This window comes from Phascolarctos cinereus, unplaced genomic scaffold, assembly GCF_003287225.1.
Source record: "Phascolarctos cinereus isolate Bilbo 61053 unplaced genomic scaffold, phaCin_HiC Scaffold_726;HRSCAF=1367, whole genome shotgun sequence".
NCBI lineage: Eukaryota > Metazoa > Chordata > Mammalia > Diprotodontia > Phascolarctidae > Phascolarctos > Phascolarctos cinereus.
In genome coordinates, this window is record NW_027556098.1 from 82,472,225 (window position 1) to 82,616,403 (window position 144,179).

The following is a 144,179-nucleotide window of genomic DNA, read 5'->3' on the forward strand; positions in this document are numbered from 1 at the left end:
CTCTTACATGATGGTTTTAAAAACTGATTTCATCCTAAGGAGACCTGATCCCAAAGGGATGTTGGTCAGAATTCTTTCTATCTTTCTGGCCCATTGTCCTAATCTCAGAGTAGCTCTGAGGAAATCTCTGAATGAAAGGTTAATATGGCTTATGTCTAAGGTATTTCCCAAAAATGTGTGACAGTATAATTTCTTAAAAAAAAAGATTCAATATACAATATAGTTTTTATTTTTCAATCAGCAAAAATCTGCCTTCTCCCCCCCACCTCCCTCCCCTTTCCCCCTTGAGAAATAAAGAAAAACAAATCCCATTACAAACATGTACAGTCAATCAAAACAAATTTCCATATTGACTAGGTCAAAAATTTTTTTTGGTCTCCTTCTGCACTCTGAGTCCTTCACTTCTCTATCAGGAGGTGGGTGGCATGTATCATCACTAGTCCTCTAGAATTGTGGTTGGTCATGACACAGCTGATCAGAGTTCTTAATTCTTTCAAAGTCTGTTTTTACCAAATTTCTGTCATTATACAAATTGTTGTCTTGGTTCTAATCCTTTTATTTTCTACCAATTCACACATGTCGTCTCACTTGTGTGAAATCTTTCATATAACTGTGCTATTCCATCACATTTACATACCACAACTTATTTATCCATTCCCCAATTTATGGGCATCTCCTCAGATTCCCATTCTTTGCCACCTCGAAAAGCAACAACAAACTATAAACATTTTTGCATATCTTTAGAATTTGTTTTGCTTAGGATTAATCCCTCCCCTTAATCGACCTTCCTCTAATTCCCCCTTCCACCCTTCTACTTTTTCCCTTCTCCCTGTTGAATGAAATATATTTCTGTACTCAATTCTCATTCTCTCTCTCTCTTTTCTTCCCTCCTCTACCTGGTTCAGATGAGAGTGAGATTAAACTGTCATTTGTTTCTTCAACCCCTCATTCTTATTTGTATATCTATTTCTGCATCCTAATTATGTGAGGTAATCTCTCCTTTCTTTTTCTTTTTCTTTATTTCTCTTCTCTTCATCTGTTAAGACCATTAAGGAATGACAAAGAGACTTCCAACCCTCCATGATTCCTGATGATACTAGGGCTTAGAGGGGACACACATATCATCTCTGAACATGAGACTTTAAGTAGTTTATGTTTATTTAGTCAATTGTCATTGTTCATTCTTGCTAACCATCTATGTTTTTTTTCACTCCTGTTTGAACTTCAAAATTACTACATAACTCTCATCTTTTCATCAGGAATGCTTGGAAGTCCTCTATTTCATTAAAGATTTTTTTTTTAACCCTTGTAGCATTATACTCAATTTTGTAGGGAAAGTTATTTTTGGATGTGAGAACATATCCTTTGCCTTCCGGAATATCATGTTCCAAATTCTCCACTCCTTTATAGTGGTAGCTGCTAAATTGAATTTGATCCTTGACTGTGGCTCTCCTTGGTACTTGAATTCTTTCTTTCTGGTTGCTTATAGTTTTGTCTTAGGCTTTTTTTTTTTAATCTGTGAATTCTGGATTTTGGCTATGATATTCCTGGGAATTTTCATTTTGGGGTTTCTTTCAGGAAGTGACCAATAGATTTTTTCTATTTCTACTCTGATTCTAAGAGATCTGGAAAGTTTTATTTCTTGAAATACATCTAAGCTTTTTTTGGGGTCATGGTGATGGTGATGAAGAGAATGCTCATGGCTTTCAGGTAGTCCTTTAATTCATAATTTTTTTCTCCTTAATTTCTCAATTTTCTCCTCAATTTGTTGTCCAAGTTAACTTTACATTTTCTTCCATTTTCCCCACTATTTTAGCTTTGTTTTTATCATTTTTATTGTCTCATGGAGTCATTGTCTTCTATTTGTTACATTCTATCTTTTAAAATATATATTTATTGTTTATTTACTTTAAACATTCTTTTTTTTTCATTTTGAGTTCCAAATTTTTCTTTCCCTCTCTCCGCCCCCACTCACTGAGAAGGCAAGCAATATGATATCAGTTATACATGTGAAGTCATGCAAAAATATTTCCATATTAGCAAAAAAATTCCATGTTGCAAAAAAAGCAAGAAAAATAAAAGTGGGAAAACTATACTTCAATTTGCACTAAGAGTTCATCAGTTCTCTCACTGGAGATAGCATTTTTCCTCATGAGCTCTTTGGAATTGTCTTAGATCATTGTATTGATCACAGTAGCTGTCTTTCACAGTTGATCACCATTAAAATGTTGCTGTTACTGTATACAATGATTTCCTAATTTTGCTCACTCTACTTAGCATCAGTCTACATAGGTCTTCTCATGTTTTTCTGAAACCACCCCCTTGTCATTTCTTATTCCATCACAATCACGTGCCACAACTTGTTCAGCCACTCTCCAGTTGATAGGCATCCCCTCAATTTCTAATTCTTTGCCACCACAAAAAGACTAGATATAAGTATTTTTATACATAAAGATCCGTTTCCTTTGATTTCTTTAGGGTACAGATCTAGTAGTAGTATTGCTTATGTCTAAAGGATATGCACAGTTTTTAGTTTTTGGGACATAGTTCCAAATTGTTCTCCAAAACGTTTGGACCAGTCCACAACTCCACCAGTGATTCATTAGTGTACCTATTTTCCCCTATCCTTTTTAGCATTTGTCATTTCTCATAGGTGTGAAGTGATACTTCAGAGTTATTTTAATTTGCCTTTTCTAATCATAGTGATTTAGAGCATTTTTTCATATTGCTGTAGCTGGCTTTGATTTTTTCTTCTGAAAACTGCCTGTTCATATCCCTTGAGAATTTTTTCAGTTGGGGAATAGCTCTTATTTTTTTTTATAAATTTAACTCAGTTTCCTATACATTTGGGAAAAGAGGCCTTTATCAGAGAAACTTGATGTAAAATTTTTTTTAATATTACTTTATTGTCTATGGTACCTTTTATCAAAATGTGATTTTTCTGATCATCTCTTTTAATTTGGTCTATTTTTGGTTTGTCTGAGATCACGATTGCTAGCCTTGCCTTTTTTACTTCAGCTGAAGCATAATAGCTTCTGCTCCATCTCCTTTTTTTTTTTTTAACTGTGTATGTCTTTTTATTTCAGGTGTTTTTTGTAAACATCGTATTATTGGATTCCAGTTTCTAAACCACTCTGCTATCTACTTCCATTTTGTAGGTGAGCTTATCCTATTCACAATTATGATTACTAACTGTGTTTTTCCCTCCATCCTAGTCTTTTCTTTGTCTTCTTTCTTTTTGTCTTGGTCCTCCTCAAAAGTCTGTTTTACTGGGGCAGCTAGGTGGTGCAGTGGGTAGAACACTGGCCCTGGAGTCAAATCTGGCCTCAGACACATAACACTGCTGTGTGACTCTGGGCAAAGTCACTTAACCCCAATTGCTCATCAGAAAAAAAAAAGTCTTTTACTTCTGACTATTGCCTCCCTTAACCTGCCCTCCCTTTTATGATTTTTACTTTCTGTTATTCCCTTCCCCTTGTACTTCCCTGTTAGGTAGGGTAGATTTCTATACCCAACTGAGTGTGTGTGTGTGTGTTTGTGTGTGTGTGTGTTCCTTCTTTGAACCAATTCTGGTGAAAATGAGATTCAAGCATTTTGCCTGCCATTCCTCCCCTCCCATTTTCTTCTCTACTGTAAAAGCTCTTCCTTGAGTACCTCTTTTATGTGAGATAATTTCCCCCATTCTACCTCTCCCTCCCCCCTTCTCCCAGTGCATCCCTTCTTTTCCTCTCTTAATTTTTTTTGAGATCATCTCAACTTAAATGACTCATACCTGTGCCTCCTGTGTAGACTGCTTCTAACTTCCCTAATGATGGTAAAGGTCTTAGGAATTATATGTATCATCTTCCCATTTAGAATGTAAACAGCTTACCCTTGCTGAATCTCTTACGTTTTCTTTTTCATGTTTACCTTTCTTTTGAGTCTTGTGGTTAAATCAAATTTTCCATTTATTTCTAGTCTTTTCATCAGGAATGCTTGAAAATATTCTATTTCAGTAGATATCCGTTTCTCCCCTGGAAGGATTATATTCATTTTTTTTCTGGGTAGGCTATTCTTGGTAATCCTGGCTCCTTTGTCTTCCCGAATGCCATATCCCAAGCTCCTAGGCTTCTTTAATGTGAAAGCTGCTAAATCTTGTATGATCCTGACTGTGACTCCATGATATTTGAACTATTTCTTTCTGGCTACTTACAATATTTTCTCTTTGATCTGTGAGCTCTGGATTTGGCTATAACATTCCTGGGAGTTTTCATTTTGGGTTCTCTTTCAGGAGGTGATTGGTGGCTTCTTTCAATTTCTATTTTACCTTCTGAATCTAAGATAGTGGGGCAGTTTTCCATTATAATTTCTTAAAGTAGTATGTTTAGGCTCTTCTTAAAAATCATGGATTTCAAGTAGTCTAATAATTTTTATAGTCTGTCTCCTTGATCTATTTTTCAGGTCAGTTTTTTTTTTTCTGATGACGTATTTCACATTTTCTTCCATTTTTTCATTCTTTTGACTTTGTCTTATTGTTTCTCACTGTCTCATAGAATCATTAGCTTTCACTAATCCAATTTTAATTTTTAAGAAGTTCTTTAGGGAATTTTTGTGCTTTCTTTACCATTCGTCCAATTCTGTTTTTTAAAGTGTAATTTTCTTTAATAGTTTTGTGTCTTTTAAAAGATATTAATTATCTTTTCATAATTTTTTGAATCACTCTCATTTCTTTTCCCAATTTTCCTCTGCTACTCTTATGTCTTTCTTTAACTCTTCCAGGAATTCTGGCTGGGATTGTGTTCACTTAGCATGTTTCTTTGAGGCTTTGGTTCTATGGGTTTTCATATTGTTGTCTTCTTCTGAGTTTATATCTTGATCTTCCCAACCACCATAGTAGATTTTGATGGTCTGTTTTTGTTGTTTGTTCAGTTTTCTGACTTATTTCTTGGCTTTGAACTATATGTTAAAGTTGGGCTCTGCTCACTTGGGGGTGGGAAGGCACTGTCCTAAGATTCAGGCTTTTTTGTGCTGTTGTTTTCAGAGTTAATTCTGGGGGTCTGCAAGTATTTGGTGCTTCTAAGGTGATGTGATGTAGGGAGAGGTGTGGTCACTGCTTTCCTGATCTGTGTTCTGGTTTTTACCCAGTACCTGTGACCAAGTCCCTCTTCTTCTGCAGCCTGAACTGCTAGTGCTTCTCTCTGCCTTATGACCTGCCACAAAATGCTCCTCTCTGCCCTGGAACTACAACCCAGAATTGTTTATAGGCAATAGAGGTGCCAGTCAGTGCCAGTTATACCCAGTTCCAGCAAAGGGTCCCCTGTAATCTCTTTCCCACCAGTTGTCTGACTCTCTTATCTTCTCTGGGCTGACAGCTCCTAAAGCTACTGCTATCACAGCTACCTCCAAGGCTTGCCACCTATCCTGCAATGTGTGAGTTCTGGGCCAGCCTCCACATAGCTATTGCAGACCTCTCTTGCTGACCTGAGTTGTCGTAGGCTGGGAAAATGTCTAAACATGACTTTTGTTGGCTCTGCCACTCTAATATTCATTTTGAGTGTTTTTTTTTTTAAAGTTTTTTGGAGGAGAACATGGAAGAATTTGTCTAGGTTGCTGCCTTTAATGTGCCTTATTGGTCCATTCTAATTTTCAGGGAGTTTGTTTCTTGGGCAAGCTTTCTACCTCTTGTACCAACCTGCTAATTCCCTTTCCAACTCTTTCTTCCATAGCTCACATTTCTTTTCCAATTTTTTCCCACAAGCACTCTCATTCTCATTTATAAAAACATTTAAAAATATTTTAAAATTTTTGCTTCATCCCTTCTAGCAATTCTGGTTGAATTTGTGCCCAAGCTGTGTTTTTCTCTGTGGCATAGCCTGTAGATGTTTTGGAGTTATCATCTTCCTCTGGAGTTATGTCTTGAGCATCCCTGCCACCATAATAGCTCATTATGGTGGGATTGTCTTTTTTTTTGTTTGTTTGTTTTTAATTGCATTATCCATGATTTCTCTTGGAGTCTATCTGCATATGGACATTTTTTTCTCTTTTAAGTCCATTACCATTTCTTTCTGTATTTCTATAGAAATTTATGCTGATTCATAATTCAATAAGTTTATCAACTTAAGCCTGAATGACTATGGATTCTCCACAACATTCCCCCACCCCCAGTGAATTCTCATTCTGCCTCTGTAACAGCTAAATAAAAATCAGCTCCTGTTTTACTATTTCGTACTAGGCATACACATGCAGAGATGAATATGTGGTGAGTTTCCTCTCACTAGAGATTTTTAAGCCAAGGCTAGATGATTTTGTTGAATATATTGCACAGTTCTGGTTTGGACTAGATGGCAATTCTAAGTTCTCCAACTCTGAGATTCTATGATATTGCACAACCACTGTGAGCTGGGGCAGCTAGGTGGTACAGTAGATAGAGTGCAACGATTGGAGTCAAGACAACTCATCTTTCTGAGTTCAAATCTGACCTCAGACACTTACTAGCTGTATGACCCTGGATAAGTCACTTAACCCTGTTTGCTTCAGTTTCGTCATCTGTAAAATGATCTGGGGAAGGACATGACAAACCATTACAGTATGTCTGCCAAGAAAACCCCAAATGGGATCATGAAGAGTTTGACACAATTGAACAACAACAACATTATAAGCCAGTGAAAAGCTATTTGGCTTATATGGTCCCAGCCATTCTTCTATCCTTTTCATTCTCTTACTGGATTGGCACAACTGAGGTTAAGTTTCCTAATTCCCTGTTTTTCATTTGGTAATTTAGAAAATGCCTTCACTTTACTAGTCCTATAGATAGCAAAGCAATCTCTTATTTGTATTATACTGGCCCAGCGTCAAATGATATCCACATTTGAGCCCTGAAAAGTTCCTCACTATTTGACTGTACTGTGTACTGACCACTGCAAGAATGGAGGTCACACAATGAATTTGCTAACAGTTGTCCTCCACCTCCCCTTGTGAGTAGCAATAACGTTTACTACAGCTATCTCTGTGGGCACTGACACTATTCATCTGAATTCCCCGGCACTATGATGATATATGACTTCAAAGAAACCACTTGCCTGAGAGAGGACCCTGGGAAGGGAAGCCTCTCAGATAAATAGACACTCAGTTTTTGCCCCCAGCATGACTAATTTTAGTCAGCTCTTTTAAATTTATGTTTGTCTTCTAGGATTTGTTAATAAAATTCTTGTGTTATAAGAAGACCTCCTTTTGCAAGGACGTAGGTGTTTCTCAAAATCATCATTTACCTTTTGTAATAGTCCTCTGGGTCCTAAATAGTGTCCTGATTGTGATTACCTAGAACAAGGACAGACAAGAAGACTTCTGTCCAACAGACTCTCCAAGACTTGTCTCACATCCGGGGGTTTCTCCTTTTTAGCTGGCTGCTACAACAAAATCAATTGTGCAGAGTTGTCCTTGTCTTAGAGAAAGCCATGCCACTCCTCCTAAATTCTCGTGACCTATTATACTTCACTTGATGCTTCAGTTAAGGATTACCACTGGAGTTTACCATAACCTCTTGATCAGATAGCATCTTGCTCATGTTCTTCAGGCAGAGAATGAGATAATTTGTAAAGCACTGAGCACAGTGCCTGGAACATAGTGGGTGCTGTACAAATACTTATTCCCTTTTCTTCCTCCTAATACAGAATAAAAAAAGAGAGAAAGGAAAAAACGTTCAGCAAAACCAACTAACATATCAGCTGAGTCTGATAGTATATGCGATGTTCATATTCATTTTCTCATCTCTCCTTGGGGGCCAGACTTAGTCATTATGATTACATGATATTCAGTTTCATTTGAAAAAAAGTTCTTTCCATTTACATTGTCATAGAAATGTATATTGTTTTTCTGACCCTGATCAATTCATATAAATATTCTCACACTCCTTTGAATTCTCATATTCAACACTCCTTATAGCACAGAATGTCCTCATCTCCTCCCATTAGCTTCCCTGGCTTCCTTCAAGACCCAGCTATAATATCATCTTTTATAAGAAACCTTTCCTGATCCACTTTACTACTAGTTCCTTCCCTCTGTTGATTATCTACAATTGATTCTGTCTATTGTATGTTTACATATAGTTATTGCAAACTGTTTCTCCCATTAGACTGTCAGTAGCTTGAGGGAAAGGACTGTCTTTCGCCTCTCTTTGCAATCCTGGCACTTAGCACAGTGCCTGACACATGGGTGCTTCATAAATTATAGTTGGCCAACTCAGTATATTCCATTACATCTATTATAATGCCTTTTAAACTTCATTTCTACCTTTCTGCCCAAAGAATCTTACCACAAAGTGGAGGCATTCCCCCTTATCACATATTTACATCAAACTTTAAGATTATTATAGGATTGTATATATTTTATAACAAGTACTAAGCCCCACACACCTCTATTTGGAGCCTGATTTCCATTTATCTTTTACAAATAGAATCAGACAATCTCTGAATTGGGAGGCACCATGGAGGCCACCTAGACCAACCTAAACTTGAAAAGAATTCTTTTCTTATAGCATCATAGATCATAAAATCATAGATGTAGAGCTGGGGGACCTTTAGAGGCCATATAGACTTATTCCGTCATTTTGCAGATACAGAAACTGAAATCCAGAGAAATTAAATTACTTGCTCAAGGTCACATAGGTAGTATGTGAGAGAGGCAGGATTAGAATCCAGGTTCTCTGATTCCAAATCCAATACTCTTGATATGCTGCCTCTCTCACATTAATCACTCAATGAACAAGCCTGATATTTGTATTTATCTATATCTATCTCAGGCACTGTGCTAAGTATTAGGTATACAGTGGCAAAGCACAAAACAATTCTATTCTCAATGGACTTACATTGTATTGGGGGGGATAACATGTACATATATAAGTATTTACCAAGTGAATATATATGTGTATTATGTATCTATACCTTCAACATTTTATTTATATTTAGATATTTTATGTATTTTATGTATATTTAAAATATTTTTGGTTATATACAATATGTGGATATGTGTGTATACGCACGTGTATATATGTACACATATTCACATATATACACATGGTGTGTACATATGTATGTATGTGTGCATACATACATACACACATACAAACATGCCAAAAAATACAAGGTAGTTAAGTTTAAAGTAGTTAGGGAGAGAGGGCACTAGTAATTCAGGAAATGAGGAAAGACTTCTTGAAGAAGGTGGTGCTTGAGCTGCATTTTGAAGAAAGTGAGAGATTCTATAATGTGGAGGTGAAGAGGAAGTATATTCCAAGCATGGGGGATGGCCAGTGAAAAGACCCACTGACTAGTGCTGTTCCTCAAACATACTGTGCTATCCTGCCTGTGCTATCATGCCTCCATATGTTTTTTCAGGACATCTCCTATTCCTGGAACATATTCCCTACACATGTCCACCTTTTGAAATCTTCCTCTTCCTTCAAGGGTCAACTACAATGCCACCACCTCCATGAAGCCTTCCCTGATGTCACTCACTGAAAGTGATCATCTATTCTTCGCTCACAAACTTGAGTCATCTTGCTCTCAGCCTTTTCCAGAGCCTCTTTCTCCTTCACTGCATAGCAACTCTCCTTTCATAGGGTTAGTGCACAGTAGTCCTAGGTGTCAGAAATCAATCATTAGAAAGTGACCACATTCTTCTGACACTGCTGTTAGAGAAGGGAGAACAATTCTTATTATTCCCTTTAAGCCACAGAATGTGCTATCAACCTTCATACCATTGGACTCAAACTAGGGTCCTTGTCAAGGCTTATCTTCCTCACCTAATCTCTCTGTCTTTCCCAACACCAATTTAATCCCTTGGTCACTGCACTGGCATAAGGAACAGCATGAGACAAGGTCTGGAGGCAATGAAGTGCTATGTATGTACGGGCAATGATCAGAGAGTAGGCTGGGTTGGCTGAAGCAAAGAATATGGGGAGAAGGGTATAAAGGAAGCTGAAAAAGCAAGTTAGCAGCAGATGGTGAAGAGCCATTATTGCCAGGTCCAGTGCTTGGCACTGTAAGTGCTTAGCAAACGCTTTTTCACTCATGCATTCATTTGTTCACTCATTCATTCATAGGAGATTGAACTTCACTTAGTAAGGAACAGGACATCAATGAACGCACTTAAAGGAAATCTATGCATTTGATTTCAACTTTTTAAAAAAGTGTCTGTTATGCACATGACACTGTGTTAAGTGGAAATTTACTTTGTTTCTGTTCTCAAGGAATTTATGGTCTAAAAGCAGAGGTGTCATTCATAAATAAATATGATACCATGTAGAAAGAGATAGTTGCTAACTATGGATCTAAAGAAGGTGCTTTAAGGTGATCAGAGGAAGGAAAAGTCACTTGCAGTTGTGGAAATCAAGGAAGGCTTCACTGTGGTAATAGTATGCTTGCTGGCCCTGGAAGGAAGAAGAGGAATGTGCTTCAGGACAGGAAATGTTTTGCATAAACACAGACGAAGGAGTGTGAAGGATGTTTGGAAAAATGCAACTAGTACAGTTTGTCTGAAATATGCAGTGTATAAAGGGGTATAGTATAAAATAAGGACAAAAAAGTAGGTCAGAGCCAGACTGTGGATTGTATTTTATCCAATAGAAAGCAGAGAGTAACTGAAGATTTTTGAGAATGGAAATGACATAGAACTCTTTATTAGGAATATCAATTTGATAAGACTATCATTTGAAAGATGGATTAAAGAGGGGAGAGTCCTGTTAGGAGGCTATTAGATTAGTCCAAGTGTGAGATTCCAAACTAGAGTAGTGATAGTATTCATGGGGTATACAGGGAAAAGTGGAAGAGAGAATGCAAACACAGAACTGACAGTATTGGGCACCCGTTTGGATGTGAGGAAAAGGGAGAGAGTAGAGAAAGTGTAGAGGTAAAAATGGACCTCTGATTTTGAGTCCTGGGTTCTTGGGAGTTTAGTAATGTTTCATTTGGAATATTTATTGGGAGGAGGGGTAGATTTCACTGGGAAGTGGAATTTCATTTTTAGCACATCTTGTTTAAGCTGTCAGTTGGGACATCCTGCAAACAGGTGGAAATTTAGGACTGGAGCTAAAGAGAGAGAAGGGAATTGAATATTTAGTCTGAGGAGACATTCGCAGGGAGATGATATTTGAAGCCATAGAGATGTATGCTTTATCCTTCTGGGACTGCACATTGGTGGATAGTTAGGAAATCAAAGGGAGAAGAAGAACCATCAAGAGATTGAGAAGTATGAGAGTCAGCAGTGAGAGAACCTGGATACAGCAGCATCATGGAAGCCACAAGAGGAAAGAATGTCAAAAGGAGGGATAGCCAAAAGTGTCAAATGCTACAAAAAGGTCAGTAGGAATGAAGACTGAGAAAAGGCCATTGAATTTAGCAATTAAGAGGTCATTGATGACCTTGTATAGTCATTTTAGTAGAGTGCAGGAGACAGACTAGAAAGAGTCATAGGAATGAATGATGAGAAAGCAAAAGTAAAGAATATAGATTCCCTTTTTTTCCCCTAGAACTTTAGCAGCAAAGAGGAAAGGTATACTACAATAGCTTAACGCTTTCCTGAGTTAAAGGAGGGCTTTTTGTTCATTATTATCTTTTTTTAATGATAAGGGAGACTTAAACATCTTGGTAAACAGAGTGGAAAGAGTCAGTAAAGAAGAAGAAACTGAAAATGAGAGAGAAATGGAATATTCAAAGAAGTAAGATATTGGAGGAGACAGGAGGGGAATGGGATGAAGGACACAAATGAAGGGGGTTCATTTTCACAAGGAGGAGGAGGGTCAATTCATCTTCTTGGTAGATAGAGTACAAGACAACTTATCTTCTGAGATGTAACATAGAGATGGGAATCTGAGAAAAGACAAGGTTTGGAACAGCAAGTGTGGGGAGTATGGTAGGGAGACAATCAGATATGAATGAAAATGACTTGTGCTGAGGATCCAGTAAAAGGTAAGTAACATGAATAAGTAGCTGACTAGGTCAGCAAAATTTAGTGACTGCTGGTGGGAGTCGAGAAAAGTGACTCGTAGAGATTAATGTCATAGACACAGCAGAGGGACCAGGTGGACAAGGCTCTAAGGGGCAAGAAAGCACTTTATTAAAATGGCTGACTATAAAGAGGGTCAAGACTAAAGGCAGGAAGCGAAGGTAGAACTGAAGACTTTTTTTTTTTAAGGATCATAAGTCGGCATTTATTGTTTAAGTTGAAGAACAGGTTATGAAGGGGATGGGGGGCACATTCATAACAGAGTCCAAGGTGGAGCCCTAGGGGAGGGGGAAGAAGGGAGGAGACAGGGAGACGACAGCCTCTCTGTGTCTGCTGTAGACAGGGTTCATTCTGATTTCTGAGCCTTGGTCCAGGGCACACAATGAAGCCCACGATAAGATGAGTTTCCAGGGACTACAGGTTTAAGAAACATCAAAGGCTGGCCAAAGTTACCCATCCAAGCAGAGGTTGGGGCTGGGATTCTTCTTGGATCAGCAGCACCGCCTCCTTTTAGGAACTGAAGCATAGTGATAAATTCCATCCCACTTATTTCAGCTCTTACGAAACATTCTTGTAGTTAAAGTCTTTGTGCTGATAAATCCTTTCCTCACCTCTCTAACTTCTTGTACTTTGCTTCTAGCTTCTTTGAATATGCATCCAACTTGTAAGCGCCTGGTCAAGGGCTGCTACTTGCTCCTCAGTTAAAGCGACCTGATCCAGATAAGGCTGAAGTGCTGCAGATTTCTGGTTTAAGTCCTTTAGGTTTCTACTTATGTTTACTGCAATATCTCTCATTTCTAGATACTTCAAGCTAGTCAGTTTGTTCATATTTTCCAGAAGTTTATAGTCTTCACGGGTGGCTGTCAGCTCACCTGTCAGGTACGTGGTCATTTTGGAGAACACGTCCTGGCACAGCCCTGTGATGTCCGCCTCAGCAGGCTCTGTGGTCTCCTCGGCCGTTTCCACCATGGCATCATCTAGGCTGAGGAAGAGAAGAAGGAGAAAGGATGGAGGGAAGGGTGGGAATGGGGGAAGGGAAGGAAAATGGGGAGGGAGGGGAAGGAGGGGGAGAAAAAGGGAAGGGTGAAGAGTCAGAGAAAGAGGTAAGGGGAGGGGTCCTGAGGTGAAGACTTGAAGAAGATCCAGGGACTGGAGTATATGAGAAGGCCATCAGAGTGGGTTCAGCAGGAGTGAGTCAGAGGACAGGTAGGACAAGAGACTGTCCAGAGCTGGACTGAGAATGTTAGTAAGGACTTAGTTGGAGAGGGAGATTGTGAGCCATGTTCTGAAGTCTTAGGAAGGGGAGTTTGTGTCCTATCAAAAATTGGGCTGACAGGTGCAAGTAATTAGTAATATAATAATAATAATAAACATTTATATAATACTTTAAAGTTTGTAAACCACTTTACATATATCACTCGATCCTCACAGCAAGCCTGAGACATAGGTGCTATTATTATCTCAAATTTACAGATGAGGTTAATAAGTCAGAGAGGTCACATAATTCTGAGTCACATAACTAGACAGTGTGTGAGGCAAGATTTGAACAAGGAGCCTTCATCTGGGGTCTACAGACCCCTAAGGGAAGAGGTGAATACATTTCATAGTGTCTGCGAACTTGGATGGGGGAAAAATTACAACTTTATTTTCATTGACCTCTTAACTGAAAATTTCACGTTAATTTCTAATGTGCAAATAATATTCTGAGACTAGGTCAGCAGACTTCCAATGACACCAAAAAGATAAGAAGTTCTGACCTAGAAGTTGGGCACCATTGTAATTGTACTTTCATCTTATACGGGTCCTAAGAGTATAGCTGTCACTTTTTTTTTTTTAATTACCGCTCTCCACAAAACTCCCTTCTAACAGATAAGTACAAAACAAAGCAAAACAAAACAAATGAACACTTTGGCTGCCTCTAGAAAGTGTGTGCCTTATTCTATACCAGTTCTCTGAAGTTCTCATTGGTCACTGTAATGGAGTTCCCAGGTCTTTCCAGTACTGTTTTCCTTTACACAATTTGGTCATCATGTAAATTGTTCTCCTGGTTCTGCTCATTTGTCTCTGCATACAAGTCTTAGAGTATTTCTTCAAATTCTTGCTATTTATCATTTTTATAGCACAGTAGGATTCCATTACATTTCTGAACTACAGTTTGTTCAGCATTCCTAATCAAAGATTTTCCTTTTCTATAAAACAATCTTATCTTTATTGACATCTTCTGTTTTTACATCACCTTCATTTCCAAATACAGCTACCCTTTCTTCTACAAGTGAACCATTCCTTGTAACAAATATTTTTAAAGTAAAAGGAGACAAAAAATGCAATTTGACAAAACCAAGCGATCCATAAGAGCCAAAAGTGATAATATACTTTAATATACTTTCTGCATGTTAAGAAGGCATACTTATATGACCAAATCCAGGAACCATAGTGAGGAAGCACCTTCAAGAGTCAATGGAGAGAGAAAAGAAGTGATTTTGACATTGGACTATACTATAGACCACCTGTGCAGAAAGAAGAAATACATAGGGAATTTGGGAAACATCATAAGCCTGGCACAGAGACACAGAGATATAGTAGTGATGGGTAACTTCAATTTATTCAGATATCTGCTGGACCTCTCTTTTTTGCCAATAGTACAGCCATAATAACTTCTTGACTTGCCCTATTTTAATTTCATCCTTCAAAAGGTGGAGGAACCAATAAGGAGAAAGTCTATTCTGGACCTGATTCTCAATAGCAGGGAATAATTGGTTGCTGGAGTAGAAATAATAGGAACGGGAAGTGACCACTTCCACCTCCAGTTTATGATAGAGAAGAAGAAGAAATTCAGGCACAGTATGACATATACCTTAGATTTTGGGAAAGCATATTTCTAAGAGTTCTGAAGGAAGAAAAGTAGAATTCTATGGACTAAAATTCTCCAGAGGAAGTCAGCTTAGGATGGATAGGAGATGCCCAAGAATTAAATTCTCAAGATAGAAAGGGAAGCAATTCCAATTAGCAGGGAAAAATGAGATATGTCTAAAAAGACCAATGTGAATACACAGGCAACTTACCAACCAACTTACATTTTTAAAAGGAATCTACAGGAGTTGGAAGCAAGGCCAGGTAACAGAGAATGAATGTGAGTATGGCACAGTCCACAGGAAAAACAGTATCAGGAGTGCTAAAGCTCAAAATCATCTGAGGCTGGTAAGGGCTAAGGAGACAAATGATTTTTAAAGCTTAATTTAGAGAAGAAAAAAAAAGACCAAAGAAGGGATAGATGCTTTTGCTTGGCATAGATACAGGGGTGTGCTGGAGTGATGACTGATTATTAAATTTTAATTTACCCCTTAAAAATAAGCAAGCACTTCAAAGCAGGGCTTGAATTATCTTTTTGTTAATTATATAGATTTAGGAGATGGTGAAAATATTGATAATGTAGGGGAAACTTAAACGTATGTTATGAGTATGTCCCCCAGTCACCCCCCACCCCAACACAAGCTAGTTGTTAAATATTTACCAGCATACCCCTGCATAGATGGGATGACAGTAACTGATAACAGAGAGAAGGAATAGCCACTCAAATCTTATTTTGCCTCTGTATCCTCTGTCGAAGAAAATGACCTTTGCACTGGAATTATCTGAACAAAAAATGACCTGAGTATCAAATGGTTAATTGGAAAGATTATGGAAAATTGAGTTGCCACAGTTTTGGAGAAGGGTAAAATATTGTCCCTATTTTCAAAAAAGGGAAGAAAACAGAACATGGAAAACTATGGGCCAGTGAGCTTAACTCTGATTCTTTGGAAAGTTTACAGGAGATCAATAAAAGGACAATTGATGAATATCTAGAAAGGGCAGCAGATTACAGAGTCATTGTGGCTTCATCAAGAAATTGTCTGTTTAGGTTTGCCATCCAGTCTACTCTCTAAGATGTCGATGCTCAACCAGAAATGGATCATGTGACCACAACCCTCCAGATGGAGTCTGACTAGGCCAGAGCACAGCAGATCTAACAACTCCTTACTTGTGGAAATGAAGCCTCTCCAAACACTGGCCAAGATCCCATCATCTTTCTTATCTGCTGCTTCACACTACTGATTCCTCTTGAGCTTGTGTTGACTCAGAGCTGGAAGCGACTATGGACTTTCAACCACCTTCATTTTACAAATGAGGAAACTGAGACTCAGCAAGGAAGAGTGATTTGTTGAAGGTCACAAAGTAGTAAGTGAAACAATTGGGATTTCAGGGGCGGAGCCAAGATGGCGGAGTGAAAGCAGTGACTTGCTTGATCTCTCCCCCAAACCTCTCCAAATACTCATAAAAAATGGCTCTAAACAAATTCTGAAGCAGCAGAATCCACAAAACGACAGAGTGAAACAAATTTCCAGCCCAAGACAACCTGGATGATTGATGAGAAAGGTGTATCATGCTGGACTGGGAGTGCAGCACAGCGCAATGTGGGTGCGGAGGCCACAGCAAACCTGGAGCAGGCGTCAGAGAACTGAATTGCAGGCAGCTGTGGTGGTTTCCAGATTCCTCAATCCACAATGCCAAAGACAATTTAGATCAATGGAAAAAGTCTGTTTCTGTCGGTGCTCAGAGAGGAAGGTGGGGTTTCAGCTCCATTCCCCAAGAGCATGACGCTGGGAGGGGCAGCTGCTTCACGAGCTTCTGGCCCAGAGACTGAGGGGGAATCCAGTGGCTGATCAGAGAGGGATTGCAGGGATCTCCTTGCCAGTGCTGAGGCAGGAATCTCTTGCTTTTCCCATGTTTGGATCTGGGTCACAGTTCTGGGCAGCAGTGCTGGGGTGAGGAGGAGTGCTGGCATGGTGGAGCTTGTAGTGGCTGTGGACAGGAACCCCTCCTCACAGTTACAGGACAGAAAGGAGTACTTGTAGTCACAGGCCAGGAAAGGAGTAAATACCTCTCCCCTTATCATACCACCTTGCAAGAACTGAAAATTTACAGGTCCCTACAAGTATCTCTGAAAACAGCTATACAAACCCTTGAAGCTTGGGACAGTACACTCTCCACATTGGAAGCAGACTCTTACCTTAACAAAGAGTTTAAAACTCAAGTAATTGGCTGGGATCATGAGCAAGCAGCACAAAAAGAGTCAGACTATATTATCTTACTTTGGTGACAAAGAAGATCAAAATATACAACCAGAAGAAGACAACAAAGTCAAAGCTCCTACATCCAAAGCCTCCAAGAAAAATATGAATCAGTCCCAGGCCTTGGAAGAGCTCAAAAGGGATTTTGAGAAGCAAGTAAGGGAAGTAGAGGAAAAACTGGGAAGAGAAATGAGAGTGATGCAAGAAAATCATGAAAAACAAGTCAACAGCTTGCTAAAGGAGACCCAAAAAAATACTGAAGAAAATAACACCTTAAAAAATAGCCTAACCCAAATGGCAAAAGAAGTCCAAAAAGCCAATGAGGAGAAAATGCCCTAAAAAGAAAATTGGCCAAATGGAAAAGGAAGTCCAAAAGCTTACTGAAGAAAATACTTCCTTAAAAATTAGAATAGAGCAATTGGAAACTAGTGACTTTATGAGAAATCAAGACACTGTAAAACAAATCCAAAAGAATGAAAAATTAGAAACAATGTGAAAATATCTCATTGGAAAAACAACTGACCTGGAAAATAGATCCAGGAGAGAGAATTTAAAAATTATTGGACTATCTGAAAGCCATGATCAAAAAAGAGCCTAGACTCATCTTTCAAGAAATTATCAAGGAAAACTGCCCTGATATAGTAGAACCAGAGGGCAAAATAGAAATTGAAAGAATCCACGATCTCCTCCGAAAGAGATCCCCAAAGGAAAACTCCTAGGAATATTGTAGCCAAATTCCAGAGTTCCCAGGTCAAGGAGAAAATATTACAAGCTGCCAGAAGGAAACAATTCAAGTACTGTGGAACCACAATCAGGATAACACAAGATTTAGCAGCTTCTACATTAAAGGACCAGGGCATGGAATATAATATTCCGGAGGGCAAAGGAGATAGGATTACAACCAAGAATCACCTACCCAGCAAAACTGAGTATAATCCTTCAGGGGAAAAAATGGTCATTCAGTGAAATAGAGGGCTTTCAAGCATTCCTGATGAAAAGACCAGAGCTGAATAGAAAATTTGACTTTCAAATACAGGACTCAAGTGGAACATGAAGAGGTAAACAGGAAAGAGAAATCATAAGAGACTTATTAAGATTGAACTGTTTACATTCCTGCATGGAAAGATGATATTTGTAACTCATGAGACCTTTGTCAGTATTAGGGTAGTTGAAGGAAAAAAATTATATGTATGTATGTATAGATAGATAGATAGAGGGCACAGGGTGAGTTGAAGATTAAGGGGTCATATCTGGAGAATAAAATTAAGGGATGAGAGAGGATTATACTCTGAGAAGAAGAAAGGGAGAGGTAGAATGGGGTAAATTATCTCACAAAAAAAAAAAGAAAAGAAAAGTCTCTTACAGTGGAGGGGAAACAGGGGAAGGTGAGAGGGAATGAGTGAATCTTATTCTCATAGGATTTGGCTTAAGGAGGGAATAACATACACATTCAATTGGGTATGGAAATCTGTCTTACCCTACAGGAAAATAGGGGGAGAAGGGGACAAGAGAGCAGGGGGATGATAGAGAGGAGGGCAGATTGGGAAAGGGGGTAATCAGAAGTAAATACTTCTGAGGAGGGACAGGGTCAAAAGAAAGAATAGAATAAATGGGAGGGCAGGATAGGATTAAGGGAAATAGAGTTAGTTTTTCACAACATGTCTACTATGGAAGTGTTTTGCATAACTGCACATGTACAACCTATATTGAGTTTTGCCTTTTCAATGAGGGTGGGTGGGGGGAGGAAGAGAGAAAATTTGAAACCTAAAGTTTTAAAAACATATGTTTAAAAAAAATGTTTTCACATGCTACTGGAAAATAAGAAATACAGGAGATGGGGTATAGAAGTCTATCCTGCCCAAAGGAAAATAGAAGGGGATGGGGATAAGAGAAGGGGGGAGAGATAGGAGAGAGGACAGACTAGGGGAAGGGATATTCAGAATGTATGCCATCTTGGGGTGGGGGGAAAGGGGAGATGGGGTGAAAATTTGGAACTCAAAAACTTGTGGAAGTGAATATTGAAAACTAAAAATAAATAAATTTATGTATAAAAAAGAAATTGTCAGTTTAGTAATTTCATTAACTATTATAAATACCTAAATTAACTATAAAGGACATATGAAGGAAGATGCTATCTGCATCCAGAGAAAGAACTGGTAAGTAGAAATATGTATAGAATGATTTTACACATATATCCATATTTGTGCCATCTCTAGGGTGAGTGGGAGGGAGAGAAAAATTTACATGATAACTTTATTATATGTTTAAAAGGAATAGCAAGTTGTATATAATAGATTTGCAGTTTCATGAGCAATAATCTTTTTAAAAATTCTGTTATATAAATGCTTGTCTTATTCCATAAATTAAAAATAAATACAGTTTTAAATAATATCATTTTAAGCTGACCTTATTTCTTTTTTTTGATAAGATTACTGAATTAATAGATCAGAGGAATGTTATGGATGTAGTTAACCTGGATTTTTTCAAGGCTTCTAATAAATTATATCACAGTATTCTTCTGGAGAAGGTGGAGAGATGTGGACTAAATAATAAGACAATTAGATTCATTCAGAGCTGTTTGGATGCCTAGATTCACAAAGTACTTTTTTTTTTAGAGTTATCAACAATCACTTCCATAAGCTTTTGTTTTAAATTTTTCTCCCCTCTTTCCCCTCCTCCCTCCCCGAGATGGCACGCAATCTGATATAGGCTATACATATACATTGCTATTAAACATATTTTCACATTAATCATATTGTAGGTAAGAATTAGAACCAATAGGAAAAACCACCAGAAAGAGGAAAGAAAACAAAACAGAAGAAAAAAAAAGAGCAGATAGTATGCTTCATTCTGCATTCCAACTCCATAGTTCTTTCTTTGGATGTGGATAGCATTTTCCATCATGAGACTTATAGAGATGTCTTAGATCCCTGCATTGATGAGAAGGACTAAGTCTATCAAAGTTAGTCATTGCACAGCATGACTGTTACTGTGTATAACGCGTTCTCCTGGTTCTGCTCATTTCACTCAGCATCAGTCCGTATAAGTCGTTCCTGGTTTTTCTGAAGTCTGCTTGCTCATCATTTCTTATAGCACAATAGTCCATTACATTCACATATCACAACTTGTTCAGCCATTCCCCAATTGATGGGCATCCCCTCAATTTCCAATTCTTTGCCACCACAGAAAGAACTGCTATAAATATTTTTGTACATGTGGGTCCTTTTCAAAGAGTACTTATTAAAAGATCAATGACAACATTAGCCAGTCGGTCAGTAAGCATTTATTAAGTTCTTGATATGTCCAGGTACTGTGTCAGTGTTGAGATACAAAGAAAGGAAAAAAAAACAACAAACCCCAAACCAAACCAAACACAAACCAGTACCAGCCTTCAAAGAAAGTATTCTAATGGGGAAAGACTATGCTTAGGTACATAGGAGGGATGGCCTATTTGTCGAGGATGTTATAGTAGGGAATTCTTTTCTTGTGTGGATTGACTTACAGGGATGCTGAGATATCTTCCACTGCTCAGATTCTGTGTCTGTATCGCATAGGATATACAATATTCCACACCCATAGTTTTTCTTCTCTGCAAAGAAGGGAGAAAGAGAGCACCTACTTCTCTTCCATTTCTTTCCTACTGCAAAAATTGCTACTATAAATTAACTGAGGGTCCTCTAAGAGAGTGATTCATTTAGCTATTCAAAAATCATTCATTAAACTCCTTCTAGGTACAAATAAAGTGAGATAATATTTATTGAAAGTGTTTGGTGTCATTCCTGGCACACAGTATGCCTAATAAAAATACTTATTCCCTTCTCCTCCTTTTAACCTGCAGGAAATGTGCCTCCCCCAACCCCCCCCCCAAAAAAAAAGAAAGAAACAAAGAGAAAAAGGAAAAGAAAAAAAAAGACAAAACTGTCCCTTCTTCCAAGGAGTTCAATTTGGGGGAAACGATTTTTGTCAAACTATGAACTGCTTCTCTCTTTTGAGTTAAGGAGTATGTGTGAGTTTCTCTCATAGACAGAATATACACAAGGTAATGGGGGAGAGGAAGCACAAGCAATTAGAAAGATCAGGGTGGGCCTTGAGTAGAAGAAAACGCTTGACCTGAGTCTGAAAACACCCAGATGTATACTATAATACACATTTCACAAAATGCAGACCAGTAAGCAACATATACCTGTGTCTGAGAGTGTTCTCAGTGCCATAAAAGCCACAGTGTATTTATAAACAAAAGAAAATATGTCAAGTGATATTTGACATCTTTGAAGCAACAGACCTAAAAGGATATGTAAGATATTCTAATGTTAATGTTATGACACAGCTGTAGACTTTCCATTCTTTCAGCTGTGATGTATAATTCAAAAGCACTTTACTAAATATTTAATATCTGCTGTGTGCAGACCCTTGTGCTGGGTGCTATAGTGTGAGTAATACATAGTCCCTGCCCTCATGGAACTGATAGTCTAATTGGAGATATGGTACATATACAAATAATTTAACTACTTAATAACATAAGAAAGTCAGTAAACATTTATTAGCACCTACTATGTGCTGGGGGAAGGATTAAGACATGAAAATAAAAAGCCCAACCCCAAACAGAGCATGAGAAATATATCAGCTATAAATATGGTGCTCTCTAAGAATGGGCTTCCAACAGTTAATTGTTAACAGCTTATAAACTTTGAAGGGAGAGCAAAGGACAATATATTTATATCCATTGATTTTTCTCTTGTTATAATCCATGATGCACAATGTTTTTCTTGCATAGTGAGCAAAAGCCATTTTCTTTTTCTAAATTTAGTATATAAATCTAAGTGCCAACCTTGTAATTGACTGGTACCTAGACATATGAGGGAAAAGAAAATAGAAGGAAAGAAGGAGAAAAATAAGAATGAGCATTATCAAGGAGGGAAGAAGACAAGCATTTTATTAAGCACCTACTATGTGTCAGGCATCATGCTAAGCATTTTACAGATATCTCATTTGAACCTCACAACAACGCTGGGAGGTAGGAGCTATTGATTATCCCCATTTTACTGTTGAGGAAATGAGGCAGACAGAGGTTAAATGACTTGCCCAGTATTTGGGCAAATTACTTAACTGAATTTGAACTCATCTTCCAGACTCCTGGCTTAGTGCTCTATGCACTGTACCACCTAGCTGCCTCAATGTCAATTATCAATGACAATAGTAAAGACGTTGTTAGCATAGCACCAGAGGACACTCTGTACTTTGTATAATGGGTCTTTCAGGCTAGGCCACTACAGATTCAAGGTACTTTGTAAGTCAGTAGTCACTCAAAACCATAGCTTATGAACCCCATCAATGTGTCTATCTTTATTAGTCAGTTATTGGACACAGTTCAAAGCAAAGACATTTAATGAAATAGTATAGTAATAAAAATAGCAATAAAACTTTCCCCCTAAAAACTTGAAGTGCATTAACCCCCAAATACATGTGTCATTAGAGGGAAGAGCGGATACATGTAGGGAGAACATGTAGAGGCATACATAAGGGATGTGTTATGAGGGAATATACACGTGAAAAGTTCATGCGATATGTAGGCAAGGTGACCATGCCCAAAACATAACGTGTGGAGCAGAAACTTATGCTTCTGATTATGTAGAGCCCCTGACATTTTTTTAAACACAACCTCACGTTGCTTTTATCAGGATTATTTGTCTCTGCTGGACCACTGCTGTTCTAGACATACGGTTTCTGCTGGCTTCTTGCAGGCAGGACGTGCTATTTATATGGCTGAGGACTCTCTCTTTGTTCCCACCTTTTAGATTCAGCAGAAGTCCTTGATTATAGCATTATCTTCTCCTCAAAACAAGAGTGGACTCTGCCATGATCTTTCAGTTTAAAGTCCTAAGACTTTTTATGTCACTTAGAAAAGTGATACAGCCCGTCATGGATCAGCAAAAGTTCTTCCTGGGTGCGTATGGGGTCGAGGAGGTAAGTGAGGATGCAAGCTTCTTTCTCCTTTCCCTTATGGTGTATTTCACGGTGTTGGCTGGAATTCTCTATATCTTCAGAAGGAGATTCTTTGTCCCAAGAACCAAGTTCAGAAGAATTTAAAACAAGACCACTCCTAGTTAAAAACCTAGTGCCCCTTAGGCTCAGATTTACTTTTTGAACTGAATTTCCTGGACACTGGTAGCCCTTGTAGGTGACCTAACCTCACTCTAGCTTATGGTAGAAATTCCACAGATCTTTTGATTTTAATCTATGATGGCTAAAGGGGCCATCTCCAGTCCATAATGTGTGGTACTGTGCCACAGGTATACAAATGAGGTTATGGGATTAGGCTAGAGGACTTATAAGGTTTCTTCCAGCTCCAAACTCATGAAACAATGAGATTTTGATCTATTGGTACTTCAACCTAAGGAAGTGCCTCTAATGTTTATAGGTTCAGTCACAGGGACAGACTGGTAGGGGAGCATCGGAATAACAGGAAGGCATTTTGGCACTGCATAGATTACTCTGTGTAAACCTTGCCCCTGGTGCCAGTTGATGCTGCCTGAGCATCTGCTCCAATATGTGACAAACAGTAGTGAGTTTTGTTAGGTGTGGACTTTGTGTGTGTGTGTGTGTGTGTGTGTGTGTGTGTGTGTGTAGGGTGGAATCACTAAGGGTCTGCAAGGTGGGAGTGCTGGGGAGAAGGGCTACAAAGTGAGGAATGAAACCTTGGGAATCATAAGTATCTCATGTCAGCACTGAGTATGTTGCTGGAGGGGCACAGGGTGGTGATGTCACTTCTATAGTTGGCTTCTCTTGGGTTCTCGTGGGAAAAGCCAAACACATCTGAGAAAGCATTAAGGTTTTCAAAGCCTCTGCCTTTATGCTGTCCTTAAGTGCAGGGAATAACTCTCTCATCACAGGAATGTGTTTTGGAAGAGTGGTATGTAAAAATGAATCCTTATAGATCAAATCATATTTTAAATGGGTACTTGAGTCAGACTGAATAATGAGGCAAAAACTAGAACCGCACCATACAAGTCATCTAAATAGACAGAAGCAAGATGTTATTTAAAATTTAACTGACAAACAGAAATTTGTCAGAAACAAGCCAAACTGTCTTCATCCCCTTCCAAAAAACCAAAATAAGTCAAACGAAACTGAATAAGTGTGTTTTGGAAGTAGCTGGATGGCACAGTGGAGAGAGTGCAGAAACTGGATTCAGGAAGATTAGAGTCCAAATCCAGCCCTAGACATTTACTAGCTATGTGATCCTGGGCAAGTCACTTAACTTGTCTGCCTCAGTTTCCTCATCTATAAAATAGGGATAATAATAGCACCTTCCTCTCATGGTTGTTGTGAGGATCAAATGAAATGGCTCATAAAGTGCTTTGTAAACCTTAAAGTACTATAGAAATGCATATTATTATCATTACGGTTTCTAAAACTTGATTTAGTCAGACCTCCACTAAAGTCCTCCTCTGGTGTCTTATCATGGCCTCATTCTGAGTTTCAAAATGCTATTCCAGTGAAGCACGAGCTTGTGCATTCTTCCAAGCCAGAAAAGCTTTTAGTGGGGGCTTAATGATGGACTGAGGGTCTCTAGTCTGAGGACCAGGACCAGCCTAGCTAAGTTTGGCCAGGGCTACCACCAGCTTGGCCACAGAGTGATGAAGCTTAAGGATACTGTCACTTACTAAGGTCATCTACTTGAGGTATTGAGGGACCATGATTTACAATTAGTGAAGGGAGCGAGTGCCCACGCTCACAAAATCTGGGAATATTTGGAGTAAGGGGTGTCCCAAGCTTAAAGCTACAAAAAGTAAGACTTTCGGATCACGCAATCAAAAGCCAGAACAAAACAAGAGCAACAAAACATTCTCTGAATCAAAATGACATTTCATTCCATTCAAATGCACTAGTGTGCATTTAAAGGAATGCTTTAAAGGAATCAGCTACTGAATCCTTTTCTAATTTTTTGTTTAGTAGATTCAGATTTGTCTACAAGATTTTCTTAGAGCAGAATACATGTGCTTTTATTATGACACAATGGGTTTCCCCTTTGCGATTAAACCAGCAAGTGTTCCCAATTGTAACCTTTTCTTCAAAAACATATTTATTAAGGAAACATCCTACATAGTGAAACATGTCAACTTTGTGAATTAGGAATAAATGGAAGCCCCCAAATGGCCAATACTAATGAAAACTCACTTAATTACTATGTTTTAGGAGCATAGATTTAGAGGGGATAGTATTATTTAATTCAATCTCCTCATCTTACAGTTAAGGAAACTGAGACCTAGAAAAGTCAAATGACTTTCCCAACATCTCAAAAGTAGTTTGGGGTTTTAACCCTGATTCTTTGATTCCATAGCTAGCATTCATTCCACTCTACCAGGGGTCCTTAACCCTTAAAGATCTGTAGATAGATTGTAATGATTCTGTGAACTTGGATGATTTAAAAAAATCTTTGTTTTGACTAACCTCTAAATGAAATTTAGCATTTTCTTCAACTAAGAATGTAGGCAACAAAAATGATTCTGATAAGGGGGCATTAATTTCAATATATTGTTAAAGGAGCTCATTAAAGAAAAAGTTAAGAACACTTGTGTGATCCTATGTTGCACTGGGAATGTTTCATCTCATTTCTTCGGTCTGGGCCCTTCTAATATTTCCCTAGACCTCTTATTGACTCTTTCTATTGTCTTCAGTTCTTCAGGCTCATGTTTACGTTGGGCACTTACTCCAATCTGCCTATAAAGTCAGGTCGAGAAACTTTCTATTTCTCACACTTTGAAATGCCTCCTTTAGACTGCACGAAAAGATACAGCATCAGCTGTGAGAAACAGGAGGCCAGAGAATTAACAGCTCAAGGTGTTTTCTTAGACACTTATGAACTGACATTTGAGCCCTGATTTTGGCATGGCCGAGCCTTTTAGAGGGAATGGAGTTACGAGTTGTGTCAAACTCTATATTTAGGAAGAACAACTGTAAGCAATGACAGGAATTCTCTCTTAACGCTTTACTTCCAAACAGAGTTCTACTCTAGCCTGGAGTGGCTCTCAGTGCCGGCTGGGACACAAAGCACTTGAGTTATTTCAGCCACATGAAGAGAACCAGAAACAGGATCACAGCTTACTGAAGACAGTATCTCCTTCCCAGCCTCCAGGAAGAATTACACTCGCTCACCTGACTGCTTGGATTTTTTTTTCTTATGCACTAAATAAATAAATAAACCAGGTAAGCTAAAGGAGTTGGCTGTGGAAACTGGGCTTTCTTCTAGGACGAATTCCTTCATAAATGACTCTGAAGTGCTTACTCCTTTCACAGTTTTGTCGCTGGTTGGCAGGGAACAAGGGCAGCTGATTTGTGAGTTGATCGTACATTGCAATGGCTTTTGATTTTTATTTTTTTAGTTTGTTTGGCTACAAGGGATGCTGAGCTTCTGAAAGCTCCTCTCTGACTCAGGGAAATAAACAAACAAACAAAACCAAAGTATTGGAATGAAATAAGTGTGACCTGAAAACGTGCTGTAAATTTGGGACGTATTAAAGTTGGCAAACCTGCAAACAGATTTGGGTCTCATTCCTAGGAGGCTATGATGCTTAATCGGGAGTGTGGTGGTTTGAGGAAACTTACAGCATTATTGCTTTTGTCTGACTACAATGCGAAATAATAGCCATGTGTTGTTACACCTTTTCAAGTTCAGAAGTGTTTTAAATGTTTTGCTTCCCCTTCTGAACGCCAGGCTGTGATTAAGTGGTATAGCTCCTGTCCAAATCTTCTACACACGAGTCAGTGCTCTGTAGCCATCTGTCCATGATCCTGTTGTGGTAATAGTGTGCATCTATATACAGTATGGGTAAGAGGGTAGCATTTACTGACTGTCCTTTTTTTTCTGTTGGTATCAAATTTATGAAACATGGAGAGGATAAGGGTATCTTTCCTCCCTCCCTCCCTCCCTCCCTTCCCTCCTTCCCTTAGCGTATTTAAGGCAAATTGAATAAGGAGTCAGTCAGTTCAGACAGCTGCACATCTTTCTACACCCTTCTCAGGAATTATATTTAACTGCCAGGCAGAAGATAATTCCCTGTGGGTTTTTAATTTGCCTCTATATTTGACCTTTTCATAAAAATCTCTGCAAACATTGGCTTATTTCTTTATGATTCCTTCCAATGTAATTAGCAACTATTCACCTGGATGATGTGATTTTACTAGGAAGTAAAGCAGTTTGATTTAAAAGTAGAATGTTCAATGCCTCCCACCTGAAACATGGGGCTTGCACTATTTTCAGTTAAATGACTAAGCGTAAAATCCATAAAAGGTTAATGCTAATGTGTGGAGTAGCCAACAGACAGACTTCATCTTTTCACCCTAAGTTGGGAAGGGTGTTTAGTTCAGTAAGTTGTTTCTGAAAGTCAAAAATCAATAGATGACTTTTTGGTCATATGGTTTCCAGATTTTAGCAGAATATCAAGAGCAAAGGGGATATAGTCGAATTCTGCTTCAAAGAACAGGATTCCAACTTGAGCTAAAGGGCTTTATAAGACCTTGGGATGTGGTATGAGTAAATCAGTCTGTGGTATAACTTTGGTAAATGGTTGGAAAACGTGGTAGAAAGATGAAGCAGCATTCAGTACAGTAATGGAGGTGAACCATGGGACAGGGAAGCAGCCAAAAAATATTGTCTATTTTTACTCATTGGTCTGCTTTTGCCCTGATTTCTCTGGAAGTAAATGAGGACAGCAGGAACAGCTGCTAAGAGATTTACACCAATGTGTCATTCGTATACCTTCTCTTAGGAGCTAGGGTTGGAATCTGACCAACTTCCTGTAGACATTCAATATAGCTCAGGTATGTGTGATACAGAGGTTTGTATGTAGTATGAATTGTGTAGGAGGCATGACTTCAGCTATATGTGTCTATAATGCTCAGAGATACACAGAAAGACAAGCTAAAACACTAGTGGATGTGGAAGATTTAGAAGATGTGTATTATAGACCAAAATATGGTATTAGTTTGGATAACATAACAAAAAAAATAGTAAAAATAGTTTCATGATTCTCCATGAACTGAACTTTTTCACTTTTTAAGCAGTTGGTGTAGGGTTAAATGAAATCATAGTGTTTGTTTGAATTAGAAGCAGGATTAAGGATCATCTAGTGCAACCATATTGCCTCATTTTACAAACGAGAAAATTGGGCATTGAAGTAACTCACCCAAGGCAGAACTGTAACTTAAATCCAGGTCCTCTGACACCATATCCAGTGGTCTTTTCTTTCTTACGTGCTTATCCTCATCTAGATATAAATTCATTGCATAACCGTGTGTATGTGTCTGTCTATCTATCTATCTATCTATCTATCTATCTATCTATCTATCTATCTATCTATCCTCTCTCTCTCTCTCTCTCTCTCTCTCTCTCTCTCTCTCTCTCTCTCTCTCCCTCCCTCTCCCTCCCTCTCTCTCTCTCTCTCTCTCTCTCTCTCTCTCTCTCTCTCTCTCTCTCTCTCTCTCTCTCTCTCTCTCTTCTCTCTCTCTATGTCTTTGTCTCTGTCTCTGTCTCTGTCTCTGTGTCTCTGTTTCTGTTTCTCTGTCTCTGGGTCTGTCTGTCTGTCTGTCTGTCTGTCTGAGGAAGAGCCCTCCTTTCTGGTGCAAATCTGTAAGTTCATCTCTGTGAGGAACTTCTTGTATGGAAGCATCTTCTGTTGATGTAGCTTGTCCATAACTGTGTCTGGGTTACAGAGAGGCTAAATGACTTGCCCATGCTCACACAGCTAGCATGCCAGAGTCAGGACTAGAATTTAGGTATTTTTCACTTTGTGCTCAGTCCTTGTAGTCTGAAAAGCAGCCTAATGAAATTTGGATAGGGCCATCACCAGCCTGAGCTGGGATAGAGTACCAGACCTGGAGTCAGGAAGACTCATCTTCCAGAATACTAATCCATCCTCAGAAATTTATTATCTGTGTGAACCTGGACAAGTCACTTAACCCTGTTTGCCTCAGATCCTCATCTGTAAAATGGTCTGGAGAAGAAAATGGCAAATCACCCCATTATCTCTAACAAGAAAACCCCAAATGGGGTCACAAAGAGTCTAATGTGACTGAAAATGATTGAATAACAACAAATCACCAGCTTGGCCACAGGGTAATGAAACCTTCGAATACAGCCACTTGTACAAAGATCATCTATTATACCATGCCTCATAACTTTATTCAAAGCTTAAACATTCACTATTAGTAATATAATAATAATAATAGCTGGGATCTGTATAGTGTTTTAGGGTTTACAAAGCACTTTACAAATATTATCTCATTTGATCCTCACCACAACTCTGGAAGGTAGGTGCTATTATTATCTCCATTTTACAGATAAGGAAACTGAGGCAGGTAGCGGTTAAATAACTTATACAAGGTCACACAGCTGGTAAGAATCAAAGGTGGGATTTGAACTCCAGTTCTAGTGCTCTATCCATTTTGCCACTTAGCTGCCTCTAATATTTTGTCTATGTTCTAATCTTGTTCTAAGATTATATATAATACTTTTGAATGTGCTTTTGGAATGTGGTCTTTTTAAAATTTGTTTAACTTCTAATTTTAACTAGAAATACAGAGCACCTTTTTCTGAATACATTTAAGATCCATTAGGGGATTGCGGATTTGTAGGACTTTAAATAGCTTTTGAGGATAGATGTATTAAAACATCACAGCACTATAGTTTTCCTTTGAGATTCCATTGTGTGTCCTAGATCCAATGATCAGTACCATTAAAAATGTAGATTCCTACTGTCTTCCCCACCAATCCCAGAAATTACTTTATATGTACTTCACATATATGTACATACATACAAATATATATGCATGTATGTATAATTATAAACTTTATATCTACTCAATACATCTCTATACATAGCTATCTATCTATCTATCTATCTATCTATCTATCTATCTATCTATCTATCACCTATCTATTTATCTATCTATCTATCTATCTATCTATCTACATATATACATACAAACCTATATTTGTATTTACTTATCTGTGTATGTGTTTCCCTTGTGAACTCCTTGGAGCCAGGGGCAATTTTATTTTTGACTTTGTATCCAAGCAGGGTGCTTAGCTCATGTAGTCACTTAATGAATACTTGTTGATTTAAATTCATATGAGAAAAGTAAAAGCGGTGGCATCCAGTCAAGCTATATGCAATATAGCAAACACGCTCTCATGTCTTCTATTTCATCATTACTTTTTTTTTTGGCAATTGGGGTTAAGTGACTTGCCCAGGGTCACACAGCTAGTAGGTGTCAAGTGTTTGGTCTGAGGTCGGATTTGAACTCAGGTCCTCCTGACTTCAGGGCCAATGCTTTATCCACTGAGCCACTTAGCTGCCCCTTCATCATTGCTTTTAAAATTTGGAGATGGGCTAATAGAAATAAAAAAAGGCAAACTATCAATTTGCTACTGCCCAAAGATGCACAAAGGAAGCTTGTATCTAGACAACACCAAGTTAGCCAACGGGAAAGTGAAAAGGGTCAATGGCTCATCTGTTTTGTCTTCATAACATCAGACACCTGCAGTTTTGAGGGCAAAAATGATTAACAGCGCTTCCTCTCTTGATTGCCTTGTTAGATGTATACACATGACAACATAAACATATTTCCCAGATCCTTTTCTCCTATATCTTACCTCCTACAATGTTCACAGATGCCAATATCCATGCTGTTAAGGTTATTCTGTTACTATGGACAAGACTGAAAAAATCACCCTGTGTTTGCATTTAAGATCACTTTGATTGTTATTAAGGCAGTGTCAACTTTGAGTGTTGTTAGGCAGTGAGACACTCTGAAGATGGACCCACCAGGGCACTGAAATTTTGACCTGCGGATAATTTTAACACATCAATTCCCTCTGAGGCAGCACAGCAACTATATACCAACTAATAGTTTAGCACCTAGTTAGCAAGTATAATTACTTTAAATTGGAATCCACCAGATCACATTATTAATAATATCTATCTATGGACCATCTTTACAAAGGCACATAATAATTTCCTCCTTCCACTCAATTGAATTTGTCTTACTTCTTTAAAATAAATTTTTTGATATCTTTGTTATTACATCACTCAGATTTTCCCCGGTATTGCTCCTTCCCCACCCGCATCAACGTTGTAACAAAGATTTTTTTAAAGACAAAGAGAAGAGAAAAAAATTTAATTAATCAATACATAAAAACCCCCAAACTTTATATGCAGTGTCCTGCACCTGTGGACTCCCTATCTCCCCTCCTCTCCATCTTTGCAAAGGGCTAGGGTAAGGTGTTTTCTAGATCTTATTCTTTATAACATTGCAACATTAATTTGTAGTTATTTCCATTGTTGTAGTCATTGTATACATTGTTTTTCTGGATCTGCTTACTTCATTTTGCATCAATTCATGTAAGTCTTTCCATGCTTCTCTGTATTCCTCATGTTCATTTTTTTTTCTTTCAGAAGGGTAATGGTCCATTACATTCATGTGCAGCAATTTGTTGAGCCATTACCTAAACAGTGGGCATCTACTCTGTTTCCAATTCTTTTCCACAATAAAAGATGCCACTGTAAATATTTTGGCAAACATGAGAGCTTTCATTTTGTTAATGACCTTGGGTATGGACATTTTAGTCACTTTATTTGCATAATTCCAAATTACCTTCTAGAATGATTGTACTAAATCATAACTGCACCAGCAATACATCAGTGCACTGTCTTTCTACAACCCTTCAACGTTGACTATTCCCATCTTTTGTCATCTTTGTTAATTGTTTCAATTACTTCTTGTACTATTTTCACCTCATGAACCCCATGAAGTTTGATTTAAGAACTCTTCCACAGAGTCCAAAATTGTGAATTAGTTTTGACCAGAATAATCTATTGATTTAAGGAATTCTTTATTTTAAAAAATCCAATTCTGGGGAAATCTCAAACATTGTTTTGGTGTTGGACAGAAAAAAAAACCCAACCAATTAATAAAATACTTAACTTCTAATTGCTTCTACTGACACTACAAAGAAGAAATGACTAATGTAGGCTAGAAGATTCCAATTCCCTCTTCAGGTCAGAAGACAAGAATTTTTCTTTCTATCCCCTAGATTGAGAAAAACAGAAAGGACAAGCTTTTCCTTGATCCAACACAATAGGCAAATATTGATTGGCCATGAGGCATACAAACTCAGATTTCCTGCATTTACATATTGGCTTGTATCTATTTATAATTTTTTTGAAATTAATTTTAAATTTTGAAAGATTTTGAAATAAATTTTAAATTAAATTAAAATTAAAACTAAACTTTAAAAGACTTATGGATGCCTAGTTTTCCCACAAATGATCCTTCCCTTTTACATTCCTCCCTTGTAACAAAGAAAAATAGCTAAGCAGAAACAACTAATGTAGCAACCACATGTCAGCATTAACTCTTTTAGTCATTCCCTCATCTCCATTGAGAGAAGTGTTTTTCATCTTCTGTCCTCTGGGACCAAGACTAATCATTACATTCAGTCCAAGTTCCCTCTTAGGGTTGTTTTCTTTATAGCATCATGGTCTTTGTATGTATGCTGTTTTCCTGGTCCTGCTTTCTTCTTTCTGAATCAGTTCATGCAAATCTTCCCACATTTCTCTGAATTCCTCATATCAGCCATTTCTTAAAGTTCAATATTATTTCATTACATTCAGATCACAGAGTTTATTTGGCCAGTTTCCAATATATTGGAACCCACTTCATTTCAAGCTTTTTGCTAACACAAAAGGTACTGATGTGACTGTTTTAGTAAATGTGTGATTTTTTCCCCCTCTGTCCTTGACAGCCTTGGGGCATATGCCCAGTAATGAGATCATTGGATCAATGATTTTAAGAATTTAGTGACTTTTCTCACATTACTAGAAATTATTTTCCAGAACACTTGGACCAAGTTAGGATAGTTATATTTATACGAACTTCATTATCTACAATGTAGATGATACAGCTGGGGTTTGGGGAAGTGTGTAGGAGAGGTGAGATACTCATAAGGGGCTTAAGTTCTGAACTCAAGCAGACCCAGATTCAGTCCTGGGACAGCCTGGCTCATTGTACCTCCACTGCAGAGTGTCAGGGAAAAGCTCTTAAAAAGAGTTTAGGTATGGTTTCATATCCAGGATTTTTCCTAAAGGGGATTAACAGGGTCCCTTCTTGGGAGGTATTCACTGTATAAAGTAGTAGAAAGCAGGTATTGAATCGACATTTATTTCTTCTACCTCAAAAGAAATTCTTAAAACACAAAAGACTCATAAGCATTAACAACCGCTTTAAAACACACTATAACCCATTACCTCTATCAAATTTTCTTGATGTAGGAAAGGCTCTCAGGAGACTTGTGGGACTGCACTTGTGGGATTTCACTTTTATTTCAGTCCATAGTATTTGAGAAAACAACCCAAGGTCCACTTCTTTTGGCCAGCCAGGGCATGGCTCATTCCCCAGACAGTGGTCATCTTCTTTTTCAGGAAAGATAAATATTCAAGTCTCTCTTCCCACTGGTCAACTAGCATCCAGTTCAAGCCTCTGAATCTCTTGCACTCATGAGGTATCACTGAGGCTGGAAACAACTATTTCTTCGTATTGTTATTTAGTGACCTATGCTCAGAGAAAGAAACATAAAGCAGAAGAGGCAGCCAAGAATCCAGTCCTGGGCTAACTTAGGCAAGCACATATTCCCACTGTTCAATGTGTGACTGCCATTGCTGCTGCTATGGAGAGGGATGGGAGAAAAATCTCCTCCCCACACCCTCCCTTTTAGAAATCCAAGGGAAAGCTGGCAGAGTCTCAGGGGACACACTCGAAGGAGAGTAAGAGAAACAGAGGCAGAGGTTGTCCTCTCCTCTTAAAGCTTCTGGCTTTTTCTGGCTGATTCACCAATTGGTTTTGGTATTTTGTGCCAGGGATATCAAGAGGCCAAACAGTAGCCATTAGTCATGTAGGCCCTTTATCAACAGGCCAGGGCACATGAAGTTCACCAAAGGGCCCGGGACCCTGGCCCATCTGTATACATGCTCTATGGGATAGCTATTACTACACATAAATTAAATTCAAGAAACATTTATGAACCTCCCACTATTAGCAAGGATATAAAGAGTGTTACAGGGATGCAAAATGAAGATCCAAGCTACCTCTGACTACATAAGCTTGGGCAAGTCACTTCTCCCTGGGCCTGAGATTCCTCATCTATAAAATGAAGAGATTGGACTAGATGGCTTCTGATGGCCCTTCCAGCTTTAGATTTATGGTACTCTTATGGTCCTATGATGTCCACAAGCATTTAACAACCCACGATGTGCAAGACACTGTACTAGACACTCAGGATGCAAAGATAAAATGACTAACAGTTCCTGCCCTCAAAGTGCTAAGAAGGGGGGGATAAAAATCTAAGAAAGGAGGGATAAAACATGCACACAAATCACTTGAATATAAATTAGAATGTGATCAGTATGACAAGGAATATTAGAAAGAGCACTAGCTCTGAATTAAGAAACTGTGTGAACGTATATGTATAAATCTCAGCTCTGCAATTTACTACTGTGTGATTTTAGGCAAGTCACTTCAACTCTGAGGACCTAAAAATTAGGGAGCTGTACTATATGACCCCAAAGGCCCTTATCCAGTTCTAAATCTTAACTGAGTAGGAAAAGTTCATCAGAGAAGAGGAAAGATGGAGAAGGAGGGAGCTGGGGTATTGGGGAAGATTTTCTTCAGAAAGTAGTGCCTGAGCTGAGATTTAAAGGAAGATTTCAATGAGTGGAGATGCTGAAATTATTTCACTTGGTTCCGTAGCAACCCTTTGAGGGTGTTGGAGGTCAGTATTATTAACCTCATTTTATAGATGAGGAAACAGAGACTCTGAAACTAAGTGACCTTCCCCAAAATGCTGCATTTATTTATTTATTTATCTTAGAGAAGGCATAGCAAGCACAATAGTTACAAAGAATTTCCCTTCAAAACCTGGGGTATGTTTTCTCACAAATACACACAGAGTCTATGTGGGGAGAGTTAACATAGACAAAGTTGTTGTTATTTAGTCATTCAGTCGTGTCTAACTCTTTGCGACCCCCATGCATCCAGTGCTGTCTTCCATTATCTCTCGAAGTCTGTCCAAGCTTATGTTAGTTGTTTCCATGACACTATCTATACATCTTATCCTCTGCTATCCCCTTTTCCTTTTGCCTTCAATATTTTCCAACATCAGGGTCTTTTCTGGCGCAATGGGATTAAGGCACATATGGAGAGAACAAGTGTGTAGAAAATCTCCACATCTTTATGAGCAGAGCTTTGATGTTCTTTTCTTCTCCAGCTGAACCTCATGAATTTTCCTTCAGAGTGTGGTATCAGTGATGCTCCATTGTTCAGGGGGACTGGCTTCTTGCAAGGCATGGCATTCCTTCCAGATGGGGAGCTCATCTTGCTGGGGAGGCTGGATGGCCAATGTGCTGTTTGTGCCAAGTAGGTCACTCAGCTGCTGGATTGGCTTCTGGCTAGACTTGGCTGCTACCTGACTGAACCAGGCGGGTCATTCAGCTACTAGGTTCTCTTCAGAGGGTGTGCCGGACAGGTCAATCCTCTGGACACCCTAGGTTCACTCTTCGATGGATAGCTTCCATCTTCATCCCTTCCAGACTCCAACTTGACTAGGTGTTACAGTGCTCTTTTCAGCTAAGGCAAAGGGTCTTAAGCCTAAAATTGGCAGAAGCCTTTTCCTAGAATCTTGATTCTGAGGTTTGCCACCTTCAAGCAGGAAGTGGAAGAGAGATAGCATCTCTCCTATCTGACATTTCTTCCTGGTTCAGAGGGAGCTTCCTCAAGTGAGTGACTCTACCTTTATCTATTTTTCAATTAACATTTTTTTTTAATTTAGCAAGCCTTTTTTCCCCCTCTTTCTTTGCTCACCCCTTTCCCATATGACATAGTTATTAAGGGCACAAGTAGAGTCTAAATCTATCTTACTGCAAACCCAGTGCTATTTCCCAACACTCTGTGGACTGGAGTGGAGAAAATCCTATACAAAGAAAGAACTTTCCAGATATCAGAGATCTGAACAAATGATGTAACATTATTCAATTGAATTGAGATGCTACAAGGCATAGTAAGAAAAAAATTGGACTTGAAGGCAGGAGGCCTGAGTTTGGCTACTCAGCATTGGGCAATTACTAGCCTTGTGACTCTAAGCAAGCCACATAACCTTTCAACCTCAATTTTTTCATTTGTAATGAAGATTATTATACTCGTTCCCCATCTCACAGGATTATGCGGATAATGTTTTAAAAGCCTTGAATGACATTCAAATATGAGATTATTACCATATCCTTTAAGAGTAATTTCTCGCTGAAAGAAAAGAAACAATGTTTGTCAAAATTCCAAAGTAATCAACCAACATTTCTTGAGGATCTCAGTTTCTTGAACTGTAAACTTAAGGGTACAGACTCGACAGTCTCTAGGGTATCTTCTGGCACTAAAGCCCATGAGTTCCTATGTATTATGTGTAAAGTCCTGTGATGAGTACTATGGTAAACACAAAGAAACAAGTAAGATACAGGGTCTAGCCCTCAAGGAGATGTCAACCCAGTAGATAAAGAGACTCACACAATTCAAAAATACACAAGCATTTTCTTAAGTGGGCAAGTCACTTAACCTCCCTGACCTCAGATTCTTCATCTATAAAATCAGAGGTTTGGATTAGTTGGCCACTAAGGTCCCTTCCAATTATAGATTGTGTTGTTCTGTTGCTTCATTTGTGTCTGACTCTTTATGGCCTTACTTGGAGTTTTCTTGGCAAAGGTACTGGAATGGTTTACCATCTCCTTCTCCAGCTCATTTTACAGATGAGGAAACTGAAGCAAACAGGGTTAAATGACTTGCACAGGATCACACAGCTAGTTAGTGTGTGATGCCGGATTCGAACTCAGGTCCTCCTGAGTCTAGTGTTGGTACTCTATCCACTGTGCCACCTAGCTGCCCATTATGATCTTATGATCCAAATAAGCATTTAATAAGCACCTACTATGTACAGGGCATTGTACTAGACATCGAGGATGCAGAAATAAAATGGCAAAACCCTTAAAAAGCTCACAATCTAATGGGGGTGGGTGAGTAGAGCAAGCATATAGAATTATAACTAGTAATAAAGGGCAGCACAAGAGTGCAAAAGGGATGGTTTAGACAACAAGCACCAGAAAAGTTCAGAGGAGCGTTTCTCTAGGTCACTTTCCTCATCTACAAAGTCCAGTTTGAAGTGGAAAGCTTGCCACAGTGATGGATAACAATGGAGGGTCAACGCCCACAATGGTATTTCTTTGCTCTTCTCATATGGGTGGGATGGGGCAAGGAGATGATAGCACCTTTCGAGTTTCTGATTGCCTTTCATTAACGTTAGGTGCAAGGGATATCATCATTTCTTCCCATGAATGATTTATCAGGAAAGCTCAGGTGTTCCCTCTCCCTTAGGTATTTGAAAGGGGAATAGCTAAGTAACTTTGAAAACTGAGACTGAAAGGATATATGACTAGTGAAAGGTATGACTATCCAGTAGAATCATGAGTTAAATTCTAATTTATCAAGGCAGAGAATCTGAATGCTTCAGGCTCTAACATTTTCTTACTTGTTTTTCAGGGATAAGACTTCTTGAATATGTCGAAACAGCCAGCTTCCAATGTCAGGGCCATTCAGGTAAGCAACAATATTTGTATTTTAGTAACAACTGTGGGATCTTCATCTTGTCCACTTGATGAAGTGTATATATGTATATATATATATATATATATATATATATATATATAATATATATATATATATATATATACACATATATACACACATATATATGTATATATATATGTATATATATATATATGTATATGTATATATAGTTGTTGGTTTTGTTTATTGTAATCAGACTAGTTAATCATTAACTCCAAGAAGAGAAGGAAGTTCTCTTGGAGTTATGTGCACAAATGAAGAATAAGAAGCTATTTTTACTTAATTCTTCTAAATAAAAAACAAAAAAATGGATTTATGAATGAGTATTAAAATACTTTCTTCTTCTAAATGCTGATGAAAAAAAAAGGTCTCCCATTCAATTTCATGTTTCCATTGATTGATCTGGGTTAGAAGTACTTTTGACTTGAAGGAAAGCGTTCCTGAGGATTTTGTGTGTCCTATGATGTTTTCCTATCTCATCTATTTAAGCATTCCTTCCTTTTCATTCTCTCATATTTAGTCTCCACTTGGCCGGACTGACCCAGCTTGCCCCTCAAAAGGAGAGTATATGCATTTTGAAATGAAGTAAAAGAAAAATTTTTAATATTGCTTGAACAGTTATCAATTTGATTTGTTAATTCTCTTAAGGACCCTAAGAGACCCTTCAACTTTTCCTTCCTTCTATTAGACTTATTGCCAAGCAACATCCTGACTCCAGCTTTGATTCTTATCAACGTCTTCTGTTAAAAATGGAGACAATCTCTTTCCCTGTAGGGAATAGTTACAATTTTGCTTCTAGATTTATTTGAATACAATAATGCTTTAAAGAGTTTCATTTTAATTTTAGCTCTGACACTTTGTCATATCAGAACTAGAGTGGGAAGCCATGGAGGCTGCTGTTGAGTGATACAGGTATGGGGGGTGGGGTTGCCATGGAGCCACTGGGCTATCACAGGATGTGGTGGGAACTGTGAGGGAACACATTGCACTTTATCAGTCATCGCTAATGCAGATCTTTGAATTAATGGAGCTCTTAATTAATGGAGCAAGATGTCCAGCATGTCCTGGATACTCTGTGGTGAACAAAAGACCTAGGATGGGCCTCACTAATTGAATGCCATTTTGCATGACCTTTTTGTGAAACCAGATGAGCTTCTGTGTCATGGAGTAGGACATAGCGTTGTGTCCTTGGCCTAAACGACTGGAGTCCTAGGCTTATGCATTCTGCATTCTGCCTATGCAGAACATTCTTGTTCTTGGTTTAGTGACTGACATTTATTTCATGTGTCTTCATGTAGTGGATAGAATGCTAGACTTGGAATCAGAGAGACCAGAATTTGAAGGCTACCTCTGATGCTTACTAGCTATATAACCATGGAAAAATGAGAATGGGTAGGGGAATTAAATTAGGTAGGATGATATATTGCCTTGAGTGATGTATCTCCTGACAGTCAGGAGGATTTGGGCCTAATTCTAGCCTCTAATACTTACTGGCTGTGTGTCCATGAACCAGTCCTATGACCTCTCTTCATCTATAAGATGGGTATGATAATACAGTTTTTCTCCTAGGCACTTTGTGAGGCTCAACAAATTAGGTATGTTATGAACTTCAAAGATCTCTACCAGCTATCGCTATCTAATGGCACTCTATAGGTCACACTGTCTCATAGAACTGGCAATGTGCTAAAATGAATTTTGCTGTTGTCCTATTATATGTCATAAATATGTTGACAGTTTGTAAGGATGTTTATTTTTCTCCTTTGAGTTATTCTATGCCCTTATTTTTTTAGGAATAAAACCCAACCTGTTGATTTTCCTTGCTTTATACTCTCTCTTAATTTTTCATTTAAAATTTACCAATATTAGCCCTAATAACTTTGTAGATGTAGAAATATGTCAGCATCAGCTTGAAAAGAAACTATTAAACCATCTTAGTAATGTTTGTTCTGCTAAAAAACAAACTGAACCAACCAATCAAAAAACCAAAAATGTCTACACTACCAACAATACCAACTTTCTTTGGATGGTGTATGACTTCAGAGGAGTGTTTCTCTATGCTCTATGTTACATGAATGGAATGCCAAATCTGAAGAGAGCCTAAACTCGATGCTCTCTAAGAGAACTGATTTAATACACCTTCCAAGAGGAAGAGATTTACTCTTTTTTCCTTTAGGAGTAGGACTTACCGCTATTTGAAATCTCCTAGTACCATAGATGATGACGTGAAAGGAATTTCAGAGGCTATATAACCCCAACCCATTGTTTTGCAAAATGGGAATTCACAGAGGTTATGTTACTCTTGCAAGGTCACACAGATTCTGGGTCAGAAGTGGGATCCGAATGCAGGTCCTGTGCCAGAGCCACTCATTTTTCTGCTGTACCATGTCTTTGAGGAGCTGATGTCATTTGAGGGGTACTAAAAAGTACCATATTGAATTAAAACAAGTAGCAATATCTAGCACCTTAAAGTTTGCAAAGCACATCTCATTTGATCCTGTCAAGAGCTCTGGGAGGTAGATGTGATCATAATCCCCATTTTTCAGATGAGGAAACTGAGGCTGAAAAGTAGGTTAGATGACTTGCCCATGATCAGTGGTTAATAAGTGTCAGAGGTGAGATTTTAATTCAGGTCTTCCTGATTCCAAGTTCAACACTCTATCCATTATCTCACTTAGCTGCCTAAAATAACTTAATGTAAAAAAAAAAAGATTGCAAAGGAAAAGGGAATTTTGAAAAAGACTCTTACTAATCATAAGGACTGAAAATTTCCTATCAATGTATGTGATTCCAAAGCACATACTTCAGTTACAACTGAGGTCCTGGGAATTAGCTGTCAAGGATAGAGCTCCCTCACTAGGGTGAGTTTTGGTTGAAGGACTGAAGTAATTTGTCCCTTACACTCCACATTTTTCTTTTTTCTGTCAGCATCTCTTCTGTCTTATCTGGATCAAGTTGATTCAACTAATCCACACTGAGCTATCTGTTCAGTGTTAGAGGAACAGGATTACTGCACCCTTCTTGGGTCAATGAAAGAGAGCCAAAAGCCATCACAGTAATGTCCAACGTGGTCTTGCTTTCTTTCCATCTGGTTTCATCCACTCAGTGAACCTGTGTGGTGAGAAAGTAGAGCTTGGTGATTCTCTGCCCACCTGTAGAGGAGGTGAGCCATGGTCCAACACATCACATCCACTCTCATCAGGCGAAAGCAGCGTCCCATAACAAAGTTCCTTCTAGTCTGGATGAATAAAATCTCAGCCAGTTCAATAGAAGCACAGATCAAAAGGATTTTAATTGATGTCACCTTTTTCACAGACTTTTGTTCTGTTGAATTTCTGGTTGAGCTATGCTATTTCCTAGGGCAAGATGTCCAAATACAGGTTCTTCAACTGTTGACATGAACATAGAGTAAATCAAGAAGATATCAGAGTGCACTAGATTTGATATCTGCAATTAAAGAATTTGACATGACAGGTTGTGATGAAAGCTAGAACTGCTGTGACATCTAATCCTATCAACAATCTGCATGGTAACAGCTCCTTAATGAGACTAAATGACATACAGCTCATTGGCACTATCTCCCATGCTTTTTGCTTTTCAGAAAGTGCTCCCTATTTGGGGAGCCATGATGGTCATTTCCATTTTTTAAGCTCAATATACATTTTTTTAAATCCCATCCAAAGCTGAACTGAGGATGGCTTTTCTTTTTTGGTCCAAGTTACAATCACAGCATCCTTTGTTCCTAAATTAAGCTTAAGAGCTTTTTGAAAGCAACTCTAAAGCTCTCTTCAGATTAGACATTCCATTCATGTAACATTCCTCACTCTGTATTCAAAGGGCAAGGATGCAAAAATGGCTTTTGATAGTTTAAATGAAAGTAGAAAAAAAACTAGGTGCCAATGCAGAGATATGCACTATTCTGTTATTTGAAAGGGGATGCTTCCCATGTTATGAAGTGTAATGGATACAGAGAGCTTCCATAAATATGTTGCCTTTTATTGTCAGAACCTCTTGGAAGAGAGGAAACAAGAATGATTGACTTTGTTTCAAAGAGGGGAAAAAGAAGTACAGAGCGATTAGTTCTAAGTCCTATGGAGAACCAAGGTGTTGCAAATAGAAAATCCAGGTCCTTTGAATCCCAGTGTAGCTCTTCATTGACTAAATCATTGTGTTGAGATAAAACAAAGCCATCCTCCTCTGAAGCACTGAAAATTATTATTATTATTTTTTAAATTCCTTAGTCATCAACTTGTGATCTCATGAAATTGAGAAAGACAGTACTACCTTTACAGAGTGGCATTAGCCAGTACCCAGATCCAACCCTAGGCAAAATTGTGACTTAAACAAACTTTTTCCCCTTTTTAGCATTTTTTTTCCCCCAATCTCTCAAAGTTCTCACGGGCCCACTGGGGAGAAAAGCAAATTATTCACAATAAGATTTTTAGCAACTTAAGGATTTATAACTTCTAGGAGTAGATCTATTTAAATACATTTTAAAAAAGTCACAGAGAGGGTAATCTTTGATACAAAATAATAGTTAATATCCTCACTTGTAAAATAAGGATTTTGATGGGAAGATATCAAATGTCCCTTCCAGTCACATCACTGACTCTCTGAATTTCTGTTAGTGAACTTTAAGCAACATTGAGGAAGATAGTTGTAGGTGAGAGAGATTAAAAAAAACCACCACCTTAATTTAGACCATCTACTTACAACTATGTGTAATAATAATAGCTAGCATTTTATGTCTTCAAAGAGCTTCATACATTATTTTATTTGGTCCTTGTAATAACCCTGTAAAGTAGGTACTATTATTATCCCAATTTTACAAATGAGGAAACTGAAGTTCACAAGATCTCACAGCTAGTAAATGTCTGAGGCAGGATCTGAGCAGTTTCCTTCCTTCCTTCCCTTCCCTTTCCTTTCCTTCTTTCTTCTCTTCTTTTCTTTGTTCCATCGTTTTAAGGCTTTAGTGTATACTCCTAAATAATTTACTTTTAATTTACAGAGACTTATTAAGAAACTCTCTCATTTTTAAATAACTTATCAAGAAAACTCATGTCTTTTCAGGAAACTCTTTGAAGGAAAGTCCCATTGTTTTAGCAATAAATTACAAAACATCATTAACTGTTAATGAAATGACAGAATGAGTCTGGCGAGAGAAGAGGATAACTTGGAGAAACAGACTACCATACTTGAAAGTGTTTAGCAAGTAACATTTCTTTGATAATTTTCATTTGATACTTCTTTCCCAACCCCCATTTTGAAAAGCCTATCCCTTTGGAAAGCATGGGAATGATCACAGAAGAAATGAATAGGTTTTCAAAAGAAGCTCTCCACAACCACATGAAAGAAGGTTCCAGATCACTTATTATAAGAGAAGCACAAACAAAAACAACACTGAGGTTGGTTGCACAAAGACAGAGGGAAAGGGTCCAGCTCCATTGTCCCCACTCCAAAAGTTCATTCACCACAGCTAGAGTTAGCAAAGGCTGTATAGGAATATATAGTATCATATATATATATATATATATATATATATATATATATATATATATATATATATATATATATATATATATATATAGTAGTTAGATATAGTTAGATAGACAGATAGATAGATAGATAGATAGATAGATAGATAGATAGATAGATAGTATTAGGAATATTAATCTTGGCAAGGGCTTCTGGGAGAGGGTTGAGGATCTTTGAAAACTACAAAGACATCAATGGAAAATAATCTAAAAACAAATGTACAATGGGATAAACCTTGAAAGTGGTAAGTGCTAGCCAGCTCCTGGAGGAAGAGAAGGAGGCAAAAAGTAGAAGAGTGGGGAGGGAAGGGTGTGAGGCTGAGAGAAAGGGAGGTTATGGCAAGCAATGGCAAATGAGAATCAACAGTGTTCAATGGCAATACCCCAAGTCCAACAGAGTTGGGAAAGAGACCTTATTCCATTGAATGCAATGAAGGTTACTGACTATATAGGAGAATAGCATTTCTGGAATCCTCACTATCCAAAAGATGGGGCCAAATAGGAGGCCTTGCAGACAGCAATACAAATAATTAAGAGAGTGAAGGAATTGGCTTACAAGGACTTCATTTTTACTCCTGTCCATCTGTTGAGATCGATTGTAGGATCAGTTTCACATCAGATAGCTGCCCATCAGGGAACTTAACCCAGTTCTGGCAGAGGACTAGCCTAGAGATCTAATTGATCTTTTCCGTCCCCGACTTCTAGGATGTAACTAGCAATGCTTCGCTTGGAAAAGTGATGAGCTATGCCAGCTGAGGCAGAGGGTCTTTGGAAATGTCTGGCAGATGTAACTACAGAAAAGGCAAAGGAAAATGAAAAGGAAAAGGAAAAGGAAAAGGAAAAAGAAAAGGAAAAGGAAAAGGGGAGGATAATGAGGATTTGTTCAATTGCATTAAGAAAAAAAATATAAGAGGCTGATTTCCTTTGTGTTTGTTCAGAACTGCTATTATAATAATGAGTCTACATGACTACAGAGGCCAGTTTTATAACTATTAATATGCAGTGACCTCAGTTGATTTTTTTTTGTTTTGGGGTATCTTGTTTTGTTTAGAAAATTAGCTCATTATTCTGTACACCCCTTTGAAAGAGGTAAAATACCTTGTGTCCAATTTACAGGTGGGAAAATGAAGTCACCAAGAGAATTTTTATTTGCTTGTGTGTGTGGTTATACAGCAAGTTAATGGATATATGCACACACATTTATATACCCATACAAATATATATATATATATATATATATATACACACACACACACACACACATAGTATAAATTAAAGAAAATAAATGCAAATATATACAAAGAAGTTAAATACAAGATATTTTGGGAAGGAGGGCACCAACTATTGGTGGTGAAAGGGAGTATCAGAGAGACTTCAGGGTGAAGGTGGTGCTTGATCTGGGTCTTGAAGAAAGATAGGGATTCAATAAGATGGCAGTGAGAAGGATGTGGATTCCAGGGGAAAAGCCAGTACAAATGCCTGAAGATGGGAAATAGAATATTATGTGTGATGCACAGAGAGAACACTTTGGCTGGGTTGCAAAATGTGGGAAGGAGAGTGTTATACAATGAGACTGAAAAGAAAGTTTGAAGCCAAGTTCTGAAGGGCTTTAATAACTCATCAGAGAAGTAAGGAAGTGACAGAATTATATATAAGGAAAATCACTCTGGCAGGCTGGAGTGGAGAGAGACCAATTAGGTTGAGTTCAGTTGTTTTTCAGTTGTGTCTGACTCTTTGTTACACCTTTTGGGGTTTTATTGGTAAAGTTACAGGAGTGGCTTGCCATTTCCTTCTCCAGCTCATTTTACAGATGAGGAAGCTGAAACCAACAGGGTTAAGTGACTTGCCCAGTGTCATACAGCTAATAAGTGTCTGAGGCTGGATTTGAACTCAGGAAGATGAGTCTTCCTGATTCCAAGCCCAATACTCTATCCACTGTGCCACCTAGCTGCCCACACCAATTAAGAGGCCATTGCAATAACCTACTCAAGAGGTAGTAAGGACCTGAACTAAGGAGACAGAGGAAGGGGTCAGATTTGAGAAATATTGTAGAGGTAGAAACAGCAAGATTTGGCAACTTATTGAATATGTGGGATGAGAGAGATAAAAATTGAAGAAAATATCAAGGTTACAAACCCAAGAGTCTGGAAGAATGGTGGTGCCTTTGACAGAAATAGAGAAGTTTGGAAATGGGATGTGTTTGGAGGAAAAAGAATGTTTAGTTTTGGACATGTTAAATTGGAGATGTCTTCAGCACATCTAGTTTGAAATGGATATTTAATAGGTAAGTGATGATGTTGGACTGAAGCTCAGGGGAGAGAGTGGGACTAGTGCGTGTGTGCGTGTGTGTGTGTGTATGTATGTGTGTAAGTATACATACATACACACACATATACACAAATACACACATTGTGGTGTGTATGTCTATATGGCCACATATGTATATATGTGGCCACATACGTGTGTGTGTGTGTGTGTGTGTGTGTGTATCTCCTTAGCATGGAGATGATAACTAAACCTATAATAGCTGATGGGATCACCAGCTGAGAGTATATAAAGAAACCAGGGAACTTAGGATGGAACCTTTAGGAGCACCTGCAACTGGGGAGTGTGATTTGGATGATGAACTAGCAAAGGAGACAGAGAAGCAGAAACCAGACAAGTAGGAGAACCAGGAGAGAGTAGTATCATGAAAACCTGGAGCAGGACCTCGAGGCCACAGGTTCCCCACTCCTGACCTAGAGAGTATCCACCAGGAGTAGATGGCTGAAAGTATCAAATTTAGCAGATAGAAAGGAAGGAGACAAGGATTTATTAAGCACTTACTGTGTGCTAGGCACTGTGCTAGGGACTTTACGAATATTATCTCAGATCATTCTCACAAGAACCCTGAGTGGTAGGTTCTAATATTATTCTCATTGTTTACACTTGAGGAAATGGAGTCACGCATCTAGTATCTGAAACTACCTTTGACCTCAGGCCTTCCTGCTTCCAGGCCCAGCGTGCTAATCCACTGAGTCACCTAGTTGCCTTAGATAGGTCGAGAAGGATGAGACCCAAAAAAAGCACACATGATGTGGCAATTACGAGATCAACTGACAACTTCTGAGAGCTATTTCGGTTGAATTATGAGCCCCAAAGCCAGATTACAAGGGGCTGAAAAATGAGTAAAAGTGGAGTGGAGTGGAATAAGGAAGTGAATAGCCAGTGAATTCTTTTCTAGGAATTTGGTTGAGAAAGTTAGCAGGGATATGAGATAATAGCTTGAGGGGATAGTAAGGTCTAGTTATCTGAAAACTTATGGCTTATAACTACTTTACTGTATATCGTATTATCTAAATAGTGAATTCTGAAATTTTTAATTCAGTGCCTGTAATCACTCAGAATTCTCTAGACAGCATCTGTGTTAAAAATATTCTGACACAGTTTCTTTAAGTGTTAAGCTCCCTGAAAAATAAACTATTCACATAACTATCTCAAAATTTTTCAGACTGGTCTTTACTAATTTTCTGCCTTTGGCCCACGCAGTTTTATGCACTTATGTTGAAGACCCTTCTCAAAATATAGGTCTGTATAAAAAGTTTGGACATGGGAGGGGTCTTCAAAGTCATCTAATATATATACATATAATTATATGGCAATGTATATATACAAATATACATATATACATACACATATATGTGTATACGATATATATACACATATATGTGTATACTATATGTATATATTTCCCTAGTTATACAGATAAGAAAACTGAGACCAAGAGAGGTGAGGTAAGTTACTGGCAGAGATGGAACTCTCACACAGATCTTCTTATTCCCAATTCAAGGTTCATATTTCCACTATCTCCATTTCCCTCACATGTGATGAAAGCGTGAGCAGCCAATTTACATGTGGGGATACTGCCTCCCCCTCTAACCCCAAGTCAGTCTCAGGGCATGCTAATTTGGTCACATGAAATTATATGGAAATGGGTCCACACTGTTTCATTGAATATGACACACTGGTAGCCCCTTTTATTTATCTGTACCCTGTAGCTCAGGACCTGCGGGAGGTTCTGGGCTCACAGGGACCCTGGCCTATCCTGGGGGGGTACTAACACCAAAAAGTGTGTCTGTTTCTCTGGCTATATCCCTAGCCTGAATCGAAATGGGGAAATTTCTAAAACAAAGATTAGGCATTGATCATGAATAGGGTAAATTAGTCAGTCAATAAATATTTATTAAGTGCCTACTATGTGCCAGGTGCTGTGCTACATGCTGGGGATAGAAATGTGAAAAAAAACCAGCTTTTGACTTTATAATCTATTGGGGAAAGACAGCATGCAAAAGGAAGCTGAGAAGTGGGAGGGGCTTCTCAATAGGGTACCTTTCCACAAAGGTAGTCAGTGTATCAGGTGTAGGAAAGCTTAAAACAAAAAATCCACCACAGAAGACACAAGATGAAAAGGACTCAGGGATAAAGAGCGACATAAGAAACATAAAACACTCACTTTTTTTTTTCTGTTTCCCCCCACCCCTGGAAAGGTAAAGACTTTTTGTGTAACTTCTAAATAGATATTTCCCATTTCCCTCAGACCTGTGCTGTCTATGAAACCCATAGCAATTATCATGGAGGGCTGGCAAGGTATAGATCTCCTGACCAGCCTGCATTATTTTCTTTAGCTCTCTGATACAGAGCAATCCTGGCAATGGTCCTTCTCTCTTCTGAGAATTGTATGGTTATGGAAAGTTTTCTCCCTCTGGTCAACTGACACCTGGGCACTAAACTTAGGAATTCTTACCCCATGAGATAACTGTCAAGGCTAGAATAAGTGCCATTTATCTTGGTCGCTCTTTGCTGACCTAGACTCAGAAAAGGAAATGAAAGACAGGAAGAGCACCTGGGAATTGAATGTTCTAGAAACTCCCATCAAAGACAACTTTGGGGAAGTTAGTGCCTCCTATTGAATGTGCATCTGTTATAAGGCACCACCGTTCCTTCAGTTGGTGGTGGTGAGGAGGAGGAGGATGAGGAGGGAAGAGAGATTCTCTCCCCATCCCACTGCTGAAAGGCTAAGGGATAGAAATTTTGTGATAAGGGAAAAAAAAGTTTAAGAAGAGAGAAAGATTGAACCATTTCTCCTAGCTCTTACAGACTGTGGTTCAGAGACGTTCCTTTAACAAATCTACCCCCACCCAGGGGTAAGGAACCTGGGGCTTCAAGGCCACATGTAGCCCTCTAGGTCCTCAAGTATGGCCCTTTGACTGAATAGACCCAGACTCTCAGTTAGCAATCTTTGATGCACCCTTAGTCACTAGGGACCAATCAGAGGAGCTCACTGTGACCTCCCAGCAAGACTCATGCTTCTCAGTCTGTCTAAGTTCTATAATTTCATCAAGTGGATTGGGGTACCCACAAAATTGATTAGGGGTTCTCCTGATCACTATTCCACACTCTAAGTATACAGGAAATATACTTCTTTAGATTTTATTAGTTATGAAAAAAATGTCAACTTGTTAACTCACTTATCTCTTTGGAAGTCATGCACATATCAGGAATTAATAAATGTGTTGTGGTGGGGATGACCTCACTTCAGTTAGTTAATCTCTGAGCAAATAACATTTTTCCAGTTTAGTTCCCATTTGGAACTTCTTCTCTACCCATTTGAATCCAGTCTAGGTGCCACCATGAATAGAATTCTGGTTCTGGAGTAAGGAAGACCTAAGTTCAAATCCAGACTCAGAAACTTACTAGGTACAGGACCCTGGACAACTTTCCTAATCGCTGTCTGCCTCAGTTTCCTCAACTGTAAAATGGGGATAATATTAGCACTTATGCCAGGGTTGTTGTAAGGATCAAATGAGATAGTGTTTGTAAAGCACTTAGTGATTGGCACATAGTAGGTACCTAATAAATGCTTGTTTACCTTCCTTCTTTCCAAGAGTGATTCATATGTGATAAATGCACCTGAAATTCCTAAGGATTGATTCTCAGTATCTTCTCTTTTGGTTTGAAGACTTCTGTGCTCTATTACCAAATATTTGCTGATGTACTTGGTAGGTATTCCTCTTACAAAGGAGCTGTATTCTGTGGAAACAGCTTAGCATCCTTCCCAATCATTGAGGTAAGAGCCATCCACGATATATTTATATACACACATACACACACACACACACACACACATATACATACACACACATATATATGTATATATACACATACATATGTATATATATACATATATATGTGTATATGTGTATATATATGCATGTATATGTGTATATGTGTGTATACACACACACACACACACACACACACACACACATAGTTTTCCATAACATAACTGTGGGAATTTGTAAGTACTATGATCACATATTTAGAGGTAGAAGGGACCTTAGAGGTCATTTTGTCTGACTGCCCTCCCCCCACTCTGACTCCCATTTTATAGCAGAGGAAGCTAAAGCCCATAGATATTAAATGATTTGCCCAAGGTCAATGACAGCAGGAATTGGAACCCAGGTCCTTGTATTACACACCCACCATTCTTTGCAATGCTGCCTCCTTCTCTTTTAGGGGCCATAAAACTTGAAGGCATTTTTGTTCAGTGTTGGTAAACATCAAGTTCTCAGTTACTTATGTAATCTAGATTAAAAACTACAGCAGGTTGTTGCATTTTTTTTTTGTGAGTAGAAATAAACATTGCCCTCAGGATGGTGAATATATATTTTAAAAATTACAGTAACACCCAGCAGTTTCTTCTTTTAGGTACTCTTACCTGTGTTTATAAAATTAGAGTTGTAGATGTCAAGCATTTCCTGCCATTATTTATAGTGTTCACAACAATGAATTTTGTATTCTTAAGGAAATCAAATGTTTTCAAGAACCTACAAATACAAATAATTGCTATGAAACCCACAAACCATTCTTATCTGTTCAGTAAGGCAAGTCTCTAAGGGCCTCTACCAGGTAAAACTTCATAAGCTGAGTGTTACTAAAATGTACTTGAGTGTCATAAAACAGCAATTCTTGCAGAAGTATACCAAAATGCATATTTTTGCACATAATAGCCTTTCCTGAAAGCATGACTTAGTTAACTTTGGTCATATGTGTCTTAATTCTGTTTATATGACAAGTACAACTTTTACTTTTTTCTGATGTATTTAGTATTTATGTTTAATTTTGCATTACTGAAGAACATAGGTCATAGAATTTTAGAGTTGAATGGGGCTTAATTGATAATTTATTCCAACTCTTGAGTAAAATAAGGCCCAGAGAGGTTAAATTTCTTCCTTAATGTTCTACAGCAAATCCAGGATTACATCCCAGGTATCCTGGCTCTAGTATATTTTTCCACTACTAAATGCTGCCTCTTCAGATTTTTTTCACCTTCTGATCTTTTGATATTTATAATCTCTTTCATGTGGTCACTCTTTCCACTGGTGCAGATACCAATCCATTTGTGTCTTCTCATTCTTTGAAATTCTTGTCCATATTTAGAAGGGGCAGCTAGGTGGCACAGCAGATAGAGTGCTTGAAGTGGCTTGAAGTCAAGAAGATTTATCTTCCTGAGTTGAAATCTGGCCTCAGACACTTAGTAGCTGTGTGACCCTGGGCAAGTCACTTAACTTTGCTTCAATTCCTTATTTATACAGTGAACTGGAGAAGGAAATGGCAAACCACTCTAGTCTCTTTGCCAAGAAAACCCCAAATGTGGTCATGAAGAGTCAGATACAACTGAACAACAGCAACATTTCCCCCCCCCAGAAATACTTTGTAGAGACAGTCTCTCCAACGTGCTAGTGGTATTCCTCCAGGTCTTTTGATATTTCATGTGTAGCAATGAAATACTTGTCTTATTTACATGTTATTCCTTCCTTTTCCTTAAGAACTGACCCACCTTCTTTTCCAATCACTCATGATGTTTTTTATGGCTTTTATCACATACAAGTCATCATTAATGATCAGCTATCACCTACTTACATCTACTACTCATCTTTCCATTGCCCTAAAGGTTACTTAGGATTTTGATTATTCTGAGATCATATTGGTCCATGTTTCACATCTATACAGAATCACCACAAAAACATTCCTGTTAAAAAGAACAGAATTGGCCATAATGAGAAGTTTGGAACTATTTAAAGTGGTGCACAATTTCCCAAATGCGGTATGTCCTACTCTTCTTATCCAATGTAGCCCCCACCTCATTATCCATCTTGAATGTCTATAACCAAGATTTATGTGCTAATGCACTGCCAGTGGACAGCCCCTTGAACTACATGCCTAAACATGGGCAGTAGGAATCAAAGCGGCTATGTGCCTCAAGCGAGGAAGATGAGTTCAAATCTGGCTTCAGACACTTACTAGCTGTGTGATCCTGGGCTATATGACCCACACCTCTGCCTGCCTCAGTTTCCTTGTCTTTAAATTGGGGATAATATTAACAATCTCCCAAGGTTGTTGTGGGGATAAAATGAGAATATTTGTAAAGTGCTTTGCAAATCTTAGAGTGCTATGTAAACACTAGCTATTATATCTATTCCTCAGCCTCTTAGTTTATCTGCCTGATATCTTTTCAGTAGTCATAGGCAGCCCTCTAATGTTCCTGGACTTGATGCAAGCAATCTGTATCGTACTGATGGAAGCATCTGGAGAACATTGTCTATTAAAAGGATCTCTTTTCTATTTCGACTCAGTCTAGGATGTTCTTCAAGACACTGGGAATCACCTTGGGTTTTGTAAATTGATTGATCTTCTATGGAGGGGTTATAAGAAGACATGGATAAAAACCACATAGGACTGATGGGTTACAATTTGCACTATTGGAGGGTGTACTTTGTATTGTCAAAAACATTGAAGTGGGGGCAGCTAGGCGGCACAGTGGATAGAACACTGGCTCTGGAGTCAGGAGGACCTAACTTCAAATCCAGCCTCAGATATTTGATACTTACTAGCTGTGTGACCCTGGGCAAGTCACTTAACCCCAACTGCCTTGCAAAAACAAACAAACAAATTTTAAAAAACATTGAAGTGGTAGAATATTGATCTATCAGTTCATTCATAATTTGAGAAAAGAGGTAAAACTCTCAAACACTTGTTTCAAAAAGTATCTTTAGCAGATGATTCCAAGAAGTAACATTCTGGGTCTTTTAAACCCCTCCCTTCATTGATCTTTCAAATGTATGTCTTTTAACTTCTCATCTAATGAGTTTGAACCTTAAAAATTCTATCCAAAAGTTCTTTTTCCCTCCCAAAAGCTTTTATTCACTTTTCTTGGGGGATGGTGGTAACAGGTATACACTCTGTGAAATTAAACTGTATATTCTAATACAATCATCTAATACTTACCATAAGAGTTTGGAAATTTTCTTTACTCTCTTTGCTCAGGAAACAATCTTTATACATATCATAAAAGAGAACTCATAAGCCAAGAAAACTAATGACCATTTACATTGAAAACTCCCATGATCTATGATATATAAAGATTTTTTTTACTTTGCTTTTCAAATATTTCATTTACTTGAGAAATAGAAAATGGAGTAGTGCATAGAATATTGTACATGGAGTCATAGAATCATAGATTTGGAGCTAAAAGAGTCCTTCAAGGCCATCAAGTCTAAGTATCTCACTTCACAGATGAGGAAATTGAGGCACAGAGAGGTTAGAAGCATTGAGTTCAACTATTTTCTCTGACATTAGCTGGGTGCCCATTAGCAAATAAATAACTTAACCTCTCTGAAATTCATTTTCTCCATCTGTAAAATGGGGGTGTAGTATCACTTAAAAAAGGGCTATTGTGAAGCCCAAATGAAATATTTCCTTCAAATCCAAACTATTAGGTTTCAAATGGATGACCACCAGGTCTTACCATCTGCCCTGCAATGCGTCCTAAGATCCTTTGGGGTCTTATTATTTGCTCTGCCACTGTAACTTCTAGACCCTTACACACTGTCATAAGACTTGTTGATGGACTTTTCAGTCCCTCTGTTTTGTCTTCCACTCCACACTGAACTCAGCCCTTTTGGGTCTTTCTATATGCCACGAAGCTGAATTCCCTTATCTTTGCCATCTCTGCCTATTAGAGTATGTGCTTCTTGAGTACAAGGCCTATCTCACTTGTCCCTTTTTGTATTCCAAGGGCTTAGTACAGTGCTTGGCACATCCTCAGCCTTTAATAAATGCTTTATCATTCATTCATTCATGAGTGGCTCTATAAAATGCATAGTGTCTTAACATTCTTGCTAAGGAGTTTTAAAATTTAGGGTGCTTAAGTTTAATACCGTAATCCTGGCATGTTGTTGATTTGTATAATTACTATATTAAATCATCTGGATGGTGTATGGGAGCCTTGATTCCCCAGTCTGCTGCCCTTCTCAGTCACTACCCCAAATGACTACATAATGGAGAGTGAAGACTCGTTTATATGCTGGTAATGTCTGTGAACTTTTATGGAATGAGGCTATGGAAAGAGACTGTCTAGCCTCGCTAAATCTGCCTTACACTGCCGATAAAAGCCTTGGGCGAATGTGTAGGGATGGAAGAGATTTGACTCAGGCTACAGAGGGTGGTCGCCTCTCTGTGTTTAGGGAATATGCATTCCCATCATGGACAGAAAAGAGCAGAACAGAAAAGAGCTAGGTATCTCCAAAAATGACAACCATTATTGTCTTCAGTTCGTACTCCACAATCCTGAAGGGTAGAACCACTGAGTAGTAATGAGGCTGGCTATAAATAGCTTTGGCCTGACATGCTGGTAGTTCTGTTACAACAAACACAAGAAGGTGTCATCCTTCCTTTGCAAATTCATTCTCCCCAGCCCCTTCCCCTCTCTAGGAGTCAGCTGAGCAGCAAGATGTCTCTCAGGGAATTCACGGCAGGCTCATTATTTTCCTGTGGCCAATCTCTCAATGTTTTTCTCTCACAGGCGAATATCAACATCCCAATGGGAGCCTTTCGGCCAGGAGCAGGACAGCCTCCCAAAAGAAAAGAATTTTCTCCTGAAACAGATGAGGTAAAGCAAAGTGAAGAAAAGCGTGGGCTGAGACGCTGTTTTGTGAGCTCCATCTCTTGCCACTAGAGGGCAGCAGAGGCCGGGAGCTTGGCTATGGAGTCCCAGTTCATTCTGGGCCTGGGACAGAATGAGAAAACAATCTAGTCTGGAGACAGCTCCTCCATCCGTCTCCTCAATCTATTCAGTGGAATGGCTTTTTTTCTAGTATCCGGCTTAATTAGTTTTGAGCCTGTTTTCCTGTGCAATTGTATCTCAATGCCTAGTTCAATGCTATGTATGACAAAAAGATTCCTTAAATATTTGTTGTTTGATTTGTGGGCTGGTTCATGGGGGGAATGTGAGCAGAGAGCTTGGAGGTTCATTTTGGTTTTTATAATTATATTCAATCAATTTGCTGCATTTGCTCCATCTTGGAAGTTTGTATCTATCTGAGTGGGATGGACTTAGGGCAGCTTTTTAGGTTAACCCTAGTGGGGCATGTAGTAAGCAAACAAAATTGTGTGGGAGCATTAAAGAAATAAAAAAAATTTAAGTGTATTAGGTAAAACATTTCCTTTCCAAAACAACAACAACAACAACAACAGTGACACTTTTGCGATGAACTCTCCCAGATAATCCTCCCTGTGCCTTTCCCCCCACTTCCTCTTCTTTACCAAGAAATTGCTCAGCTAAAATGGAGGTCAGAGTATAGAGGCTAATAATGAAGCCAAGATGAAGGTTCTTTGTTTCCTTTTAAATGTTTACTTCTTTCCCTCTGTGTAACATCCCCGATAAAATTGGGAGAGTTTGTTTTTAAAGAAATAATAATTTAAAATTTTTAGAAGCATTTGCTGCAATAAAGCAAAGGAAATGGAATCTAATGGGCCCATAGGGCAGAGCAGATAGGTATTAAAACTTTTTTTTAAAGGTTGTTTTAATTCCTGGACCAAGTGGTTTGATGTTGAATACCAAATACCAAATCTGTGGTTTCTAATAAAACTTTATTCTCTGTGTCCAATCTTTTCCCTATGAACATTCTTGAAGTGGCTTTAAGTTCTAGTGCCAAAGAGAAATAAGCAATTTAGAAGAAGCAGTTGGAGGATTTTATTTCCATGGCCAGAGGCCCAATCCTCTCCATTTCTTCCATGTCCAGGCCCAGGGTTCCCAATGCTAACTAGACATTTGAACTGGTGCAGATAGATAGATGGATAGATAGATGGATGGATGGATGGATGGATGGATTTATTAATGGCTTACTTATAAATACTTACTACGCACTATGTACTGTGTCAGGTGCTGGGAATATAAAAATAAAAATTTACATTCTTAAAGAGTTTACATTCTAATAGGGGAAGGCAAAACATAAAGAGTGGCTGGAAAAGGGGGAAGAGAGAAGGGTGCCCATGAAAGAATTAGTATGGAATATCTCAGCCTAATCTGCTTTTGTCAATATTTTTGTTTCTCTGATCTACTGCATTGACAGTCATTACTATGGTGCTTCTGACCTCAGGTCATGAGACTAGGGTACTGAAGCCTCCTCATTACTCACATGTGTGATCACCCTAGTTGCCTGGGGAGATATGAAACTCAAAGTCTTTCACTAGGCCACTGGAGAGTCAAGACAAAATAGTTTTCAGGGGCATGTGGAATAGTTTCCTTCCTTTTAGGGATCCCTTTGGCCTGGCAGAAGAGAGGAAGGTTAAATTTCAATGGCAAATTTTGGTTGCTGTTAAATCCCTCCGTAGAACAGTCATCACTGTCATTGTGTACAAGATGAACTAGGACAGTTTTCATGGGAACAGGCTGGTTCACCTTCTAATTTAACTGTGAAGATGAAAGACTGATTGCAAAGGAAAAAAAAGCTAGTTACTTGTAAGAATAAAAAGAAACTAGCCTGAGGTAAAGATTATAATGAAAAGAATAAATACTGGGACATCAGTTATAAGATAGCTCATTGGGGTGTGACAGACTTGGTTTTCTTGGTATGCTTTAATTCAATCTCTTGGCTAAATTCCAGGAGTAACAGGTAGGATTATACCACACCAGGGCATTGCCCAACTTGGGAACACTTGGACCATGGCTGAAAATCTTTCCCTGCTCATTTACTTATGAGCAGTTGTATAGGCATTTTAATGACCTATAGGGTGATATCACTCCAGAATCCCTTTCAGTAGTTGTGGAAGTAGCCTTCTTTAAGGGGTCACTTATTTGGCTTTTGTTGGCCTGACAACTCTAGGGTCCTACATGAAGGAATTTCAGACACTAGAAATAGCACACTGACACTACAAATATGTTCCCCACTCACTCTACTTTCCTTCCTCCCTTTATAGAGCCACATTGTGAGAAAGCATGCAATAAAATGCTAATAGATCTGCTTTCTTTGAGTTTACAATTCATTTTTATTTTACGCAATACCCATCCAGAGATCAGATCATACTCACAAAGCACAAATAAGATTAATTATAACAATGAAAACCAAAGATAGACTATTCAATTTAGGTCCTTTCTGTTGAGCACCCACAGGGGACAATGATGGGGCACCAGGCATCGTTTACATTTATAATGTACTTTTCTTCTAAAAGATTTCAAAGCAAACTCTCCCAATACCATGCTTAGGTACATAGTGAAAGTGATCTTTTCCATTTGATGGAAAGGAAGTGGTATTATTATCCTTTCACTACCACACAGAGTCACTAACAGAGAAAGACACAGAATCCATCAATTCTTAATCCACTTGAGGTTATCCATTAACTAATATGGCTTTGTCTATGACCCATAATCTCTCAGATTCCTAGAAAGGAGACAGGGTTGCATGAGATGGTGGAGGTATGAACATTATCTGGAAGTTTCTTCAGAAGCCTACATTACATAGAATAGAAGTATCTCCCTCTGTGTGCTGTTGTGATTCTGTATTACATCATAGGAACAAAGCAGCGTTTGCCCTAAAGTCAGAGAACCTGGGGTCAAGTCCTACCTGTGATACTCCTTGTATCACCTTAGACAAGTCATTTACTCTCCTAGAGATTCAGTGTCTTCATTTGTAAAATTATAGGGTTGTATTAGATTAAAAGTTCTTAACCTAGGGCAAATATACTTCTTTTAAAGATATTTCAATAATTGTATTTCAATATAATTAGTTTCCTTTATAATCCTATGTATTTCATTTATTTAAAACATTATCTTTTTAAATAATAATTAATTAAATTTAATTAATTAATTTAATTGTAATTCAAAACATTATTAGTTATTTAAAATATTTATTGTTTATTTAAAACATTCTGAGAAAGGATCCATGGTCCTCACCAGTTTGCCAAAGGCATACATGATACACAAAATGGTTAAGAACCCTTGGATTAGACAGTTCCTTCTAACACTATGAGACATTTAGTTCATTAACTGATTATTTTGCCTTTATGATGATAAGCAATTGTTTTCAATTAATTTTGTCAAGTGATTGTGACCTGGTTGCTCTCACTAAATTTACTGAAATGATTGTAAATCAGACTTTGTTTTGCTCTGCCACATTTCCACAAAAATTCTGTCACTTGGTTCTTTTTTTTTTATGAGACAATTGGGGTTAAGTGACTTGCCCAGAGTCACAAAGCTAATGAGTGTTTTGTGTCTGAGGCCAAATTTGAACTCAGGTCCTCCTGATTCCAGAGTCAGTACTCTATCCACTACACCACCTAGCTGTTCCAGGTCACTTGGTTCTTGATGGAACAATTAATATCTTCCCTAAAACAACTGTCTTCATTAGATGTTTAGGGAAGTATTTTGCCATTAGTGATTGTAATTTTACCCTTATTATCTTTCTGTGATAGTTTTGGTACATCCTAAAGGTGGAAAGTTCATTTAATGTCCATACAAAAACATTTCTCAGTTGCAAAAACCAGTATGCAGACCTGTGTTGTGGCTTCACATCTCTGGACTTCAGTTTCCTCCCATGTAAAGTGGAAGAAATAACTTTGGGGGAGAGGCAGCAAGTTTCTTGGAAAGAACATTGGACTTGGAATCAGGAGACTTAGACTTGAATTCCCACTCAAAACCTTATCCTTTATATGTGGATGGGCAAGTCACCTAATAGTTCAATGCCTCAGTTTCCTTATCTATAAAGTGGGGCTAATAATATTTGCCTTACCTACTTCACAGGGTTGTGAGGAATGTGCTTTATAAATTTTAACACCTGATCTAAATGTGATATGTTTTTTCTAGAATGAGCCTAAGCACTCTTCACATAGTAGGACTTATAAATTTATTGAATCATATTGGATTTTAAAGTCCTTGCCAGTTCTAAATGTGTGTGATTCTGTGAATGCTTTATAATGAAAGATTGCACCATGCTGTGTTATGGACAGGAATATCCCTAAAGCTCTGAAGGGTATAAAGTATTTTTCCAGCCACTGTAATCCTTTTTGGCTGGGAGACCAATGGTTATAGTGACTTTGGAGAGGGAGGTAGAATGTGCCCTGTGGGGCTACATTCCACCCTCTTTGTTAGTTCACAATTCTCATGGCTGGCCAGCTGCCACAGCTGTGATAAGGTGGGGTAGGGTGGAAGGGAGAGATATTTCCAATATTCCAAATTCCAAAGTGGTTTCAGAACACATTTTCCTTTAGAAGTAACATATAAAGAATAGTTAGGTCTCAGTGACATCATGGACTTGGTTGGGTGTTGTGAGCTTGAATGGGAATTTTCATTTACAGCATGATAACTATGGTAAAAATGTAGTCTGAAGCTCCCCAAACCAAAGTATAAAATGGCTGTTAATTGTCTATCTATCAGGTAGTGCTGTGCAGTTGGGTGCTCAAATGTATCTCATGTATACATGGCATGAGCAAGGACAAGTTATTTAAACTTTATGGTAGAACTGAGTTTTAAACCTAGATATAATCTCTGCATCCAGTACCCTCTTCCTGGTGCAGATCAATACCCATACTTGGATGGGAGAATAAATAGATGTGAATAATTTGTTCCAAAGGTTAAGAAGGCAACTAAAGCAGGTGCTGTGGAGTGCTTAGAGCTTGGTCAGACGTTGAAGACATCAAGGTCATCCACTGAATCCTGGGCCTTGTCCTGACTGTTTTCCCGCCACTGGACTGTGATGACTCTTAGAAAAGAGAGTAAGGCTTATGACTTTGTGCCTCACTTAAATTCAATTCAAGCTTAAGTCAAGACATGATATCATTGGTCCTCTTTGAAAATAAAGCCTGAAGAACTTGGTCTGAGACCAGATTTGAACCCAGGAAGATGGGTCTTCCTGACTTCAGGCTCAGCACTTTATCCACTGTGTCATCTATGAATGTATGAATAATAAGTAAGATAAACTAGCGGCCCCTAAAATAAAGAGGCAATTTTGTACTTACAGGTATCACCAAAACTTGAGTGAGATGGCTCAGAGGTGTGCTGAAGCCAGCTCTCACCATTTTCAGAAAGCTGATTGGATCTCTGTTCCCCCTACTGTTAGTGACCTAGTCCCATAATAGCTAGAACAGAAGTACCAAACATTTCCTCCCAACATCTGGGGCAATCTCTTCAGTATACCAGGTCTGTCCTTAGGGAGAGTGGGTTTAAACTTAGCACAGTTTCTACATAGGTTTGATCCTATCAGATTCAAAATAGGCACATCTCCTAACCACGGGCAGGATTCCAAAAGTCATCCTTTGGGGCACTGATAATGGACTATCTGATCTCTAACAGACTCTGTTCCCAGATCTCCTGGTGGCTTCATCTTCTGACCTTTAGAAATTTACAAGGAAATAGTCATCTCTAATCTTCACTTAAAAGCAAGAAAGAATAGACACAACAAAGACAGAAGCAATAGCAGGGCAATGCACTCTCAATTTCATGCCCTCTACTAGTTGAGAGAGGGCCTGAAACCCTGCCTCACCCAAAGGGATTCCAGCAGTTCATTCACATTCTCCAGTGTTAAATAATCTAGAAACAGCCCCCAGTAAGAACATTGCCCTTACTGACTAGGGTCTTTTAAATTGCCATTTAAATTTAGATTGGCTGCATAGTTAACCTACATCTGGTAGACCAGAAACATTTACAAAATATGTGCATTTTTCAAAATCTGTGTGGGGATTTATCAGCCAAACCTTCTGAGCATACTTGGGCTCACTGATGGGTTAGTTCCTCATTACATCTTCATAATACTTTCATTCTTCAAAAAATGGAGGAAGCAGCAAGGGGAACTGCTGTTCTGAACTTGATTTTGACTAATAAAGAGGAAATAAAAGTTGAAATAAAAATGATGGGAATGTTGGAGAAAGGTGACTGCTTCATGTTAGAATTTTTTGTTGAGGGAGAGGAAAGCTGAGAATAATCTGACACCAACCCTAGATTTTGGGAAAGCATACTTCAAAGGCTTTAAGAAAAAGGGGTTAGAATTCAGAGGTGAAGCCAGCTCAAGAAGAATGGGAAGCTCTCAAGAATGCATCATTTTTAAAAGAAATTATTTATTCTGAGCTTACGAATGCTGGCTAAAATGATCATCTTCACATACAAAATTGAACCAGAAAAGAAGATTGTACGTGAAACCACAAATCTCTATTATGCAGTTTGATTTTCCTTTTAAGAATATAATAAATCCAATATGTAATTTCCAAAGATGTCCAACTTGTCTGTGCTGCCTTTTGTCCCTCCTTCTGATCTCTTTCACGCGTTTAAAAATGTTTCAACAACCATCTTGTTTTCCTTTTTCCTTTTGACATCTCTGTAGCTGGTTCTCCTCTCCTCTCCAGCCCCTCTAGTTGGAAAAAAATCCTGTAACAAATATGAAAAATCAAGCAAAACAAATTCCCATATTAGCTGTGTACAAAAATTTATGTCTCATTCTTCTAAATAGAAGGAGATAATATGTTCCAACACTAGTTTAAGGAATAAAGTTCTAAAGGCACGAAGAGGAAAAAATTCCATTGAGGTAGAAAAGAGGAATTATCTAAAGAGACTGATGTAGATGGATGCCAAAGAATTCATTGACCAATTTGGAGTTGAAAGACAAGTGTTGGTGATACAAGCAAGGACAGGTAATGGGAAATGACTATAAAAGAATGTCAGGGTACATAAAGGCAACAGTGAATGCTCTGGACAAAGGAGGCTTTTTTTCTATATGAAGGAAACAGAAGAAGATTAAAGAAGAGATAGGCTGCTGTTTATGTGGATAAGACTATGATAACAGTTGACAGAAGAGAAAATTACTCAACTACTGTTTTGCTTATTTTCTTTTCTGGGGAGAATAGTCTTTGCATTAGAAAGGACAGAACAAAATGTCTACTAGAGTATTTAACTTCAAGATAAATTAGCATATGTTAAGAGAATACTTAGATGCTCTCAACGAATTTAAATCATCAGGTTAAATATATTCCAGGGTGCTGAACAAGCCAATGTGATAGCTGAGGTGCTATCAGAAATCTTTGAAAGATCATGGAGAATGAGAGTGGTATTGATTTAAAGAGGTTGAAAATGTCTCAGCTTTTAAGAAAAGGAATGGAGTGGCATTTACAAACTATAGGTCAATCAATCTATAAACATATATTAAGAGTCTACTATGTGCCAAGCACTGTGTGAAGTGCTGGGTTGATGAGCTTAACTTCAGTTCCTGGGCATATTCTAGGATGTGTTACTAGATGTGTAGCTTGTGAACACATACAAAAGGCAACAGTGCTTAAGAAGTTTAAGAACATGTTATATCAGACCAACTTCATTGTATTTTTTTTAAGGGTTATTATACTGGTAGAACAGGAGAATGCTGTAGATATGATCTACTTTGATTTTAGCAAAGCATTTGACAGATACAGGTGGATATAGAATGGGTTAAATGGCTACCCAAAGAATAGCCATTAATAGATTCACATTGAGGGAGGTATCTTGTGGAGTGCTTAAAGTATTTGTTCTTGGCCTCATACCATCCAATATTTTTATCTGGGTAATGGATGAAGTCTTACATAGCATGTGGATTAAATATGCAGATGAGGTAAAGAAAGATCTAGGGGTCTAAGTGGATCACTTCTAGCAGGTTTAGAGGAGTATAGCCAGGATATGGAGAGGACTTCAGGCCATGACATAGGACAAATGGTTGAAGGGACTACAGATTTTTGGCTAGGAGAAAAGACTTCAGGTACTTGAAAAATTGTCAGGTGGAAGAAAGGTTATGCTTGTTCTTTGTTGTTCAGTCATTTCAGTTGTGTCTGACTCTTTGTGACCCCATTTGGAATTTTCTTGGCAAAGATACTGGAATAGTTTGCTATTTCTTTCTCCAGCTCATTTTACAGGTGAGGAAACTGAGGCAAACAGGGTTAGGTGACTTGCCCAGGGTCACACAGCTAGTAAGTGTCTGAGGTCAGATTTGAACTCGGGAAGATGAGTCTTCCTGTCTCTAAGCCTGGTGCTCTACTCACTGTATCACCTAGCTGCCCATACTTGTTCTGCTTGGCCCCAAAATCAAGAACTAAGAGTAGTAGATAGAAGTTGAAGAGAGACTGCTTTGTGTTTGATGGAAGGAAACACTTCCTAATAATTAGAATTCTCCAAAAGGGTAACCAAGAGCCTTGAGAGGTAATGGCTTCCCACCTCACTAAAGGTCTTCATTTGAAGCCTGAATGACTACTTCATGACTATCCTAGCAAGGGATTATGTAGATGAAATTCTTTGGCAGGAATTATTTGTATTAGGTTGCCTCTGAGGTCCTTATAATGTTGAACTTCTCTATCACCATAAGTCTATAAAAGAAATACCATCTGCCAATTTCTTGTCCCAAAACAAACCAAGATTTTAAAATTCAGATGAATCAAAAAAGTTAACACAAATGTTATTTTTTTTTCAAAAGATGAAGCCTTGTTAAATAAACAAAGCCCCCACCCTTACAGCACATCATTTAGATGCCTAAATTGAAAAATACCATTTTTTTTTTCGCATGCATCTTCATCTATTGAAAACAAAACTCTATATCTTGCCAAAGAAGAATACGATACACTAAGATTTAAATTCCTTGGAAGAAAAGTCCCATTCAGATATTAGATACTATTCTCATCATCATTTTTATTCTTTGTAAGTTCACATAACAGCTCTTTGCACATATAAATATAAATGCACATATTACTTTCATGTATAACGTTTGCAAATACATCATGGTGGAACGTTACAGTGATATGGAATGTGATTTTACCCAGGAGCTTAACAGGTTAAATTGGAAACATTTTTCTTTGCTTTTCATTTCCTTACTAAAACTTATGCCTCTTGAAACTGTTGAAACATTTTCAAGGAAGGAAGCATCATTCATGTCAACACTGTACATATTAAAAACCATCTTTACAGCCTGTTAAACATTCTTTTAAAGAAAATCCCCGTAGAATTTTCTAGGATGCCAGTTTCAGCAAGTGGTTTTTAAACTTTTCCATTCTTGTTTATAAATGTACATACAAGGGGAGGAAGCATAGTCCTGTGGCTCAGAGTTTATATACCAGTGAGAGAGCAATTATTTTCAAATGTGTTCTGTAGGTGTAGATTGTATTGTGCTATTTTGCTTTTGTGTGAGAGTAATGAATATGCTTGCTGGAGCAGCCCCAAGAGAATCAAAGGTAACACATTTTTGAGAGAAAATGCCATTAACCCTTAAGTACCTCAATATTTTATTTTTTCACTTAGCTTGTGAATTGGCCCCACTAAAGGGGCACCAATTCACCCTACTCTTGATCTGAATTACATTAGGACTGTTCACTGTAGCAATTTTATGAACGCTATTTGTGTGAATTCTAGGCATTTTAAAGGAGAAGGAGAATTAATCAATTTCTCCTATCTGTTTTACTTCCTACATTTTGTGTCAAAGGTCTCTCCAAACAGGTGATCATGTAATAAATCAGAGTCCATGCAGGGAGCAGAGAACGAGAAAACTTATGCAGAAGACTCGGGTGTCCAAATGAGATTTATTAGAGGGTGTTCTGCACGGCTGGTAGAGGCCACATGCTGGAGATAAGAGAGGTTGCAAATCTCTGGGTTCAGATTGGGGTGGTAGCATGGCAGTTCTACCATACTGAAAGAACAGAGACATGGCAGCTCCTCTAAAAGTGATTTTCTTGCTTTCCCTTTTTGTATAGGAAAAGTTTCATTCCCACAGCGTGTTAGTGGTGCTCCCTCACTTTTCAGGGGCATCAGGATGGTGATTGATAAGAGTAACAAGGAGTTATCTGTTATCTCTGCTTCTAACTCTATACTTTGGGATTTTTGAGATTGCAATTAACTGGTGGGGCAAGGGATGGAGAAAGAGAAGTTGGGGAAAGAACCTGATTCATCCCATGGCTAATTTGGGGCCTGTATGCTTTTTGTGGCCTTGGTCAGACTTCAGAGAAACTCTGTGCAAGTAGTCACAGGCTCCTACAAATAACAAAGGTGCAAAAGTTTACTCCTGGACTGAATTTCCTTTTTCAAAAAGTTATTCTTATTTTGAATTTTAAAAAAATCCATCTACTTCTATCTTTCTCCCATGGGCATTTCTACATACAGAATAGGACAGAAAAAGCAAGTTGTATATGACTTTGCAGATGCCTGTTATACACAGCTTGCTTTTCTTTTTAACCTGGCCTGAATTTATGATTTAACTCTTAACTCTCCTGAACCAGTCTCAAGACACTGCAGGAGTTAATATGGGATCTATGAGCTTAATTTTTAAAAATTAATTCTATTTCAACATAATTGCTTTCCTTTGTAATCCCACATATTTTATTTTACACATTTAAAAACATTACTCTGAGAAGGGGCCCATGACATAAGAAAGCATTGAGCACCCCTGCTTTTTGAATCATTCTAAGATGCTTTAAAACCTGGAACAAGTTAATACTGACTTATGACATTTTTGTTTGTATGTACATAGATCAGTTATGCGAACAGTAGCTAATATTTCAATGGAAATGTTTTTCACCAAGGAATTTAGAGAATGTTCTTAGTTGACAAGATGCCTCTGAGTTCCATTTCAATTGATAAAGTTGTATGTGATGGAAAATAATTGAATTTTTTAAAATTTAGGCCTCTGAACAGTGTTATATAAAGGTGAGTGTTATTTACTCAACTTATATTAGGGTGTCTTGCATCTATGAGATGGACCAGCAGATAAAATTACTCAGAGCTAGAATGGCCTCTTACACAGCATTCAAGCCAGTCTAAAACCATTAGATTGTGAGCTCCTTGAGAGAAAGAATTTTTTCTGTGGTTTTTAAATTTTTTATTTTTATTTTTTGGTAGCCCCAGCACTCAGCACAGTGCCTGGCATGTGGTAGATACTTAATAAATGGTAGTTGATTAGTTGACTGATTTAAATGCACTTCCTAATCTCAACTTCAATGTGTGAACCTAAAGGTGAATTTCCCTAAGTCATATCCAGAAACTAATCACTTTAAATGTCAAACAATACTCATTTGTAACATTATGTGGATACGTATTTGCTACTTACGACTTGTAGATTAACACTGTCAATTCTGTTTGTTTATTTATAATCTCAAGACTATGTCAATCTGTATCACTTCCAAACTTTAGTGCAAATTCCCCAGAGACAACATTTGGCTAAGTCCATACTCTCGAGACTTCTTTGCATCTACTGCATTCTATGGATTCTGTGTCTCAATATTAACAGATGCTTTTTGAACAACTACTGTATGCAAGGTATTGGGAAGAGATGCCTAGAGGGGGTGAGACATAATCCCTGTTTTCAAGAAGCTTAGAAAAGACAAGACATGAAAAGTTAAAAAAAAAATAAAAGAATGAAATACCAACATAAAGAAAAAAGGCGTTTGAGGGATAAGATACATAGGTACATAGAAAATGAGGTCTCTGAGTTCAGAAGGGAATAAGGTCATTGTAGACTGGAATTGTCTGGGATGGATTCATAGAAGAGGTGGTGGGATTTAAAGTCATTGAATGCCAGAGGTAGAAGGGATCTTAAAGGTTGTGTAGTTCAACCCTGTCATTTTATTGAAGAGGAAACTGAACTTCTTAGTGGTAAAGTGACTTACTCAAGATCACACAGTTTAGTAAGTGACTGAGCTGGAACTCTAGACTAGGTTTCCTGATTCCTAGTCCTAGCTTCTTTCTGCTGTGCCATCCTGCCTTCAAGTCTGGTCACTGCTCAAGAAATGCTTTGCTAGTCCTCAGGAAGTTAGCTAGTCCATAAAGGGAGGTTAAACCATATTGTGAAGGTTAATGTCAATTACCTACACGAGACTTTTGTTGTTGTTGAGTTCTTTGTGACCCCATTTGGGGGTTTCTTGGCAAAGATACAGGACTGGTTTGCCATTTCCTTCTCTAACTTATTTTACAGATGAAGAAACTGAGGTAAATAGGGTTAAGTGACTTGCCCAGTGGAACACAGCTAGGCTGTGTCTGAGGCCAGATTTGAACTCAGGGAGATGAGTCTTCCTGACTCCAGGCACTACATGAGACTTTACATCCAATTAATGGCAAATTAATGGTAAAACAAACAAACAAACAAACAAAAAAAACCCTGAACTTGCTTGTATCACAGCCATAGGGCCAATATAAGTTTCCGATGTCGTTGATATGCAGACACTTTTCTTTACAACTATTTGATTAGAGCATCTTCACATGTTATCCTGTCATATCAAGCCTTTCAAAGGATATAATATTACTTACAGGATCCTAGGATTTAAAGCTGGGAAGGACTTTAGATACCATCTGTTTTAACTCTCTCATTTTACTGAAGAGGAAACTGAAGTCCAGAAAAATGATGTGGCTTGTCCTTTCACTTTTAATAGCAGCATCAATAGAATTTATTCAAACTAGGTGTTTTTGATGGGCAAATTCAGTTGCAAGGGGGAACACAGAGAACAGTTTGACCATCTGTTTAGCCATGACATGAAAGGGAATTACCAGTCTCCCATAGAAGCCAGACCATGCCAAAACAGGGGTTGAAGGAGAAGTGATTCTCTAGGTGACAACTGAGAGGGTGATAGGCTCGGACAAGGTGTGGGTCATACTGTGGAGTAGTGGGGGCTGGAAAAGGACCATAAGGCAAGGCATAGGGACAATGATCACCATGGTGATGAAATTCCCTAGCCCCCAGGATTGTTGGCATCTTGGGGCAGAGTTCCAGTTTCCCTGTGTTAGTTACAGATCTGTAATTCACAATGACTTTTTTTTCCCTCCGCACTTGTTTATTAAATATTGCACAGGAAGCCCTCAAGAACTTCATGTTCATTAGGTCCATCAGTTGGACTAAATGCTTCAATATTTTACAATACGTATTATGAGGTGGGAAATGACAAAAAGTGTGGTACAATTAGAGATCATTCCCAGGAGTAATATGAACATGTACTGCATTTGATCTATAATAAATGCACAGAGAATTTTTGAATTAATCTCATTCTATAAGAAAGGGTGTAATTGTAGAGACAATGCAGTCTTTGAGGCTTTCACACAACCTCCCCTTCCCCTCCTCCCCCAGGAAAATATCAGGAACAATTGACTTATCCAGAGACGATGGTCTCAAGACGCAAAAACAGATATATTTTTGTATGTGGTCACTTTGAGGATTCATTTTGCTTAATTGTGCATTCTCTCTCTCTCTCTCTCTCTCTCTCTCTCTCTTTCTTTCTCTCTCTCCATCCCTCTATCTGTCTCTCTGTCTCTGTCTTCATCCCTCTCTCTCTTTTGGCATCAATATTGATAACTCCCCAGACACCCCCCTCCAACTGAAAGAGACAAGACAGAGAGAGACAGAGAGACTGGGAGACAGAGAGACAGAGACAGAGAAAACCATTGAAGTTTTTCTTTAATTTAAAAGGGAATACAAGGAAGTTCTAAAGAAAGTACATACAAGCAAGACAGTTTTCAGAGAAATGTGTGAGTCTTATATATTTAAAAATTTGACATGAAATGGAGATTCACAATTGCCAATGCAATTCTCTTTTTGTGTTATTCTGTGTAAATAAAAATGAACATTTTTTTATGTTCAAATTTTTTTTTAAAGAACAATGAATTTAGAGTCTGAAAGTATGGGGCTGGAGTCCAGGCTCTGACAATTACTGGGTGATCTGGGATGAGTCCCTTCACTTCTGGACACCCGGTTTCCACATCCGCAAAATGAGAGAGTTTTACTGGGTGATCTATAATAGTCTGTGATGCTTCTGGGTAGTGTAGCAGTGACCAGAGGAAGAATCTTGGCTCTCTCTTAACTCCAGTGACTTTTTTTCTCCATTTTTGTTTAGAGCCTCCCTTCTACTACAGAAGAAGGTACAGAGAAGAAGGTACCTCCAGGAGCAAAGAAACTGCCAGGACCTGCAGTTAACCTAACAGAGATCCAGAATGTAAAAAGTGAACTGAAATATGTCCCCAAAGCTGAGCAGTAGTCAAAAAGAAAGGTGAGCATTTTCTTAATTTCCAAAAACTTTGGTAAAATGTGGTTGTTTTTTTTTTTAAAAGCCAAGCTGGTGGTGCTTGGAATTCCAGACTTTTTTGGGGGGATGGATGGGGTGGGTGGGAAAGGACAGGCACTTCTGTCAGCTATTGATTGGTATGATGGAGCCCAGCCACTTTTCCTTCAACTGTTTATATATAGTGCAAAGGTATTCATGTGTGAGACAGAAACATTGACTTAGGTATTGGCTACATTTTCTTTTCTTCTTAAAAATATGTTTTATTGATGCTTTTTGTCTTTACACAGTCATTTCCAAACCCATCCCTTCAGACTGAACCCCTTCTTATGACAAAGAAAAATGATCAAAAGCATCCTTTACAGAAACTTTATCTGACAATATGTGCAATATTCTATCTTAGTATTTTATTTTATTTTATTTTATTTTTAATAGTATTTTATTTTTTTCCAATTACATGCAAAGAAAATTTTTTAACATTCATTTTTAAGTGACTTCCTTTTTTAATCTTTCTTTTTTAAAAAGATTTTATTTTTAATTTATGGAATAAAACAAGCATCCTAGTTAGTCCTACTATCAAGGATGTCCATGATCACTATTACTGTTTAATATTGTGCTAGAAATTCTAGCTATAGGAATAAGACAAGAAAAAGGAATTGAGAGAATGCCACCTCTCTGCTATGACAGAAGAGGTATGTTTCATTTCTTTTCATAGTGACCTTTACTGGTTTTTCCATTACTCAGGATTCAACTTCCTATTACTAATCTTTTCACTTATGTTGTTGAGGTCATTTTTCTCTTGGACCTGCCTTCCCTTGTAACACAGATTAAAAAGGAAAGAAAAAAAAGGCAGTCTAGCAAAGTCATCTAACACATTGACCAGGTCTGACAGTATATGCAATATTCTGTACCTATAGTTCTCAACTCTACAATGAATGGAGGGAAGCATATTTTCTCAGCTCTTCTTCACTGGGAAGACAGTGTCCACTTTCATTCATTATAATTACATACCATTCAGTTTTGTTTTAAAGTTCTTTCCATTTACATTGCTTTGGTCATTGTGTATGTTGTTTTCTTGGTTCTGTTTATTTTTCTTTATTATTTCACACAAATCTTCTTATGTTTCTCTGAATTCTTAACATTTGTAATTTCATACCACACAATAATATTCCATAACACAATATTTTTCAGTCATTCCTCACTCAATGTGGGCCTATTTTATTTCTCAATTTTTATTCCCACAAAGATTTCAACTATGAATATAGCTCGCTGTAATCACTTTTCTTACATAATTTCAAAATGAAATAATGGGGTTGGACTGCTTCAAAGCTCCACCAATTGTCATCAGTGTGCCTATGTTCCCAAAGACTCTCCAACATTAACTATTCCCATTTATTTTTCAACTTTGCTAGTTGGTATGGTGTGAGGTGAAATGTTGGAGTTGTTCTAATTTGCATTTCTGGATCAGTGATTAGGAGTGTGTTCTCATGTGTTCATTTATAGTTTGAATTTCTCTTTTTGACTGGCTACCTTTTTCATATTCCTGACATACTGATGAGCTTTGGAAGCCTCCATTCTTATGATTCTACATCTAGTTTTGGGAAGAGTAGAGAGAGAGAGGGAGGGAGGGAGGAAGGGAGGGAGGGAGGGAGGGAGGGAGGGAGAGAGAGAGAGAGAGAGAGAGAGAGAGAGAGAGAGAGAGAGAGAGAGAGGAGAGACAGAGAGAGAGACAGAGAGAGACAGAGACAGAGACACAGAGAGAGAATGCATGAGGAGGAGACTTAAAAAGATTTCCTCCCCCCCCCCCGACTTTTTTTCTTATACTGGGAAGACAAGGAATAACAACCTCATGTTTCCATTTTTCTACCTGAAAGCTGAGGATCAGAATTGTAACTAGAATACAGGTGATAACAATCCTCTGATTACTTTAGCAACTTAGATACATCTGAACTTAGCAACTATTTAGCAAAAATAGTCAAAATAGGAAGCTACGATATAGAGTATGCTTCCTATCCCTAGAGATCCCCACCTCCAGTGAGCTCTTCCCTGGCCCTGCTCCACTCTGCTCCCAGAATCCCCCCAGCAGCAATGTCTCCAACAGTGATCTCATGGTGGCCTGAGGTCTCTGCCTCTCTGTTGGAGGGCAGCGTCCCAGAGGACTCTCCCGCAGTAGAGTAATATGTCAGGGAAATAGAATGACAGATATTTACACACAGACCAATCCTCCAAAACAGTCCCTTGGCTGGCTTAGTCAGAGTCATAGGAACCTAGAATCAGAGCCCAGTCCCAGTTTATAGAGTCAGGATCGCCTCAGAGAACTTAGAATATGAACAGATGAAACACCGAGATCACAGACTGTGATTCTCTTTTCATTTTGGTTTAAATCCGCGCAACAGTAATCTCCTGCCTGGGGCTCCATCCAGTACTCCATCTGTGGATCAACCTCCCATGGACTTGAATGGGAATTCAGCCAGCAGGAGGAGCATGAGGCTCAAATCATTCTTTTCCTTTGGACATGTGGATTAAATTCTCTCTTTGTCTAAAATTTGCAACAAAACCATTTCTGACCCCGATGGCACTATTCCCTCTGCTCCCCAGTAGACCGAACAAATGAGAATCAGTCAGGTCACAATAAGAGAGGGCTACACCGGGTTAATAACAGAGGAATTTGTTCATTGAGTTAGAAAAAATCCCTCTCCTTCTGCTCCTAGAAATGGCATACATTGGCTTAACCTTCCTCGCTGATATTAATGAAGAATTTGCTAATTGTATAGAGGAATAAGATATAGAATGCCAAGGGTCCTGAAGTGAATTCATCATCTATTGGGAACAGAATTGGAACAAACATTCTGTTCTGACAGCATAGCTCAACCTGGCTTCAAGGAAGCCAAGTTATTTGGGTCACACCTAAACTGACTTAACTGGTGCATTTGAAAACATCCTCCTGAAACTCACTCTTTTTAGCCTAGAGAAAGAGAAAAACTGTTTTATGTAAAATAAAAGAGCAGGTTCTGATTTTTAGCATACTTAAAGAAACAAAAGAGTAAAAACAAAATGTAGGGGACCAGTAACTGCTGAAAGGATTTCAGGGATTTTGATGTAAATTATGTATATTCAGAGGGACTTGGCTGGAAACATGTTGCAATATAATTTACTTTTATGGCATAACTGAGCAAACTGATATTTTATTATTCTTATTCAATCCTTCTTTTATGCATCATGCCAACCGAGGTAAAAGCTTCCAATGTGGTTGCTAAGAAATTTCAGCACTTCCTTGTAGGAAAGCTCAGAGAAAGGAAATCAACTTTTTATGGTCTTTATTAATATGATTAGCAAAGAAGGTAACTTAGACACATGAATTTCTTTGGAAAAAACCCAAACCCTCAGAACTCTAACAAACACCCAATAAAATGACCATTTCCACAAATATGATAGGATAGAATGAGAGGATTGTAGGTAAAACTGAGAATTGGGGGTGGGGTGTAGAGTTTGCTTTTTTCCCTAAGCATATAGTAAATTTACCATGTAACTTTCAAAATTGTCCCATTTGTCTGTGATTCCTTCTGGACTTTTTTCGGTTTTCTTTTCATTTGAGGGGAGGGGAGGGAACCCTATGCTTAACCCCTACTCCTTTTTTCTCCTCAGTTATAAAACAAAAACAGAAAAAGAAAGCCCCAAACCAAAACAGTTGTACGTAATCAAGTAAAACAAATTTCCTCATTGGTTGGGCATATGAATTTCTAATGCTATCTTTAGGGAGTTTGCTTTTATTAAGTCTACATTGCTCTAGATTTAACCTCATCTCTGGTTCCAGAAGGAGTTTAGTTGTAAGGTCCTAAAGAATGTATAGAATTAGCTTAAGGAAGAATCTAGTATGGTGATTAGTTGGCATGGTCAAGAAAGTTGATTCATTACTGTAGGATAAATGGTTAAAGGGAGAACTTCTGGCTCAGTAAAATATTCATAAAGGTATCAGGTTCCAAAACTAAAACCACATTTTTATTACTCTGAAAAAGTGCCCTAAAGTCAAGATTTAGATCATGGTTTTTTTCTTTAAAATTCTAATTGTGTAAAGCAATTGAAAGTCCTGCTAGAAAATCTATATTAATTATGCTAAGTCAGGGATAAAACTAGAATGTATTGAGCCAATATATGAGGAAGACTAAAGAAGTGATATTACTGCTGCCTGGGACTGGTGGGACTATAATAACTGATGACAGATAAGGTAGTGCTGCTCATTCCTTATTTTGTTTGTTTTCTCTACCAAGGAGAATAATATTAATGGGTATCATATTTCTTGCCTTCTCAATGGGAGAGAGAGGGGTTAGAGAAAGGGAGAGAATTTGGAACTGAAAATAAAGAATTTAAAAAACAATGATTTTTACATTGGAAGGGATAAAACAAACATTACTAATGATAGTAAAGATAGGTAAGGAGAGAGTAAGATAGCACCTAGCAAGACTTGATGAGTTTAAGTCATTGGTATAGATGAAATTCAGACTCAGGTGTTGAAAGGACTAGCAGGTGGGTGTGCTTAAGTGACTGTCAGTAATCTTTGAAGGATCATGGAGAATGGAGGAGGTTCCAGAGGAATGGAAAAGAAGTAGTTATGTCCTAATTACTTTTTAAAAGGAAAAATCTACAAACTATAGGCCAATTAGCATGACTAAAATTTTTAGGCAAAATTCTTGAGCATATTATTATTATTATTATTATTATTATTATATATGAGTAATGAACCTCAAGAAAAGGAAGAATTGATCACAAAGAGCCATGTATTACATCAGTTTAATTTTATTTCCTTTCTTTGACAGAGTTACTAAGCCAGTAGATGAGAGGAATTTTATAGATATAGTTTACCTAGATTTTTGCAAAGCATTCAATAGAGTTTTTCACGTTATTTTTGTTTAGAAACAAAATGGAGAGGTATGAGCTAGATAACAGTTTAATTAGGTAGATTTGGAAGTAGTTGAATGGCCACATCTAAAATGGACTCTTTCAATTGTTTAATGTGAATTTGGAAGGAGGTATACAGTGGCTCAGGAATTTGTACTATAAAATATTTTTATGACTTTTTTAGATAAAGACAAATGATTTTTCTTATTAAATCTGCAGTTGACATAGAACATTACAACAAATCTAACAATATGAAATTTAACAGAGATAGGAAGGAAGAAAATAAGCATTTATTAATCACCTAACACCATGCGTTAGTCACTGTGTTAAGCTTTCCAAAAGTGGAATCAGCTGCCTTGGTAGTAGGTTTCCCTTATCGAAGGTCTTTGAACAAAGGTTGGAAGATGGTCTACTTCTCAGGTGTATTGGAGTGGGGATTCCTTTTTAGGTATAAATTGAACCCAATAACTATAGAAGTCTCTTTCAAATATGAAATTCAATGGTCCTGTGAGTTGGATTGGTAGGAAAAAGGACATCCAAGAAATGTATGTGTATATGTGTGTGTAGGGGGCAGGTTTTCTCTCTCTTTTTTTTTTTCCTACCAATCCTTTTATTTTTTGGTCTATTTTTGCATATTTTCCCCTCCATCCCCACTTAAATCCTTAGAAGAGTAAAAAAAGAATAAAAGGAATCAGAGTCAGGAAGGCACATAGTATATTCAATTGATAACTGGTTGCCCAGTCTAACTAGGGTAAAGAGGGTTTGTATGGAAATAGTGTGAGAGAACATAAAGTTAGATTATGAAATTCAAATATTTTCTAATTTCTTAGCAGAATCTATAACCTCTAGTTTCACAATTTAGTCCCAAAGTAGGACACACCAACCTTGACTGTGAATTTCATGGGTTCCACAGAACCAGAATATGGAGGAAATATTTAGCTGCTCCATTCAGAGGGAAATCACTTTGGCCTCATAGTAAAATCATTATGCATCACTGTAGAAGCCCTTGACAATCAATCATCTGGCAAGCATTTATCAAAATACCTACCATATGCTAGGGGCTAGGAATGTAAAGACAAAAATGAAACAGTCTCTGCTCTTACATTCTATCAGGTCAACTGGATCCTTCTATACTCTCCAAATCCTTTAGGATAAGGGTCTTAGGGCAACCTACATATGAAATTATACCAGTATCTAGCAAGGGCTAAGTGCATTCTTGTCATGACAAATGAGTTCAAAGTTTTGCCACTTAGTTCATTGATCCTTCTTTTATTTCTCTGCAAATTGGAGGGAAAAATGACAGAAAATAGTTCAAAGATTTTGGGGATTTGGGTTGTGCTCCTTGGGAAAAAAAGAGAAAGTATGAAAAACTTTGAGAAAGTTGTTATGCAAGGATTCAGCTGAATTTATGTGAATGCATGCCTTTTCTTTCTGGATAAGACATATTTACAGACCAATAATTCAGAGGAATGTCATCTTTGACTGAAGAAGGCAGAAGACATTCATTACTTTAAAACTTCAAGTATTATGCATCATTATCATGGCTGCCAAATTCAAGAGATGATTTTAATAGAGTTGGCAGAAGGGCAGAGTGATACATGAAATAAAGTACTTGTAGCAAATGATCTAACTTCATGAGAAAGTCTAATACAGCTATTACATTTCCATTTTATGGGTGAGCTCATCTCATTCACATTCACAGTTATGATTACTAACTGTGTGTTTTACTCCACTCTATTTGTTTCTGTTTATCCATCTCTCTTTTTATCCTGTCCCTCCTAAAAAGTCTGTTTTGCTTCTGACCTCTTTCTCACTTAATCCCTCTTTTTTATCATCCCCTTCCCTCGCCTTTCTCTTATCCTCTTCACCTCCTATTTCCTTGTTGGTTAAGATAGATTTCTATATTTAGCTGAGTGAGTATATATTATGTGTGTGTATGTATAGGTATACATACATACATATATACATACATACAAACATACACATATACATTTATATACATATGCACACACATATATGTATAGGTATTTCAACCTCAGTTCAAATGTTGCCCTCCACCCCCCATTTTCTTCTCTACTGTAAAAGCTCTTCCTTGCATGCCCTTTTTATGTGAGATAATTTCCCCCATTCTACACCTACCTTCCCCCTTCTTTCAGGGCATGCCTTTTTCTTATTTCTTCATTTTTTGAGAGCATCCCAGAATAAAACTCATACTCATGCCCTCTGTCTATGTAGACTAATTTTAAGTGTTCTAATAAAGATAAAGTACTAGGTGTTACAGTAATCACCTTCCCATATAAGAATGTAAATAGTTCAACTTTATTGAGTCTCTTGTGATTATTCCTTCATGTTTACCTTTTAATGCTTTTCTTGAGTCTTGTGTTGGAATGTCAGATTTTCTATTCAGCTGTAGTTTTTTTCATCAGGAATGCTTGAAAGTCCTCTATTTCATTAAATATTTACATTTCCCCTGAAGGATTATACTCAGTTTTCCTGGGTAGCTTATTTTTGGTTGCAACCTAAGCACCTTTGACTTCTGGAATATCATATTCTAAGTCCTCCACTCCTTTAACATGGAAGCTGCTAAATTTTGTGCAATCCTGATTTCCATGATATCTGAATTGTTCCTTTCTGGCTGCTTAAAATATTTTCTCTTTGACCTGGAGGCTCTAGAATGTGGCTATAATATTCCTGGGAGTTTTCATTTTGAGATCTCTTTCTGGTGGCAATCAGTGAATTTTTTCAATTTCTATTTTACCCTCTGGATCTAAGGTATTAGGGCAGCTTTCCTTTATAATTTCTTGAAATATGATATATAAGTTCTTTTTTTAATCATGACTTTCAGGTACTCCAATAACTTTATTTTTCCTTGATCTATTTTCCAGGTCAATTGTTTTTCTAATGAGTTAATTCACATTTCTTTTGACTTTCTTTTGTTGTTTTTAATGTTTCATGGAGTCATTAGCTTCCACTTGCCCAGTTCCAATTTTTAAGGAATTATTTTCTTCAGTGAACTTTTGTACCTCTTTTTTCCATTTGGGCTATTCTGTTTTTTAAGGAGTTCTTTTTTTTCACCCTTTTTTGCTTCTTTTCCCAAGCCATTATTTCTTTTTTCATAGTTTTCTTGTCTCACTTTCATTTATTTCCCCCAAATTTTTCTTCTACCACTTTTATCACTAGCTTTAATTCTTCCAGAAATTCTTGTTGGACTTGGGTCCAATCAGCATTTTTCTTTGAAGCGTTGTTTGTAGTTACTTTCTCATTGTTCTGAGTTTATGTCTTGGTCTTCCCTGCCACTGTGGTAGCTTTTTATGGTCCAGTTCTTCTCTTTTGTATGTTTGTTTATTTTTCCAAAAGCTCTGCTCACATTGGAGTGGAAAGGCACTATCCTAGGCTTTAGGCTTTTTCCTGCTGCTAATTCTAGGGGTTTACAAGATTTTGGTGTTTTCAAAGTTGTGTGATCCAGAGAGAGGTGTAGTCAGTGCTTTTTTGGTCTTCACTCTGGTCTTTACCTTATATCTACAAGCATTGCCCCTCCTCTTGGCCATGGAATGATGACCAGGTCCCCTTCTGTCCTGCAACTCAAAGTGCTAGCCCTTCTCTTTGCCTTGGAACTAGAACCAGGGCTCCTGTTCACTTGTGACAGATCACAAGCACTCCTCTCTACCCTGGAAGTGTGATCCAGAACTGCTTATGAGCAATAAAGTTGCCAATCAGCATTAACTGCACCTAGTGCCAGCAAAGAGTCCTCTGTAATCTCTTTTTGACCAGTTGTCTAATCCCCTTATCTTCTCTGGGCTGAGAGCTCCTGAAGCTGCTGATACTGCTGCTGTCTGGCCACTTCCAAGGCTCATTATTGGTGCTCCTGCTATGCTTGGGGTCAGCTCCCACCCCAGTATCACAGACCCCTCCTGTCAACCTTCTAAGTTGTCTTAAGCTGGAAAAATTTCTTACTTTGACCTTTTGTTGGCTCTGTTGCTCTATAATTTAAATTGAGGAGTTATTTTAAAGTTGTTCAGAAGGGAATATTGGGATAATTCAGCTGGGTTATTGCCTGTACTCTGCCATCTTGGCTCTGCCTCCTCTAATAGAACTATTATGAAAAAAAACCCACAATGTCACACGAAGCAATACATTCCACAAATGTGTCTTTGAGTTTAAAAATGAGTTTGCAAATAATTATGATTTTTGGCTGGGCAATTGGGGTTAAGTGATTTGCCTAGAGGCACACAGCTACTAAGTGTCAAGTGTCTGAGGCCAGATTGGAACTCAGGTCTTCCTGACTCCAGGGCCGGTGCTCTATCCACTGCACCACCTACCTGGCCTCATGAGGGGAATTATTATAGCTAATTGTTGCAGGGGAAAAACAATGCTCCATTTCCATGTAACATTTCAGCAATTTGGCAATTACATGATTTACCACCAAGGATTTCCTATGCACAGATTCCTTCTGAACTTATATGCTTATTTACTCAGTTTTCTGTCTGACTATGAAAAATCCAAGGCTCTTCTTAACTGATATCCAGAGTGAAAACATTTATAATGCAGGTCATTCTGGATTTGTTTTTACATTTCACCTTAAGTGAACATCTCCCATTTCATTAAGCCCCAAGGTGATTCCCCAGACCACTTTCCATTTTAAAACTTAAACATTATTAAGCACTTTCAGTATGCTTTATTTTCCTTCAGGAGAAAAAATATAACCCATTTCTATAAAAACAACAACAACACCTCATGCTGATTGTGAATAACAACAACAACAATAATAAATAGTTAGCATTTATGTAGCATCTATTATGTGCCAGACACTGTGTTAAGTGCTTTACAATGATTACCTCATTTGACCTCAAAACAAATCTGAGAGGTAGGTACTATTATATCCCCATTTTCCAGTTGTAGAAACTGAGGAAAGCAGAAGTTAAGGGACTCACTGAAGGTCACATAGCTAGTAAGTATCTGAGGTCAGATTTAAACTTAGGTCTTCCTGACTCCAGGCCCAGTGCTCTATCCACTGTGCCACCTAGCTGAATATATGTAATCATAGAAATGACTTTGTAACACCTGGGAGACTCCCCCTTCCCTACATCACCCATGAACTCTGAGTAAGCTTTCTCAGTTTCTATGTACTTTGTGGATAAGAGTACTCTCCTTTTACTTGTCAGTCAGAGGATATGGTTCACAATAGAGGTATTTAATAGAATCATAATGAAATATCAATAGAATATCTCATATCTATACCCATAACTTGAGCTAATTCTCCATGTCCTCATTTTCAACTCTGTAAGAATCTTGATGCCTCAAGTGTATTTTTGTTAACAACATATTGTTAGATTCTGCTTTCTAATATATTCTACTATCTATTCTCTTCTCTTTTGTGGGTGAATTCATACTATTCATGTTTAGTTGTAATTGTTAATTACGTCTTTGCATTGTATTCTTATACTTTTTTTCACTCTTTGTCATCTTTGTTTGTGACTCTTCCCTTTCTAACTCTTTCTTCCTTCTAAAACCTCTCTCTTCTCTTTCTTTATGACTTCTAGTTTCCCTGTTGAGTTTAATGTATCACTACAATTATATGTGTGTATGTGTTAATGAATGTTCAACCTTCCTTTGTCCTATTCAGATGAGTCAGATTCATGTGATGCTCACTGTTCCCACCCATTTCTCCATGTTTATAAACTTATTTTTATACAACTTAATTATGAGATGTAGAAAGTTCAACTCCCCTTCTTTCATATTTCTTCCCTAATATGTTGCTTTTCCTGTTCTTTTATTCCTTCTCTTAAGACCTTTAAAACAACACAAGTCCTAGTCCCTCTGTTCATCTTATTTAATACTTTTTGCTATCCTTGAAGACATTGAGATTTTGAAGGAAAATTTGTCTCTTCTTCTGCTAAAATGTACATTCAGCATTGTTTAAACCCTTCTAACTGATCAAATATATTTACCTTTTCAGATTTTTCTTGACTCACGTTTGAAACATCAGAGTTTCTACTCAGTCTATTTTTACTAGGAATACTTAAAAGTCCTCCATTCCACTAAAGATCCATTTCTCTCCCCATAGATTATACTTAATATTACAAGTATTATTTACTTGTATTACTTAGTATTATACTTAGTATTACAAGTTATTCTTGGTTTTAATCATTTAATATTTTGCTTTTTGGAATATCATATTCTACGATTTTCTCTTTCTTATAGTAGTTGGTGCTACAACTTTTGTGATCTTGACTGTGATTCTTTAGTATAACATTTGAATTCTTTTTGTCTGGTTGCTTGCATAATTTTTTTGCTTGACATGAAAACTCTCTATTTGGGCCATGCCATTATTGAGAGTTTTAATTGGAAGTTTCTTTCAACAGGTCATAAATGGGTTATTAATGTTTTTACTTTTCTATTTGGTTCTAGTAGATCTAGGCTGTTTCTTATGACAGTAAGGCTTTTCCCCTGGGCACTTGTTTTGAATAGTAGACATTTTTAATTTTCTTCTATGCTTTCTTTTTTTTAACTGCCTTTGGAAAAAAAAAAAACTATGGGGGCAGCTAGATAGCGCAGTGGATAGAGCACCGGCCTTGGATTCAGGAGGACCTGCATTCAAATCCGGCTTCAGACACATAACACTTACTAGCTGTGTGACCCTGGGGAATTCGCTGAACCCCATTGCCTAGCCAAAAAAAAAAACCCAAGCAAAAAAGATATTCATTTTTAACATTCTTTTCTTTTTAAAATTTGAATTCTAGATTTTCTCCCTCCCTCCCACACCTCCCACACCCACTGAGAAGGCAAACAATATAATATCAATTATACATGCGAAATCATGTAAAACATTTTCATATTAGCCAAATTTTAAAAAAAGCAAAAGAAAATTATACTTCAATTTGCATTCAGAGTTCATCAGTTCTTTATCTGGAAGTAGATAGCATTTTTTCATCATGAGTCCTTTGGAATTGTCTTGGATCATTGTATTGATCAGAGTAGTAAAGTCTTTCACAGTTGATCATCATTACAACACTGCCATTACCATGTACAACGATCTCTCAGTTCTTCTCATTTCATTTTGTGTAAATTTATATAGGTCTTGATATATTTTTTTTCCCCTGAAACTGCCCCTTTATCATTTTAATAGCACACTATTACTCCATCACAATCATATGCCACACTTTGTTCAGCCATCCTCAATTGATGAACATCCCCTCCATTTCCAATTCTTTACCACTACAAAAAGAGCTGCTATATTTGTACAAATAGGTCCTTTTCCTTTTCCTTTGATCTCTTTGGGGTATAGACTTAGTAGTGGTATTGCTGGATCAAAGGGTATGCATGGTTTTATAGCCCTTTGGGTACAATACCAAATTATTCTCTAGAATGGTTGGACTACCACTAACAGTTCTCAATGTACTTATTTTTCCTCATCCCTTCCGTCATTTGTCATTTCTGATAGGTATGAGGTGGTAAAGCAGAGTTGTTTTAATTTGCCTTTCCCTAATTGATAGTAATTTAGAGCATTTTTTTCATATGCCAATAGATAACTTTGATTTTTTTTCTGAAAAGTACTTGTTTATATCCTTTGACCATTTGTTAATTTGTGGAATGGCTCTTATTTTTTATGAATTTGACTCAGTTTAATACTCAGTATATATTTGAGTATATATATATATATATTTAATACTCTGTATATATATATATATATATATATTATATACATATATTTAATACTCTGTATATATTTACAAGTACTAGGAATATAAGAAGAGGCAAAAGATAGTTCCTGTCATCAAGGGGTTCACAGTGCAATTTGAGTATATATATATATTTAATACTCTGTATATATATATATACATATATTTAATACTCTGTATATATTCATAAGTACTAGGAATATAAGAAGAGGCAAAAGATAGTTCCTGTCATCAAGGGGTTCACAGTGCAATGGGGGAGATAACAAATAAACAAATATGTATAAAATTATATATGGGATAGATAGTAAATGATTAAAAGAGGTCATTTCATTATTGATGAAATGACCATCCATAATTCTTGAAGACTGATGATGAAACATGCTATCTGCCTCCTGAGAGAGAGATGATGGATTTAGGGTGCAGAATGAGGGAATTTGTTTTGCGTGATTGTATATTTGATACAAGGAATTTGCTTTCCTTTTCTCCTTTTTTTGTCAATGGGGTGAGGGTGGGTGGGAAGGAGAGAAAATAGATTCCTGTTAATTATGTATGATGTTGTATGTGCTTTTAGATGAAGCTACTGTATTGTTAGTTTTACATGGTTGTTTTACTTTATTGCAAGAGAACTCATGAGGTGGGAGCAATCTGGAAATGTTTGTAATGTAAAAACAAAAAAAATAACCCTCAATAAACTTTAGAGGAATAATTCACCTCATATGTTTCCTTTAAAAAAATTACAGCAAGTTTCTCAGAGGCTTAATTTCTTCTATATTTTCAAACTTTTTATTTTATTCCTATATTTCTTATTTTCTTATAAGGTCATTGATTTCTATGTGGTCTACTCTAGCTTTCAGACAATCCATTACTTCTGTAAGGTTTTTAAAAAAATTAATATTTATTTATTTTTAGTATTCATTAAAAAAAATGTGAATGAATTCTCTTCTTCCCTTCCAGCCTCTCCTGACCATTGTAAAGGCAAGACATATGATGAATTATACACACAAAATCATGCAAAATATATTTCCATGTTATCCATGTTGTCAACACACATACACACACACATACACACACACACACAGAGAAGGAAAAACTATGCTGCAATAGGCATTCAAACTTCATCAGTTCTTCTCTGGAGGTGGATAGTAATTTCATCATAAATCTTTCAGAACTGTCTTGGACCACTGTATTGAAAAGAATAGATAAGTCAGTCACAGTTGATCATCATACAATATTGCTGTTACTGCATACGATGTTCTCTTGATTCTGGTCACTTCACTTCATTTTGCATCAGTCCATGTAAGTGTTCTCAGGTTTTTCTGAAATCATCCTGTTCATCATTTCTTATAGCACAATAGTATTTGATAACAATCATATACCACAACTTGTTCAGCCATTCCCCAATTGATGATCATTGCCTTGATTTCCAATTCTTTTCTTTTGTTGTTGTTGAGGCAATTGGAGTTAAGTAACCTGCTCAGGGTCACACAGCTAGTAAGTGTCAAGTGTCTGCTCTGAGACAGGATTTGAACTCAGGTCCTTCTGACTCCAGGGCTGTGCTCTATCCACTGTGCTCTCTAGCTGCCCCTTGCTTTCCAATTCTTTGCCACCACAACAAGAGCTGCTATAGATATTTTTGTACATGTAAGTCCTTTCCTCTTTTCTTTGATTTCTATGGAATATGGATTTGGTAGTGACATTGCTGGGGCAAAGGGTGCACAGTTTAATAGCCTTTTGGTCATAGTTCCAAATTGCTCTCCAGAATGGTTGGGTCACCTACTTTCTTTTTTATGTCACATATTATTACCAATTCCTTCCCTCAAAGCCATGATAGTATTTCGCTTATATTTCCCTTTTTTAAACATCTCTTGCTTCATTTCTCTCAGGGAGTCTCGTAGTCTTTATGACCACATCATTTTTTCCCTCACTGAGGCTCTGCTTGTAGTTTTGCAGAGACATTTACTCCTTCTGGTTCGACTGTCTTGAGATCCTCTTGATCCATGATACCTCTTGATAGTGTTGATGTCTTCTTTTGCTTATTCTTATCTTCAGCCTTAGTTTCCTGGTTTGAATTTTTCTCCCACAGGAACAGGCTCAGCTCATTTTTATATTCTTAGATGACGTTCTCAAGCCCTTCTTGGTCCCAACTTAAATTCTGGAAGATTCTGTCCTTGGTTTCCTTTTCTTGATGAGTCTGTGCTCAGAGCGCTGCTAAGCTCCAGTGTCCTTGGTCAGAGACGTGCAGTTTCCTGTCCTCAGGTTGGGTATTTCTGTGAACTTCTGTTCTTTTCCGTTCTGTTCCCTGTTATACCTGCTTTCATGTGCTGTTTTAGGCTCCTAACTCTTTCATCTACGTTTGTGTTGGGTTTCCTCATGGCACACTTCTTGAGGCATTTGACTTTTTTTGTTTTATTCAGTCCTAGGCTTGATGAATGAAATACTATTGTTTCTCCTTGGATTTCCTCATTGTTATTCCAGCTGGTACCTTTTCAGATCACTGCTGGAGTATATGTCAGACTGCTAGGTTCTTCTACAACCTTTCACACCTACATCTTAGCCAGAAGTTTCTTGGCTGTATTTTCATGTTTAATACTTCACTTGGGTCTATTCCCATATATGAAACAGCAAGATCAAAAGATTGCCTAATACAGTCATAGGAACATATAGGAAATTATGCAAAAATGAGGTGGGGGGATGGTGTCAGTTTTGCAACTTGTAGCAAAAAATTTAAATTTCCATTTTTTCCTTAAATGTGAGCAGGATAAATGGCAAAGGAAAGAAGAACAGTGAAAACTTTTCCCTATTATGTAAAGACTCTTTATAGATGATTCCTACATTGTGAAGCTTTATTGCTTAATCAACAACAGGCTAACAGAAGTATTTTTAAGCAGAACTAGGGAGGAAATCTTACCTTTAAACCCACCATAAAGTACATAATAGAATGGAAGAGGTAGATCGAGACAGAGATCCTCTAATCCTGCCTTTTCATTTTACAGATAAGAAAACTGAGGCCCAGAGGTATCAAGTGGGTTGCTCAAGGCAGGTATCCTATCTCCTAGTCCAGTTGTCTTCCCAGTACACTATTTCAATATTGGTGTTGGTACTTATTTGAACTCTAGTGAGGTTTACTATTTAACTCTGTTTCGTGGGTCAAACACTGGAGATCTATGACACCAAAGGTGAAAAGCTAACAGCTCACATAATTTGGAAGTTTACCCTTTCCTCTCTCAGCTAGTTAGCATACTTGCATAAATTACAGTTAATCAATTTGACAGATGATGTGAAATGTCATCTCTCTGACATGTAATCAGGATAAGTCATTTTGTATCATCTTTTTCTCATTATATCACAAGCTTTCCCTCCCCTCCATGGATAGTGAGGTCAGCTATTTGGCTTACATAGATCAGAAACCATTGCCTGGAAATTTCCACTCTTACTGTACTGGGCAATTTTTGTCACCAACTTTGAAATATGTGATTCTTTGACCTGATTCTAGGAACTGTGTTCTCTTTTTGAATAGAATGCCTTCATGCTGGAATATGCTGCTGTCTGGTTGAGGATAATTTTCCTCTGGCTTTAGAATGGTCTCTTATTGCTGACACTTACTGGGTCAGGGTTTCAATGGATTCACCAGGTCTTACCACTTTAAGATTTCATCCATTTTTTTTTCTTTCTGGAAGAAGCCCTTGTTCCAGAAACTACTGCAGCCAGTGCAGACATTAAAAAATGGAAAGGAGGAAAGGAAGAAAAGAGGGAAGGAAGGAAGAAAGGGAGAAAGGGAAAAAAAGAAAGAAAGAAAAGCTCTTTAGGCTAAATAAGAAAAGGCTTTAAGTTGGTCATGAAAAAGGGCAGTAAACATACTTGCTGTATTTCTCTTTCAATCAATAAACTAGCATAAATGGCATTGTACTAAAGTACATATTTGTAAGATCTCATGTTTGATTTCCTAGCAAGAAACCTGGTTTGGCAATAGAGCATTTTGTGAGTATACCTGAAAGCACAGAAGAAAAAAAGCCCATCAGCAATTCTGATGAAACGGAGAGATAAGTAAGAAATATAATTATACAGAAACTTTTTAGGTCCAGGTTTTGACTATGATGTTACAGAATCAAATATCCAAAGGGAAGATCATTGTGTATAAATATTAAAGCATAGAAAAGCTTTATATAATCTTTCATGGGAACCCTCAAAAATCCAAATTACAATTTCCCATAGTCCAAGTGCAATTGATACTCTTGTTTACAATTGACATGGGCTTAGATGCTTAGAGGATTTCCCCATCCAAGATCATTCTTCAGGGTTTCAATTGTACCTAATGGGTTAATGTTGGGACAGAGTTCATAATTTATTGAAAGCTTTCTTTCCCTTTTAAATTTAAGATGCTTGCCATGATTCTCAGAGAAACTGAACCAATTGATTTTATTAGAAAAGTATTTATGGGAAGAGTATTAGTATAGTCGTATTGTTCAACACTTGGGGCAGCTAGGTGGGTAGAGTGCCAGCCATGGAGGTAAGGAGGACCTGAGTTCAAATGTGGTTTCAAACCACTCCAGTATCTTTGCCAAGAAACCCTAAAAGAGGTCACAAGAGTCAGACATGGCTGAAATGACAGAATAACATTCTAACAAGACCTTACTGAAATAGGAATTAGGCGCACTTAAATGAAATACTCCTATCAGTCTATAAATCACAAACAGTACTTGAATACCCATCAACAATTATTTTTGAGCTCCAGTACTGAGCCTCATATGTAATGATCTCCCCCCATTAACAGCTTTTTGATGTGTCATTTTACCTTAAAAGTTCCAAAATGCAGTAAACAGTCCAGAAATTGTTTAAAATTACTTCAGATCTCCAAATACTAAGCCTTATTTCAGATGTGTTCTCTTTAGTTAGAGTAGTCTGGGTTTAATAACGATCCCCTATATTTATGTAACCCACCTTTTATAGGAGGCCTTTCCTGTTCTCCTCAGCTGCTAATGGTTTTCCCTTACAAACTGGCTTCCATTCTCTCTCTGTCTCTGTCTCTGTCTCTGTCTCTGTCTCTCTGTCTCTCTCTGTCTCTCTCTCTCTCTTCTCTCTCTCTCTCTCTCTCTCTCTCTCTCTCTTCCTGTTGTTCACATGTTGTCATTCCCATCAGACTATTGGCATTTTTTGCCTTTCTCTGTATCCCTAGTTCTTACTAAATTAAAAGCTTAATAAATGATTGTTAACTGACTGACTAAATGTATGTATGTATAAGGGAAATGAAGAGAAAGAAGGATCAGCAGGCGGAGACAGATGGAGAAAGAACAGATCACAAATAGACTTGAGCCAATGCCATAGAAATGGAGCACAAACTAAATATATTGAACCCAACACTGCATGAAACCTGGATTCACCAGACAGGTGAAGAGTAGTCCAGGATCTTTGTTTTATTGCCCTGCCCCCTGCCCTATCTTCTTCTACTTGGATCTTTTCTCTCCCTCCCCTCTCATAGTGAATACAGCCCACCCAAAGAGCTGAGTGGCTGAATCACACAGCTTGCAATCAGGCAGGAAGCCATTGCATCGTGACAGCCCTGTTTGTCTCGGCTTCTCCACATTCTGTGGTCCGTGGGCAAGAGGAAGATTCATGAGGGAAAATCAGGAGTCTGGAACTTAAATTAAAACTCCTTACCTAAATACCCAACTATTAGTTGTGCTCTTTCTTCAAAACCACTGGCCTGGACCCCAAACATATTAGGTCATTTGTAAGAGTATTATGCAAATAAGGTCCGTGTTGCTAGACTGATCCTGCATGCCTCAATTAGCCCACCCAGAAGGAAAAGGAAAAAAAAAACCCAAAAGAATATTAAGCTGCCAAAAACTACTGTTCTGGACCTATGTGTTGCTGGTTACAGAGAATACTGGGTTTGAGAGTTTTGATGGCTTGGAACAATTTATCATTACAATTGGAAAGAAAAAATCTTGAAGTATGTCCTGCTAACAGATGACCAGGGGCATCCATATATAGGAAGAACAGAAAAATAGGCAGTATAACTCTGTCTTTCAAAAGTCTTTTCTTGCAAAACAGCATGTACTACTCTAATACTGAACAGTGAATAAACTTATTTGACTGCACCTAATTTTGGATAGGATGGAGATGGTAGCTGCCCTTTCTGTCCAGAAGGACCAATTAATTCAGGAAATTTATCAGATAGATCTATTAAGTTTAAAATAGACCAAAAAAAATTCTTATTCATTTGTACTTGATTAATTTGGTATTTGCAATGATTTAGAGAGATACCAGAATGACTTTACCTTGACTGAGCAAACATATTCTTTGAGGTACAAATTAACAGTGTAAACAATAGGGAACAGAACAGAAGAGACAGAACAGAGTAAAGCAGAAACAGAATATTAGAGGTGGAAGGGACCTTCCATCTCCACTGCTATAAGTCCATCTTATAAAAGAGAAAATTGAGACCATAGAAGTAAATTGCCCTATCTGAAGTTATGCAGCAAATGCTTAGTACAAATTGTTTTCAAGACCTCACCAAACACTGTAGACACATCCACATTATTAGACATATCCACTATTAGACCCACATTTAGACACAAATAAATATGTAACCAAGGCTTGAGTGGGAAGGGGGAGTTTGCATACGTGTAAGGGCAGCTAGGTGGCATAGTGGATAGGGCACTAGATAGGTCTGGTCTCAGACACTTACTAGCTATGTGAACCTGGGCAAGTCACTTAACCCTGTTTGCCTCAGTTTCCTCATCTATAAAATGAGCTGAGAAGGAAATGGCAAATCACTCCAGCTATCTTTGCCAAGAAAACTCCAAATGGGGTCACTAAGGGTCAGACAGGACTGAAAAACAACCTATCATGTACGGGGGAGGGAGATAAAACTTCTGGCTGGAAGAAAGAATGCTGTGTGCCAGTTCTTCATATCATATTAATGGATTTAATTGATTTGTTTCTAGAGACATTTTTGTGAGAGATACATGGACAGTAAAGCTACAAACATGCTAATTATTCATCATTCTTATTTACCCATTAAGGTTCCCTGGAGATACCAACTAAAAACACAAGTTTGACTTGAATTTATTTTTAAATTCAAATTCAAAAAACATTAAGGCCTCCTACATGCATGGGACCAAGGATGTAAATATTAAAAAAGCAACCATCAAAAACCATTAGCCATCTAAAAAGTTAACCATCATACTGGGGGAGGGAAGGAGGCAGAATGCCATCCAAGCACAGATAAGTAAAAACAAGGTAATTTTAGAGAGAGAGAGTTTACTTTCAACTGATTCTTAAAGGAAGCTAAGGATTCCACAGTAAGGCAAAGGTGAGGAAGGAGAGTATTCTGGGCATGAAGGACAGGACTGTCCTGTTCAAAGGTACAGAGGTAGGGAATGGCACCTAGAGCTCAGTGGAGGATGTGAGAGGAAGTTACATGGAATAAGTCCCCCAAAGCTGGTGGGAGCCAAATTGTGAGGGCCTCTAAATGCCAGCGATTTGGATTTAATCCTAGGGGCAATAGGGAGCCACAAAAGGTTTTTGAAGGGAGTAACATAGACCTGATAAATTTTAATTTGACAGCTATAGGGAGGGTAGATTGGAGAAGAGAGAGACAGGAAGTAGGAAAATCATTTAGGACACTACTGAACTCGTGATATGTGATGAAGGCTAAAATTGGGGTGGTAGTTGTATGAATGAAGATAAGGGGATAGACACAGGAAATACTGTAGAGCTAGACACAATAAGATGTGGCGACTGATTGGCTATAAGGTATGAAATGAAGTGAAGAATCAAGATTCACTATGACTTTTATACCTTGAACAAAATAAAATGCTTCATTTTCTTTAAACTTATCTCAGTACCTCAGTGGACCTGTGACCTGTGATGTCTGCTTCAAGCACTCTCTTCCTTGGTAAAACTCACAAGCCAGGCCTGTCCAAACATCCCATGTGCCTCTTGTCCATGCCTTTCCATAAATATCCCACAGGGATATTAAAAACACATGTGTGTGTGTGTGTGTGTGTGTGTGTTTTATATATGTATGTATGTGAGGATAATAATAGCATGACCATAGAGTCATTGTGAAGATCAAATGAGATAATATATGTAAAGTGCTTAAAAACTTCAAGTTATTATTATAGTCTCCTCAATTTGTCCAAGATAAATTTTTTGCTTGACTGCTCTTGAGAGAATTCATAACATGTTGTCTATCTATCTGTCTGTCTGTCTGTTTACATTTTTATCGAATTTCTTTTCTCAAGTTCCCTTTTCTTACCTACTTCATCGGTAGTAAGGAAATAATGAGAAAATAATCCATTTCATTTTGGCTCCTATGACTTTTCAATGTCCCTTTTTCAGAAGTGCCCAAATTATAGTCCATATCAAATGTGCTGAAAGAATCCATGGTGGTCTTAGACTATTGTAGACCCAGGTCCCATGATAAAAGTACTTGACCTGAGGTTATGAGTGATCTGTCCAATGTTGTAGACCAAGTACTGGAACTCTAAAAAGAACAACAGCTCTACACATTTACCCAAACAATATGAGAAACCTCATTGAGCATGGAAAGGCTTATTAATTTTCAGTGTCTGAAATGATTCTGTTACAGCCCTTTCAAACATGTAAGAAGGAGGATTTCCAGGCTCGTGGTTTTCCATTTAATGGGCTCAGGGGTGCTGAATAAAGTGCAGGCATTTTTTTTTTCCCCAGAAGGAGGCAGTCAAGCTCCATGTGGCTTTTAGAACGTTCACTGACTTCCAGCCTTAAAACACTTAGCGATGGAGAAGATAAAATTATAACCACTTTGTTTCAAAGCCTTTTTGGTTTGTTTTGAAAATTTCGAGGTATTTCTTTCCACCCAACCCCCTCCCCCTTTTCCTTGTATTTTTGACCAGCAACTCCTTCTGAGTTTTTATATTCTTCTGTAACTCCTGCATGAGAAAAAAAATTAAGTTCCTTCTTTTCCACAACTTGTAAGTAGAAATAGATCAAAACACTCTGCACAGGGCTCAGTTTAGCTTTTTTTGTTGCCTTGACTGCCAGAGTTTCAATTCTGTCCAACAGCATCACAAGATGAAATGTCTCTGTACACTTTGACATTCACACACACACACACACACACACACACACACACACACACACACACACAGCTCAGAAGTACCCTGGTTTTTGTGTTTTGTCATGTCATTAGCCTCGCTCAAATCCTCTTTCCAAGTATTATTACTTTAGAAAGCATCATTTTAATCCCACTTTTACAGATTCTGACATTTCAATTCAAGTTAATAAACATTTATTAAGCACCCACCATATGCCAGGCACTGTTCCTTAAGTGATAGGAACATCAAGCAAAGAACAAAGCAGGCATCTGCAATCTTGTCATGTGCCTATCAATGAAAAGACACTTGTTTGTTGTGGCTTTTAAACCACAAGCTAAATTGTCACTTTAAGAAATATAATGACCATGCCTTATGTGTTTTATACTTTTAAATCCACTATTTCATTTGATCTTCCAAAACCCCTTGTGATATAGATGAAACAGGAATTTTTATTTTCATTTGATAAGTGAAGAAGTTGAGACACTGAGAGTCCAAGTGACTTTCCCAAGAAAGAAGTAGCTTGATATTTTTCCTGTGTAGTTGAATATGTTCTACTTTCCAAAGTGGAAGCTAATTGGAAAAATTATTATTGACTGAATCTAGTTAAATTCACATAAGTAACACTAGGCATAATTCTTCTTAAACTGAATATTAGGACCCATTGTCTGCAATAGGTTCCCAACAAGAGGACTGATTGTAAGCAGCTATGGTGCTTTGGTAGAGAAGGTAAACAAACCCCACTACACCTATGATTTCTTAGTGAATGAAAAAGAAAACCTAATTCTTTGATCGTGATTACAGAAAAATAACTAATGTGGCTCTAACTGACCTTATTTATTTACTGATTAAGTAGACATGCTAGGCTCACATGGCCAAACAAGATGGAGGCCTAGACATTTTTTCTGATGCTCACAACTTTTCATATCTCTCCAAAACAAAAATTTTGTACCAAAAAATAAAGCACTTTCAACAGTCTTCATGGTCCACAATGTCAAGAACCCAAAATAAGGTTAAAAAAATCTCATGAATTAATGCCTACCTTGTAGTCACTCAACACTCCCTACCATACTCCCCACCATGCTACTGGCAGCAAAGCTGAACCAGCATACCAGACCTACCATCTTGTAACAAAATATAACCTTGCACCCTGATTCCCCTCCATCTTTCCAGTGCCATCAAGATCTGAGCTCCAAACTGCATAAATTTGCTGAGGCCTGAACAGTCAGCATTGTGGCAGTACAGAGTGCTTCAAAAGATGTCTACAGGAGGGCAGAAGAACAGAGGGAAAGGTGTAGGACATATGTCTGGGCTTGAAGTAGAATTCAACCTCCCTACCTGACTCCCTTCTCTCAGAGCCTCAGAGATCCAAACTTGAAATGACAGAAATCATCTCAGTCTTCAGACACTTTGAGATCCAGCCCTCAGAGAAACCATCATCAAAGGGGAGGGAGTCAGAAAGTGAACAAAAAGGGAAAATAAGGAGAAAAAGACTGATATTACCAAAGATCTCAGAAGGAAGAACACTCAAAAACTTTGAGCATAAGCAGATAAATCAACACATATAAATACTGCAAAAGGAAAATGACTCAGCGCTTGAAGAGACAGAGGACCCTGTGGAATTTGGGAAGAATATGAACCACAACACGTTGCTTCTGAGTGTTTTTGAAAGAGAAATGATAATCACGAGAGCATAATTTATGGTCTCCACAGCAATAATTGGCAGAATAGAAAAACTTGAATCTGCAATGGTAACTCTCACCATAGAAATGAAAGTGAGGGCAATTGATTGGGAATACAGATACACGGAAAAGTATAATCTAGAAAAAGAGAAGTGAAAAGCAATAATATTTAAAGAAAACATGCTCTGTATTCAAACAAAACACACTGATCTCAAAGACAGGTTATGTAGAGACAGCCTAAGGATCATGAGTCTCCCAGAAGAACATTACAAGTCATAAAACCTGAACACCATAAGGCAAAAAAATAACGCAAGAAAACTTCCCAAAACTTTTGAAAACTGGAAATGAAATACCCATTGAAAGAATGAGTAGATTGCCTCCAGAAAAAACAAACGAATAAATAAATAAACCCAAAACTCAAGGCAGCAAACTCCAAAGACACATGGTGGTTAAATTGAACAATTCAATGAAAAACAACAAATTCTGCAAGTGGCCAGGAAGAGTTCTTGAAAGATAAAGGAAAGGAAATGCAAAAAAAGAAAGATTAATTTGCATGTACTAGAAAATTCAGGAGGGAATGTAATATTGTGTCACAAATAACAATGGAGTCCAGGAGGCATCTCAGTGTGACCTACCCTGAAAATATGAGTTGATCCACACATCAGGAGCACTATCCTTTGGTTTGGTAGATAATACTCAAAAGAGCATGGAGATACCCACTGTATGATCTGGCTACTAAGTGATTCATAGGGAATTTTGAACCTTGGATAAGGGCAATAGAGGTAATGGACCATGTTGGCATGTTACCAGAATGACACTATTTGTAAAATCTTCCTGTCTAGGGGTACCCGTTCTCCCAAGCACACCAAGCCTGCATTTTGAGACTTTCTGATTTTTCTCTGCCATCCTATAAACAGTCTAGGAATGTTTACTATCAGTTTTAGCCCCATTTATATCCTCCAAATGTTATTACAGATTCAATTCAATTTAATAAATATTCATAAGGTACCGATTTTGTGCCAGGCACAGTGCTAGTTATGGGGATACAAAATGGAAATTAACACATTCCGCGTCCTCAAGGAAATTGCAATCTAGTTGTACATTGTGTATGTGTTTTTTAATCACCTAAGAAATCTGATTTAAATGATCCAATTAGTTTCCCACTTTCATGCCTGCTAATTTTAATCCCGACCCTCTTACCCCAATTTCAAAAGCCAAAAGGGGCTTCACATTAAGGTGTAGAGGCATCTAATCAGTGTTGACTCCCAATTTCTAATAGTCACATAACTTAATAGCAGGTGTTTTCAGTACTTTCTAAATTTTGATGCCATGAAATAAAACTCCAGTTGCCCTGCCTTAGTTATATCTCTGTTCATGTTTCTTTTCTATTATTTCACATTTGTGTCTGTGTCCTGTGAAAGGATAAAGCATTTATTATGTACTTCCTGTGTGTAAAACACTATTCTAAATGTTGGAGGTACAAGCAGAAAAGTAAGTCAGACCCCGTTCTCAAGGTGTTGCCCATGTGGAAGGATTCAGCTGCAAATCAGATGGAAAAATTCCATGGTTCAAAGCAGATGACAATGCCTCTTCTCTTCATGTTGTTTCCATGGATAAAGTGACATTGGTTTCTGATGCTGAACCACCTGAAAGTACTAAGGACTTTGATGGCAAGAACTTTTTTTTCTGGGTCTTTAGTAGCTGTGAATGTATCACTTGCAGGAACAGTTGTTGAGTGTTTTTAGTTGTGTCCCATTCTTTGTGACCCCATTTGGGGTTTTCTTGGCAAAGATACTGGAGTGGTTTGCCATTTCCTTCTCCAGCTCATTTTATAGATGAGGAAACTGAGGCAAACGAGGTTAAGTGACTTGCTCAGGGTTATACAACTAATAAATATCTGAGGTTAGATTTGAACTCAGGTCTTCCTGACTCCAGACCAGCACTCGATCCACTGAGCCACCTAGCTGCACTCAGGATGACTGCAGCAGATGTGGGGCTGGAAGCATTGATATTCCTAAGGCCCTCAGGTTCAAGGTCCTGAACTGTCTCCGTCAGGGCCCAAGGGGATGTGGTGGTCTAGGTGGTGATGGGCAGCACGTGCTGCCTTCTGTCCCTCCCTCAGGGTGCTTTGCTTCTTCAGATAGGTTGCTTTGTCTGCCCCACGAGCGACAATTGGTTGGCAGTTGGTGGGGATGGCTGGCTCCTCCACAGTAGCTACTTCTCTGGATGATGCCTGTGAGGGAAGGGCTAGAAGTGGGATTGGTAGTCTGGGAGAGGGGTGGGGTCATACGTGTAGCCACTCCCAAGGCTGCTATGCTTATGTGCCTCAGTCTTTGTAGTCGTGTCCAACTCTTCCTTTGGGGTTTTCTTGGCAAAGATTTGGTCATTGGTTAGCAGTTGCTGGTGGTGGTGATGAAGAAGGTGGTAACCTTGTCCACAATGATTTCTCCCCTTAATAATGGCTATGGGAGGAAGGGGAGCAGATTCTATGGTTTGGGAGATATTGCTATTCACAAGACTTGGAATCAGACTTTGGTGTAGTGCAAGGTAGTGGTGAGTTCGTTTTGACTTGCCTGGCACAGACTGCCCTTCTCTCTCACAGGGCCTGGCTGTTTCATAGACTGGCTTGCTTGATATCCCCTTCCTAAACTGTAAGCTTCATATTAAGAGGTTAATAAATAGTTACTGAATGAATGGTTGAGGCTTAAATAGAAATAATATTTGTGAAAACACCTGTGTTTTCCTACAAGTTGTGTTAAAACTTAATCCAGAGGAGTATTAGGTACTATGCCATGAACTCTAGGTGCTCAATATTTGATGAGGAGTCAGCGGAATCACTTCCACAATCTCAGTCACAGTATTTCTGAGACAGCTCTTTGCTTAGTTTCAGACAGGTGTATAAACAAAAGATTGGGTTCTGTGAACTTTATTCTAGCATAATTACTTTGAATTTCAACAGAGTGGGTCTGGAGCTAAAAAGAGAAGCTGTGTTTTCTCTCTGTTCAAATTAAAGAGGAACTAGGACTTTGGAATGGCAAGGCGTCTGATTGATTGATTAGAAGTAAGTTTTGAAGAAGAGATAGGCCTTGCATTTGCTCTCAAATATTATGACATGAGGAACAAGGCAGATTTCCTGGTAAGTGAGAATTACACAGTTTGGTTCTCCAGGGAGAAAGTTCAATTCTATTCTAACTAGAGTACCCCTAAGTTCAGGCAACTGCAGAATGCTAAATTATCAAACATCTTGAGGATTAGATGATTCCCAATGTAAATGAAAGTTTTAAGTCATTCAGGGTCTCGTAACTGTCAGGTAAGAAGCTAAGAGGCATCATGGCACAGTATACTATGCTGTGGAGTCAGAGGGCCTGAGTTCAAATTTCACTTTTGATAATTGTGGCCTGTGACTTTGGGCAAGTCATTTAACTTCCAGGGGCCTCGAGTTCCTCATCTGTAAAATGAAGGAATTGGACCAGAAAACCTCTTAGGTCTCTTCTAGCTACAGCTCTATGATGTCCCTGGATCTCAGTTTGCTCATCTGTAAAAAGAGGTGGTTGGAACAGATGACCTTTAAAGTCCCTCCCTGCACAAAATGCACGGTGTCCCGAAAGTCTTAGTATGATTTTAATAGCTTAAAACTGCATTAAGACTTTTGGGACACCATGTGTATACTATTTGCCTTATTCTCTTAATGCAATAACTACCTCAAGACATCTTTTTTTTTCTTTTGATTGTTGTCCTAATAAGTCATGCTCAGACTTAACTCTGCACCTAATGAGATAGCCTAGTAAGAATGGCCTGAGCAGAACCATCTCACTTAGCACTTTCCCACATTAACTGGACTTAAATAGTTCTACCCTGGAAATGTTTTATCTTTAACTATGTATACAAAACACTTTTTATTATATGAGAAAGACACCTGAGTGAAAGTTTAGACTGTGAAAAATCAACTGAGGATTTCTGTTAAGAGTGAAAGCCTTGCTACAGATATACTAATATACCTCTCTATGGTGATCCAATGATGAACCAAATGCTGTGGGGCAACCGTGATCTGGGGTGGGACGTGGGATGTGGGACTGGGAAAGGGCTAAGTGGTCTGGATTGAATCACAACACATTAGAGCTGATTAGGGGATGCAACTCCCTTATTTCACTCATGAGGAAATAGGACTAGAAATTTATTTCAGGTTCCCTACCCCTGGAGAAAAACTGCTGGCTGGGTTACTTCTGTACTTACATTCCTCCAAGCAACTGAGACAGTAGGAGTATAACTGAACTTCAAAAAGACCTGAAAATGGGCTCCTTTCAAATAGCACTAGGCAGATACTGTGTGTACTAGAATTCTCTTCTTCCTCATTGCTGTTTCCTGGTTTCCCTGGCTTCCTTTAAATCTCAGCTAAAATCTCACCTAGTTGTTTGCATGTTGTCTTCCTCCATTAGACCTTGAGTTCCTTGAAAGCAGAAGCTAATTTTTTTTGTCCTTTCTTTGTATCCCCAGCATAGGGCCGGGCACATAGTAGGTACTTAATAAACGCTTGTTTACTTCATTTGACTTGTGTCCATATACACAGGCAGCTAGGTGACATAGTCACTAAATCTTTCTCAGCCTCAGTTTTCTCACTTTAAAATGGGGAAAATGATAGCACCAGCCTCACCGGGTTGTTATGAGGCTCAAATGAGATGATACAGGTATGACCCTTGGCAAACCTTAAACCCTGTATAAATGCCAGCTCCCATAATCCTGTTACGTTGTTGCTGAGGCTAAAATCGATTCTATCCAGACGAATTCAGATCCATTACTATTCTACTCCTCTCCATCCCCCTGATGTTTGTGGCTCTCTTGATCCCTTAGAAAAACCTGAAGGCAGCAGTGAAAGTGAAATTGAGCAAGAGCAAATCCCTCCTGTAGACTTCAGGCTTCTGTAACCTCAAATAAACTAGAACCACCCAGACTGGAGTCACTTCCTGAAAGATTCACTACCTCAAGCCAAACAGGCTTTTAAGCACGAATTGCCAAAACAATAAAATGATTTCACTGCCTCCTTTCTGTTCAGGGTCATGTTTGAAGCAGGATTCAGCTGAGAGAAGGAGCCTGGGAAGAGACCTCTTGGGTATCAGAGGTAGCCTTTCTATTAAGTGAAGAACAATAAGGCCTTTTGCTCTGATCAGCACAATCAGTCAGAAAGCACAACTTCCTCCATGTCTCGTTTTCTTGGTGGAAAGAGAATAGACTACTTCTTTCTCTGAGTAGGCAGAAATGTTTTTCAAATTAATCCAATTAACCAAATATTTGTTATGCACTTGCTATGTTCAAGTCATTATGCTGGGTGTTGTGTGACCACTATTAGTAAGCTTTATATGTAGAAGAACAAAAACAGTTAGATATTTACCTAGGTGACTTTGGACAAGCCATTTTTTGGGGGGGGGTGAGGCAATTGGGGTTAAATGACTTGCCCAGAGTCACACAGCTAGTAAGTGTAATGTGTCTGAGACTGGATTTGAACTCAGGTCCTCCTGACTCTAGGGCCGGTGCTCTATCCACGGAGCCACCTAGCTGCCCCTGGACAAGCCATTTTTAAAGACTTCCTTGGACTTTAGTTTCCTTTTCTGCAAAATGAAGAGCATAGACTATATGACCTCTTAGATATTTTCCAGCTCTAGATCTGTTATGATTCCTCCCTCAAAAATCCCATTTTTTTCATATACATCAATCAATTAAGACACCAGGAAAGAAATTTTGTGTCTCCACTTGATTTAAAACTAATTTCCCGGAGGTCCCAAAGCACTGTAGAATGTTGGGTAAGAATTCAATACGATCTTGTCCAGATTTCCTGGAAGTCCAGGCGCACCTTTTATTAATTGATAGTTTGTAGGGCCAACAGGGCTTTTCTTCTGGCATGAATTTAAAATCTGAACCCAAGCCAGTAACTACTTAAAAACATTCTCTCTAGAAGGAAAAAATATTCCCTTAACTGAATTATTAACATTTTCTCCACCACTTTTTTCAGTCTGCACTCTTCCCAGATCAATATTATTGTGGTGGTAAATCGGGCCATCTTTTGTCTCATTTCTTACCTGGCCCTTAGTTAGTGGATGGGTGTTGCCTCAGAAAACTGAGCCCTGGGAAAGATCTTAATTTAGAAAGCCAACATCACCTATTGCATCCCAGGCCATCAGTTGGTCATCTTGACTTTTGTCTAGCTACTTTGATGACTCCGGGCAGCTCTGCCTCACCTACACCCAGTTCACATGAAAGTCAAGACTCATCTTCATGATGTCATTGGTTCTCTTCAAGAATGGACAAACAACAGCAACAGGACCACCAGAGGTGTCAAACACAGGCTGGCTGACTTGACTTGCCATACTCTCAAGCATAGTTCTTATTTTTTAATTTTTTTAAATAAATTTATTTAGTTTTAGTTTTCAACATTCACTTCCACAAGTTTTCGAGTTCCAAATTTTCACCCCATCCCACCCCTCCCCCCACCCCAAGACGGCATGCATTCCGAATATCCCTTCCCCTAGTCGGTCCTCTCTTCTATCAAGTATAGTTCAAATAAGATTAAAATATAATTGAGAAATGTTTAACAAAATAAATAAAAGTACCGTAGATCGTAGATAACGTTAATATGTGGTTTTCTAAGTCAATATGCAGCCTGCATGCGTTTACGTATGGCTTGGGGTTTAGTGGCTGATGTTTCCATTCGAGATTAATGTCACTGATCTAACTAGACAATCAACAAAGCAATCATTCAAGCCTTGATTTGTGGCATTTGCAGATTTCTGAGGTATAAATGTTCACATTGAAAAATTTAACAATTATAGCCCATTTTTGAGTTGGCCCTAACATACCCCTGCCTTTACCCTTTATTAATTTCATGAGTGCCATTGAGAGGGTTGGACTCTATTCACCAAGATTCCTTCTCACTTTATGAATTCCTTTATGAATCTCTGTATTGGGGTGGGAGCACACTGCATTTAGAATCAGAGGATCCAGATTAAAATCTAACCCCATTTCAGGTTGCTGAAGGAAAAGATCCTGGGAAGAAGCCAATATGAAAGGAGCTGGGCATCTCCATCACATCCCTGTCCACAGCTTGCTACACTAGAGACTTTGGGAAGCTCCTTGGGTTACATTTGGAACTCACTCTTGCTTAAGTTGAATTACCTTGCTTGTAACGAGAGATCTCCTTCACTCTGTATTGTCTGGTATATATTCCCCTGTGTTTACTTTCTCTGATTTCTGTTTTGCTATTGAATTGGATAAATGACTTTCTTCAATAAAAAATCCCATTCGTGATATTTACTATTTATATGACCTTGGGAAAGTAATTTTACTCATTTGACCCTCGGTTTCCATATCTCAAAATAAAGAGATTAAACTCTATATCCTATAAAACTGTTTCTAGCTCCAAAATCTATGAACTTTGACTCTGAGACAGAACAAGGGTCGTTTGGGGAGTGTTTAAGACTTGCTTAAGTTCTATGAGTGGACAAAGGGCTTTTGACTAACTCTCACGACATTCTGCTGTAAAGAAAGATTGGAAAAATTTCTCAGCCCACAGAAATATCACCAGACCTTGCCAGACTGAAGGTGAAAGAGCACTAAACTTGGAATCAGGAAACTTGCATTGTGAATCTCTTAAACCCTTTGAATCTCAGTTTCTTCATCTATAAAATGGGAATAATTATATTTTTTCTTCTGGTGATTGGGAAAGAACAGCTAGTCTTTTTCTTTCTTTCTTCATTTCTTTTTTTTGGTAAATAGTATTTTATTTCCAATTACACATGAAGATAGATTCAACATTCATTTTTTGGTAAGATTTTGAGTTTCAAATTTTTTTCTCCTTTCCTCCATTTCATCCCCCCTTCCCAAGACAGCAAACAGTCTGATATAGGTTATACATGTAAAATCATGTAAACATATTTCCATGTTAGTCATGTTGTGGAAGAAACAGAACAAAAGGGAAAAAACAACAAAGTGAAAATAATATTCTTTGATCTGCATTCAGACTCCACAGTTCTTTGGCTGGATGTAAATAGAATTTCCCATTATGAGTCTTTTGGAATTGTCTTGGATCATTGTATTGCTGAGAAGAGCTAAGTCTATCAAAGTCAGTCATAAGAATTAGAACCAATAGGAGGAACCACCAGAAAAAGGAAACAAAACTCAACAGAAGAAAAAAAAACAGCAAATAGTGTGCTTTGATCTACATTCAAATTCCATGGTTCTTTCTTTGGATGTGGATAGCATTTTCCATCACGAGGCCTTTGGAGATGTCTCAGATCCTTGTATTGCTGGGAAGGGTTTAGTTTATCAATATTAGTCATTGCACAATGTGGCTGTTACTGTGTACAATGTTCTCCTGGTTCTCCTCACTTTACTCAGTACCAGTTCATGTAAGTCTTTCCAGGTTTTTCAGAAATCTGCTTGCTCATCATTTCTTATAGCACAAGAGTATTCCATTACATTTTTATATGATAACTTGTTCAGCCATTCCCCAATTGTTGGGTATTCCCTCAGTTTCTAGTTCTTTGCCACCACAAGAAGAGGTGTACAAATATTTTTGTACATGTGGGTCCTTTTCCCTTTTTTATGTCTTTGGGATGCAAACCTAGTAATGGTATTGCTGGATCAAAAGGTATGCACAGTTTGGTTACCCTTTGGGCATAGAAGAACAGCTAGCCTTACCTTATCTCTCCCTGACACACCCAAACGAGATCTCCAGGGTGCTTTGATGGCCTGGGGAGCAGGATTCTCTCCCCCACACCTAAGTTATAATCCTAATGTTGTGTCACAAATGAAACTAAGGTAAACTGAGGCACAGAATTTTTGAGCATGTTCAATTTATTGGTAAGGCGAGCAATTAACAATGAAACGGCTCTTGCAGCTCCTCAGTCAGCTAAAAGACCACAGAGTAGAGCTTACCAGCCTTTGTTTGGTTTTGGGAAGTACAAGAAAACAAAAAACAGGACTCATTACAAGAAAACAATATGATTGCTTACAAAGTCTGAAGTGTAATAGATGATGGAAAACAATATGATTGGATGGAAGACTGGAATTAAGGACTAGCAAAAACCTCTCTTTACATTTGGTTGCTATGGAAAGCTCATTGGTGGTGTTTACCTCCATGGTAGTTAGTGTCACAGCAATAGCAACAACACAAGCCTTTCTTGAAGGACAGTCATGGTGCAGAGATAACAGACCAGACTTCTTGGCATTCACCTACACCCTTCAAGGACAACAAATTTCTTCTAATTGTATAAGGGCAGCTAATAGTACAGAGATAATAGTTTTCTTTCAATTAAAGTGATTTATAGGGAAATTTAACTTGTGAAGCGTAACTCAGAGAAGAAAACTGATTTTCTGGACTCATGAGCTTCTGCACTTAACTCAGAGACAAAGATACATGGCTGAGGCAGTTATAGAATAGAATCAATTATAGAATGGAATCAAATATAAAATACAAAATCAGTATTTGATTTTCTCAGCTGAAATGGTATGTTGGGGTTAAGTATTACAATCCTTTTTTCCTCCATTTTGTTTGATTTTATTGATCATAAAACTGTGTTGATGTAAATGTTGGATTGTTTATCCTGAGGGAGGAGGGGACATAGATAGATAGGTAGACAGACAGATAGCCAAAGTCAGCAAGTACATTACCTTTTACAACAATCTATATGTGTGTTCCATACAGCGCCAGGCTTGGAGTTAGGAAGACTCATTTTCCTGAGCTCAAATCTAGCCTCAGACACTTACTAGACTCATAACCCCAGCAAGTCATTTAACCCTGTGTGCCTCAGTTTCCTCATCTGCAAAATGAGCTGGAGAAGGAAATGGCAAACCATCTTTATCAAGAAAACCCCAGATGGAGTCACAAGGAGTCAGACACAACTGAAAATGAATGAACAACAACATATCACTTCTCTGTTGAACTCTAGGCTTGCTTTACAAGCTGCCTGCTGAGCATGTATACCTGCATGCCCTAGTTATGCAGGCACAAATACTCCTTCTACCACATTGAGCCCCACAAGTCTACGATGAGGCTCAGTAAGTCCTAAGTGGATTCCCCTCCTCTTGTCCACATATGACTCCTCCTCTCCTAATTTTTTCTTTCTTGTATTTTTGTTGTTGTTGAAGTTACCACCACCTTCTTAAGTATACTTTTAGAGTCATCCTTCATCATGTCCTCTGCCTTCTTCCACCTGCCCAATATTCAATCAGTTATCAAGTCCTGTTGATTCTACCTCCACAGCATCTCTAGTATCTTTCTTTCCCTTCTCTCATTTACATAACCATCACCCTAATCCAGCCTATCATCACTTCACACTTGGAGAAGGACAATAGCCTCTTTACTTTCAAGATCTCCCATTTCAGGAAAAGGACCCACATGTGCAAAAATATTTATAGTAGCTATTTTTGTGGTGGCAAAGAATTGGAAATTGAGGGGGTTAGCTAGGTGGCGCAGTAAATAGAGCTCTGGCCTTGGATTCAGGAGACCTGAGTTCAAATCTGACCTAAGACACATGACATTTACTAGCTGTGTGACCTTGGGCAAGTCACTTAACCCTGATTGCCTCACCAAAAAAGAAAAAAAAAACCTTTGGTGGCTCTCCATTGCCTTTAGGACAAAATACAAATCCTTCAGCCTAGCATTTAATGTCCTACGTAGTTTGGCTCCTACCTACCTTTTCAGCCTCACTTCAAAATACTCACTTTCATGTACTTTGTATTCCCACCAAACTGAACCACTAGCTTGACAATCTATCTCTTGTCTCTGAGCATTTGCAGAAGCCACCTTCCATGATGACGATAAAGGGCCAGATAGTCAGTTGATGTAAAATTTGCTTGGTTCTTCAAATTATTGTTAAATTTTGGTCCCAGTAGTTTTAAAATAGTCCTTTTTTTTTTCTCTTTCAGAATCCACATCTTCTTATCAAGACAGTTTTGCTATCAATTCTTCTGCAGCCTTCTCTAATCCCCTCAATTGTTATTTCTTCTTTCTCCTTTAATTTCTTCCTGTTTTCTTATTTCTATACACATTATGTCCCCACAGTAGAATTAAGCCCTTTGAGGGAAGGTACAATTTTATTTTTTCTTTGTATCCACAAATACAATGCCATGTGCTTTGTAGAAGATGACACATAATAAATATTTGGAATGGAATAAACATTTGAACACTTTATTGTTGAATTGAATTTGTCTATTTGTTGTGTATGGTATATTTACTTCAGTTCATTTTAAGGAAGGCAGTGTGCTGTAGAAAAAAGAGATCTTCTGGGATTCAGGAACCCAGATTGTTTTACTAATTAATTGCTTGAATCAGATAATTTACTTCTCTCTGGGCCTCAGTTTATAAAATGAGGGGATTAAATTATATTACTCTTAAAGTTCCTTCCAGCTCTAAATACTATGAGAATGAAATGCAGAATGCTGTAGGAATGATTCAGTGGGTAAATTGTGGAACGTGAGGGGTCAAAAATCAATACAACCCATGTCTGTTTCTTTTATCTTGTTAGCTGGTTACTAGGAGTTTGGCCAAGTCTTTATTTCAATTGTATTTGAATTTAGAGTTTTGGTCTAGTCTTTACCTTTCCAGTTTTCTCCTACCTCACTCCCTTCTTCTGCAGTCCAGTGATATTGGCCTTTTTGATTTTTCCCACGTGACACTCCAGTCATTTTCTCTGGATGCCCCATGCCTGGAATTCTCTCCCTCTTCATCTTTACCCACCAGGCTTCCTTGGCTTCCTTTAAGTCTCATTCAAATCCCTCTATCTTTAAGAAGCTTTTCCTGATCTTCAATATCAGTGCCTTTTCTCTGAGATTATCTCTAATTTATCTTCTGTATGTATCTTGTTTTTACATAGTTGGTTTCATAGTGTTTCCTCCATTAGACTATGAACACCTTGAGGGCAGTGACTTTCTTTTTGCCTTTCCTTGTATCCTCAGTACTTAACATAGTGCCTGGCATGTAGGTACTTAATAAACACTTGTTGACATGACTAGTCTAGTGGCTTTCCAACTAGGTTCCATGAAACTGACAAGTTTCACAAGTCATTTCTAGGCCTTTCCTTGAAAGAATGGTCCTTGTGGGTATGTTTCAGGGTGGGTGTGCTGAGAATTGATGTTCTAGAACATAAATAAGAAACTGAAAGTTTCCTCATATAATAATTAGAATGTATATATAATTTATAATAATAAATGTAACAATTATAATAATTTATTCAATAAGAAACATGCTCAAAAAGTTTGAAAACTTCATATTGGTTGGACAGAAGAGAAAAGTTACGAGTACAGTGCTAAATTTCATGCCTAGACCTAAAGATCCTATCTCCTTCCAGCCATGGGCAGGAAGTAAGTTTGCCTGGGTGTGCTTTCATACCCTTTCCTCAGCAGCAGAGGAGGCCAAGGGCAATGCTTACCATGGGATTGGATGGCATACTTGGACCACAGTCTACACATGCCTATGATTACAACAAAGGAAGGAAGATTTCTCTAAAGTGAAATGACTGTTAAACCTAGGTACTGCTCTAAGTCTTTGGGGGAGGGGGAAGGGAGAGTCCTACCTAGTAAAAGAAAATGATCTCTTTGCTTAAAGTTCATTGAAAAAGTATAGTAGTAACAATAACAACCACTTTATGCAATGACTAAGATTGTTAAACTGAGCCCTTCTCAGCATTACGAGGATCTAAGACATTTCCAGAGGCCTCAGGATGGAAAATGCTGTCCACATCCAAAGAAAGAACTATGGAAGTCGAATCACTAGCACTTATTTTTACCTTCTGTTGAGTTTTGTTTCATCTTTCTGATGGTTCCTCCTATTGGTTTCAATTTTTACTTACAACTTCACTAATGTGAAAATATGTTTAATGGGTATGTGAATATAAAGCCTATATCAGATTGTGCGCCGTCTTGGGGAGGGTGGGGGAGAAAAATTTTCAACTCAAAAGCATATGGAAGTGATTGTTGATAAATCAAAATAAATTAATAAAAAAAAGTATAGTAGTCATAGAATGATATCAGTGAAGGGAACCTGTCAAGAATTGGTTGGGAGGGGCAAGAGGTAGCAAAATTCCTTTCATTGCTCTCTGTGCTACAGAATAGCTGGGGAAAATAATGATTCCAAATTGTCCATGCTATTTGTAAGTAAGCAGATTACTGGTAACTATATATGGTAAATGTAGTGGATGTGAGGAGCCACTAGGTGGCGCAGAGGATAGAGTGCTGGGTCTGGAGTCAGATTCATCTTCGTGAGTTCAAATCTGGCCTCAGACACTTACTAGCTTTGTGACCCTGGGAAAGTCACTGAAACATGTTTGCCTCAGCTCAGTAAAACGAGCTGGAGAAGAAAATGGCAACCACTCCAGGATCTTGGTCAAGAAAACCCAAAGAGTCAGACATGACTGAAAGTGACTGAACAACAAAGAATAACAAGAGAGGATGTGATACTATCCTGCGGTGTCCATGGTCTGTACTTTACTCCATTACACGGGGGCATGGAGTCAACATCGGTGAGGAGCAGGAAGAGAGATCGGAGGCATGAACTGTAGGGACACCAGGGTGCTTGTATAGGATGTTCTTCCCTTCTATTGTAGCTGTAGGGGGTGGTTTACAGATACTCCTCTCAGAGAAAGTTCCTAGCAGCCCCACACAGCATACACCAATATGAAGCATAGAGTGACGGGGGCTGTAAGATTCCATCTGGACTGGCTACTTTAAATCATGGGACGACTTAGTTTATCTCAGCTTTCTATTTCTGAAAGGAAGCTTAGTGGAAGAGTCACCTAAGAATACCTTAAGGATCATCCAGTGCCTCCCCTTGACCCATCTAACAGATAAATGCACTGAGGGCCAGAAAGGTGAACTAACTTTTAAAAGATCATGCAGCCAATAAATGGAAGTGATGGATCTAGAACACTTACCATCTGACATTTTTGTTATTCAGTTGTGTCTGACTCTTTGTGCCCCCATTTGGGGTTTTCTTGGCAAAGATACTGGAGTGGTTTGCCATTGCCTTCTCCAACTCATTGAGGCAAATGGGATTAAGTGACTTGCCCAGTGTCACACAGCTAATAAGTGTCTGAAGCTGTATTTGAACTCAGGTCCTTCTGACTCCAGGCTACTCTATCTACTAAGCCAGGTAGCTGCCTCTAATATCCTGACATTCATAGAATACTTTGAAGTTTGCAAAATGCTTTGCATACAACAGCTCATTTGAGCCTCACAACAACCCTGCAAGTACTACAGTTTTCTTATGACCACTTTACAGATGAAGAATTTGAGACTTGGAGAGAGTAAGTAACTTGCTCATGGTCACATGCTAAAAATTGTCAGAGACAGGAATTAAAGTCATGTCTTTCTGACTCCCAAATCTAGCACTTCATTGACTATATCACAATGGTTTATGCCACATTGTATTTAGGATGGCAGAATACTACAGAGTTGGAAGGGCCCTTAGAGGTATTCTAATGTACTCGTTCACTCCCAGAATAAAAGATGCTACTTCATGCAACAATTTTTTTCAGTCAGTCATTTTCCAGTTTTGTCTGACTTCCTCATTTTTGGTTCTCATGACAAAGATACTAGATACTAGATACTAGAGATGGTTTGCCCTCTCCTTCTCCAGTTTATTTACAGATGAGGAAACTGAGGCAAACAGGGTTAAGTGATTTGCCCAGAGTCACACAGCTAGTAAGTGTCTGAGGCCAGATTTGAATTTAGGAAGATGAGATTTCCCAACTCCAGGCTCAGCATTCTATGCACTGTGCCAAGATCTTTATCTTCCTTAATGAATGGGGCGGGGATGGGGGGGGGAAATGGCTTAGAACCATAACTATCTGAAACACATAAGAATATATTCTCTTATTAGGGCTTCATTGTCAGGTTGGGAGAGACACAAAAAGTCTCTAGAGATTGGTCCTGGAAGTGGGTCTTTTTCAGTAACGGAATAAGAAGCATACTCTACTACAAGTAACACAAAGATACAAGACAATGGCTAGTGCTTGGAATGCAGGATTGGAATTTAAAGCTGGGACTGAAGTGGCCAGAAGCCAGTAGAATGAAGTTCCTTAAGGTAAATCACAACCCAGAGTGGTATCCAGAGCTCTTGGTTTAGCCAGAAGACCTAGGGTTGTGTCTCAGCTTAGGCAAGTCACAGGACCTCTGGGGCTTTATTTCCTCTCCTGCACTGGTTGGACTAGATCCAGGTTCTTAGCCTTTTTATGCGACATTGACCCGTTTGGTGTCTGTGGAAGCCTATGGACCTCCTTCTCAGAATAATATTTTTAAATAAATGGAAAGAAATGCTAAATATCAGTTAGTGGTTACAGAAAATAAAGATAAAAGATAATATAGATGAAAATAAAGATTTTCCCAACCATCCCTGAAATCTATCTTGGGCCACTCATGTTAAGAACCCCTGGATTAGATGACCTCTAAGGTCCTTTCCAGTTCCAAATCCTATGATGTTATGTTCTCTACGCATGAGAGTTATTAATAGCAGGCACATTTCCCTGGGTTTATTTGTTAAGAGCCCAGATATTATTCTCCCTATATAATCTTCTCCATGCTCCCCTGAGGTGAATGGGATCACTTCCTCCAATTACCTTAGAACACTTTGTCTGGACTTTTCCTTAGGCCCCATTGCACCCCATCTTGTAGCTGAGCCCCTTGCTTGTGACCTTCTTAAACTCACTTTGCTGTTGTTGAGTCATTTCAGGCATGTCTGACTCTTCAAAACTCTTTTGGAGTTTTCTTGGCAAAGATACTGGAGTGGTTTGCCATTTCCTTCTCCAGCTCATTTTAAAGAGGAGGAAGCTGAGGCAAATGGTTAAGTGACTTGCTCAGGGTCATACAGATAGTAAGCCTGAGTCCAGATTTGAATTCAGGAAGACAAGTGTTCTTGACTCCAGACCCTAGGCACTGCACCACCCAGCTGCCCCTTAAAGCCACTATTAGATTGGTTACTTTCCTTAAGGGCAGGAACTATGTTGTTCTTCAACTCTGTCTCCCCAGACTCTAACACAGGTCCTTGTACACACTGGATCAGGAGTTCTTAACTGTGTGTGTGTGTGTGTGTGTGTGTGTGTGTGTGATGGGCCCTGTTGACAGTCCAGTGAAGGTTATGGACATGTTCATAGAATAATGTTTTTAAATGTTTAAAATGAAATACATAGGATCATAAAGGAAACAAATTATATATTGGAATAGCCATTAAAATGTACAAAAAAGCTTCACAGATCCCAAGTTAAGAATCTTTATAGGAATTTAGTTGAATTTAGACTTGTGGGTGTTTCCTATTTTGAGAAGCAGCTTTTATCCAAACCTGTATTATCTGTCTGTCCTTTGCTAATTTCTTGGAGCCTTCCAAATGCTCAGAGTCTTGGCCGGTGTGCTCAGTTACATGGGCTGGTACACAGTTCCTGAAAGCAGCACCAGGGGGCATATGGTGCTTTCTTTCCATTGGCTCTTTTCAAACTCGACTGTGTTTCTAGGTTTGTGATTTAACACTATCTATGAAATTAACGACTGCAATGTAGAGCTAGCTGAGTGTCTGGTCAAAGTACCGAATGAAAGCAAGGGCATGGAGTGATCCACGTTTCCTAAAATGATGCATGGGGGACTGTGGCAGCAGTGAGTAACACATCTATAAATGGATCATGGCAAGAAATAAACATCACATGCTTTTCAGTCTGGATTAATGAGGAGAGATCGACACAAGGAGAAATATTCAGTGCATTCTCTTGTAGTCAGTAAAATGAAGATTTCCCAAGTACGGCTTAGACGTTGAAATCTCTATGTGTTCAGGGTTTTAGTGCATGGGTCAAATGCCATTAGTAGAATACCTCAGATTCCCCCATATGCCTGCACATGCCATCCCAAAACAGAATAGCATGCCTGCAAGGATTTGACAGCTGGGGCCCCTGCAGTAAAGCTGCCTTCCTAAAGGGCACATTAGGAAAGAGCTTTCTGCTCAAATGCACTTGTACTCACTCAACGCAAACAACAAGTGCGGCTTACGGAATGGGACAATTTTAGCCCTCCAGTTCATTCCAATTTCTTCCCTTTTCAATGTGATCGGCCAAATCTAGAGCTCTGAGCCTGGCACTGTAGGTCTTTCTTTAGCATATATGTTGCCTCTTTCAAGGTTGACAGGGGGCAAATGTTGAGCATCATCGTATCCTCTTTGGCATATGGGGTGAAGGTAGAAGGAATAAGTAAGCTATTACAAAAATCTGCAAAGATCTCTTGGACACAAAGATGTCTCAAACATCTCTTGGAGCATTTCAATTGAGAGCAAAGACCATTGCCTATCTTTCTTGAAGCTATAGCCCATCTTAGTGGTGTTGTTCTGTTGAATTACAACTAACAATTTTGACTCTTGGAATAAACTTCACAAAATGTGCAGGGGTTGTAGAGAGAACTAGGAAGAGGCAGAAGGGATCTCATCTTAGGTAAAGGAAGTGTACCATTTGTAGCTCTTATTTTACCTAATTATTTTTATTAATTAGTCACCAAGTTCAGTTGTTTCAGAACCTTTTACATTTCATTCCCCTAGGGACAAAGCCCTAGTTGCCCCACACTAGTTATGGGTCTATTGCTGTGTCCTGTCTGAATCCAAGTGCACTTAGTAGTCAACTGCATGAAAGTTTTTTATAGTTCTTTGCTGAAACTTCCTGGTATTCCTTGCTCCAATCAGTCATAATATTAAGTCACTTTTTCATAGTACATTTAGGTTTACAACAAAACACTTGTCCCTCCACAACCCAATGAGGTAGGTAGTGCATCCTCATTTTTTAAATGAGGCAAGTAAGACTCAGGGAGTTAAAAGTAAGGTTAAGGGACTAGCCCATCTCATGTGTCTGGGCACGACTTTAAAGAGCGGGGACCTTGAAGGGCTTCTCTTCTTAGCTCCCTCCTGATTGTGGTTGTAGCAGAGTGTCTTCATTTCTAGCATAGACTGGAGTGATGAGATAGTGTCTGTTTAGAAGTTTTCTTAGGAATTATGAAGATAAAAAAGTAATAATAGCTATATTATACATGGAGGGATGCTTGTATGTAGAACATGGGCTTGCTTGGGCTGAAAATGTATAATTTCTGGCAAAATGAAAGCTACAGAAATGTAAGGGCTGGAGATAGTTCCATGAATAGGATTTCCCCAGAAGGACTGATATTAAAAGTGTCTGTTTCCAGTTGTACAACTGGAATCAATACTGCTAAGATTTTCTTCCTGGAAGTTTTCTGCCTGTGTGCTTAGCTGAGTGCCTGGCATAAACTAGATTCTTAATCAATGCTAGTTGATTTCTTGATCGACAACTTGAACTTATTTCTTTGGTTTTTGGGGGAGATGGGATGAGGCATTTTGAAACATTTATTTCGTAATCACTCTGTATAAGAAACCACACTAAGCCCAAAAAGAAACAATATAATCCCTGCCCTCAAGTAGCCTACACTCTATTATGAGGCCATATCACATATAGTTTGTTGTTCTTTGCTCCTGTGATTTCATCATTATTGAAAGCTCCTGGGGGGAAAGCCCAATGTAGATGGACAACTTCTCTGGGTGTGTATGAGTGTGTGTGAGTGTGTGTGTGTGTGTGTGTGTGTGTGTGTGTGTGTGTGTATGTGTGTATGTGTGTGTACAGCCTCTAAGAGTTGCGATGCTAAGTGACTTGCTTAGCATCATACAGCTAGTTTCAGAGGCAGTTCTTAGGTTGAGGTCTTCCTGCCTCAGTGACCAGATGTCTATCCTATGCACCAAGCTTCCTCTAATTTATGTAGTATTTTACTTACATGATCTCATTATATCCTCACACTTCCCTATGAGGTAGGTAGTCCAAGAAAGATTCTCCTCATAGGTTTGTAGCATCAAGAATTTTAGACATGAAAGATACCTTAGAGCAGGGGTGGGGAACCTAGATTTGTTCTGTGAAGTCTGGATTCAGTTAAAGGGCCGCTCTTGAGGATCTAGAGGGCCACATGTGGCCTCCAGGCTGCAGGTTCCCCACCTCTGCCTTAGAAATTCTCTAGTTCAGTGGTTTTTAACCTGGAGTGTGTGAACTATAGAAAAAATATTGATAACTGTATTTTGATATAATTGGTTTTCTTTATAATTTCATGTCTTCTGTGTTATGTATTTAAAAACATTTTTCTGTGGAGTCTATAGGTTTTACCTCACTGCAAAAGGAGTCCATGATTCTAAAATGGTTAACACCTGATCTTGTTGAAGTCTTTCATTTTATGCATGAGAAAACTGAGGCTGAAGGGTCATGTGCCCACTATGAGGGCAAGTGACAAAGCTGGCATGTGGCTGAGTCAGGACCCTAAACCAAGGTCTCCTAACTCTAAATCTAGGGTATTGCTGCTATATTGGGGAGTAGTATATAAAACCCTGGATCCCTTTTATTTTACTGAGCTTCCATCCATACTTTGCCCAAGGAAACCAAGTATGCAAATGGGTGGCTCGGGCCCAGTTGGGGTAGTGAGCTTCCTTGTTCACACTCAAACCTCCATCTTGAACTACAGCCCTCAGGAACCTGCTCATTATCTATGTTCCCATATGACCAGAATCATAATTTGGGGCTTTAATGGTCTCTCTCATTGGCTTTCTTTTCATTCTTCTTCAGCCAGTGACAATTAAAAGGTGAGAAGATATTGAGCATGTTATATAGCCTTCTTAGTGCAATCATGACTGAAGAATGAAATTGAGATTAACTTTTTGTAAGCATGATAATCTGTTTTTTTGTAATTTAATATTTTTTCCCAATTACATGTAAAAACAATTTTAACATCCTTTTTTCAGATTTTGAGTTCCAAATTCTCTTCCTCTCTCCCCTTGCCCCCGCTGAGAAGGCAAGCAATTTGACATAGGCTATACATGTGTAGTCATGCAAAACACATTTCCATGTAAGTCATGCTGTGAAAGAAAACAGAGACAAAAAAGCCCAAAGGAAAATAAAGAAAGTAAAGAAAAGTATCTTCCATCTGCATTTAGGCTCTACCAGTTCTTTCTCTTTCTTTCTTTTCTTTCTTTCTTTCTTTCTTTCTTTCTTTCTTTCTTTCTTTCTTTCTTTCTTTCTTTCTTTCTCTCTCTCTCTTTCTCTCCTTTCTTTCTTTCTTTCTTTCTCTCTTTCTTTCTTTCCCTTCCTTCCTTCCTTCCTTCCTTCCTTCCTTCCTTCCTTCCTTCCTTCCTTCCTTCCTTCCTTCCTTCCTCTCTCTCTCTCTCTCTCTCTCTCTCTCTCTCTCTCTCTCTCTCTCTCTCTCCCTCTCTCTCTCTCTCTCTCTCTCTTTCTTTCTTTTTTTCTTCTCAAGGCAATTGGGGTTAACTGACTTGCCCAGGGTCACACAGCTACTATGTGGCAGTGGTTCTTTCTCTCGAGATGGACAGCATCTTTAGTATGACAATCTTTAGAACAGAGAAGCACTCAAGCATCCTCTTGAATTGCAGATGTGGGGAGGACCCCAAAGGAGGGCATCTTACTCCATCAGTGGTTGTCAAAGTTGCAAGAGGACCCTTTCTGATATTTTTGTCTTGATTACTAAGAAGCATCAGTGGCAGAGTGGATAGAAAGCTGGCCTTGCTGCTAGGAAAACCCAGATTCAAGTTTCGCCTTTGACACATACTGAACACGTGACCCTGGTTAAGCCACAACCTACCTCTGGGTAACTTTTTTCCCCCCAAACAATCCCTATTTTATTCCTGAGACACAAGTGAGGATTATCTTTCCTAATTACCCAAATGGAATTCCATTTCACACATTACTTATTATATGCAAGTAAAAAACCCTGAGTTTTAAATCATTCCATGTATCTTCAGTCTATTAAATTACCTGGATAGATGCTGATGGTACAAACCTTCCCTTTAGAGTTCACTTTGATTATTGGAGTTGAGGGGATGTTGTGTCCTAGGAAAGCTGGAGCTTCAGTTTTTCATTGTTTCTGCCCTGATTTATTTATGAACTTCCTCCTAAAAATAACCTGTGAAAACTAAAAAGTAATTCTTTGGTTTTTCCTTTTGCAGGGCCTGACTTGAAGACCTAAGGAGAAAAAGGAATGGATTCCAATGAATGTAGATCACTAAAATATTTTATATATTTGTATGAAGAGTATGAGCTTCCTGAATACCAGAGACTCCAGAAGAAACATTCTATTTATACATTTATATCTTCTCTTTCCTGTTGGCCACCATTCTTAATTTAAAATATGCTTATGGCACCTGCAGAGAAAAGCATCCAGGCAAAAACCTGTTTGGGGGCAGGGGAGGGATTGTTTTAAAACAAGTTACAATCTGATGAATGGAAACACAGATTGTTAAATCACATTCATTCTCATTGGAAGTCATATCAACCATTTCTCATGATATTTTATCAATATTTAAAAGGAATAAAATGAATATTAGTTCTCCCACTTGCATAACTACATCAATAAAACTTTTTATTAGCTAAAAATAAATGTCAAATAAATGTAGAACGTAAATCAAGACCCAGTTAATCTGGTATACTGTCATGTTGACATACTTCTCAAGGTGAAATAATGGGATAGAAATATTAGAGACTAGACAATGGACCACGTTTTTGCCTTAACCAAGGAGGTCCCATTTGGCTCCCTGATGACCAGACAGAAATGTTAACATTGGCCCAAGGAGCTGAATATTCAGTTGATAGTTTTCTAAAAGGAAGGATATTTAGAGTGACAATGGGATAATGATTTATTAAGGATCAGAATCCAGAGCTAGAAGGAACCTTAAAGGTCATCTAGGATAACTCCTCTCATTTTACAAGTGAGGAGACTGAGGCCAGGAGAAATTATGAGACTTTCCTGAGATCACACAGCTAGTAAAGCCCAGAGCTGGGATTTGAACCTGTGTCCTCTGACTCTAAATTCAGTTATTTTTCCACTGCATCATTAAGATAGGGCAATACAAGTTGTCTTTCAGTGGTAGGCTGTAAAATCGGTAGTAGTCAGCTGGTAGTAGTCAGCTACTCATTGGTAACATTGGACAAGCAGTTAGATCTTACAGATTTACTAGTTTATGTGCTCTGACTAATTGGACAAAGTATTGCTATTACTGAAAATTCCAGGTAGGCTGCAGCTGGTTAGTGGTTATAACTTGGACATTAAAGTACCCACTTCTTCCAATTGTAGAGAAGTACGGTGTGGTGTCCGCATAGGTTTACATATGTACACATAAGTCTGTCTAGGTTTGGCTTTCAGTGAGGTATGGATATATATCTCTAGAGCCTTCTCCACCTACCCTTCTCCAGGGGAGACTGATTCTTACCAGGAGGAGAAGCAGGAGATCAGGATCAGAGGCTGGCCACTACACTTGCCTCAGAGAAAGGGTGCTAGGCTAGAATTAAATCTGTATTTCCCCATTCCCTAAGTATTTAAGTTTAGGGGAAATAATTTCTAGCTTTAAACTGAGCTCCTTATCACAAATCCTGAACAAGGAAGTGATGTCCCAAGCTATACAATCCAAGTCTTGACTTCCTTCCCATCAAATGCCACAAAGAACACACACAGCATAAAGCAAATAAGTCCATTTATCCAAGCCCATGACAAATAGAAATCAGAGAAAGTATGCAGATGAGAATGCACCAGACAATACATAGAATGAATGAGCTCTTCCATTGGGAGCAAGATATCTCAGATCAACCAAGAATCCTAGAATTGCTCAGGGGTAAATTCTCTAGTGCAGTAAACTGGGAACAGGAACGTGGTTGAGATATGGATCATTCCCACAGTCTTTCTCTCTCTTTAAGGGACTGAATAGAATCTGGAATCATATGTCTTCTTTCTCTCTCAAGTTCTTTTCAACTCTGTCCCTCATGCAGGCATGGGCATTGAATAATCAATCGCCATTAATAAGGAGAGTCTTATGCAAATGGATTTGAGCTGCAGGTTACACAATAAAATATGGTGTCTACAAATATAAAAATGGAAAGTACAAATGTAGAGGAAACATTATTTTCCCTTATAATTAAGACACTGAATAAGACTAAGTAATTATTATTTTTTAGGCTATACCTAGTATTACCCAAAACAAAAAATAAATTAATAGAGATAACTACCAACAGCTATAAGCCCCTGCTGTTGTCAGGAACAAAACAGTACCAGGCCCTAGGGACGCAAAGATGATGTAGTACATGGTCTCTGACCGCAAGGAGTTTATAACCAAGTAAATTATTATTTGTGGCTCCCTCAAAGCCTAACTAGCTCACTGACAGGGGTCAGGCAAATTTCTCATGTTGTCGGGAGGCTTCAAAGGCTGAGGCTCCTGGGGAGTAGGGTTTGCAAATTAACTTGTCTGTTCCACTTCACATATGGGAGGCTATCACCTTTCTTGGGATGAAGAGTTGTGAATTTGGAAGTTGCTACTCTTTGTTTTCAAATTCTGTATGATTTTTAAAAATTAACATGAACTGTTAGGAACCTAACATGTATGAAAGACAGTCTCTTCATACTTTGTTATAACTACAATGCCCATTTTCCCAAGTTGGAAAGAATACCACTGTGTAGAGTGTCTACAGATACTTCTCTTAATAAACTGGGTTTCATACCCATCAATCGAACAGTTCATCAAGAAGCAGTCATTTAAATACCCACTGTGTTTGAGGCACTATGCTGGGTGCCAGGGATATAGATGGTACAAAGAATGAAATGATCCCTACTTTGTTTTCATCAACCCAATTCTTAACATTTTCAGTATCAGATTTTAAGCTAATTACAAATGTAAAATAATTCTCCATGGATTCTGTTACAGAGCTGAAGGTTAGTGAAGCAATATCAGTTGCGCTTTCATCTTCGATAAATGCAAACTAAAACTAAAACAGCTTTTATTTCTATTAAATATTCTCACAAAGAGACCTCATCATTTAAAAAAAAACACCTTAAATGCCTTGTTCTAGTCATGTTAATTAATTATTTTAATTTCATCAGGGGGCTCCAGTCAGAGTTTATATTATTTAATTGTGTTGAAGAATTATATTCTTCAGTTGTATTCTTAAGTTATTATGCACGGGCAGTTTAGGAACTGGATTTCTGTTTAAAGTTATTTAAAAGAATTTCCGTCTATTAATATAAGTGGCCAATTCAGATTTGCAACACTATACTAACCAGTCATTAGAATGATTTAAATAGGTTTTGTAAGTTGGCTAATATCTATGTGTTTTATTTGATTAAAATTCATTTGACAATGAAAGGAGAAGATCCATCATGTCCTATCAGAGGAGTTATATTGAGCTCACATTTTGCTTCAAAATGGCCTCTGAAAAATATACATGCCGCATGGTACACTAAGGTTTTGCCTTCATTTTTATTTCTGTTCCCTACAAATATTTAGCCAGTTGCTATGAAGGTCTTGGAAAAGTATAGGGAAAAACCCAAAGTACAAGTGACTGACATGAAATCAAGTGAAAGAGAAATCAGGAATGTTTCTGGTTTGAGAAAGGAAAGTATAACATTGGGCATTATTTCATATCCCATTTAGAACTATGTTGCACCATAATACCAGATTCTATGCTCTATAATGAACCTTACGTTTTTCAAATAACAGATACATCTTTAAATAAAAGTTCCTTTAAAAAAAAAAGAAAGATCCAGATTTAAACTCTACAATATGATAATGGCCAGAGTGAAAGGAAGAGGGTGTATTGTTGTATAACAGTATGGAAGGTTTGGAAAGACTGCTATGTAAAGTTAAAAAAACCCAGACAAACATTGGGATGTGCAAGGCTCAATAGTACTCAATAGTAATTTTAGTATTTTAAAAATTCCTTGTTATAAATTGCCCCTAATATTCCATGTGTGGCTACCTAGTGCTAAGGAACACATTTAGGTGGCCCAATGAGTTGATGTAGTGATTAGGCAGACTTGAGGTTAAAATCTTGCCTCAGACATTTGTGAACTTTGTGACTGTAGGCAAGTCACTTAACTTCTCTCTGCCTCAGCTTTCTCACCTGTAAAATGGGGATAATAATACCTATCTCATAAAGTTGTCATGAGGAAAAAATCAGATAATCTTTTAAAGTATTTTGAAAACCTTAAAACATTATTTAAATGTTAGCTAATGCTATTGTTTTTAATATATTTACTCCAACACTTAATGGATATCTGTGACAATAAGTGCCCATACACATCTTTCATTTTAATTACCACCTTCAAACAGTTGAAAAGAGCATCCATGCATTTCATTCATGTCTTTTTCAGTGAGGCAATTGGTCATGAGTCACCTTGTACAAGTCAGTTAAGGAAATTTGGAATTGGGAAATGATGAGTTTGAACTACTTGACTTTGAATGGCCCTTCCATCTTTAGATCTATGATGACACGTAAGATTTCTCCCACATCTCTTGGAATCTCCTAGCATTGAATTCCTTCCCTACAAGACTAGTCACGGAGGCCCTAGAACATAAAGAGAATTTGATTCATTTGGATTTAAAGGAAATACAGACTTTAACAACAACTGATTTCCTTAAATTCCAGAGTGTTATAGCAATACTTTGCTATCTAGCTTTATATAGAAACTGTATTTAAGTTGGTAATTGATGCTCCTTAGAGATTTTGCCTTGATATAAAATGTATGAAATTAGCATGGACCAAAGGAGACTCATAGGAAATTACAACGCCTCCTTGCTTGTCGTGGAAGAGGATGTAGTTATATGCCATTTGGGAACCAATAATGTATATTTTCCTTCTTCATGAATCACCTGTGCACCTTGGGAGGAGAGAAAGTCCCTTCTGCTCATGAATAGAAAATCGTTTTTCCCCTCTGAGGAAATGACTAAACCTGCTTAGATCCTGTACTGAAGTCATCATGCTGTCTAAATAAATGCATACCCATTATAAAAAAAGATTTAGTGATAGAATTAGGTTACAGTCATGACAATATTTTTACCTAAAAGTTTTTGTCAAAGTAAGAAAAAATACTTCACACAAGCTACCATCTCAAAGCCTGAGATATTTTCAGCTTCAAGTCCATCACCCTTTATCATTGTCCAGGATGGGATCTCCCAGTATTTGATTTCTTCAGTAAAAAAAAAAAATTAGTGGTATCACTGAATAAAGTGAATGTGAAATATCAAATGATGAAATTCTTTAAAAAATTTTTTTACTATTTCTGTTCCCCAAGTGCTATATTATAGATTCAGGACAAAAAAAAAAAGACTTTTTCCTTCATCTGAAGACTCAAACAAAGGAGTTGCAATATAATTTCTAATTGTTACTATTCCCTTAGTGGAAAGAGCAAGATTCCCATTGGATGTATAGATTTGAAAGGGGAAAGAGAATTGCGAGAACAGGAAGATTGAACCTAAGTGGCTTCGTGGGATCTGTAGTAGAAAGAAGAAGAACAACAACAATAACAACAACAACAACAATATTTATATAGTACTTCAAGGTTTACAAAGTGCTTAGGATACTGTGTCTCATTTGATAAGTTATGTAAGGTTAACCGGATGCCACAGTGGATAGCGCACTAGGCTTGGAGTTAGTAAGACCTGAGTTCAAATGTGGCCTGAGACATTAGCAGCATGTCTTTGGACAAGTCACTTAACCTTTGTTTGCCTCAATTTTTTAAACTATAAAATGGGATAATAATAGCACCTACCTCTCGAGGTTGTGAGGATCAAATGAGATAATGTTTGTAAAGTGCTTAGCATAGACCTAGAACATAGTAGGTGCTATATAAATGCTAGGTATTGTTTTTGTTGTTGTTAAGGTTATTACTCCTTAATATTGATTTAGCACTAACAATGAGCTAGATGAAGACCTTGAGTAGGTGGTATTTAGGAATGGCCAGAAATCTTTGCCATCTATCCAAATGATAGGAATAGCTCCTTTTTGAGGTCCTCATCTTAGTCAGGTTCTTGACAAACACTGACAAGCATGGGCACTTGCATAGATGGAGAATAACAGAAGAACATTCTATATGAAACTGCAAATCTCTATTACATAAAGCTTCGTTTTTAAAGCAATAATAATCAACATAGCCTCAAAGCTCTCCTGCTCTCTATGGCCCTCTGAACTTCCTTTTCTCTTCCTTGCATTAAAAAATTCTTTAATTATACTCTTTTCTTTCTTTTTTCCCTCTTTTATGACATTACTATTCTTAATTGCACTTTACCCACAAACATCGTCCCACCAATTAAAAAGCATATCCCTTAGGTAAAAAAATAACTGCATATAGTCAAGCAAAATATATCCATTTGTCGATGTCTCATTCTGTACCCTGAGTTGATTACCTCTATTTTGAAGTGGTTGACACTCTTCGTCATCAGTCCTCTGGAGTCATGATTGCTCATTACATTGATCATAGTTCTCCAAGCATCAAGGTCATTTTTCTTCGTTTATTATATAAATTGTTTTCCTAGTTCTTATCACTGTAATAAATGAAAATCCCAAAAGACAGAGTTTCTGGCTAATAATCAATTTATTAAAAAGGCTAGCTAATAATCAATAAGTTGACAATCTTTCGTCTCTCTTGACAACCAAAGGCACCTTAGAAAGGGGAGTGTCCTGACAGGTAAAAATCAACCCTGATTGGTGAACAACTAATGAGGTGGTAGATTTTCAAATGAGGAGGTGGGCTGAAAGCCTTCAGCTCCTCCTGCTATTGGCTTGATCTATGAGACTCAGCCACCTCCAACAGTCTGGACAAAGGAATTGATCTCTACCCGGACCACTCTGATGGATTTTCTCCTTCATGAATGGGGTTACCCTAAATTCTAACGTGCATGGGGGAAGAGGTGCAAGGACATAGACTTTACACTTTGGAGCTGGAATTCACCTAGATTAGATTCTGTTTACACTCTAAACAGAAGTAAGGTCTCTTATTTGGGTTGGGTCCTAACCAAGATCAAGGATAAGTATTCCAAAGGATTTGGGCAATCTCATTTATCAGAAATGTCCTTCAGAGACTGAGTTATGGTGGCTGGTCCCTAAATAAAGAAATAGAGAGAAAAAGCCTTAATCCCAATTTAATAATTGGTTATTAATCTAATAGAAAATAATAATTTCTGTCATCGCTTCAGTCTTCATTAGTTCATAAAAGTCTCCGAGTAAATTTCTTTCATCATTTTTTCTTGCACCATAATAATCCATTACATTCATATACCCTATTTTTTGGGGCCATTCCACAATTGTTGGGCACTCTTAATTTCCAGTTTTTTGTTACAACAAAAAGTGTTGTCGTAAGTATTTTTGTACATGTGGCTCTTTTTCCTCTATCTTTGATCTTTTTGGGGCATATGTTCAGTTATAGTATTGCTTGGTTTAGTGACTTTTTAGGTATAGTTCTAAATTGCTTTCCAGAATGACTGGACAAGTTCATAGCTCCACCAACAGTGCGGCTCTCTTCCCACAATAGGATATCCTCTCCACAATTGTAATTTTCCATTTTTGTCACATTAGTCAGTTGAATGGATATGAGGAACTTCAGAATTATTTTGATTTTCATTGCTCTATTAGTGATTTGGAACATTTTTTTCCCCACATAGTTGCTCATTTCTTGCATTTCTCCTTCTGAGAATTGCCTATTCATCTCCTTTGTTAATTTATCTATTGGGAAATGATTCTTTTCAAATGTATTTGAATGAGATTCCTACATATTTTGGATATCATATCACAGATAAATTGCTATAAAGATGCTTCCCCAGTAACTGTTTTCCTTCTAAATTTAACTGCAATGGCTTTTCAATTTTATGTAGTCAAAATTGTACATGTATCTCCTTCGATCCTCTCAATCCCTTGATTGGCCAGGAGCCTTTGCTCATCTCCTTCCCTGTTCTTCAAATTTGTTTATAATGTGACCTTTTATATCTAGGTCACGTTTCCTTTAGGAGCTTATTGTGACATATGATATAAAATGTCTAAGTCTAATTCCTTCCTTTTCAGTCTATCAGTCAGTCAATAAATGTTGTCACTCATAACACTTACTAGCTGTGTGACCCTGGGCAAGTCACTTAACCCCACTACCTAGCCAAAATAAAAAAAAATTAAAAAAAATTAAATTCTGGGAGGCAGCTAGGCGGCACAGTAGACAGAGCGCTGGCCCTGAAGTCAGGAGGACCCGAGTTCAAATCCGACCTCAGACCAATCACTTGACACTAGCTATGTGACCCTGGGCAAGTCACTTAACCCCAATTGCCTAAAAAGGAAAAAAAAAAGAATAAATGTTGTTACTACTATGTTGTTCTACATTGCTGTAAGTTCTGGGATATAAAGAAAGGCAAAAACCAGTCCCAGCTTTTACGGAATTCTGCCTAATGTGGGAGACAATATGCAAACAGCTATTTCCAAACAAGATATACAGGATAAATCAATAGAGGAAAAGCACTAACATTAAGGGGGATAAGAAAAAGATTCCTGCAGAAGGTGGGATTTTATCTGGAACTTGAAGAAAACCTGGGGAGCCAGAGAGTGGAGATGAGGAGGGAGAGCATTCCATGTTAGTGAAAATTCCTGGAGTTGGGAAGACACTGAAAATTAGAATGGGAATGATTGTAGGCAGTTTCTTTTTTTCTTTTTCTTTTTTTTAAGTGAGGCAGTTGGGGTTAAGTGACTTGCCCAGAGTCACACAGCTAGGAAGTATTATGTGTTTAAGGTTGGATTTGAACTCAGGTCCTCCTGACTCCAGGGCTGTTGCTCTATCCACTGTGCCACCCAGCTGCCCCTAGTTTCATATTTTTGCTATGAAACTTTTGAATTGTTAAGTTGAACTCACAATGACTTTTCTGGAAAGACCCTCCCTCAGTACCTGCAGATCCCTAGATGTCTTATTCTGTAGTCCTGGGCTTTGATGAAGGTGCTCATAATTGTTTCTCTGCATTTCTTATTCGTTATCCAGTTTTGTTTACGTGTTTGTTGGAATATACAGGGGAGGGCTTTTAACCGGACATTTGCCCTTGGTTAACCTTGATCATCTCTGCCCACTCTGAGGTATCTTATTTTGGTTCTTATACGTCTCCTTTGTGTGATTTAAAACACAGACATAATAAAGGCCTACTCCTTTGAGCACGATTAGCTGTGGAGTCTTTTCTGTGAAAACCTCCAAGTCCCCAAAGCAGCTGCAACAGACTGGGATAGATTTACTCTTGGATGTACTCTGTGTCCTGCCTTCCCAGCTGTACGAGACCCGGCTAGGAACTACCCAAGTTTTTTAGGGACACTCAGGCATCTGCTCTCCCACAGTTACATAAGTCAAGACACAACTGAGAAAGAGGGGACTGCTCTAGGTGAGCTGCTCCAAGCTTTTTGGAGGTGTCCACTTCCCCACTCTCTCATCTCTTGCCCTATGATTCCCATAAGAATTGGGTTGGCCTAATCAGGATATACTAGAAGGCACTGAAAAGCTGACTTAAATACTTCATTCAGCTCTACTGGATTTGGAGTTCTTATCCTTCATTTTGGTACATAGCACCAACAGAGCCCATGTGTAGCTAGGTGGCCTGGTGGATAGAGCGCAAGGCTTGGAGTCAGAAGGATGCCTCTCCCTGAGTTCAGATCCAGCCTCAGACACTCACTAGCTATATAACCCTGGGAAAGTCACTTCGTGCTGTTTTCCTCAGTTTTCTCATCTGCAAAATGGGGCTGGAGAAGGAAATGGCAAACCACTCCATTTTTTTTTTTTTTGCCAAGAAGCCACCAAATGTGTTCATGAAGAGTCAGGCACAGCTGAGCCACAACAACAACAATAACAACAAAAGCTCTAGTTGAGCCCACGGGCCGCAGCTCATTGCTAACAGACAGAATTGAGATGACAGATGGGAAAAAGCCAAAGGGGACTACAAGGCTTGAACTTAAGTGTCTGGGAAAGCGGTGGTGTACTCAACCAAAATGGAGACCGTAGGGACAACTTTTAAAAATGATGAACTTAGCTTGAGATACACTGAATTTGAGGCACTAGTATAATAAACAGGTACAAGGATCCAACAGGCAATTTCAAGTGAGAAACTCAAACTCTCACAAGAAGCAGAAATACAGTTTTGGAATTTGTCTGCATAATTGGCCAACACTGAAGCCACGGGAAGGGTTGAAGAGCACCAGAAGAGACAGTGTTTGGTTTGGAGAGAAAGCCAAAGATAGACACTTAATTTAAGAGGGTAGGAGGCCCCTGAGCAGCACAATGAATAGAGTGATGGACTTGTAGTCGGGAAGGCCTGAGCTCAGATTTGGTCTCAGACACTAACTCGCTCTGTGACCCATGATAATTCATTAAAATGCTGTTTGTGTCAGTTTCCTCACCTGTAAAATAGTGGTAATAATAGTATCTACCTCCCAGGGTTGCTGTGAGCATAAAGGGAGAAATTTGTCAAGTGCTTTGAAAATTTTGAATCATTATATAAATTCTACTTATTGTTGTTGTTGTTGTTAGGAGGAGGAGAAGGAGGAAACAGAACCTGAAACATAGAGGGACTGGTCACAGTGATAGCAGGAGGTCTTAAAGTTCAGTATTGTGAATGCCATGAGAGAAAGGGGTACACAGAAGAAGGAGACAGTTCTAATGTTAATGAGATGGAGAAGTTGAGAAAAATAAGGCTAGAGAGAGCTCATTGGAACAGTAGCTTGAAGGTGATGAGAAGGATTCTTTGGTTTGGTATCAAAAAAACTTACTAACTAGAACTGTTGGGAAGTGGAATAGGCTACTTTAGGAAGAAGGTGGATACTGGGGATGTCACATATGGGATTTCTGTTCAGAAATAGTTTAGAATAAATGAACACTGAGGTCTTTCCTAACTATTTTGTTGTTGTCTGGTCATTTCAGTTGCGTCTAACTCTTTGTGATACCATTAGGAGTTTCCTTGGCAAAGATACTGGAGGGGTTTGCCATTTCCTTCTCCAGCTCATTTTACAGATGAGGAAACTGAGGCAAAAAAGGTTAAGTGACTTGCCCAGGGTCAAACAGCTAGTAAGTATCTGAGGTTGAATTTGAACTCAGGTCTTCCTGACTTCAGACACTGTGTTCTATCCACTGGGCCACCTAGTTTCTATAATTTCTAGAACAAAAATGACTCTTTAATTTTATAAACAAAAATGATCAATGTTTTAATAATAATGATAATGGTCATAATGAGGATAATAATAATATTTAGCAAGGCAGCTAGGTGGCACAGTGGATAGAGCACTGAGCCTGGAGTTGGGAAGATCTGAGGTCAAATTTAGCTTCAGATCCTTACTAGCTGTGTGATCCTGGGAAAGTCACTTAACCGTCTTTGCTTCATTTCCTCAGCTATAAAATGAGCTGGAGAAGGAAATGGCAAACCATTCCAGTGTCTTTGCAAAGAAAACCCCAAGTGGGGTCATGAAGAGTCAGATAAGACTGCAATGATCAAATAACAAACAATTTACATAGTGCTTTGAGATCTGCAAAGTGCTTCATGATACGTTGACGTTGCGTTATAAACATAATCGTTTATGGGCTCATAAAACAGTCTGTAACTCTCAGGATTTGCTGTCTACCACTGTGGATAAGTAGGAGGTAGCCTGTGACTTTGGGGACCTGACTCTTGAGGCAGGGTGTATATATATATATATATATATATATATATATATATATTATTCTTCCATACTTTGCACATCATGGCCATGATGATACTTGGAATTAATATAGCGCTTTGAAGTTTGTAAAGTGTTTTACAAACATTTTTGAGCCACACAGAAACTCTTGTAATGTAGTTATTACTAATATTATCATTCTCATTCTACAGGTGAGAAGATGGAGCCTCGAAAGGCCCAATTTCTTGCATATGTCAGAAGCTGGCCTTCCTGACTCTGAGTAGTACACCCCACTCACAACTCAGGGCTTCTGGACTCCATATCCAGAACTTGATTCCCTAGACCACAAAACAGACATGCATTACCTCTCTGCTCTTCATGGTTGTTGCCAAATTCATCAATGAATGTAAAGTGCTTACCTACCAGCTGGAGCTCCTTGCCCCAAAGACTAGAAGATTCCTCTTGGTCGTTTAAATAGTTTATGGTTATGTCTATTTACTGATTTTTCTCATTGCTTTCCCAACATATTTCCCTTAATGGCAAAGGCGAAAAAATCAACTCTACGATGATACGCTGGAACAACAGTGTTTCATTAATTGGGTTCCTTGCCACAGATAGACCAAAATGTCGGCTGCCTTAATTTCCTTAGAGATCTTGCTTCTACCACAGATTGTCCCATTATCTTCATTAGGCAAACAGAGCCACCCTGGATTAATTAGTTTTCTTTTGGCCCAGAAAAGAAAGACAGAGACTATTGCTGGTTAGGAAATTAACCATGGGAATTCAGAGCATGGCTGCTGTGAATAGCACTGGCCACAGGACTCTCAGGCCTCCAGTCCTTCCTCCTTCTGAGGCTAGAGAACCCTCCCTCATAATTATCTGTGACAAGTGCATTAAACAAGACCTAGATCTGAATGCATTGCTTTTTGGGGCTTTTGATAATTAAATTATGGGCAAGGAAGCAGATTATTTGCTATCACACAGGTTTCTAATCAGTAATTAGACAAACATATGATATCATTTTCTTTGCCAGAGGATGATTATATAACAATCTTTAGCTCTTGGGACTAACAGCTTTGGTTGCCTACCAACCAAAGTGAATAAGTAGAAGGTGACCTGGGGCTTTGGGGCCCAGATCTTGAGGCAGTGTACATACTCTGCTCCTGGGGAGGTGAGGGATACATGTTATCTGGGAGAACCATGCTGTACTTTCTGGCAAGCCTCTGCATCCACAAGACTTTAAAGCAGCTCAACAGGAGCTCATTTCTGGTCTTGCAATTTAATTTGCATGAATAAAGACTAAAGGTGGGGACACAACCAGTGGAGGAGATGAGGCAGGTGAGGAGGAAATAGTTCCTATCAGACCAATAAGGGTCAGGAGGTTGTTGGAAAGAGAGGAGCTTTCAAACCAATATCCCCTAAACCCGGACAGGGATCTCCCAATACAAGCAAAACAGCTCAGATTTTTTTCCCTGCCTTTCAGGGCCATTCACGAAAATTCTGATATTTCAATGTTTGTTTGTCTCAGGGATGAAAACGTATCTGCTGCATGCACAATTGAGCACTCATCGTCTATTTCATTCTGAAGAGAGTAAGGAGGCCCGAAAGCTTCCAAGTTGTTTTTCTGAAGCCAAACAAGGCCTAGTAGATAATCTGAGTCAACTTAACCTTCTAAATGTCACATAGCCTGGCTTGACATGTGACTGGGAGCCACTACAGACTGGGTTCATCCCCCCCTGCATACAAATGACTCAGTCAGTCACAGAAGCAGGCAAGAGCTTTCTTCTCTCCCTACTTGACCTGGCTACCCAGCTGGCGGGGTGAAGGAAAAATAACACCAGAAAAGGTGAATGCAGTCCTATCATCTGCTGATTATCTAATTTATTTCAAAGTGATATTAAGATGCCAATTTGTTTCCAAGTGGATAATCGAATCCTAATTTTAATTTCTTGAAATCATGTATCAAGAGTGAGAAGGTAGCCTAGAGATCATCACATTTTTACAGCTGAGGAACTGAAGTTGCCCAGTGGGGCAATTAAAAGTAATAAGCCCCATTCTTTTTTTTTTTTAAAGATGTGTACTGTTTTAATCTGTTTTCTACATCTTTTCATATAATCATGTGAGGTTTTTTTTTTTTGGCAATTGGCGTTAAGTGACTTGCCCAGGGTCACACAGCTAGTAAGTGTCAAGTGTTTAGTCTCAGGCCCAATTTGAACTCAGGTCCTCCTGACTTCAGGGCTGTACCAAACACTGGCCCTGTTTAACCAAAAGGGCCTGATATCACATTGTATTTTCTATTTGCTGAAGCTAAAGCTGTATCAACACAAAATTATAAACTTAAAAAATAATTTCACCGAACAACCCAGGTTTTCTGTTCTGTAACTGCTGACATTTATATAGGGATTTAAAGTTTTCAAAACCCTTTATACCAATTACCCCAGTTGATCCTTACAACAGCCCTATGAAGTAGGTGCTATTGCCATACATATTCTAAAGATGAAGAAACCAAGGCTCAGAGAAGTTATTCAGTTTGTCCATGGTCAAGCAGCTAGTGCTTGTTAGAAAAAGGATTCAAAAATACTTATGTCTCCCAACTCCAAGACTGACATTTTTTCCAATACATTATACTGCCTAAACACGTAAAATACCAAATGTCTGGTCTGGCAAATTTTGTATTTCCACCAAATTAACTGTTCAACCAACTGCATCTATTGGTTGTTTTTGGCATAGTAAAGTATACTCAAGCCAATACTCTCAGCCAGTTCAATAAACATTATTGTTAAATTAAGTGAAACATTCTGTTAATCTATATTCTAGTGCTATGAGAAGATAACATCTGGATGAATGCCTGGATTGATTTTGTGCTACTGAAGAAAGAATACTGTATTAAGTATGCTGGGAAGGATCAAGATTTTGTTATTGTTATTTAGTCATTTCAGCTGTGTCTGACTCTTCATGACCTTAATTGGGGTTTTCTTGGCAAAGATACTGGAGCGGTTTGCCCTTTCCTTCTCCAGTTCATTTTCCAGATGAGGAACCTGAGGCAAACAGAGTTAAGTGACTTGCCCAGGGCCACACAACTAGTCAATGTCTGAGGCCAGATTGGAACTTGGGAAGATGAGTCTTCATGACTTCAGGCCACCCAGCTGTCCTTTGATACCTGGGTGCAAATCTCAGCTCTGACACTGTGTGATCTTTTTTTTCCCCTTCTGTTTATCACCTTTTATTTTATTTTATTTTTTGTTTTAAATTATTTAATTATAGTAACACACTTAGTTTAGAGTATTTCTGGAACATGTCAGGGAAATTAGCAGTAATAATATCATAAGGTGAATACAAATACTTATTTTGCTATTTAAAATATCAGGTATTTTTGGTTCAGATAGTTTTAAAAAAATTATTTATTTTTAGTTTTCAACATTCACTTCCACAAACTTTTGAGTTTTCAATTTTCTTCCCCTCGCTCCCCTTTCCCCTCCCCAGGATGGCATGCAATCTGATATAGGCTCTACATATACATTCATATTAAACATATTTTCACATTAGTCATATTGTAAAGGAGTCTTATTAGAACAAACTTGAGGAACCACCAAAAAGAAGAAACAAACAAAAAAAAACAACAAAAGAAAAAAAGAGATCAAATAGTATGCTTCCATCTGCATTCAGACTCCAAAGTTCTTTCTCAGGATGTGGACAGCATTTTCCATCATGAGTCTTCTGGAGCTGTCTTAGATCCTTGCATTGCTGAGAAGAGCCAAGTCTATGAAGGTTAGTCATAGCACAATGATGCTGTTACTGTGTACAATGTTCTTCTCATTCTGCTCAGTTCACTCAGCATCAGTTCATATAAGTCTTTTTCTGAAGTCTGCCTACTCATAATTTCTTACAGCACAGTAGTATTTCGTTATATTCATGTACCACAACTTGTTCAGCCATTCCCCAATTGATGGGCATTCTCTCAATTTCCAATTCTTTGCAACCACAAAAAGAGCTGCTATAAATATTTTTGTACATGTGTGTCCTTTTCCCAATTTTTATGATCTCTTTGTGATATAGACCTAGAAGTATTGTTGCTGGGTCGAAAGGTATGCACTAACTGTGTGATCTTGAGCAAGTCATTTAACTTCCTGGGGCCTTAGCATATTCATCTCTAAAAGGAGGAGGCTGATTAAATTCATGTGTGTCTATAGATTTTCATCTATTTAACTGATATTATATGACTGTTAAGGCACTTTAATATCCTATGTATTTAAATATACAAACAAGAGCTATTGTGAAGGTCAAATGGAATAACTGGTTTAAGGGGTTTTAAAACAAAGTACATGTAAAGATTCTTTCCCAGTTTCTTTCCCATTCACTCTAGTTGTACAGATACTTAGCTTAGAAATGTGAGGCATAGTGGAAAGTACTAGGATCGATAGAAGGAATTGGGAATGTTTGGTCAGGGGAAGAGGGGGCCCAGAGGGAACTGATCTCTGTGTTTAAATATTTGAAGGGTTGTCCTATGGACAAGAAATCAGACTTGTTCTGTTTGTCCCTAGCAGGTAGAATGAGGACAAATGGATGGATGTTACAAAGAGACAAATTTAGGTTTGAGGTCAGGATAAATTTCCCCACAATGAGAGTTGTCACAATTACAGCTGTCATAAGCAGATCAGGGGAGTGGTGGGTTCTCCTTTATTAGAGGTCTTTGAGCAGAGGCTGAATGACCACTTGTAGAATATGTTATAGAGAAGATTTCTTTCAGGAATGGTTTGAATTGTGTGGCCACTGACATCCCTTCCAACCCTCCATTTCTGTGAGTCTGTAGTCTTGTAAAGTGATTTAGCAAAAGTCATGTAGCCGGAGTTAATGACAAAGCTAGTCCCAGAGCACATCTCCTGACTCAGCATTCAGTGCTCTAGAACAGTGGCTTCTAAAGTTCTGGACATTAACTCTAAGAAATTGTGATCAACCAGTTGGAGGCTGCGAACTTAGATTAGTCTCCCATCCTCCCTGAAATAGCCAATCGTGGAGTTTATCTCCGATACAACCACCCCTACCTCATCTTCCTACACTCTGAGAGTTGATGCCTCCTTTTGTCATGCAAGTTTCCAACATGCTCCTGTCCCCTACTTCTGAGTCCTGCATCAACCTCTAAGGACAATTAAAAACCAAATTACTATCCAGGCACCCACAGCAGCAGCTACTTGGGTGCCATCAGGAAAATTCCGATATCCTCCTAGCGTCCATAGAAGACCACCTGATTGCAATAGATAACCCTCTGAGAATTTACTCTGTGCTGCGTCAGTCAGTCTGTTGCATTTACTAAGTGTTAGCTGTGTGCCAGGCATTGTGGTAATCTCTGTGGATATTTTTAAAAAGGCAAAACCCCCACAATTCCCAACCTTGAATAGCTCACATTTGAATGAGAAAGACAGAATGGAAATAACTATGTTCCTATAAGATATATATACATATGTATGTATAGATATAGATAGATAGATAGATAGATAGATAGATAGATATAGATACAGATATAGATACACACATACACACACACACACACACACACACACACACACACACCCCTTTTTATAATTTAGATGGAATGTAATCTCTGCTGGAAGGTGCTGAGATCAGGGTGAGAAATGAGGGCAACAGGAAAGGCTCCCTGAAGGAGGCTTCTTGCAGAAGGTGGGCAATGATTTTAGAATGAAAGTTCCTCTTCCTGCCCCCATTTTCATTTTGGGTATGACAGAGTGAGTCATAATATGAATAGGTGTGAATAGGTTGCAATGTGACTCAAAAAAAATCTCACTGTGTTATCTTTCCCCCAAATAAAGAAAATATTGTTTCATCTTAATTTCATGCCTTTTCATTTTTTTTGCTATAAGTTTTATAATGTAGACAATCATTGCAATATGTCCATAATCCATAGATAAGTAAATATGCAAGGTGTCCCCAAAATCTTAGTGCTTATATAAAGACTTAAAAACAGCTTTATGTAAGCTTACATATAAACTTTATAGCTTAAAACTGCACTAAGATTTTTGGGACACTTTCATGTTTGGGGTGTGTGCTCAAAAATATTTTATCAGTGAGGGTGTGAGATTCAAAAGTTTGGAGAACACTATTCCAGATACTCTAGTGTCCTCCTATGAGCATTCATCTAAAAAGCCAAAAAATTAACATTGAAAATAATCATTTCATTTTTAGATTGTTTAAGCAGTTAATGTTCTTGTTCCTTTACTGTTCTGGACCCAGTATGTTGATTTTGCCATTGAGTTTTGAGGAGTAGGTAATATCCTCTTGTGATTTTGCATCTCTTCAGGAAACCCGGAAAAAAGCAAAGTATGCAGATGCTATAAAAATGCTTTTCTGGGTGAGATCCACTCATAAACTTTTTTTTTTTTGCAGTTGCTTAAACATAAGCAAAAGTATTAAGTCTGAAATCAAGATGAATGTGAACGGCCCAAATCAAAGCTAACATTCTGAGCTTCAAGCTTTAATTCTATCTATCTGAACAATGAAAACTCTCTTCAATTTGCTTTAATTCATTGGCAAAAATATTCTGCACTTAGTAACAGTAGAATGTATTTTTCTGCTGAACACTGGACTGGCTAAGTCCAGTCATTTATGGCTTGTATGTTAGATGCTTATGGAAAGTATTTGTTACATTAAGAAGTGCAAAAAAAATGTTGAGGTTCATTTTTTCCTGGGGAGCTTTTTTTCTTTCTTTCTTTCTTTCTTTTTTTTTTTTTTGAAGGCAATTGATTCTAAGGGACTTGCCCAGGGTCACATGGCTAGTAAGTATATGAGACCAGATTTGAACTCAGGTCCTTCTGACTCCAGGGCTGGTGCTGTATCCACTGCATCATCTAACTGGCCCAGGGAGCTTTACTTTGAGCTTTTTTCTTTCTTTCTTTTTTTGGTCTAGGCATGTAGTTTTTATTGGCAAGGGGAACACTTGGTATGGAAACTCTATCAGTGTTGGCCGACAACTGGTTTGTGTCTTAAAGAGATGACTAAGGTCATTGAGAGGCTAGTGACTTGCCCATGGTCATTCAGCTAGTGCGCCTCAGAGGTAGAACTTTTCTTTGTTTCCAAGGCTGGCCATCAATATCATACAACCTATACTAAATATTAGCAACGGACAGGTATGAAGCAGACTTAAAAAACATTTATTGAAGGTCTCCTATGTGTGCACCTCCATGAAACTCCTCCTCTAATGCCTTCTATGAGCACATAGATGATCCCAGGTTCTTAAAAACTATGCCAATGAAGCACCAGATGTGTTAGTTTCTATGAAGATGGAAAAGCTTTCAGGATAGGCCTGGCAAAGGAATGGGACCTTCATCTGAGAGCTCTGGTTCCACTCCTTACCCTCTGTATTTCTCTAGTATGCACCAACAGTCTTTTTGCCCTGAAACACCTCTGTGGTCTTCTCATTTCTGAGGATCCCTCTGTCCACATGGCCCCCTCTTATAATTATAAAATTTTCAAAATAATTGTTTCGATAGAATTTGTTTCATATGTAATCTTATTTCATTTTATACATTTTAAAATACTATTTTAAGAAGAGGTACATAGGCTTCAAGGGGTCCATCACACAAAAAGGTGAAGAAGAAGAAGAAGGAGGAGGAGGAGGAGGAGGAGGAGGGGGGAGAAAGAAGAAAAGAGCAAGGAGAGAAAAGTGTAACAAGAAGGAAGAAGAGAAGAAAGAGTAGGAGGAGGAAAAGGAGTAAGAAAAGAACAACAACAAGAAGAAGAGTGTAACCATTTCTTGGTGTCACACCATAGTTGGTTTTAAATGACTAAAAGTGATTTTCCGTTAGAACTCATATAGCCATGCTTAGATAAGTTTGCCTACATATGGGCAGGTTTCTACATATGGAGTGTAACACATGCTGATATTTACCACTTCCTTTCTTGTCATGCCATATCCAACAAGCAGTGATAATAATATATTCAATGTGCACAGATAATAAGAATAGCTAATATTTCTATTCATAGTTCAGGATGTGCTTTCCTCAAAGCAATAATGTAAACATTATTATTTATGCTTTACTCAGGAGAGCTTCCCTGAGTATAAATTCTACCCACACCTCTTCTGTTCCCCTCTGTAGGCCCTGAGCCAAGTCTTTCTCACTTCCTTGGGCCTGAGTTTTCTCATGTGTAAAATGACAAAGAACTAGATGACCTGATAACTTGAACCTGGGACTTTTTGGTCCAGGGTTCTATTGATTTGACTATGATAAAACATATGAAATTCTATAAAGTAATAGCAATGTACACATTTCAAATAATAATATAGGTATAATAAAACAGTAATATAGACATTAAAGTGAAAAGTTTCATACGATTTAGCCTCATTTCTTCATGTAAATAACTTTTGTTCCATTTAAATAAGCACACCTGCTTTCCAAACACAAAATTTCTTTACCTACATCTTATTTTTAAAATACATATTTATTATCTATTTATTTTTAACATTCTTCTAAATAATTTTTGAGTTCCAGATTCTCCCCTTCTCTCCCACCATTCTCCCATTCACTGAGAAGCAAGCAAATATGGTATCAATTATACATGTGAAGTCATTTAAAACATATTTCCATATTAGCCATATTGCAAAAAAAAAAAAAGCAAGAAAAATTAAGAAAGTCAGAAAACCATACTTCAATTTACACTCAGAATTAATCAGTTCTTTCTTTGAAAGTGGATAGCATTTTTTCATTGTGAGTCTTTTGGAATTATCTTGAATCACTGTGTTGATCAGAATAGCTGTCTTTCACATTTGGTCATCATTATAATACTGCCAATGATCTCCTGGTTCTGCTCACTTCACTTTGTATCAGTTCATATAGGCCTTATTAGGCTTTTCTGAATCCATCTCTACTATCATTCCTTATAGCACAAAGTATTCCATCACAATCACAGGCTGCAACTTGTTTAGCCATTCCTCAACTGATGGGTATCCCCTCAATTTCCAATTATTTGCCATTATAAAAAGAGCTTATACAAATATTTTTGTACCTAGGTTTTTTCCCCTTTTTTTTGATCTCTTTGGGATAAAGACTTAGTAGTGGTATTACTGAGTCAAAGGATATGCATAGTTTTATAGCTCTTTGGGCATAGTTCTAAATACTCTCCAGAATGGTTGGACCACTTTACAATTACACCAACAGTTTATTACTATACCCATTTTCCCTCATGCCCACCAACATTTCTCATTTTTGATAGGTGTAAGGTGATACCTCAGAATTGTTTTAATTTATATTTCCTTAAACGATAGTGATTTGTTTTTTCATATAGATAGCTTTGATTTTATCTTCTGAAAATTGGCTGTTCATACCCCTTGACAATTTATCATTTGGGGAATGGCTCTTATTTTTATAAATTTGTCTTAGTTCTTGTATATTTGAGGAAAAAAGGCCTTTAGAATAGAATATTCTTATAAAAATTGATATTACTTCATTGTCTATGGTACATTTTGACAAAATGTAGTTTTCCTGATTATCTTTTTTAATTAGGTCTACTTTTGTTTTTGCTTTGTCTGAGATCATGATTGTTACCTTGCCTTCTTTATTTTAGCTGAAGCATAATAGATTCTGCTTCATCTTCTTATTTTAACTCTCTGTGTGTCTTTCTATTTCAACTGGGTGTAAACAAGATCATCGGATTCTGGTTTCTAATCTATTCTGCCACCAGCTTCTGTTTTATGAGTGAGCTCATCCCATTCCCATTCACAATTATGATTACAAACTTTATGTTTTCTCTTATCCTATTAAGTTTGTTTCTTATTTTCTCTCTCTTTTTATCCTGTCCCTCCTGAAAAGTCTGTTTTGCTTCTGATCATTGTCCCTTAACCTGCCCTCCTTTTTAGCCTTGCCTCCCCTTTCTCTTATCCTCTTTTCCTCCTGTTTCCCTATTGAGTAACATAGATCTCTATATTCAACTGAGGATGTGTGTGTGTGTGTGTGTGTGTGTGTGTGTGTATGTGTTCTTCTTTAAACCAATTCTGATAAGAATGAGGTTCAAGCATTGCCTACACACCTCCCCAATCTTCCCTTTTACTATAAAAGCTCTTTTTTGTATGACTCTTTTCTGTGAGATAATTTCCCTCATTCTACCTCTACCTTCCCAGCAATGTATGGTATTTTACAAAATTTTAAGTACTATGCAAATGCCAGTAATTATTAGAATTAAGAAACATATCTTCCAAAGCTATGAAAACAACTTTAAACATAGTATCAAAAATTAACTAAGGTTGAAAATATGTATTCTTTCTTGCTTTATAGAAACATTTATGTTTAATATTTACACATATCACTTGTAAACTCCATTCAGAATTGTAGTATGTTAGGTCAAGTAATACAACTTTCCTCCCAATATAGAAAATAGTAATTTCTAAGGCCACAGGATCTTACAATCAAGAACTAGAAGGGACCTTAGGCAGCATCTACTCCATCTACCCTCTTCCTTTTATTTTACAAATGAGGAAACTAAGGCCTTTATCTAGAGCCTTAACTAAGGCAGGGCAACTGGAGCTTTGCTACAGGATGCTAAATCTAGAGGGCATTCATAGCACTTGCTGTCTTTCAGCAGTGTAGAATCAACAGAGCTTACCACATAGTTAACAAAAATAATTAGTAAAACTACAAAGCTACCAGATGGCAAGCTGGAGCAAAGTTTTCCTTCTATCTTACCCTGCTTCCTCAAACCCAAAATGAAAGCATGTTTCAAGCCACTTGTCCTGGATGTGGTTCATGTTATGTGCCCCAATTGCAAAAATTTCCTGCTTCACATTCTGCCTCTGTCCTTTTCTAACTTATGTTATTAATAATTATGCATTTATCTTCTCCTTAGTAGATTACTCAGAGCAGAAACTCATTTTTAAACTTTGTACGTTCAGTGCCTAACACATACCAGGTGTTTAGCAAGCATGTGCTGAATGAATTGCCTAAGGTAGCATAGGTATTAACTAGCAGGGCTGAGATTCAAACCCAGGTCTTCCAGCTCCCAACTTAATAGTGTTCTCTCTCTATTACACTGCCTCATCTAAACCATTCCCTTACCTTGCCGAAGGAATAAACACATAAATAAATAGGTCACCAGTCACAGCACAGAGCAGATGCTGTGTGCATATGTAGAACACTGAGCCCATTTTTTTCAAAGAGTTAATTTAGTGCATGTAACAAGATGCCTGACAGAACCCAAGGGATGCCAATTTCTCAGTGCCCTTCCTAGCAGCTGCAGTGGCACATTCCTCCTTCTATTCCTGCCAAACTGTGTTCTAGAGAGACCACCTGCAGGGGTCAAGGACCTTCCTAGTGTGGCTGCCAAGAGGGTTGGAAAGTCCACATTGTGGAGAGACCTTTTGGGATGCCGCCCAGTGCCTGGGTAGCTGAAGCAGTTTGCAAAGGTAATGATGTGCACTTTGGATCACACTTCTGTCAGGAGTGGAATTCCAGGCTGACCCAATGGAGGGAAAAGAGCTGCTAAAAATGACAGATCAACTGGGAGATTTGATTTCAGTTGAAAGCCACAAATTCTCATCCAGAACAGAAGCCAGCATATTCTGCTTGGATGGTTTGGCTTTATGTAAAACTAGAAGCACTGGTTGGTTTGCTACTGAAGAAAGAAGGAGTTTTGAATATAAAATCTCAAAGTTGAGTGTTTCTCACTCTCTGTCTCTCTCTGTCTTTGTCTCTATCTCCACCTCTCTCTGTCTATCTCTGCATCTGTTCTTCTTTGTGTATGTATGTATGTGCTTGTCTCTCATCTCTCTCTCTTGTCCTGTGATGGATGAAAGATGAAATAACTGAGGAAACAAAGGTTTGAGTTTCTGAACAAATCAATCTATTAGGCAATGTATGCCAATTGCATAACAAATCAGGACCAGGACCCCTCGGCTTGGCACATGGACACTAAATACAGGTAGAGACAGATTTTTAGCATTAAAAAGATAACAATAATCAGGACACAAAACAGGATGTATAATTAGGTAACCTGATTTCTAATTGGAGGGAGAATTAGAGAATTTCTAGCAAACAGGTACAATTCCCCTGAAATCAGAAAAAGAGATGTCTCACTCCCCAGGAGTGTCTATATTCAATCAAAGGAACGTGGAAACAGTAACTGATTGACCAGCACAGGACCAATTTTCAGAAAAGATATATGGATTGCTTGAGATCTATAATTGTGAGAAAACTCCCAGAATCAATCTTCAGATCTAACTGGGTTTCTAGGTTATCATAACCTAGGTCCTTAGTTAAGGCTTTCTAAACAGCAGGTAGAGATGGTCTAGCTTCTCGGCCATTCAGGGCTAGGTTCAAATAATGCAATAAAGTTTTCTCACAATTCCCGTAACTGAATAAAGTTTTTTCACAGAAATTGGACTAGATCCAAAACTGAATAGAAAGGGAGCTGAGCTAGTTCCAAAACTGAGTCACAAGATGGAGTCAGTTTGATTCATTCAATTCTCACAATTCTCTCAGTCCCCTGCACTAGACTTTACCTCTGCAATAGGCACTTTTCTGCTTCCCTTTGTATGATGTTTTTCCCTCATTAAAATGTAAGCTCCTTGAAGGCAGAGACTGTCTTTTACCTTTCTTTGTATCCTCAGTGTTTAGCACAGTGCCTGGCACATGTTGCTTGCTGTTCAGTGTTTTAGTCATATCCAACCCTTTGGAGTGGTTTGCTATTTCCTTCTCCAGTGTGTCCCCATTTTACAAATGTGGAACTGAGGCAAATAGGGGTTAAGTGACTCGCCCAGGGTCACACAGCTGGTAAGTATCTGAGGCTGGATTTGAACTCAGGTCTTCCTGACTCCAGGCCCAACTTTCTATCTGCTGCATCATCTAGTAATAAATAACAATAAATGTTCATTGACTGATTTCCTTTACGGTAGAGTAGTTAAAGTGCTGAATTTCAGTTCAGGAAGACCTCTGACACTGAATAGCTGGGTAACCAGAGATAAGTTTCTTTCACTCTCTGAGCCCAAATCTCTTTATCTATATAATGGGGATAATACCACTTGTAGTATTTATTTTCTGGGTCATTCTTCTAATAAAAACATAATGCATATATAAGGCATCCCAAAAGTCTTAGTGCATATGTTACTTTATGATATTTTTGTTTTGATTTTGGAGTAGGGGGTATTGGTTCAGGACTGTGATATTGGTGATACAGAAAGCTACTGGTGTGGAAAATAATCTACTGGGTAGGAGGGAGTGAATAAACATTTATATAGCACCTAGAAGGTACCAGGCACTGTGCTAAAATATTTTTTGGGGGGATTTAGTGAATTGACTGGGGATATTGAGAGTTTAAGTGACTTGCCCAGGGTCACTCAGTAAGTAGGTGGTCAGAGGCAGTACTTGAATCCAGGTCTTCTTAGCTTCAAGGACAGCTCTAAATTCCCTACAAAATACTGCTGCTATCGCTTCTCCTTATTTTCCTTCTCTTCCTCTTCTTTTCCTTTTCCTTCTCTTCCTCTCTTTGCCCATCTGCTTTTACTTTTTCCCTCCATAGAGGCAGCTAAGTGTTGAAGTGGATAGAGCACTGGATCTGGAATCAGGAAGATCTGAGTTCAAATTCCACCCCAGACATTTACTGGCTGTGTGATCCTGAGTAAGTCATTTAACCACTGTCTGCCTCAGTTTCCTTAACTCCAAAATGGGGATGATAATAGCATCTATCTCTTAGAGTTGTTGTGAGATCAAATGAGGTAATGTGTAAAGCACTTAGTATAGTACTCAGCACACAGTGGACATTTAATCCTTTCTCCTTCCACCATTTTCCTTCTCCTCCTCTGCTGCAGCAAATGAGCATCCTATCTTACTCCCTCATTTTACAGGAAAAGAAACTGAGTCACAAAGACTCTAAGGGTCTGACACAATATCACCTAGGTAGTAAGTTGCAGATCCGAGATTCAAACCCAGATCCTTTGGTTTCAAGTCCAGTGCACTTCCACTTAAAGCCCAAACTCCCTTATGGAATCACTCATTAAGTAAACTAAGTAATCATTTGTTATATGAAGTAGACCTCCAGCTCACTGCTCATTTTCACATTCTCTGATCCTCAGTTTTCTCGTCTGTAAAATGAAGACTTTGGACTAAATGATGTGTAAGGTCTCTTCCAGTTGTAAATTTAGATTTGAATCTAGGTAATGTCCTGAGTCTAGGTAACGATCAGCTTCACCAATTTCTTTTTCTAACTCTTTCCACTTTCTCTAAATTTCTTTCTTTTTTTCCTGTCTGATGGCTCAGTGGCCACACAAAAGGCTTTTTTCTTCACCATGTGGTAAGGGGAGAGGGAACATATAAAATGCCTGTTTGGAAATGCGTGTTTGGAAATCCCTGTGGGTTATTACGTCAGGCAGAGCACTCTCTACGTTCTCGTAAGGGCTGGGCTCTCACTGGCCAGTCTCCCATTCACTAAACATTCTTAGCCAACATTCTTAAATGATTATTAATTTTTTTTCTCTCCCAAAGTCCCACTCTGATGCCTGGACATTACAATGAGAGTCTTAAAAGCTATAATTTCTTCCCTGGAGCATAAGCTTTAACATGAGGACTCTTAAGGTTTTCAAACTTGTTCTTTAAAAATATTTTGATGATTGTACTTTAATATACATCTGTGTTCTAGACGTATTAATTTCCCCCCCTTCAATATGACATCTTTCACCATCATACTGTCCTACAGACTGCCCCTATACTTAGAATGTATTTGCTCATTTTTATTCTCTGAATTTCTTATATTCCTTCAAGATTCTGTATAGATATATTAATGAAGCCTTCCCCAACTTCCTTGCTGCTAATATGTTTTTCTTCCATATATATGTGAGTGTACATGTATAAAACTACCAGAGCACTTTATCTGATCTCTCCTTTTCCTCTTTTACTCCCCACTTATTTTTAGATATGGATATGCTGTTTCCACTTAGTAAAATGCAATCTAATCGAGGGAAGGGATCGTTTCCTTTTTAATTTGTATTCCTAGCACTTCGTGCAGTAACCCCTAATAAGTATTTGTTGAATTGACATTGAGACATAACATATATGCACACCTGAGGTGTTTTCTACTATCATGGAGGATGTTCTATGCACAATCCAAAAAGATAAATAATTTCTCATTGATAGTGAGGTCCTTTAAGTGTTCCTATTTGCAGATGGCTTTTTAAAAATGCATTAAACCCTGTAATATTGTAGAATCCCTTTGGTGAAATCCATAATTTCTCGAAAGAGATTATTTTAACTATCTTATGCTAGAAAGATAAGTGGATGAAAAGTACCTATCACTCAGATTATGATTTGCAGCTGGATAGTCAGCTCATTGAATTATCATATAACTATAGACAAACACACATATATGTGTGTGTATGTATATATATGTGTATATATGTGTGTGTATATGCATATGTGTGTGTGTATATATATATGTATGTATATATATACAGAGATTCTGTAATTGAACAATCGAGTTGAGCAGGAGAAGATCGAAGTGGTTTGCATTTAGAAATTGATGTGATGTATTTTTTTAAATAATTTTTTTGTATTTATATATTTTTATAACATATACATTTCCCAATATCCCTTCCCCTAAGCCAGTCTATATTACAAAGAATAAAAAAGAGGGAAAATAGTTCAGAACTAACCAATATATTGAAAAATCCGATATTATTTGCAATGTTCCATGTCTGGAATCTCCACCCTTCCCTCAACCTCAGGAATAAAGGGAGGGAGGTACTTTCTCATGTCTCTTCTTTGGAGCTAAGTTTGGTCATCATAATTTCACAGCATTCAGTATAAATTATTTTGTTTTTGTGTTCTTTTCCTTAACATTATTTCACCATTATACATATTGTTTTCCTGTATTTGCTTATTTGACTTTTCATCAGTTATTACCAATCTTCCTATGCTTCTCTGTAATAGTATCTCATAGCACAGTAATATCCAATTACATTCTTCTCCAACTTTTTTTAGCCATTTTCTAATTGATGAGCATCTACTGTGTCTCCAATTCTTTGTTATATTTAAATTGCTGCCATAAATATTTTGGTATATATATATATGTATATATATATATATGTATATATATATACATATATATATACACACACACACATATATACACATATATATATTTTTCATTTTTTATCATTTTATCACACCTCCATGGGGTATATTCTTAGCAGTGAAATCTCTGAATCAGAGGGTATGGACATTTTAATCACTTTCCAAGTTGCTTTCCAGATTGGTTGTGCCAATTCTTAGTTCCTCCAATAGTTCCAATATGAATGTGCCAGTAAGATGATTCTCTCAATGATTCTAAGCTACTCCCAGTCAAAAGCCCACCCTTTTAAATACGAATATTCTATTGGTGAAGGTGTATGGCTACAAATTATGATATATCTATATCTGTATACATACATACATAAAGATAGATAGAAGCATTTATTAAAAACTTGCTACATGCCAGGTGCTATGCTAAGCTCTAGAGAGACGAGCGCAGTCAGGTAAGATAGTCCTGACTTTCAAAGACTTACATTCTAAAAAGGGAAAAACTACACATGAAGAAACCTGGGAAGGAGGTAAAAGAAATACAAGTAACTGAAGAGGGCTGCAAAGTGACAGAGGAGCCCTGATTCTTGGCAAAATGTTTAAAATTTAAAAAATTATTTAAAAATCTTGGTATAACATCTCCCCACATCTCAACACAACCTTGGACTCTCTACCCCTAGATCCCTTAGCAATGGTTCATGTATTGGAGCCAGGTAATCTAAAGGTAGAGTCCAAGATTATGGTGGGATGTAGGGAGATGTACTAAGATTTTGAAATAATTTTTTAAATTTTTAAAAATTTTTTTGAAATTTTGGAAGTCCACACGGTGGGCATAAATAAGCTACACAATATTACTGAAGATAACTTTCATAGTGAGAAGTGACATGAAAATCTCCACCAAGAAAAAAGGGGTGGGAGAGTCAGGTAGCAAAAGTGAGGGATGACAGATAGCCTGACTGCTACTCTGATACTCCTAAGATATTAAAAGAACCTCTGGCCAAGAAGGGCCCAGCATTGGATGGATAATCTATAGTACACATGTGAGGAAAAAATTAACAAGAATTATGCAGGATAATAAGGCATTTAGGGGTTGTATTAGGGAGTGTGTCTGCACAGGGAAGACCACAACTCCATCTAAGTATGTAAATATTCAACTTAGCCACAAAATTCCTCTCAAGGGAAAAGCAGGTGTTTGCACTTTTTTAAAGTAAAGTATTGACTGTTCTGTCAGAAGAACTATTTAAGGTATGACTTCTACATGGGAAAGAACTCCTCGCTGAGGAGAGTTAAACCCAGTGAGGAACAAAGCAAGTAAACATGTTGTGTCCAGAAATGACCAGATGAACAAGATGATATTTGCAGATGAAAAGCACATTGGCATGAATTTTTGTTTTTAAGTTTGGCCTTTTATGTTTATGTACAGAATATTGGAACTGTTCGGATGAAAGATCTGTGTAAATTTAAAATTCGGTTTTAAAAATGCAGTAAAACTAAAATGCCGCTTAAAAAAAGTTAGTAAATATCATGAGAGGTCTGGTCTGTGTGACATTTTCCTCACCTCTGGAGCCCTTTAAAATTCCTTCTAAAAATGAATTCATTAAAAGGATGCTATTGAAAATTCAAGGGAAAACTTTTTTTAAGTATCTACACCATCTGCATTTATAGTATAAGAGACCCTTTATACCAAATAGATGTTTGGGGATAAAATTTTGCTGTAAGAAATGGTGGTTTCACTGAAACCTCTGAAGACTTGTATGAACTGATGCTGAGTGAAATGAACAGAGCCAGGAGAAACTGTTTATGTAATGACAACTAATTTTTTTAATAGATGAGGCCCAAAGAGGTTGTTACTTCTTCAGTCGTAAATGGGAACAGTAAATGGGAAAGAAGAGATTGAACTGTGGTCCTCTAACTACCAATCAATCCAGCAGTCATTCCATGAAACTATGCTGCTTCTCATTCATTGAACAATTATATGTCAGGGATGAGCTCAGCTGCACCAAGACAGTTGAGCTTATGGAACAATGTAAAATTGTCTTTTGAGCATGAGTGAATGCTAATGCTACCCTTTTACTAAAAGATAGTGATGGATACAGAAACTCACCAAGGATTGTTGACTTTGAAGGTGCCATTTTACTATGATTAAGGCACCAATGAATAGATTTTCTACACTGTTTTGGGTGATACAGGGGATGGGAAAGCTGTACAAAATGTAGCTCCTGCTTTGTACCAGCTGCTTAAAAACCTAGAACCTCCTCAGGTCCTCAGATAGACACTCACAAAAGAGGATACTTTGAAATTAGTTTTTAAAACATTTTTGTCTAACGCTTACTTATAAACAACTTCATGCTAAAGAAAGAAAAAGGTACTTGACGACAAAATTGCAGGTTCAGTCCACTGGAAAAGGTGTCAGTCATGCAGTTCAGCTATAGGGACCTACTATGCACACACACACACACACACACACACACACACACACACACAGACACAGAGAAAGCTTTTGAGCTCTGGTTAGAATTTACCACCTCAGAACTCATTTGGAGGATCTATCAGTCAATAATATCTTCATGAAGCCATAGGCCTCCATAGGTAAGCCCATATACCTTATCTGCAATTAGAATTAGTTCTTTACATTTAACATCCAAGAAGGAGAATCACTGGACTTGGGTGGTGAGTGGGGGAGCTATAACCCTTTAAGCACATGGACAGAAGCTTTGGGGAGGGGACTGAAAGAGGGGAGAGGATATGAGATACATAGAGAATAGACAAAAGGTACATATAAGAAGTCAGATCACGCTCTTGGAAGGAGTCTTAGCAGCTACAACTATGTATATCATAGTCAAAGGCTAGAATGATACAAGCTGGTTAGATAAGGTCTCTTTTCCTAGAGGAGGAGGGAAGACCGTAAATAAAGTGGGTAAAAAACCATAAGGGTGATACTTGACTCTAAAGGAATTCTACCCATGCCTTATCTGACCTGCTTTTGATTGGTGTGTTTAAAGTACTTGAAGGGCACTTATCGTAAGATCGGTGCATTGGTAAGAGACTTCTGTTCCCCTTGCTATTTCATTATAATACCACATAACCCCTAACGTATTTGTAACTTCCAGAATTGACCTTTTGCCTGGCTGAAGATTTGCAATTGCAATGTAGCTTCATTTCTCCGAATCAGACCAAAGTGAGGACCAAGGATGGTCCTAAACCTGATTAACTCAACTTCTCAGGAACATTCCAGCTGTAGTGTTTCTCCTACTCTTTCAATATGAGAAGGCTTTAACTGTCACTATGGTACTATTTCAGACACAGGCTCTGATGTTCTGGACCCTAATTCCACCCAGACACAGACTAAAGTGGAGAGAGGAATAGTACAATCACTACATTCCAAGCAGATCTGACTCCCCAAGCTAGTAGGAACTTGTTAGAAGCTGTGATGGGTGCCATGATCTGAATTACAGTGAAGGCTGAGCCAAACAATAATGAAAAAGATGAAGCTCTGGGGACAAGGTAGCTGTGCTGCACAAAGAATGACAGACTTTGGGTCCAGAGAAACATCCCCAAGAAATTATCTAATGTTTTATCTTTGCCCTTGTTTTCTTTCTTTGTAGGTCCAAGTAGTTTTCCTGGTCT

The 144,179-nt window shown here is 38.1% G+C and overlaps 1 protein-coding gene and 1 pseudogene across 3 annotated transcripts; one reads left to right on the plus strand and one right to left on the minus strand.

Annotated features, from left to right (window-relative positions):
• Positions 1 to 12,254: 12,254 nt before the first annotated feature.
• Positions 12,255 to 12,867, minus strand: LOC110210848 (uncharacterized; annotated as a pseudogene).
• A 13,221-nt stretch (positions 12,868 to 26,088) lies between these two features.
• On the plus strand, positions 26,089 to 119,424 carry SMPX (small muscle protein X-linked). Of its 3 annotated transcripts, none has more exons than XM_020989902.2 (5): positions 26,089 to 26,291; positions 37,719 to 37,775; positions 54,240 to 54,326; positions 68,519 to 68,671; positions 102,938 to 103,202. In XM_020989902.2, exons 2-4 carry the CDS (start codon positions 37,737 to 37,739, stop codon positions 68,657 to 68,659), a joined length of 267 nt encoding a protein of 88 aa, XP_020845561.1. In that variant the 5' UTR covers positions 26,089 to 26,291; positions 37,719 to 37,736; the 3' UTR covers positions 68,660 to 68,671; positions 102,938 to 103,202. The 3 variants fall into 3 exon arrangements, with proteins under 3 accessions (XP_020845561.1, XP_020845560.1, XP_020845562.1); XM_020989901.2 differs by lacking the exon at positions 102,938 to 103,202 and adding an exon at positions 113,037 to 119,424 and having other exon boundaries at positions 26,090 to 26,291; XM_020989903.2 differs by lacking the exons at positions 26,089 to 26,291; positions 102,938 to 103,202 and adding exons at positions 26,329 to 26,420; positions 113,037 to 119,424.
• Positions 119,425 to 144,179: the final 24,755 nt, after the last annotated feature.

Bases quoted from the DNA above. Each gene is read 5' to 3' on its own strand.
- SMPX (XM_020989902.2), top strand. From the start codon at position 37,737: ATGTCGAAACAGCCAGCTTCCAATGTCAGGGCCATTCAG. The intron at 37,776-54,239 runs GTAAGCAACAAT...TTTCTCTCACAG, and splicing joins CCAATGTCAGGGCCATTCAG to GCGAATATCAACATCCCAAT. The intron at 54,327-68,518 runs GTAAAGCAAAGT...ATTTTTGTTTAG, and splicing joins TTTCTCCTGAAACAGATGAG to AGCCTCCCTTCTACTACAGA.